At 39.9% G+C, this 136354-nt stretch overlaps 5 protein-coding genes across 5 annotated transcripts; 4 read left to right on the top strand and 1 right to left on the bottom strand.

The window, feature by feature from the left end:
- The first annotated feature begins 21894 nt into the window (after positions 1-21894).
- On the top strand, positions 21895-91068 carry LOC113048463 (butyrophilin subfamily 2 member A1-like). The gene is made up of 11 exons (XM_026210281.1): positions 21895-21959; positions 22064-22097; positions 22395-22454; positions 22783-23136; positions 23585-23857; positions 24078-24185; positions 32935-32997; positions 38604-38687; positions 89288-89332; positions 89557-89583; positions 89845-91068. Exons 3-11 carry the CDS (start codon positions 22397-22399, stop codon positions 90378-90380), a joined length of 1548 nt encoding a protein of 515 aa, XP_026066066.1. The 5' UTR covers positions 21895-21959; positions 22064-22097; positions 22395-22396; the 3' UTR covers positions 90381-91068.
- Positions 91069-97916: 6848 nt separating this feature from the next.
- On the top strand, positions 97917-105125 carry LOC113054017 (CREB-binding protein-like). Its single transcript, XM_026219284.1, has 13 exons — positions 97917-98297; positions 98383-98610; positions 98792-98879; positions 100176-100313; positions 100388-100505; positions 100626-100794; positions 100877-100939; positions 101470-101594; positions 101843-102025; positions 103219-103545; positions 103637-103813; positions 104629-104806; positions 104893-105125. Exons 2-13 carry the CDS (start codon positions 98385-98387, stop codon positions 105123-105125), a joined length of 2025 nt encoding a protein of 674 aa, XP_026075069.1. The 5' UTR covers positions 97917-98297; positions 98383-98384.
- Positions 105126-110457: 5332 nt separating this feature from the next.
- On the bottom strand, positions 110458-112992 carry LOC113048416 (coagulation factor V-like). Its single transcript, XM_026210216.1, has 4 exons — positions 112809-112992; positions 112020-112056; positions 111102-111701; positions 110458-110844 (listed from the first exon to the last, which is right to left on the bottom strand). Exons 1-4 carry the CDS (start codon positions 112874-112876, stop codon positions 110542-110544), a joined length of 1008 nt encoding a protein of 335 aa, XP_026066001.1. The 5' UTR covers positions 112877-112992; the 3' UTR covers positions 110458-110541.
- Positions 112993-113421: 429 nt separating this feature from the next.
- Positions 113422-120236, top strand: LOC113048422 (uncharacterized). The gene is made up of 7 exons (XM_026210228.1): positions 113422-113657; positions 114485-114642; positions 114754-114883; positions 115255-115346; positions 118471-118615; positions 119513-119593; positions 119971-120236. Exons 1-7 carry the CDS (start codon positions 113453-113455, stop codon positions 120075-120077), a joined length of 918 nt encoding a protein of 305 aa, XP_026066013.1. The 5' UTR covers positions 113422-113452; the 3' UTR covers positions 120078-120236.
- Positions 120237-121364: 1128 nt separating this feature from the next.
- LOC113054012 (CREB-binding protein-like) lies at positions 121365-131190 on the top strand. The gene is made up of 12 exons (XM_026219271.1): positions 121365-121409; positions 123293-123381; positions 124934-125074; positions 125165-125221; positions 125427-125504; positions 125591-125617; positions 126212-126325; positions 126599-126764; positions 126871-127038; positions 127118-127279; positions 127373-127654; positions 127950-131190. The coding sequence occupies exons 1-12, from the start codon at positions 121365-121367 to the stop codon at positions 130194-130196; spliced, it is 3576 nt and encodes a 1191-aa protein (XP_026075056.1). The 3' UTR covers positions 130197-131190.
- The last annotated feature ends 5164 nt before the right edge of the window (positions 131191-136354 follow it).

The raw sequence follows: 136354 nt of genomic DNA, 5'->3' as shown, positions 1-136354 counted from the left end.
GTGTGACAAGTAATAATTTGTGTGTAAGCAGTTGAAAAAAAAAACTGTAAGCATTTTAGAATATTCCCTTGCTTTGATAATAAATTATTTGCTGAAATGTATTAGCTTGTGGCTGATCTGATTGATCATAAATGGGCAAGCAACCACAATTTTATATTTTTTTACAAGTGTTGTTTTCATTTAATGTTTGCATTAGGGTTATTTAAATTAGTATTTAGCTTATTTAGGTTAATTTTGTTTCTTAAATCTGAAACTTATACTTTTTTTTGCCATATTGCATGATATTTTAATATATATCACAAAATTGAAACTTGTCATTAACAAAGCAATTTTTTTTAAAACCTGTTCTTTATTGCAATACTATTTAAAAACTTGAACCTTAAGTAATTACTGTGATATGAAATGTTGATACTTGCACATGCCTATTACATAATTCACACTAAACTTTGTTTTACCTGGAATCCGGTGAGCATACCAGGACTGCACCACACGGTCAAGACCAACCGTAGTAACCTGACAAGAAACGCAATAACGTTTTCAGGTCATCTTCCATGTCCAGTTCTCCTGTTCACTAATTGCATCAGTTCCCCTTTCACTGGATAATTCACTCTGTTATTTACTTCAGGACATATTCTTTCAATTGTGTGATTCTGTTTATTTAAAAGGAAAAAAAGGAAAACAATTAGACTAGCACAACAGCTACATACAGTTAAGGAAGTTAGTTTATTACATACAATCTTGGACCTCTAGAGCAGTGGATCTTAAATCTGGTTGCTTTAAGGAGGTATTTCTACCTGATTCTACATAGAAATTCTAATGTCGTCGTTGTGACCTACTTCAATCAGTTCGTTGAAACATAAAACAGGGGAAAGCCGTTATAACCTAATTGAATTACATTGACTTAACATACAATTTCCATTAATGCTTGCTCAGGATGGACACATTCGACACATGTGCACCTGCTCATGAGTTCAATCAAAGTGACAATCGCAATTGACAGCAATACTCTTCAGCACAATGGTAACCACAAAATTTTATGACAGAAAAAATTGACAGAGTTGACACCCAATTAGATGTATCTGGAGTTGACCCTTTTCATGAACCATTTATGACAGTTAATGTGTCTGTCTCCCTTTTGCTATTTTTAGTTCAAGAACGTTTCCTCTAAAAATTGTAATGTTGAAAATCTTTGGATGTAAATTATTCTACAGCGCATTCAGGAAAATCTAACACTTTTGGCAAATATTATTTCATGATAGGCCCTGTTAATTATTGCAGTAAATCTTACAGAGTACAGGCATATGCAATTGAATCAATCGACTGCCAATAAATAAAGTAAATGCCACAGGCCGTGACTGTGTCAGAGTCAAGAATGCCTCCGATTTTGTAAATTACCTTCTATCATCTGTTAAAAGTCCCTTTCCTTATCAAATTACTGAAATTATGTTGATAAGATACATATTCTTTTGTCTAATTATTATTATTATTATTATTAGAAAGGGGGGTTCCTAATGTTTTGGCTCATGGAGGATGCCAAAAGAGAGTGTCTGTGGATCTTTTGCCAAATGCCGTGGAGGCTGCAGGCAGGTATGACCGTGAAGCAAGATCTTCATTGACACCAGTTTCAACTTTTGGGCAGAATCCATTTCAGTCAACCGAGGACCAGGTTGCTGTGGAGAGGCAGTTCTCTATGCAGTGTCCTGACATTGCGTCTCTTTTTGAACGATGAGGGGGTGGTGTTGGCGCAGTAGATAAGACACATGCCTTTGGTGTGAGAGACCCGGGTTGGAATCCACTGTGAGACACCAATGTGTTCCTGAGCAAGACACTTAACCCCTAGTTGCTCCAGAGGCGTGCAACCTCTGACATATATAGCAATTGTAAGTCGCTTTGAATAAAAGCGTCAGCTAAATGAATAAATGTAAATGTGAATGAACGTGTTGTCAATTTCCAACAAGAAGAGTTCCAAAATGCTTTGAAAATACTAATTGATTTTGTTCGAATTCATGCTTAAGAAAGAAATTCATAAAGGATTGAAAAAAACATGAGAGTGAGTATATGATGACAGAATTTATTTTAAAGTGGAGTATCCTTTAACAAGTGAACTGGATCAAGTTCCTGTGGAATAAAAAATGTTCTTGATGGCATTCATTGTTTCTCGTTTTATTGTTTGATTATACAGCCAGGACTGGACTTCTTGCTTTTACACACACACACACACACACACACACACACACATATATATATATATATTTTTTTTTTTTCATGGTATAATTATGTAATCAGCTTATTGTGAGCCTAAATGAGTAAATTGGTATTTAAACATTATCAGGGTTACTTGCCACCAACTGCTGGTGTTGTAAATTGTAATGTAAATTCACAGTGCCTCCTTTGAGCTGCAATAGACAGTGTGTAAAGTACATCTAAAGCCAGGTCAGATGCTGTTTCTGTGCCACCTATACTGCAAAGCTGGGTGTTTGTCCATACAGAGTTCATCAGACAGCCTGAAGCCTCTTACGTTGTTGATTTAAATTTCAAAACACAATTCGACATTTGCTCGCAATGTTTTTTTTTTTTTTTTTTTTTTTACCAAACCTCATCACGCTTTAAGAAAAGTTTATTTCCATCACACTGTAAAGTGATCTAAAGGAAAAGCAGATGTGTTTTGTCTATTGGCATACATAGCCTATTACGTGTTTTTTTTATTTATGCTATTATAATCACACCGGGTCACCAACTAATGAAAGATTGAATAAATTAACACATCCTTCTTGACTCTTCAACTGAATGTGATGGTATTTAAGAAGCCTTTAACATTATGTGCTCAACATTAAATCTGTAACATGTAGCCAACATTAAGAATAGGGTTGTGCCGGTGAGGAAAATTTCCCATTGATTAGTTAACTTATGACAACACCAATGTTATATGTTAATCTCTTCTGTAGATTTTGATCTTTTTAAGTTGTTATGATATATTGTTAATTAAAAAAACAACAGTAAAATAGTACAATAATTTAAAAAAAAATCGCGTATAGCCTACTATAATCAAACTAATAAGACGGGTGACATAAAATACCCATATTATAACAATAAATAAAATATATTTGGAAATCGCCCTTTAAAACGAAGGCTCGGTTTGTGGTTCACAATTATTTTATTAAAAACAAAGACAAATTCGCTTATATTAATATATTTTTTATATTTTATATAATATATGAATTATATTTTATATAATATATTAATTATATATATATATATATATATATATATATATATATATATATATATAATTTTTTTTTTTTTTTTTGTTAACAGACGTTATATTGCGCTTTTAATTGTCTCCGCTATCGTCCTGTCAATCATACTCGTGGGTCATTTTCAGTAAAAATGTATTTCCCCATCATCGGTACCCAAGTTCTGACTGCTGACCGAACACTGGTCATTGATCCTCTCCCGCTCGGCGCTGTCTAGCGCAGCTTCACCACACAGATTTAACTCCGCACCGCTAATTAAAACGGGCTGGTGGCAGACTAATATTTAATATTTCTGATGTAAAGATTTCTGTGAAACGCGTAAAGTTGCACAGAAGAAAGCCCAACAGGACCTGCCCTACACAGTTTAAGAATCGGTAGCCATAGTAACGTTAGAGGACTATTATTTTGTTGAACAGACCTGAGCGACAACTGATGACGTCACATGATCAGATTTGCTTGACCAATCGGCGGAAGGGGGCGTCTTAGGACCGCCCACATGTGGAAAACGGATTTTGAAGTCATTTATTCGTTTTATGCCTCTGAACTAAAAAACGAAAAATCAAGCCGAAATCTTGTTTTTCGTTTTTTTCAAAAAAACGAAAAACGAATAAATGGGCCGTTTTCTCGTTTCTGCTTATTTCATTTCAAATTGGAAAACAAACTATCAAAACGTACACGGACCAAGGTATCTTCCGTCCATTTCAAATCCGTTTCAAATTAAAAAACAGAAAACGAAAAACTCAAGAGGATTCAAGTGAGAGAACATGAATTAAATAACGAGAAATGGAAAAATGGCTCGTTTATTCGTTATTCCATCTAGGTTAACAAACTGAAAATGAGTTTTTAACTTGATTTCTCATTTTGTCGTTTTGGGTTTAAAAAACGGTTTATGGCTTCAATATTTCATTCGCACTTTTGGGCGGAGCTGAAATGCTCCTTTCATCTGATTGGTCGGATCGCTCCGCCTTCAACTCGAGCTTACATTCTTTCAGAATAAGAGTCTTATAAGAGTAGTGTCTGAAACCACCGCTCACTGTTAATTAACATAATATTTGAATCAGATGTTGCTGCGCACATAATTCGCGCTGCTGTGACTTGCAAGTCACGCCTTTAAATTATTTCTAGGTTATAGTGTTGTATGAATATTGTCCCACTGTAAATACAGTGCAAATAGTTTTGTCTCCTTGGATAAAAGTGAAGTGGAAATAAAAATCAATAATAGACTGAACAGTTCCATGATAATATGACTGTAACATTTACCACTCTCATCTTTTAAGTCAAAAGGCACTAGGTAGGTGTGTGTGACATTAATAATTAATTGGGAAAATTACTATAGTTAAATTTATGAAATAAATTAGTAATATTCGTTTTATTACATACTAAATTGAATGGTTTTTCTTTTAGTCTTCTTTGTTGGCCTTGAGAAAGCCGACATATATTTGAACATTATTATCATTTATTATGAGAGTAATTGACAACGACTAAAATTTTAATGTTTCACCAAATTTCCTTCTCAAAAAATCCTAGTGACTTTCATTATCTGAGCAATGAAGGTCTTACACTTAATGTCCACTAGAGGGGGAGACAGGATTTCTATTTACGTAAAATGGCAAATAAATACATTAATTTCATGTGTACTATCATGAATATGCCATATCTGTGTACACGAATAAACTTCACAATTCAAGCTGTACTTTAAAACTTCCCATTCTGGCTTTTTCAACCTACCTCCAAATGTATTTTAATATATTTTTTATTCACACTGGTTTATGCATTTAATGTTTGTCCATCTAGATCTTTTATTTTTCATGAGCTGTACATTTTAAGATGTACTCAGTGTTGATAAATCACATGCACTGAATGTAAATGCTAATGTCAGGACTCTCAGTCCTCCTCTTGGATGGCCAGTGTCCTGCAAAGTTTAGCTACCCCAAATAAACACACCTAAGCTAAGCAAGGTCTTCAGGATCAGTAGCAATGTCCAAGCAAGTGTGTTGGAACTGAACTCTGCAGAACATGGTTCTCCCGGTTCAGGACTGGGTTTTAAATCTATAAATGAATTTGTACAGTTGGGTGTCTGCATGCAGAGGTGTACTTCAGTAAGTACAATGTAAACTGTAATCTATAAAGACAAATCTTCAGATAAGCATTAAGGCCACTGCCTTGAGGTCTCCATCCATTGGTCAAAACAGACCTCGCACCCCACCACACTCCTGTTAGCTGTCAACATTAATTGCGGCTGGTGCCAAATAAAAATTATTATGTATCCCTTGTGCATTGTTCAAATTCACTACCCTTTCGTTATGTTCGGGATGAAAACATTCACTCAATTAAACCGGTATAAGCATTAGATACAATTTTTTTCCCCTAATTTATTGTTGGTGGATGTTTTTTTTTTCACTGACTTCCATTATAATTACATTTTTGATTGCAAAGCCATGAAACATAATCATGCATTCTTGATTGTTTGTGGTTTTCTCTGTTGGGAAGAGGTAAAATTTGTTATTTTTTACAGTAAATCAATAGGTGGGACCATCAACCCTTTAGATAGGCCTGTGCAAAAAAAAGCTTAGTTTCTGACTTGTATATAGAGTTATGTGGAGTATAACAGCAAATTATATTGTGTGTATGTGTGTAGGAGAGAGAGAGAGAGAGAGAGAGAGAGAGAGAGAGACTTTTGCGCACTTACCTTGATGTATTTGAGAAAATCTAAATGTACACCTCAGCTCTCAGAACTACATGGAGTAAACAAAAGTGTATTTATGCACCTTCTGCCTTTTAATGGTGGTGATAAGTATAGACTAAACAAAAACAGTACATGGATTTAAACACTTGCATGCCATCCTTCTGGTCATTTGATGGTGAGAAGAGCAGCAAGCAATACGAGAAAGGGCTTGACTTGAACCAGAGTTTTAGAAATGATTATGCAGCTTGACCCCTCCAGCGAGTTGCTGCTTATTTGAAGTTGGTATTGCATTTTGGTCCATAATCAATTATGTTCAAAGTAGTTTTTTTTATAAGATTTAAAGGTTTTAAACTGGCTTCACCATCAAGAAAAGACAAGTATTTCACACATAGGCCCTCCGTTCTTTTCACCATCAAAAGTCAGCAGGTGCATAAACACACTTCTTTTTTTTTTATTGTTTAGTCCATGTAGTTCTGAGAGCATGAGGTGCATATTTGGATTTTTTCAGATACATCAAGGTAAGTAAACAAAGGTCTCTCCCACACTCTCTCTCTCTCTCTCTCAAACACACACACACACACTATAATTTGCTGTTAAACTCCATATAACTCTATATACAGGCCAGAAACTAAGCCTTTTTTTGTACAGGCCTAAAGGGTTAATGGTCCCAACTAGTGATCAACTGTAAAAATAACAAATGTTACCTCTTCCCAACAGGGAAAACCACCAACAATCAAGAGTGCATGATTATATGGTGTCATGGCATTGCAATCAAAAAATGTCGTTATAATGGAAGTCAATGGGACAAAAACAGCCACCAACAATAAATGAGGGAGAAAAAATTAAAATCTAATGCTGCACAAAACTAACAATACATCAAAGCTAATCTACAGTTATTAATCTTTGACATGCCCAAGACTGTCATAAAAGGTAAAAAAAAATATCCAGTCCACAATTACTTTTTATATTGAAAATATGTCATTTTGTGTGTGTTTTTTCTTCCCAAATCAGTGACATAATTTATGAACTTGGTAATTAAAGAGTTAAAATCTTTGATTTTTTTTTTACATTTGGTAGTTTGATCAGGACTGAGGGTGATTAATAGATTTATGCAAAAAAAAAAAAAAAAAAAAAATCTTTATCTGAGACATTTTTACAGCATTTTAATTTAGTGGGTGTTTTCATCCCGAACATAACAAAAGGGTAGTGAATTTACCAACAGTATACTGTTGAGTTTTTGAAATATTTCAAGCATTTTCCCAAAATAAGTGTCAAAATAAGATTTGTCACCAATCATTCCATTAGCTGCAACACAGAGAAAGTTGTGGCCAAAATAAGACTCAACTTTACCCCCTAGTGGACGAAAACGTCCCTAACAACGCATATGGGGTATTATGTAACAGCAAGTCATTTGTGCAAGTACATTTGACTTGCAGTTTTTCCAAAACTTAATCATTTTTATTTGGTACCAGCTGCAGTAGTTAATGTTGTTTTATATTATACAGCTATCATTGAGCTAAGGTATACCCCCTACCACCCCATCTATCATTGAAGAACCTGTGTTACACAGATATGGCATATTCATGGTAGTACACATGAAATTAATGTATTTATCTGTCATTTAAACTTACATAAACAGAAATCCTGTCTCCCCCTCTAGTGGACCTTAAGTGTAAGACCTTCATCGCTCAGATAATGAAAGTCACTAGGATTTTTTGAGAAGGAAAAAGTCTGACCAGTTACAGCAACGAGTCAAACGAGTCTGAAGATCTGAGCTGAATTTGGTGAAACAATAAAATTTTAGTCGTTGTCAAGGCCAACAAAGAAGACTAAAAGAGAAACATCATTTAATTTTGTCTGTAATAAAACTAATAATTCTAATTTATTTAATAAATTTAACTATATTAATTTCCACAATTAATTATTAATGTCACACACACCTACCTAGTGCCATTAGACTTAAAAGATGAGAGTGGTAAATGTTACAGACATATTATCATGGAAATGTTCAGTCTATTATTGATTTTTATTTCCACTTCACTTTTATCCCAGGAGACAGAACTATTTGCACTATTTTTACAGTGGGACAATATTCATACAATACTATAACCTAGAAATAATTTAAAGGGGTGACTTGCAAGTCGCAACAACGCGAATTATGTGTCTACATCTGGTTTCAGATATTGCTCTTGTAAGACTCTTATTCTGAAAGACTGAGGAGCCCGAGTAGAAGGCGGAGCGATCCGACCAATCAGATGAAAGAAGCGTTTCAGCTCCGCCCACAAGTGCGAATGAAATATTGAAGCCATAAGCCGTTTTTTAAACCCAAAACGACAAAATGAGAAATCAAGTTAAAAACTCATTTTCCGTTTGTTAACCTAGATGGAATAACGAATAAACGAGCCATTTTTCCATTTCTCGTTATTTAATTCATGTTCTCTCACTTGAATCCTCTTGAGTTTTTCGTTTTCTGTTTTTTAATTTGAAACAGATTTGGAATGGACGGAAGATACCCTGATTGTGTACGTTTTGATAGTTTGTTTTCCAATTTGAAATGAAATAAGCAGAAACGAGAAAACGGACCGTTTATTCGTTTTTTCGTTTTTTTGAAAAAACGAAAAACGAGATTTCGGCTTGATTTTTCGTTTTTTAGTTCAGAGGCATAAAACGAATAAATGACTTCAAAATTCGTTTTCCACATGTGGGCGGTCCTGAGACGCCCCCTTCCGCCGATTGGTCAAGCAAATCTGAGCATGTGACGTCATCAGTTGTCGCTCAGGTCTGTTCAACAAAATAATAGTCCTCTAACGTTACTATGGCTACCGATTCTTAAACTGCGCAGGGCAGGTCCTGTTGGGCTTTCTTCTTTGCAACTTTACGCGTTTCACAGAAATCTTTAAATCAGAAATATTAAATATTAGTCTGCCACCAGCCCGTTTTAATTAGCTGTGCAGAGTTAAATCTGTGTGGTGAAGCTGCGCTAGACAGCGCGAGCGGGAGAGGATCAATGACCAGTGTTCGGTCAGCAGTCAGAACTTGGGTACCGATGATGGTGAAATACATTTTTACTGAAAATGACCCACGAGTATGATTGACAGGACGATAGCGGAGACATTTAAAAGCGCAATATAACGTCTCTTAACAAAAAAAAAAAATAATAATAATAAAAAAAAAAAAAAAAAAAAAAAAAAAAAATATATATATATATATATATATATATATATATATATATATATATATATGTGTATATATATATGTATATATATATATATATATATATATGTATATATATATATATATATATATATATATATATATATATATATATATATATATATATATATATTAATATAAGTGACTTTGTCTTTGTTTTTAATAAAATAATTGTGAACCACAAACCGAGCCTTCGTTTTGAAGGGTGATTTCCAAATATATTTTATTTATTTGTTATAATATGGGTATTTTATGTCACCCGTGTTATTAGTTTGATTATAGTAGGCTATACGCGATTTTTTTTATTTTTTATTATTGTACTATTTTACTGTTGTTTTTTAATTAACAATATATCATAACAACTTAAAAAGATCAAAATCTACAGAAGAGATTAACAAATAACATTGGTGTTGTCATAAGTTAACTAATCAATGGGAAAATTTCCTCACTGGCACAACCCTATTCTTAATGTTGGCTACATGTTACAGATTTAATGTTGAGCACATAATGTTAAAGGCTTCTTAAATACCATCACATTCAGTTGGAGAGTCAAGAAGGATGTGTTAATTTATTCAATCTTTCATTAGTTGGTGACCCGGTGTGATTATAATAGCATAAATAAAAAAACACGTAATAGGCTATGTATGCCAATAGACAAAACACATCTGCTTTTCCTCTAGATCACTTTACAGTGTGATGGAAATAAACTTTTCTTAAAGCGTGTTGTATATCACCACAGCTTTATTGGCACCCTTCTATATGTGTTGTATACTGTAATAGACAATTGTCCTGCAAAATGATGAGGTTTGGTAAAAAAAAAAAAAAAAAAAAAAAATCATTGCGAGCAAATGTCGAATTGTGTTTTGAAATTTAAATCAACAACGTAAGAGGCTTCAGGCTGTCTGATGAACTCTGTATGAACAAACACCCAGCTTTGCAGTATAGGTGGCACAGAAACAGCATCTGACCTGGCTTTAGATGTACTTTACACACTGTCTATTGCAGCTCAAAGGAGGCACTGTGAATTTACATTGCAATTTCATTCTAAGAGGCTATTAAATGTGAAGTGACAACATGAAACACTACTTTTAAGTGTGTGAATGTGTGTGTGTGTGTGTGTGTAAAAGCAAGAAGTCCAGTCCTGGCTGTATAATCAAACAATAAAACGAGAAACAATGAATGCCATCAAGAACATTTTTTTATTCCACAGGAACTTGATCCAGTTCACTTGTTAAAGGATACTCCACTTTAAAATAAATTCTGTCATCATATACTTGCTCTTATGTTTTTTTCAATCCTTTATGAATTTCTTTCTACTCTCAGTCCAGCCTCTCTCATTGTTAAACCATGGTTTATCACATGAATGACTACTGTAGCCCTATCTCATTCGAGACCACTCTTCTTGTTCCTTGTCCTCCATTTCTGACTCGTCCTCTTCCTTCCCTTGCTCCCCTTCCAACTCCTATTAGTCGAACTCGTCCTCTGGCTCTCCCTCCAACTCCTCTTACTCTGTCTGCAGTGTTTGCATCCATTATCCAAAACCTATTACTTGACCTTTGGCCTATTTATGGCCACTACTAAAGTTATGATTGGTTGTTGTTAAGTAAAGGAACAAGTGTTTGCACATGTGAGGAGTTAGTGTGAGGCACTGATGAATCAGTGTGGCATTTTGATTGGTTGTGTTTATAAAAGGAAATCAAGAAACTTCCTGTCAGATTTTTGTGTGTTGCGTAGAAAATTGTGTTGTGTTTTGCAAAAAGTGTTTAACGAAATTGAAAACTGAGTAAAAGGCCAAACATTTGTGTATGGTTTTGCAGATTTAGTGTGTGGTTCTGGTGTCTGAGTGTCTTTAGAAATTGGTTTTAGAAATTGTGTGACACGTAATAATTTTGTGTGTAAGCAGTTGAAAAAAAAAACTGTAAGCATTTTAGAATATTCCCTTGCTTTGATAATAAATTCTTTGCTGAAATGCATTAGCTTGTGGCTGATCTGATTGATCATAAATGGGCAAGCAACCACAATTTTATCTTTTTTACAAAGTGTTGTTTTCATTTAATGTTTGCATTAGGGTTATTTAAATTAGTATTTAGCTTATTTAGGTTAATTTTGTTTCTTAAATCTGAAACTTATACTTTTTTGCCATATTGCATGATATTTTAATATACATCACAAAAATTGAAACTTTTCATTAACAAAGACAATTTTTTTAAAACCTGTTCTTTATTGCAATACTATTAAAAAACTTGAACCTTAAGTAATTACTGTGATATGAAATGTTGATACTTGCACATGCCTATTACATAATTCACACTTAAACTTTGTTTTACCTGGAATCCAGTGAGCATTCCAGGACTGCACCACACGGTCAAGACCAACCGTAACAACCTGACAAGATAGTGCAGACACGCAATAACGTTTCGGGTCATCTTCCATGTCCAGTTCCTCCTGGTTCACTAATTGCATCAGTGCCCCTTTCACTGGATAATTCACTCTGTTATTTATTTTAGGCCATATTCTTTCAATTGTGTGATTCTGTTTATTTAAAAGGAAAAAAAGGAAAACAATTAGACTAGCACAACAGCTACATAAAGTTAAGGAAGTTAGTTTATTACATACAATCTTGGAGCTCTAGAGCAGTGGATCTTAAATCTGTTTGCTTTAAGGAGGTATTTCTACCTGATTCTACATAGAAATTCTAATGTCGTCGTTGTGACCTACTTCAATCAGTTCGTTGAAACATAAAACAGGGGAAAGCCGTTATAACCTAATTGAGTTACATTGACTTAACATACAATTTCCATTAATGCTTGCTCAGGATGGACACATTCGACACATGTGCACCTGCTCATGAGTTCAATCAAAGTGACAATCGCAATTGACAGCAATACTCTTCAGCACAATGGTAACCACAAAATTTTATGACAGAAAAAATTGACAGAGTTGACACCCAATTAGATGTATCTGGAGTTGACCCTTTTCATGAACCATTTATGACAGTTAATGTGTCTGTCTCCCTTTTGCTATTTTTAGTTCAAGAACGTTTCCTCTAAAAATTGTAATGTTGAAAATCTTTGGATGTAAATTATTCTACAGCGCATTCAGGAAAATCTAACACTTTTGGCAAATATTATTTCATGATAGGCCCTGTTAATTATTGCAGTAAATCTTACAGAGTACAGGCATATGCAATTGAATCAATCGACTGCCAATAAATAAAGTAAATGCCACAGGCCGTGACTGTGTCAGAGTCAAGAATGCCTCCGATTTTGTAAATTACCTTCTATCATCTGTTAAAAGTCCCTTTCCTTATCAAATTACTGAAATTATGTTGATAAGATACATATTCTTTTGTCTAATTATTATTATTATTATTATTAGAAAGGGGGGTTCCTAATGTTTTGGCTCATGGAGGATGCCAAAAGAGAGTGTCTGTGGATCTTTTGCCAAATGCCGTGGAGGCTGCAGGCAGGTATGACCGTGAAGCAAGATCTTCATTGACACCAGTTTCAACTTTTGGGCAGAATCCATTTCAGTCAACAGAGGACCAGGTTGCTGTGGAGAGGCAGTTCTCTATGCAGTGTCCTGACATTGCGTCTCTTTTTGAACGATGAGGGGGTGGTGTTGGCGCAGTAGATAAGACACATGCCTTTGGTGTGAGAGACCCGGTTTTGAATCCACTGTGAGACACCAATGTGTCCCTGAGCAAGACACTTAACCCCTAGTTGCTCCAGAGGCGTGCGACCTCTGACATATATAGCAATTGTAAGTTGCTTTGAATAAAAGCGTCAGCTAAATGAATAAATGTAAATGTAAATGTAAATGAACGTGTTGTCAATTTCCAACAAGAAGAGTTCCAAAATGCTTTGAAAATACTAATTGATCTTGTTCGAATTCATGCTTAAGAAAGAAATTCATAAAGGATTGAAAAAAACATGAGAGTGAGTATATGATGATAGAATTTATTTTAAAGTGGAGTATCCTTTAACAAGTGAACTGGATCAAGTTCCTGTGGAATAAAAAATGTTCTTGATGGCATGCATTGTTTCTTGTTTTATTGTTTGATTATACAGCCAGGACTGGACTTCTTGCTTTTACACACACACACACACACACACACACACACACACACACACACACACACACACACACACACACACACATTCACACACTTAAAAGTAGTGTTTCATGTTGTCACTTCACATTTAATAGCCTCTTAGAATGAAATTGCAATGTAAATTCACAGTGCCTCCTTTGAGCTGCAATAGACAGTGTGTAAAGTACATCTAAAGCCAGGTCAGATGCTGTTTCTGTGCCACCTATACTGCAAAGCTGGGTGTTTGTTCATACAGAGTTCATCAGACAGCCTGAAGCCTCTTACGTTGTTGATTTAAATTTCAAAACACAATTCGACATTTGCTCGCAATGATTTTTTTTTTTTTTTTACCAAACCTCATCATTTTGCAGGACAATTGTCTATTACAGTATACAACACATATAGAAGGGTGCCAATAAAGCTGTGGTGATATACAACACGCTTTAAGAAAAGTTTATTTCCATCACACTGTAAAGTGATCTAGAGGAAAAGCAGATGTGTTTTGTCTATTGGCATACATAGCCTATTACGTGTTTTTTTATTTATGCTATTATAATCACACCGGGTCACCAACTAATGAAAGATTGAATAAATTAACACATCCTTCTTGACTCTCCAACTGAATGTGATGTTATTTAAAAAGCCTTTAACATTATGTGCTCAACATTAAATCTGTAACATGTAGCCAACATTAAGAATAGGGTTGTGCCAGTGAGGAAATTTTCCCATTGATTAGTTAACTTATGACAACACCAATGTTATTTGTTAATCTCTTCTGTAGATTTTGATCTTTTTAAGTTGTTATGATATATTGTTAATTAAAAAACAACAGTAAAATAGTACAATAATAAAAAATAAAAAAAATCGCGTATAGCCTACTATAATCAAACTAATAACACGGGTGACATAAAATACCCATATTATAACAAATAAATAAAATATATTTGGAAATCGCCCTTCAAAACGAAGGCTCGGTTTGTGGTTCACAATTATTTTATTAAAAACAAAGACAAAGTCACTTATATATATATTTTTTTTTTATTTATTTTTTTTTGTTAACAGACGTTATATTGCGCTTTTAATTGTCTCCGCTATCGTCCTGTCAATCATACTCGCGGGTCATTTTCAGTAAAAATGTATTTCATCATCATCGGTACCCAAGTTCTGACTGCTGACCGAACACTGGTCATTGATCCTCTCCCGCTCGGCGCTGTCTAGCGCAGCTTCACCACACAGATTTAACTCCGCACCGCTAATTAAAACGGGCTGGTGGCAGACTAATATTTAATATTTCTGATTTAAAGATTTCTGTGAAACGCGTAAAGTTGCAAATAAGAAAGCCCAACAGGACCTGCCCTGCGCAGTTTAAGAATCGGTAGCCATAGTAACGTTAGAGGACTATTATTTTGTTGAACAGACCTGAGCGACAACTGATGACGTCACATGCTCAGATTTGCTTGACCAATCGGCGGAAGGGGGCGGCTCAGGACCGCCCACATGTGGAAAACGCGTTTTGAAGTCATTTGTTCGTTTTATGCCTCTGAACTAAAAAACGAAAAATCAAGCCGAAATCTCGTTTTTCGTTTTTTTCAAAAAAACGAAAAACGAATAAAGGGGCCGTTTTCTCGTTTCTGCTTATTTCATTTCAAATTGGAAAACAAACTATCAAAACGTACACGGACCCACACTGTCCCATGCTGCATAAATACTATGGCGCTAAACATTTGAAAATGTGTTTCTACAGTCACTGTACAGGTTTCTCTTTGTGAGGTTTGGTTAGCAGTGACTGAAATGCAGCAGATCTTGAGACTCCAGTAGCTTCAAACACATATCTGCTGCTCAGCAATGGCTTTTTACAGCTGCCATTACAACACAGTTCATTTGTTTGACAGAAAATCCCTTAATAAATCTCAATCTGAACAAGATCTTCTGTGCTCGAAGTCACTCACAAAATTTTTGACAGTTCAATAATCTCTATTTGCTTATTTCTCTATTGTTTGTTTTGATGCCTTTTGCAAGACATTGCATTGTTTGATAGTTTTCATCTTCAGAAAGTTCTTTAGGGGGAAGTCGTGGCCTAATGGTTAGAGAGTCGGACTCCCAATCGAAAGGTTGTGAGTTCGAGTCTCTGGCCGGCAGGAATTGTGGGTGGGGGGAGAGCATGTACAGTTCTCTCTCCACCTTCAATACCACGACTTAGGTGCCCTTGAGCAAGGTCCCCCAACTGCTCCCCGGGTGCCGCAGCATAAATGGCTGCCCACTGCTCCGGGTGTGTGTTCACAGTGTGTGTGTGTTCACTGCTCTGTGTGTGTGCACTTCGGATGGGTTAAATGCAGAGCACAAATTCTGAGTATGGGTCACCATACTTGGCTGAATGTCACGTCACTTTCTTCCTAACCATATTTCATTTAGACCCCATTGTGGGGGTTTCCATTTACCTAAGAAGACCTGGCAAACTATTGACCAAACCTGAGATCGACACCAGTTACCTGAAATTATGTGAAAAACAACACAAACAATAATCTGGCTCTTAATTGTACCACAATCCTATTGATATGTCACTTGCATAACAATTTGAAACGTGTATTTGGCCATTTTGAGATTAATGGCAGTGTTGGCGTACACTTGTGTTCTTCTGAAAATCTTTGATCCTTGTCAATAGATATTGCACGTTTTATGCTTTCAAAATTGGACTGAACTGAGTACATTTTTAATTGCAAATTAATTAGCTGTTATTTCCAGCTTATAAGCAATGCATTTTATCAGCCTTCGGAATGAACTTGATTCAGGCCCACTGGCTCTTCAATAGTGTGAACATTAAGACTCTAGTCTCACCTCCATATCTTTCTGTTTCAAGGACTCAAAGCATGGCGAGTGTTCGGCCAGGTGGTGATTCGGTCCGAGAGGTGTACTCCATCAGGCTGGTCTGCTGTCCCGCAGGAAGTGCTGATTACTCAAAGCAATGTCTTCCTCTGATGACATAAATCAGCAGTTTGAAAACAATCAGAGATAAACAGGCTGATTAAGAAGGTCAAACGAGGCATCTCATACCTTGACGCTCTGCTCTGCTGTGGTCACGATGCCCTCGCGCAGAAACAGCCTGTAGTCGTCAAAGAAGCGAGCGTGTTTCTCCAGATCCTTCTTGCTCTGGTCTGGCAGGAACCCAATGATCCACTGCTGTAAAACATCCTGCAGCTCCCTGAAAGAAAAGAGTATGTTATGTTTTTTTTTGTTTTGTTTTTTTACACAATGCAGAAGGCATACCATCATATTTCAGGCAGGTTTGTACCTGATTAAACCACTTTCCTGTAGCAGCTCTCTGCTGAGGTTCAGAGGAATATCTGCAAATTCAGTCACTTGAAACTCAATTTTCCTTTATTTTTAAAACATATTTGTATTAATCTAATAATCCATTTAAAGTTTATTAATGCATGTATCTGGATGCTCATCTAAGCTAGTAGGAAGCGCAGTCACTTGAGAAGAATGTGTGTCTTTGGTTTGGATCTGAACCTCCTGCTGTACAGAGTCACACTGGACCATCTCACGACAAACATGGAAGCTTTCTGCTCACACATATTTACAAACATCACAAAACAAAGAATCATTAATAAGCTGATTACCAAACAAATGGACCTATAATATTAATTTGGTTTGAAAATTTATGTAAGAAAGAAGAGTGATTTGTATAATTCATATTCTTACTATGTGTTTCCAGATCCCTACTATCACTACCACTCGCAAACCATGCATCACACAATGTAGGCAGCGCAATCTTAACAACCTGCACACTTTGCCTATGTCTGCACATACACTACTTTCTTTTTGGAATTGTCAGTCTGCTGTAATCAAAGCTGATTTCATTACTTCTATTATTAGTCATTCAAAGCTTCATCTCAAGGCCCTAACAGAGACCTGGATCAAACCAGAGGACATTGCTACACTCTCCAATAATTTCTCATTTTCCCACTCCCCCCCCGTTTGACTGGAAGAGGTGGAGGTACTGGTCTGCTCATCTCTAATGATTGGAAATTTAATCCTTTACCATACTTGGGTATCAACAGCTCCTTTGAATCTCATTCAGCTACTGTTACCTCCCCTCTTAAAATACATTTTGTAGTTGTCTATCAACCCCCAGGACCACTGGGTAACTTTTTTGGATGAATTAGATGTGCTGCTCTCAAACTTTCCTGAGGATGGTACTCCCCTATTATGCTTGGAGATTTCAACATCCACCTAGATAAACCTCTGTATGCTGATTTCCCCACTCTGCTTGCCTCTTTTGATCTCAACCGAATGTCAACTACTGCTACTCACAAATCAGGCAACCAACTGGACCTTATTTATACGCGACACTGCTCTACTGATCATGTTCTGGTTACTCCACTGCACACATCCAATCACTTCCTCCTCCTCAACATGGTCCCTGACACATCACTTACCCCTCCATATGTCTACTCACATCTCAGCTTGTCTATTAGACATTTCTTGGATGGCTGGATGATGGACCATCACCTTGAACTCAACCTTGCAAAAACAGAACTGCTTGTGGTTCCAGCAAACCCATTGTTTCATCACTATTTCACCATCAAGTTAGGCTCATCAACCATAACTCCTTCAAAAACAGCCAGAAGCCTTGGAGTTATGACTGATGATCAGCTGACTTTCTCAGCCCACAGTGCTAAAACTGTCAGATCCTGCAGATTTGCTTTTTTCAACATCAAGAAGATCAGGCCCTTTCTTTCGGAATAAAATTGACAAACAGTAAAGTCTTTGAGAAGGGCTTTATCAAGCGAGATGGTGCATTAGAAATGTACATCTCCTGTTTCCAAAATGCATCACAAACTGCTTGAAAAAGCTGTAAACTAATTCCACATTGCGCAAGGTTCAAACAACCTTACGCCTGTTTCACACATACTCCGTCTGCAGTGCAGCCATGCACCCATGTTACGCTCCCATGTTAACGGATTCCAGTTGCGTTCCAGGAGCGGTGCGTCTGCAGCGGTGCAGCGATCGTTTACGTACCGAGTAGCGGACTGCAAACGCGTCCTGTGTGAAAGCACATAGAGTCCGTGCTGCACGACATAGGGCACACGGACTGCATACGCACTGCAGACGGAGTATATGTGAAACAGGCGTGAGCGGGCCATAGCTGGGGTCAGCGGGGACCCGGTGAAGGTTGTACCAGTGGACCCTGTTTGAAATAGTTTATTTTGTATGTTTGTTTATTTTTATTTATTTGTGCTATTTACACAATGTTTACATTTTTTCAAGTTTGTAGGTGTCAAGGTACAGAAACTAAATAATTAAATGTAAAAAAGCACTAGATAGTCTTCAATGTAAAAATGAAATATACAATCAAACCTACATTTATTCAGACACCTTCCACATTTCTCACATTATTACAGTTTTGCTATATATCAAAAAAATATGTCTGGTCACTGAATAATTTTTGGTTTGACTGTTAAAACTACAAAGTAGTCAAGAGCAGTGAGTGATTTTTATTTTCTTGGATTAACATTACAGCAGCCAGTAGCTAAATTAGGCGCGGTCACTTTAAGAGACGATGAACGCATCCAATATAATACACATCCCATATTTCCTCAACTGTTTACTTTCATTTAAGAAATTACTGACAGTTCTTTTGAGCATAATTTCCAAGGTGGATATTTTGACATATTTCGTATGTATTTGTCGTTACTAGAGCAAAAATAAGCAAATTCGATGTTCAAGTGTTTTGATCAAAACACTTAAAAATGATTATTTTTAGCGTCTCGAGACGGCTTTCTCTGCGTGAGCCCTGAACACCAGAACACAGCGAGTACGGAATTGTACATATCTTTATGTTTGTTCAAACTGCGATTTGTATTTGTTCGTTCAGCTGCAGGAGGGACTTTGAGGAGAACTTCGCAGAAGAGAGCTCGGTGTATGTATATATATTTATATATATAAAGACCTCTAACACTAGCTTGCTCTATTCTTTTTATATTCTATCTTTTTTCTTTTTATTTATTATATTATTTAAAAGCCCTTGCTACGTGTACTGTGTTATAGCAGTTAAATATCATTGCTCTTTTTGATTGTTTCCACTGTCCTCATTTTTAAGTCTCTTAGGATAAAAGCATCTGCTAAATGAATAAATTTAACAGTAATATAATGTATAATTGCATACAATTTATTTATGAATTTGTGCTTTATTATTCAGTTGTTTATTTATATATTAGACTAATTTAAAATAACATTAATCATTCTATATAATTTTAAAACATGTCAATACATAATATTTATACTTTTCAATATAATATTTATACAACTTCAAATTTAATGTATAACAAATAACACTGTAACTTAAGATTGAATGCATATATTTGCATTTAAATTAGAATATGTAAAAGTTTGTGCTTTAAATGCACATTTCAATTGTCATTTTAATGCATTGCTTTTTGCAGTGTTAAGTGTTTCAACCAATAACACACCTTTTTATCTGCAATGACTGCTATGACCACACAGAGGCACATGTGCACTAGAGAGATCTGTAGATGGTTGATTATTTGTATGACTGAAAGCTCTGAAAACAGCTTTGGAACTACACACATTAGCAATAGAAAAGCTATTCTTCATCTTTTTCCCTTGCAATGCTTGATAATTTAAATAAAGTGACATTACCATACCATACCATACCAACTTTTTTTAAGCACTTTACAACAACCAAAGTTGACCAAAGTGCTGTACAGAAAAAAAATAAAAAAAGATAAAATAAACATATGTACCATTTATAACCACACAATAAAAGCCGACATTAACGGAACACGAGTAGCCTGAAAAAAGTAGCATTGAGAGCTGTTTAATCTGATTCTGCTGCATGATTCTGTTCTCGAGCCCCTCACAGAGCCGTGATGGAGGAGGTGTGTGTGTTGAAGGAACCTGGAGGGTGAAGGTGTCTTTGATGAGCGCTAGGATGAACACCTAACAGAGCAGGTGTGTGCCAGAAAACCACTGAGTTACAGACTGATCAATATATATGACTTTTCTGTCATAATTTATTTATAATTTATGTGGATATTTCTGTTTTTTTTTAGTTGTTTCATAAAATGTAATTTATTAGTGTAAAAACTTCTCCAGTAAGACATTATTATTATTAAGACATTATTTGACATTATTTAGCCATATCAAGCTGATTAAATACTGTATGTACTTATGTGATTAGTTTTTAATCAAATAAATCTACAGGGGGGACAATATAATGTATAAATACATTGAGATTTACTACTTTATTGTCATATACACTTCAGTGCACAGCCAGCCAGGGTCTGAAACACACAGACATCAGTTCTCAGATATGCGCAATCCGTTATTAATCTGAAGCAGAAGCAGAATCAGAAATAATAGTTTAATAATCGAAAGAAAACGAAATAATTACTTTCATTACAATTTCAGATAGCCTATACATACATGTAACTTATTTAGATACAACAAATAATATTACAACAAAATATAATATTAATCAAACTTCACAATAACGCTAAAACAATGCAATCGATTTGGTCAGCTGGCTTGAGTCACTGCACGTTTATGTCACACGCAACTCTATTAACTCCAAAAAAAAATGTACGCACACCACAAGGAAATAATCTCTGACTATTTAAGCAATTTGTTTATTGAACAGTTCTCCACATCCATTACGCAAAAAACACGCGCACAGTATAAAGCTTTCGGTCTCCATCTCCAAACCTTTTTACACAAACCACAAGGAAATAATCTCAGACTATTTAAACGTTATTTAACAGTTCTCCACAACCATTGCGCAAAGAACACACAAACAAAATAATACTCTCCATCTCCATCCCCACCACCTTACAAAAATACTATAGTGTACTACTAACAATTGCTTGGCTAGTCAAAGCTGATCCCACACTTGTTGCCAAAAAAATAAATGTTACAAGCGCGGCAGCACAATGCTCATACCTTAGCTACATGCAGGCGGGGTGCCCTGGTTACAGGTGTCCAAATGTCGAGGTGCGCTGTATTAAATAAAGATGAATGTATTCTGCATGGAACGAGCGGGAAACCTCGTTACTCGGCGACCAAGCCTGCCTGCCTGACGTTGACAAAGTAACTTCCGAACCTGTGTTGATTAGGCCTCAAAATATGAAATTAAAATCCAAAATATACGTAATAGACTGCGTGTGTCAAAATCATTTTCTAAAATATTCATAAGGAATTTATAAATTGTGCAAAATATTTTAATAGGCCTACATTTTTTTTTATCTCCCTCTCGTCACTTCCCGCGGCCATGGATGCTATTGATATTGAAAACAATTGTGATGTTTTGTTTTAGGATTCTTTGATGAATAAAAAGAAACCACATTTTGTGAAATGTAAATCTTTGACATTATAGATGTCACTTTTGATCAGTATAATGCTCCTCAAACATGAGTGTATGTTGAATGTTGTGGTGTCTGTGATGACGCTGTGGAGCGTCTCCTCTGCTCTCAGTCTGTTGTGTGCTGTAGGAGCGATGAGACACTGACAGCAGCACAGTCTTCAGGTCTGCTGTCTAACATTACTATCAACTGATGAATTAAACAGCACTGATGTTTACTGACCAAACAGACGGTTTGGATTTGATCATTGTTACTGTGTATGCTCGCTAGAGGTCGACATTTTTTCAAGTAGGAGCAGCTGCAGGAGGATTAGGGCGAGTCTTTGTGAACAGGTAAATTGTGAAAGAGAAACTGAGGCAGAATGTTCTCCTTTCGATCTTAACTCTCGTATCAACATTTTGTTAATATCTAATAATCATATAAATCATTTCTTTAGGAACTCCTGTGAACACATTAATGCTCAACTGAAGGTAAGTCAAGAACCGACCGAAAAACACATTTACCTGAACAAGTGTCTGTGTGACTTCAGATGTGTTTAACCGGTTAGGTTGGTCTAGAAGTGATACTAAAACATACAAATACATTTTTAAAGATAAATTGAAACAATACTACATATTGATACACGCTGTGCTTTTGTGTCTTGCTTTGGACTAATTTAAGCAGTTGATTGTAGATGTGTAAGTGCAAGTATTCAGAGTGAACACATGCATGTTAACACACGAGCTGACTGTTTATTATAATGTTTTATTTCCCATTGTGTCCTTTAGAGATGAAGTTCATTTGTTTAACTTTGCTGATTTTTAGTGGAATTACAGATTCAATATCAGGTAATTATTCACACACATGAAAAGAGCTGAAGCTATATTTAGGCTATAATTAAACTGTAGTTTATAGTTCAGGTGACCAGTACATTATGCCATTTATTACATGGCTACTTGATTAGAATTAAGTTTACAGAGAGCCATTTATCAAAGTTAATAAAACAAAGGAAAAACAGACACAAACAGTGTTTTCATGCAGAGATGATCAGACGCAGAGCTGTGTGGAGAAGGACAGTCACTGCTTTACATGTGAACGCTGTAGTGCTTGAATGATGACAGTTCAACTGACCGGAGGTTCACATTTAATTAGACCTGCTCTCTTTCTCTTTAACAGAGCGGTATGAAGTCGTGGGATCTGCAGATCCTGTGTTTGCTGTAGCTGGTGAAGATGTGATTCTGCCCTGTTCAGTCAAACCCAGCATCAGTGTTGTGGACATGAGAGTGGAGTGGTTTAGATCTGATCTGAAAGACTCACAACTAGTGCATCTCTATGATAATTATGAAGACAGAAACAGAAATCAGATTCAGTCCTACAGAGAGAGAACAAAACTGAATCATCAAGAACTACAGAGAGGAGATGCATCACTCAAACTCTCATCAGTCCGAGTCTCTGATGAAGGACTTTATAAGTGTTTTATTGAGTCCAAATCCTGGTCTGATGATACCACTGTTGAAGTCAGAGTTGAAGGTGAGTAAACCAGTGAAAACTAAAGGCATAAAGTAAAAACCTACAGATTTTAAAACCATACACTTAATGACTTTATAATTAAACACAAAATAAAGCTGGCCATCACACACCAGCCTTTCAAGTTTTTCTGATAAACTCAAACAGAAACATGTGTCTTGTTGCTAGGAGACATGTGACAAATGAAAACAATATGTGTTCTAAAATTGGCTGAAAAGTTTGATCTAAAAATCTGAGTCTGTACATTATACACTGCATGGTTTTCTAGGATATCTGTCAACTCAGATCTGCAGACTGTGTACTATCAAAAACTAGAGTTAACTTCTCCAGACTGTAAATTGGGATCAAATCTGGGCAAAAGTGATGTAGTGTATTCCAGTCTTAACATGCTCTAACTACTAAAAACTAAAAGCCTGAACAACAACAGAATGTTCTTCCTCTTGATCTCTAGTTGTTGTAGGACGTCCTCCAGTGATCACTGTAGATGGGTTTGATCATTCAGGAGGACTTCATCTACAGTGTGAATCTGAAGGCTGGTATCCTGAACCTGATCTTGAGTGGCTGGACAGTGAAGGAGTCAGTTTGAGTTCAGAAACTACAGAGACACACAGAAACACAGACAGATTCAGTGTGAAACACACCACTACTGTACATCACAGTGACAAGATTCACTGCAGAGTCAAACTGAGACATCACATGCTGGAGACACTGATTATCAGCTCAAGTAAGTACTGACTTCTGTTACTGTTATTTTGTCATCTTTTTGTGGTATTTTTGATGCAGTAAAACTATCTAATAATTACCAGCTCAATCCATTACATTATTTAAAGCTAAAACATTTTACTGTCTATGTACATCTCAGAACTGAACATTATATGTTTTAATAATTTCATTAAAATATGTTTATTTTACACAATGTGCTTAATTACTGTTTTGTTTTGCAGGTAATATGTTTATTTCTTGGAGGACTTCAGTCATCATGATTTCAGTTGCTGTTGTGCTCGGTGTGATTGCTGGAATACTGATAGCTGTGTTTGCTCGTAAAAACAGAGGTAAAATACTTGTTTTCTTATTTCATATATTGTATGTAAATAAAGCAGTACAGAGATAATTTTTAAGGCAAGGCATGTTTTTTTATGAAGCACATTTCATACACAATGGTAATTCAAACAGTGGCGGTTTTATAAATTTCAATTTCAATTTTATTTGTATAGCGCATTTACAACAGTCCCCAGGCTGACTAAAGTGCTTTACAGAAGAGCAAGAGTATTACACATACATGGAAAATATAGTAGACTCAAATTTAAAACCACCCATTTAAAATTTGTACATATCACAGTGTTCAATACACTAAAGAAAATAAAAAGGTTTTTAGCAAGGACTTAAAAATAGACAAGGAAGATGCCAGTCTAATCTTTAAAGGCAGGGTATTCCAGAGTCATGGGCCTGCCACTGCAAACTCACATACCCCTCTACGCTTTAATCTAACATGAGGTACCACCAAAAAAGCCTGGTCACAGGATCGAAGGCTTCTAGAAGGAGTATACGGATGAAGAAGTTCAGATAAATAGACAGGAGCTTTGTTATGAAAGGAATTTATAATTGAAGAGGAGAATTTTAAAGTCTATTCTCTGACAAATCGGCGACCAGTGAAGGGATCTAAGATTTGGAGTGATGTGTTCATGTTTCCGACACTTCAAAAGAAGTCTGGCTGCAGTATTTTGGACAAGCTGAAGTCGCGCAATTTGAGATTTAGATATATCGCAATTTAAAGAATTGCAGTAATCTTGATGCGACATAACAAACGGATGAACAGCCATTTCTAGAGATTTTGGCGTCAGAAAGTGTTTCACAAGTTCACATCTACGTATATTAATACAGTAAGTTTATGCGTATTTGGCGTGCTGTCCGGGTGGAGGGCTCCGAGCTCGGGATGTGGCCCGAACCCAGAGTACTCCCCCCGGTTGTGGTAAGAGTAGATGGATCTATAAGTGAGGAGAAATGGGGTGGAGGAGGGATGCTGAAAACTGTCAATGAACAGAGGTAGGTTCTGCTGTTATTAATACCTTGTCATGAGTTGATTACTGATTGGTCTCCACTTGTGATAATCAGGTTAATGAACTGCGACTGTTCCTCCCGAACTTTGTTATAAAACAGCATTTAATTTTAGACCATAAACAAAGCTGATAGAAACTGAATCCAATAACAGAGGAGATATGTCTATCAAATTTTAAATGGTGGTCAATAATAATACCTAAGTTCTGCACCCATGAGGATCTAAAAAACGGATAAACTTCCTAGCTCAGGGTTTATACACTGAGAGTTCTCATTTGCACCGAAAACAATTACCTCAGTCTTGTCCTCATTTAAGAAGAGGAAATTTTGGGCTAGCCATAATTTAACCTCCTCTAAATATTGGAGAAGGGAAGTGATTGCAGTGGAGTTGTTTTTCTTAACTGTATGATAGATTTGAGTGTCATCTGCGTAAATGAAAAGACACACAATGTTGGGGTGGCCAAGGCTAACTCAGGAGGTCCATGACAGAAAATCAGTGTATAACTCCACCGTGGTATAAAAAATGGGAATTATATAAATTAATACTTTTATTTAACGAAGATGTTTTAAATTGATAAAGACATTTATAATGTTACAAAATATTTATATTTCAGATAAATGCTGCCCTTCTGAACTTTCTTTTCATCAAAGAAACCTGAAACAATTCTACTCAGCTGTTTTCAACATGATAATAATAATTACTTTTTTTGATCAGCAAATCTGAATATTAGCATGAATTCTGAAGGATCATGTGATTGTAGTAAATATATTCAGTAAACGATGAACTGATGATACTGCACATGTGTGATTCAGTGTGAAGCATACTGACACACAGAGAGTCTGAACCGAACTGATTCTTTTGGTGACTATCTATACATGTGTGCTGCCCAGGTCGACCCTTGGTCGGTTAATTTGGTAATATTTGGGAATCTTTTGGTTTAATGCAACATATAATAGACCCCTTTTGCACGGACGTCACAGGTACGTCACGGCGCTAGCTGGAGGCAAAACAAACGGAAAACTGGAGGCGGCTAATACAAACCAACACAGGGTCGGCTACTCAAGGAGCTTAAAATGTCGTCTTGTTGTGTTATTGTGGTTGCCAGAATCGACGGAGAATAGTTACATTGTTGTGATTAATTGTGACCGGAATGTAAGAACATGGTAAGAAAGAATAAATACAGAAAGTTTATAATTAATTTGCAGTCTTCGGAATTTTTATTTCTAGAAAATATTTACATCTTAATAATAATTTTACTGTAATGTCACTCTTTATTTTAATCTAAGGATTTATACGCCCTCAGTTTCTCTTTACTTTACACGCTCGGTTTCTCTATCAGGTAAGTGCATATGTCAGGCCACTCAATCGGAGGTAATCCTGTCAGATCGTCCATCCAATGAGTGATTGTGTACGGGTCGACCAATCTGGTTCTGTCCGTTAAAGTTAACTTTTTCAAATAATTATCGCGGTCCCGGACAGTGAGTGACTTTAAATATTCAGATAAATCAGATATATTCAGATTTTCTCCAGCCACTGTTAAAAAAAACAAGCTAAGAAAACTCGCTAGCTACCGTTTGTTCAAGTGTTGAGGGGAATCTTTCTGCCTCCAGCCAAGCCCCGCCCACACAAATACGTCACCTTATTTACCAACTGTAAAAGGGTCTATTGGAGCAACTCATGTTCATGGTCACACTCTGGACCTTATTTTGTCAAATGGTGCTGCTGTAGAAGATGTAAATGTAATGGGGTGGAGGTAGCATTAGTCGTGGCTCCATATTAGGAATGCTTGGGACTTCAAATGTGTTGGACTACAGATCCCATGAGTCCAAGTACTATAAAGGGGGAAATTAAATCTTCTGGCCTTTCTCTTGGTTGGACCATGTGCTGAGTAGAACGTCTATGTGAGACGAACGAGCCCAGAACAGAAAACACAAGAAGCTTATAAAGAAGAGGCAATCAGATAAGCAGCTGGGACAAATTAAATCAAGGAATGAGGTAACGAGAGAACAGGTGAGTGGAGTTTAGGGGAATGGAGTCCAGAGGAAAGGGAGAAACACAGGTGGAGCAACTAAAACAATGATGAGGTAACAAGATGGGTGGGGTTAGAAAATAGACAGGAGAGAGCGCATGGCACCAAACAAACCCAACACAAGCCATGTGCTCACAGAAAGACAAAGTCATATGGTGACACCAGCTGAAGACTACGACACTTGTTGTATAAATTCATCTATTCCTTCTCAGTTTAGTGAAATCTATCATGCTAACGCTGTTGAAAGATCTATTTTGAATGCTGTTGAGTCTTCCATTGGGCCTGATGAACTGACTTCTCTTCTCTGTACAAATTGTTCTAATATTTTAGATGTTATTGCACCTTTTAAGTTAAAGTCACCCAGGCAGATATCGTATTATTGGCTCGACAACAACGCTCGCTCTCTTAGGCGGGCATTTCGTCAAGCCGAGAGGCAATGGAAACAGGATTCATTAACTGTGTCTTGTGAATTTTTTAAAGAATGTTTGTTTAACTTTCAGAAAGCTGCAAAATCAGCTAGGTCTAAGTATTTTTCAGATTTGATTAATACACACTTTCATAGACCTAGAATTCTGTTTTCTACGATTAATTCAATAAATAATCCAGGTTGTCAGTTTCATGTGGAACATTCTGAAATTTTTTTTACAGTTTTTTTCAGAAAAAGTGTTATCTATTCACTCCTCTTTTACCTTGCAGTCATCAGATCTGTCACTGTTTTCGCTGGCAGGTCCGGCTTCCTTTTCTTGTTTTCAAAATGTTTCTTTGAGGGAACTCTGTGATTTGGTCAATAAGATGAAGAAAACTGCCTCTTCACTTGATGTCATTCCTTCTGAGATTATTAAGGCCTCTTTTTCTGAAATTGGGACTTCCATTCCGTCATTAATTAACTTGTCTCTAAGTGCTGGCGTAGTCCCAAAATGTTTTAAGCATGCTGTAGTTCAACCTTTGCTTAAAAAAACAGGGTTTGGAGGAAAATTTCCTTGATAATTATCGGCCTGTTTCTAAGCTTTCATTTTTATCAAAACTTTTAGAAAAAGTTGTATATTCACAATTGATTTCCTTTTTAAATGCAGATAATTTAACAGAACCTCTCCAATCTGGTTTCTCTGCACATCATAGCACTGAGTCTGCTTTGCTTAAAGTATTCGATGACATTTTTCTTGCAGTGGATAGTGGTAAAAATTCAGTTCTGCTGCTTCTTGATCTTACAGCTGCTTTTTATACAGTTGATCATGATATTCTTTTCTGACGGTTAAAACATTGGTTGGGTATTGCTTTGCAGTGGTTTAATTCATATATTAGAGACAGGTCTTTTTCTGTTTAGTTAGGTAAGTTTTCTTCATCTGTTGCTCCTATTATCTGTGGAGTGCCTCAAGGATCCATTTTAGGGCCACTCCTTTTTAATTTATATATGCGACCTTTGGGAGACATTATTAGGAGACAAAATGTTTCATTTCATTTATATGCTGATGATACCCAGTTGTACATACCATTGAAAGCTGGTGATACCATTCAACCTTTATTGCCCTGCCTAGGAGACATCAAGAAATGGCTTTCCAATAGCTTTCTTGGACTTAATGAAAATAAAATGGAAGTAATCGTCTTTGGCCCCCCTAAGTTGAGAAGTGGTCTCATAAATGAGCTTGGCAAGCATTTCCCTCAGTCCCCTCCCAGGTCAGAAATCTTGGTGTCATTCTGGACTCTGAACTTTGCTTAACTAAACAAATTAATACAGTTGTCAAGAACAGTTTTTATCAGTTACGGATCATCTCGAGACTGAAATAATTTTTTACTTTTAATGACCTGGAGAATGGTACAGATGGTACACAATGCTGCTGCAAGGCTGTTGACCGGGGCAAAGAAAACAGATCACATTACACCAGTTTTAGCCTCTCTTCATTGGCTTCCTGTCTATTTTAGAATTCAATTAGAATTCAATTTTTTTTTTAAGCTCTTAATGGTCAAGCCCCATCTTATCTCTCAGATCATCTTATTCCTGTTTCATCCTCCAGATCTCTAAGATCTTATGATAGAGCTCTTTTAGTTGTCCCTCATTCATGCCTAAAAACGAAGGGTGATACTGCTTTTTCTATTGCGGCCCCCCGTCTCTGGAAACAACTTCCACTGGACATTCGCCTTGCACCTTCTATCACAACTTTTAAAATGAAGTTGAAAACATATCTTTATTCCCAGGCATTTTAAATTGGATTTTATCTATGTTCCATTGTTTTACTGTATAACCCGTTTTGTTTATTTTATGTTTATCTTTGACTCTGTTCAGCGCTTTGGTCAGCTTTGCTGTGATAAATTTGCTATATAAATAAACTTTACTTACTTACTTAGAAAAAGATTGATGAAAGAAGAGTAGCTAAGGAAAAACGACTGTGTGCCAGATCACCCAGACTCACAGAGAAAGCTCAGGAAGAGTGTAAGACCAAAGATAGAGAAGTAAAGAAGAGTGCCCGAAATGACAAGAAAACCTTTGTAGAGAAACTGGCATATGAAGCCGAAAATGCTGCATTACAGGGAAAACGGAATACGGTTTACAAGATTACCAAGCAGATTACTGGTCATAAAAACAGCTCCATACCATAAAAGGACAAAAAATGCAAGCTAATAACAACAGAAAAAGAACAGGCTGCCAGGTGGGTTCAATACATTGAAGAAGTACTAAACTGCCCGGAACCAGATGAGTCAATCCTAACCCAACCAATAATACTAAAGGAATAGACATTCACCCTCCTACCAAAAAAGAGGTAATGGATGCTATTAAGGCCATGAAATCTGTTAAAGCACCAGGGATCGATTCCTTGCAATTAGAGCTACTGAAGGCAGATATTTATATATCAGCCAACATGTTAACAGACCTTTTCCAAAAGATTTGGGACGAAGACACTATCCCTAAGGATTGGAGCAAAGGCCTCATATTCAAACTGCCCAAGAAAGAAGACCTCAGCAATTTTAACAGCTGCATGGGTATTACACTTCTTTCTATTCTCAGCAAGGTTTTCTGTAGGATCCTGTTGAAGAGGGTCGATTGAGCCATAGACCACAAATTGAGAGAAGAAGAAGCAGGTTTTTGAAGTGGGAGAGGATGCATAGACCAGATTTTTGCACTTCGCAACATCATAGAGCCCCCTTCCTCAAATCTTGCCCTGGAGGTCCAATGCGCTGCAGAGTTTAGCTCCAACCCTGATCAAAGTCACCTACCTGTGATTTTCTAATGATCCCAAAGACATTTATTTGCATTGATTATCATGCTCAGGTGTGTTTGATTAAGGTTAGAGCTAAACTCTGCAGGAAAGTGGATCTCGAGGTCCGATTTGAGGATCCCTGTCATAGAACAATGTTTGGAATGGAATAAACCACTTTACATGAATTTCATAGACTTCACAAAAGCATTTGACAGTGTCCACCGAGAGAGCTTATGGAAGATAATAAGAGCTTATGGAATACCACCTAAAATTGTAAAACTTATTGGGAAGTTCTGTGAACACTTGGAGTGCTCCATCATTCTCGATAATAAAATGACATTTGAAGTCAGATCGGGCTATGATTGGGCTATGTGTCAAAAAACATCTGACCATTCCCGTGGCATTCAATGGACTCCCTTTTCTCATTTGGAAGATCTTGACTTCACCGATCATCTGGCGGTAATCTCAGCCACATACACTCACATTAAGGAAAAAACAAATAGGCTGCCAAATAGAGCCAGCTGAGGATGTGAATGATTTCACATATCTTGGTAGTGTTATTAACAGAACGCAACCTTCAGAGCTGGAGATGAGGTGGGCCTGAGAACAGCTAGGGCCAACCTGTCCCACGGCATCAGAGAGGCTAAGAGACAGCACTCCGGGAGGATAGCCCATCAATTCAGTGACAGCAGAGACACTAGGAACCTGTGGCAGGGGATACAGACCATTATGGACTACAAGCCCCCACCATGGACCTGTGATGGCAACATCTCTCTGCTGAATGAGCAGAGAGAAAACAGCACCACTGCACAGAAGACCCTACCTCCTCCCAGCGACCAGGTGATGACGCTGACCCCAGACAGTGTGAGGAGATCCTTCAGCAGGATCAATGCCCGCAAAGCTCCGGGTCCTGACAACATCCCTGGGCGTGTATTGAGAGACTGTGCAGCAGAACTCACTGATGTCTTCACAGACATTTTTAACATCTCACTGAGTCAGGCTATTGTTCCCACATGCTTTAAAACTACCACCATCATCCCAGTCCCGAAGAAGCCATCTCCATCCTGCTTCAATGACTGCCGTCCTGTTGCATTTACTCCCATCCTCATGAAGTGCTTTGAACGGCTAGTCATGCACCACATCAAGTCTGCCCCCCACCCCTCTCTGGACCCCTTCCAGTTTGCATATCAGTCCAACCGGTCGACCGATGATGCCATCTCCACTGCCGTCCACTCAGCACTCACACATCTGGACAAAAAGGACTCATATGTCAGAATGCTTTTCATAGATTTCAGTTCAGCGTTCAACACAATCATCCCTCAACACTTCGCTGTGCAACTGGCTGTTGGACTTTCTGACTGGAAGACCTCAGGCAGTACGGGTTGGCAACAACACTGGTGGAATGACCTCCCCAACTCAATCTGAGCAGCTGAGTCCTTAGCCATCTTCAAGAATCAGCTTAAAACACATCTCTTCCATCTTTATTTGACCTTCTAACTTTAACACTCACTATTCTAATTCTATTCTTAAAAATTACCTCTCTAATCTTTTTGTATGCTATTTTCTTTTAATTTATTATGCAATTGTATATGTGTGTGTGTGCGTGTGCATGCATGTGTGCATATAAAGACCTCTAACACTAGCTTGCTTTATTCTTTTTTTTTATTCTATCTGTTTTCTCTATATTATATTATTTAAAATCCCATGCTAGGTGTACTGTGTTAACCTAACTGAGACTTGTTATAGCACTTATATATCATTGCTCTTTTGGTTGTTTTTGATTGCTTCCACTGTCTTCATCTGTAAGTCACTTTGGATAAAAGCGTCTGCTAAATGAATAAATGTAAATATATAGAACACAAGTTTAGTGACACATGCCACTTGATTGTATGTTTTCTTTGGCTGGTAGATAGAGCAGTTTATTAAGGGTGTCTTTGACGCTGAGGACTTTTCTTTTCTTTTATATAGGGGTTGGTTTGTGAATACTGATGGTTGAGTTAGATTAGAAGTTTGTATTGTTTTTAATAAGGTTGGTTATGTTTTGTTTCTTTCTTTGTTTTGGCACGGTCTCGTTCTTCTCCCTTTTCCTCTTTCTTTTGTAAGTCGTTATTTTTGCTTGATTTACAAAGTGTATATAAGTTGTAAATAATATTCTGGCTTAATGTGGTTTTGCTTTATCACTGTGTCGTTGACTTTAGCCAAAAAAAAGTCCATATCTAAACTGAACAACTACCTTACTATTAATAAGCAGCAAATTAGTTTGAGGCAAACGTTGCAGTTAATAGTTAGTTAGTTAGTTAGTTAGTTAGTTAATAGTGAGAATTGGTCCCCAAACTAAAGTGTGATCATTAAGTTAATTCAGTATTAAGTCAGTTTTCATCCACACAATATTTATACTTGTGTATTCATATACTTTTGAGTATATCTAAGGTCATGTCATTTCTAGTTATTGTTCACAAATTATATTTGTATTTGTTGTCTGAATGCTGTTTTCTCTTGTCTTTATTCTGAATCTTCTTCAGATCACGATCGACTACAGAATGAGAAGAACAGACTACAGAATGAGAAGAGTACACTACAACATGGTGAATTTATCTTTATTACATTATTAATTATTCATTCGTTTAAAGTCAGCCATAAAACACTGTTTTAACTGTGTATTAATTTTATTTTGTGTATATCTTGGATCTGGTAAATGGGCACCAGTTGTTTCTATAATGTATATTTAATCAGATACTGTTATGGCTGGTTGCAAAAACAATATATAACACAAGCTGTATTTTTTTAGTGAACACAAAAGAAACCGAGCGTACTGGCGAAAAACACAGCAAACTGAGCACCAACTTAAAAATGATTTATTATATTTATTAGAAGTTATTTTAAACGCTGTTAGTGAGTAGTCGAGTAGATTTCCACAAACACTCAATTTTACGACAGGTTTATTTATAATTCATCCAAGGAGAGTTAAACAGATGAGCTGATCTGGATTTCATTGGAGCAACTTCATCCAAGATTTAAAAAGTCAATACTCATTAAAAAATTTGTACTTGAACATCAACACTACTATTTGACGTAATAATTGAGGAATTTTCAAAAGCAGCACAAAACTTTTCTTCAGAAACTTAGGCGAGACTTAATTTCATGATGATGAATTTTAATTAATAAATGTTAAATATAATACAATTAAGATCTGAAATAAAAAGATCCTCACATAGATAGATAGATCAGAACCAATATTTAAGACTAAAAACAAGATTTAAAGTATGTTTCGTTATATGAGTAGGACCATTAACAAGTAAACACAATTCTAGAGAGATCAAGAATAGATTATAAAAAATCACTAAAATCATCTAAGAAGGAGCTGTTAGGACCAGGTGGACGATAAATTAAAATACAATAAAAGGGATCCGTATGATCAACTTGAATCATTTGCAATTTAAAGGAAGAGAAAGACCCAGTATTAACCACCCAGCAGAAGAAAAAATAAAGTTTCTAAACACCGCATTGAGTTCACCACGGCCTGAAATTCTCTGCAGACTAATAGTGAATTGGTGGGTTTTTGTTAAATGTGAGCCAAAATCATCACAATTATAAGAACCAAAGACTTAAACTACAGTCTGTGTGCGTTGAATTTATTTAATACACACGTTTCACAATTTGAGTTGAATTACTGAAATATATGAACTTTTCCACGACTTTCTAATTTATTGAGATGCACCTGTAAATATATATGCACAGAAATGAACTGGTAAGACTGCAACAGAGCAAATTTAGAAAATATATGAAATAACATTTATTGAATTACATTGAATAAAATATCAGTTAATTACAAAATGTTTGTATAAAGTGTTGTGAATGATCACTATCGATTCCTTATTTTGTTAGAATTTTTAATTTTTAAATACTGAGTAACAAAAATGTTTTCTATGTGTTCCCTTTCTAACAAGATTTTAATGTTTGACTGTAATCATAATGTCAAACCTGATACTTATCTAACCAAAAATATCTAAACCTTGACAAAAGATAGTCTTTAAGAATCTTTAGATATCTATCTAAATGCAATACCTACATAAATGTAGAAATTATGTCTAAAAACAGCGAGAATCCAAAAGCCTCTGTATATACAGTATCTGTACAGGGTCGTAATACAAGAAGTTATGCAACATTGCACAGGTTTTAATTTTTTAATGCCTCCAGATGACCCAATTCACACTTCCCAATTTTTTTTAAATGCCTTCACTCTATTTTATTGTAAAATATTGCATGTATATTGACCGGGGCAAAGAAAACAGATCACATTACACCAGTTTTAACCTCTCTTCATTGGCTTCCTGTCTATTTTAGAATTCAATTAGAATTCAAATTTTTTTTTTAAGCTCTTAATGGTCAAGCCCCATCTTATCTCTCAGATCATCTTATTCCTGTTTCATCCTCCAGATCTCTAAGATCTTATGATAGAGCTCTTTTAGTTGTCCCTCATTCATGCCTAAAAACGAAGGGTGATACTGCTTTTTCTATTGCGGCCCCCCGTCTCTGGAAACAACTTCCACTGGACATTCGCCTTGCACCTTCTATCACAACTTTTAAAATGAAATTGAAAACATATCTTTATTCCCAGGCATTTTAAATTGGATTTTATCTATGTTCCATTGTTTTACTGTATAACCCGTTTTGTTTATTTTATGTTTATCTTTGACTTTGTTCAGCGCTTTGGTCAGCTTTGCTGTGATAAATGTGCTATATAAATAAACTTTACTTACATACTTAGAAAAAGATTGATGAGAGAAGAGTAGCTAAGGAAAAACGATTGCGTGCCAGATCACCTAGACTCACAGAGAAAGCTCAGGAAGAGTGTAAGACCAAAGATAGAGAAGTAAAGAAGAGTGCCCGAAATGACAAGAAAGCCTTTGTAGAGAAACTGGCATATGAAGCCGAAAATGCTGCATTACAGGGAAAACGGAATACGGTTTACAAGATTACCAAGCAGCTTACTGGTCATAAAAACAGCTCCATACCATAAAAGGACAAAAAATGCAAGCTAATAACAACAGAAAAAGAACAGGCTGCCAGGTGGGTTCAATACATTGAAGAAGTACTAAACTGCCCGGAACCAGATGAGTCAATCCTAACCCAACCAATAATACTAAAGGAATAGACATTCACCCTCCTACCAAAAAAGAGGTAATGGATGCTATTAAGGCCATGAAATCTGTTAAAGCACCAGGGATCGATTCCTTGCAATTAGAGCTACTGAAGGCAGATATTTATATATCAGCCAACATGTTAACAGACCTTTTCCAAAAGATTTGGGACGAAGACACTATCCCTAAGGATTGGAGCAAAGGCCTCATATTCAAACTGCCCAAGAAAGAAGACCTCAGCAATTTTAACAGCTGCATGGGTATTACACTTCTTTCTATTCTCAGCAAGGTTTTCTGTAGGATCCTGTTGAAGAGGGTCGATTGAGCCATAGACCACAAATTGAGAGAAGAAGAAGCAGGTTTTTGAAGTGGGAGAGGATGCATAGACCAGATTTTTGCACTTCGCAACATCATAGAGCCCCCTTCCTCAAATCTTGCCCTGGAGGTCCAATGCGCTGCAGAGTTTAGCTCCAACCCTGATCAAAGTCACCTACCTGTGATTTTCTAATGATCCCAAAGACATTTATTTGCATTGATTATCATGCTCAGGTGTGTTTGATTAAGGTTAGAGCTAAACTCTGCAGGAAAGTGGATCTCGAGGTCCGATTTGAGGATCCCTGTCATAGAACAATGTTTGGAATGGAATAAACCACTTTACATGAATTTCATAGACTTCACAAAAGCATTTGACAGTGTCCACCGAGAGAGCTTATGGAAGATAATAAGAGCTTATGGAATACCACCTAAAATTGTAAAACTTATTGGGAAGTTCTGTGAACACTTGGAGTGCTCCATCATTCTCGATAATAAAATGACATTTGAAGTCAGATCGGGCTATGATTGGGCTATGTGTCAAAAAACATCTGACCATTCCCGTGGCATTCAATGGACTCCCTTTTCTCATTTGGAAGATCTTGACTTCACCGATCATCTGGCGGTAATCTCAGCCACATACACTCACATTAAGGAAAAAACAAATAGGCTGAGCAGATATGCTAAACAATATGACTTACACATAAACAAACAGAAGACACAGACTGTGCGTATTAATGCTCTCGTTTCTGACCCAGTTAACATAGAGGGAGAGCCAGCCGAGGATGTGAATGATTTCACATATCTTGGTAGTGTTATTAACGAAACGCTACCTTCAGAGCTGGAGATGAGGTGGGCCTGAGAACAGCTAGGGCCAACCTGTCCCACGGCATCAGAGGGGCTAAGAGACAGCACTCCGGGAGGATAGCCCATCAATTCAGTGACAGCAGAGACACTAGGAGCCTGTGGCAGGGGATACAGACCATTATGGACTACAAGCCCCCACCACGGACCTGTCACCGCAACATCTCTCTGCTGAATGAGCAGAGAGAAAACAGCACCACTGCACAGAAGACCCTACCTCCTCCCAGCGACCAGGTGATGATGCTGACCCCAGACAGCGTGAGGAGATCCTTCAGCAGGATCAATGCCCGCAAAGCTCCGGGTCCTGACAACATCCCTGGGCGTGTATTGAGAGACTGTGCAGCAGAACTCACTGATGTCTTCACAGACATTTTTAACATCTCACTGAGTCAGGCTGTTGTTCCCACATGCTTTAAAAATACCACCATCATCCCAGTCCCGAAGAAGCCATCTCCATCCTGCTTCAATGACTACCGTCCTGTTGCATTTACTCCCATCCTCATGAAGTGCTTTGAACGGCTAGTCATGCACCACATCAAGTCTGCCCCCCACCCCTCTCTGGACCCCTTCCAGTTTGCGTATCAGTCCAACCGGTCGACCGATGATGCCATCTCCACTGCCGTCCACTCAGCACTCACACATCTGGACAAAAAAGACTCATATGTCAGAATGCTTTTCATAGATTTCAGTTCAGCATTCAACACAATCATCCCTCAACACTTCGCTGTGCAACTGGCTGTTGGACTTTCTGACTGGAAGACCTCAGGCAGTACGGGTTGGCAACAACACTGGTGGAATGACCTCCCCAACTCAATCTGAGCAGCTGAGTCCTTAGCCATCTTCAAGAATCAGCTTAAAACACATCTCTTCCATCTTTATTTGACCTTCTAACTTTAACACTCACTATTCTAATTTTATTCTTAAAAAATTCTTACCTTTGTATTCTATTTTCTTTTAATTTATTATGCAGTTGTATATGTATGTGTGTGTGTGTGTGTGTATAAAGACCTCTAACACTAGCTTGCTCTATTCTTTTTAATATAATATTATTTAAAATCCCATGCTAGGTGTACTGTGTTAACCTAACTGAGACTTGTTATAGCACTTATATATCATTGCTCTTCTTGTTGTTTTTGATTGCTTCCACTGTCTTCATCTGTAAGTCACTTTGGATAAAAGCGTCTGCTAAATGAATAAATGTAAATATATAGAACACAAGTTTAGTGACACATGCCACTTGATTGTATGTTTTCTTTGGCTGGTAGATAGAGCAGTTTATTTAGGGTGTCTTTGACGCTGAGGACTTTTCTTTTCTTTTATATAGGGGTTTGTTTGTGAATACTGATGGTTGAGTTAGATTAGAAGTTTGTATTGTTTTTAATAAGGTTGGTTATGTTTTGTTTCTTTCTTTGTTTTGGCACGGTCTCGTTCTTCTCCCTTTTCCTCTTTCTTTTGTAAGCCATTATTTTTGCTTGATTTACAAAGTGTATATAAGTTGTAAATAATATTCTGGCTTAATGTGGTTTTGCTTTATCACTGTGTCGTTGACTTTAGCCAAAAAAAAGTCCATATCTAAACTGAACAACTACCTTACTATTAATAAGCAGCAAATTAGTTTGAGGCAAACGTTGCAGTTAATAGTTAGTTAGTTAGTTAGTTAGTTAATAGTGAGAATTGGTCCCCAAACTAAAGTGTGATCATTAAGTTAATTCAGTATTAAGTCAGTTTTCATCCACACAATATTTATACTTGTGTATTCATATACTTTTGAGTATATCTTAGGTCATGTCATTTCTAGTTATTGTTCACAAATTATATTTGTATTTGTTGTCTGAATGCTGTTTTCTCTTGTCTTTATTCTGAATCTTCTTCAGATCACGATCGACTACAGAATGAGAAGAACAGACTACAGGATGAGAAGAACAGACTACAGAATGAGAAGAGCAGACTACAACATGGTGAATTTATCTTTATTACATTATTAATTATTCATTTGTTTAAAGTCAGCCGTAAAACACTGTTTTAACTGTGTATTAATTTTATTTTGTGTATATCTTGGATCTGGTAAATGGGCACCAGTTGTTTCTATAATGTATATTTATTCAGATAATGTTATGGCTGGTTGCAAAAACAATATATAACACAAGCTGTATTTTTTTAGTGAACACAAAAGAAACCGAGCGTACTGGCGAAAAACACAGCAAACTGAGCAACCGACTTAAAAATTATTTATTATATTTATTAGAAGTTATTTTAAATACTGTTAGTGAGTAGTCGAGTAGATTTCCACAAACACTCAATTTTACGACAGGTTTATTCATCATTCATCCAAGGAGAGTTAAACAGATGAGCTGATCTGGATTTCATTGGAGCAACTTCATCCAAGATTTAAAAAGTCAATACTCCTAAAAAATTTTTACTTGAACATCAACACTACTATTTGACGTAATAATTGAGGAATTTTTAAAAGCAGCACAAAAGTTTTCTTCAGAAAGGTTAGGCGAGACTTAATTACCAGTCTACATGATGATGAATTTAAATTAATAAATATGTTAAATAGAATACAATTATGATCAGAAATAAAAAGATCCTCACATAGATAGATAGATCAGAACCAATAATTAAGACTAAAAACAAGATTTAAAGTATGTTTCGTTATATGAGTAGGACCATTAACAAGTAAACACAATTCTAGAGAGATCAAGAATAGATTATAAAAAATCACTAAAATCATCTAAGAAGGAGCTGTTAGGACCAGGTGGACGATAAATTAAAATACAATAAAAGGGATCCGTATGATCAACTTGAATCATTTGCAATTTAAAGGAAGAGAAAGACCCAGTATTAACTTACCAGCAGAAGAAAAAATAATGTTTCTAAACACCGCATTGAGTTCACCACGGCCTGAAATTCTCTGCAGACTAATAGTGAATTGGTGGGTTCTTGTTAAATGTGAGCCAAAATCATCACAATTAAAAGAACCAAAGACTTAGACTACTTCAGTCTGTGTGCACTGAATTTATTTAATACATGTTTCACAATTTGAGTTGAATTACTGAAATATATTCCACGACTTTCTAATTTATTGAGATGCACCTGTAAATATATATACACAGAAATGAACTGGTAAGACTGCAACAGAGCAAATTTAGAAAATATATGAAATAACATTTATTGAACATTGAATAAAATATCAGTTAATTACAAAATGTTTGTATAAAGTGTTGTGAATGGTCACTATCCATTCCTTATTTTGTTAGATTTTTTAATTTTTAAATACTGAGTAACAAAAATGTTTTCTATGTGTTCCCTTTCTAACAAGATTTTAATGTTTGACTGTAATCATAATGTCAAACCTGATACTTATCTAACCAAAAATATCTAAACCTTGACAAAATGTAGTCTTTAAGAATGTTTAGATATCTATCTAAATGCAAAACCTACATAAATGTAGAAATTATGTCTAAAAACAGCGAGAATCCAAAAGCCTCTGTATCTGTAAAGGGTCGTTATACAAGAGGTTATGCAACATTGCACAAGTTTTTATTTTTTAATGCCTCCAGATGGCCCAATTCTCACTTCCCAATTTTTTTTTAAATGCCTTCACTCTATTTTAATGTAAAATATTGCATGTATTAAAAAAATAGTAAATAAATAAAAAAATATAGGCTATATGAATTCTAATGGAGAAAATAGCTCATTAAAATTGTATAAATATTGTATAGTATCATAAAATTCCCTCAAAATCATTAATAATAATAAAAAAATATTATTGAACAAAAATATATTACATTTATTTTCCTGTAAAAAAAAATATATATATATTTCAAGGCTTCTGTCACTTTTGACCACAAATGAGGCAAGTGTGACTCCTTTAACAAACATTATATAATGCTTAACAGATCACTAGCTTATATATATTCAAATACCTAGAAATATAAAATAATGTGTGGTTAATGTTTACTCAACATTTTCTAATGATCAACAGATAATTAATGTAAATTACAATGTTCATAAATGTCATTAAACGTGATTCATATGATCATGCATGCTTTGAAAATCTGAGATGATTTCAACAGATATTATACAATCATTGAAAGCTTTTATTAATGTTCAACACTTTTGGTGCTGTTGAGGTGAGAGATGGTGAAGGTTAGGGTTTGGTGGGTGTTTAAGGGATGTGTAAGAGGTCAAGAGTGCAGAGGGGTCAGTTTGGTTACTATAAGAGAACATGGTTCAATCTGTCTATATTACATTGTTTTTTTCTTTAAAAAAAAGATTCGTTTTCTTCTGCTGATGTATGATTAAAGGAAGTCTCTTTTTAATGATATAGTATATTAATATAAGGCAATAAAAACATGTTTTTCACCCAAATTACAATGTGTGTTACGTCATTAAGAAGCATTTACATAAACTTAACTAACCACTCTTTACACAAACATTGTTACAGCAGCTAAAAGTCCAATGATCATAAAGATACTGAAATATTATTAAACGTTTATAAACATTTACAAATGATGAATAGTTTGCACTTTAGATTGGCTTCTGCAAAAACATGAACAAATAATTAATACATAATTTGTTAAGATGTGTGAATAGAAGTCTACACAACGAACTTAGACCAAATCTATGAACTTTACAGACTGTGATTATGAGTTAATGAATAATATTATAACATGAATAGTTCAGTGAATAATAAAGAGTTAAAAATGACTGATTAAGCTATTTAATAAACATTTGTAAATGTAAAGAAGAGCATTAGGTGATATGAACTGAAGTTTAATGACATTTATTAGTATTCACAAGTACAGTATCAGATAAGCTTGTAATCACTGTTTAATTTCTGTTAAAATTATTTGTAGATTTTTAAAAAGTGCATTATCATATGAAATTGAAAGTTTAATAATATTTGTAAACATTTTAATTTACATTAAATACTGATCTGTTAATCATTAGGTAACTTTTAATAAGTACATTGGTAAACATTAACAAGCATATTATCTCATATTTCTAGCTATACACACACAGCCCCTGATACACACTCCTGTGATGTTAACACACACTATACACACACAGCCCCTGATACACACTCCTGTGATGTTAACACACACACTATACACATACAGCCCCGATACACACTCCTGTGATGTTAACACACACACTATACACACACAGGCCCTGATACACACTCCTGTGATGTTAACACACACTATACACACACAGCCCCTGATACACACTCCTGTGATGTTAACACACACTATACACACACAGGCCCCTGATACACACTCCTGTGATGTTAACACACACTATACACACACAGCCCCTGATACACACTCCTGTGATGTTAACACACACACTATACACACACAGGCCCTGATACACACTCCTGTGATGTTAACACACACTATACACACACAGCCCCTGATACACACTCCTGTGATGTTAACACACACTATACACACTCCTGTGATGTTAACACACACTATACACACACAGGCCCTGATACACACTCCCGTGATGTTAACACACACTATACACACACAGCCCCTGATACACACTCCTGTGATGTTAACACACACTATACACACTCCTGTGATGTTAACACACACTATACACACACAGCCCCTGATACACACTCCTGTGATGTTAACACACACTATACACACTCCTGTGATGTTAACACACACTATACACACACAGGCCCTGATACACACTCCTGTGATGTTAACACACACTATACACACACAGCCCCTGATACACACTCCTGTGATGTTAACACACACACTATACACACACAGCCCCTGATACACACTCCTGTAATGTTAACACACAATATACACACTCCTGTTGTAAGGGAAACAGGTCAATTTAGCTCAAAGGGAATCATTTAAGATTTTAAAGGGAATTTGAACAGAATCACTGTTTCACGGCTGCTCACGGAGACGCGCCTGCGGTTCAGTGAACTAGCCGTTTAACATCAAATCTGCGCTGGATACTAATATCCAAACTATAGTGAAAACACTATCAATTAGCACAGTAACAAGATCGGCAGCTTAAGACATTAACTTGTAAGCACAAAACACAAGATACTTTTCTTTTCAATATGAATAAGGCTTTATTAGATAAATCTAAGACATATAAACTAATCTAACACATAAACGCACGCACACACACATTCACACAAGTTGCAGGAAGGTCGAAAGTTAGGGAAAGATGAGTTTAAGAGAATGGAAATATGGAATCCCAAGTTAACAGCAATACGTTAAGTTGCATAGACATGAACAACCATCAATCACGTAATTAGCCCTTGCATTGAGTTCCTCAATGTGACTAAAATTATATTAGATGCACCAGCACAACAATATCTGGGGATACGTTGCCTTAGTTTCCTGTGAAAGGGACTCCCGTTGAAAGGGGTATCCCGGTGTCGCTGATTGGCTGGAAGTTCAGTAGTGAAGTGACGTCTTGGGAAGCCCGTGGTTGTTGGGCGTTGGCTGAAAGTGCAGAGTCGTGTGCGCTGGTTGAAGTTGAACGGGCATCTGAGGTCAGGCGTCAGAGACTCGACGTTACAAAACTTAACTCAGAACACGAAACTCTCAAACGGAAAAGAAAAGAAATAAAGTTTGACGAGACTAGGTTGTGTTCCTTCTCATTGTGGCATAGCAGCAGCAGGCAGGCACGCTGGAACCGCGCTCAAAGAACAATGATGACTAACCGCATGGCTAGATGCTACAAGCTAAAGCTAGGTAGCAAAGCTACAAGCTAAGAGCAGGCATGACTGATAGCACGAGCAAGGCTGGAACTAAAAGCAGACTAAAAGCCGACATGGCTAATAGCAGCAGCTAGGGACTAAAAGCAGACTAAAAACAAGGCATGACTGATAGCACAAGCAATGCTAGAACTAAAAGCCGACATGGCTAATAGCAGCAGCTAACTAGAACTAAAAGCAAAATTACATCGTGTCCCATGTATTTAAACTTTCTTGTTGGCCACACAAATGTTGCCTTGACCAATCAGATATGGTCTTGGGTCTGGGGTATCATAAATCATTTGTTTATCTTACCAAGCATGTGGTTCTTGCCTCACAGGATCTAATTTTGGACATGATTCCTATAACACAATTATGATATATTTTACAAATAAATGATTGTCAGGACAATATCAAGCAAGAAAATTCGATTATGTCAATACTAGACATGATTATGTATCCTATAGTTATCAAAAGACATACACAATAAGTGATTATACATGATAGTCAAATGTGTGGGTTACACATAAATGAATATGGAGTTAAGCAATGGAACGATTCATTTAAAAGTCTTTTTGAGTTCATTCTGGTCCATATATAATGTATAAAAAGCAGTTTCTTTGCCATTCTCTGGCAAAGGGACTTTTCTGTGAAGACAAAGGTTTAAAGCCCTTCCCCCTTAGGAATTTCAGTCTGGTTTCACTGGCTGGGGGGGGGAAGTCAATGCAAGTATTTAACTTGATCTCCTGGGTTTACATGTGATGTCCAGCGTTGCATTCCAATCACGAACAATAAATTTAACAATCTCTTCTTCGAATTAAAATTGTTAATAATTGTTCTATTGGTGTTAATGTTGAAAGCTGTTGTGTGAACAAGTTGGTTGGTTAGTTATCTTGCTTGGTTCTTGTGGCACTAGAACTGATTTATGACTTCCTGAGGAGTTCGGCTCTCGTTTCAATGCACACAGCTCTCATAGACTCTTTGATTTGTCTGATTCAACTCATTTCTGCTACACTGTGATGTTAACACACACACTATACACACACACAGCCCCTGATACAGACTCCTGTGATGTTAACACACACTATACACACACAGCCCCTGATACACACTCCTGTAATGTTAACACACAATATACACACACAGGCCCTGATACACACTCCTGTGATGTTAACACACACTATACACACACAGCCCCTGATACACACTCCTGTGATGTTAACACACAATATACACACACAGGCCCTGATACACACTCCTGTGATGTTAACACACACACTATACACACACAGCCCCTGATACACACTCCTGTAATGTTAACACACAATATACACACACAGGCCCTGATACACACTCCTGTGATGTTAACACACACTATACACACACAGCCCCTGATACACACTCCTGTGATGTTAACACACACTATACACACACAGCCCCTGATACACACTCCTGTAATGTTAACACACAATATACACACACAGGCCCTGATACACACTCCTGTGATGTTAACACACACTATACACACACACAGCCCCGATACACACTCCTGTGATGTTAACACACACTATACACACACAGACCCCTGATACACACTCCTGTGATGTTAACACACACTATACACACACACAGCCCCGATACACACTCCTGTGATGTTAACACACACACTATACACACACAGCCCCTGATACACACTCCTGTGATGTTAACACACACTATACACACACAGTCCCTGATACACACTCCTGTGATGTTAACACACACTATACACACACAGTCCCTGATACACACTCCTGTGATGTTAACACACACTATACACACACAGCCCCTGATACACACTCCTGTGATGTTAACACACACTATACACACACAGTCCCTGATACACACTCCTGTGATGTTAACACACACTATACACACACAGTCCCTGATACACACTCCTGTGATGTTAACACACACTATACACACACAGCCCCTGATACACACTCCTGTGATGTTAACACACAATATACACACACAGGCCCTGATACACACTCCTGTGATATTAACACACACTATACACACACACAGCCCCGATACACACTCCTGTGATGTTAACACACACTATACACACACAGACCCCTGATACACACTCCTGTGATGTTAACACACACTATACACACACACAGCCCCGATACACACTCCTGTGATGTTAACACACACACTATACACACACAGCCCCTGATACACACTCCTGTGATGTTAACACACACTATACACACACAGTCCCTGATACACACTCCTGTGATGTTAACACACACTATACACACACAGTCCCTGATACACACTCCTGTGATGTTAACACACACTATACACACACAGACCCCTGATACACACTCCTGTGATGTTAACACACACTATACACACACAGCCCCTGATACACACTCCTGTGATGTTAACACACACACTATACACACACAGCCCCGATACACACTCCTGTGATGTTAACACACACACTATACACACACAGGCCCTGATACACACTCCTGTGATGTTAACACACACTATACACACACAGCCCCTGATACACACTCCTGTGATGTTAACACACACTATACACACACAGGCCCCTGATACACACTCCTGTGATGTTAACACACACTATACACACACAGGCCCTGATACACACTCCTGTGATGTTAACACACACTATACACACACAGCCCCTGATACACACTCCTGTGATGTTAACACACACACTATACACACACAGCCCCGATACACACTCCTGTGATGTTAACACACACACTATACACACCCAGGCCCTGATACACACTCCTGTGATGTTAACACACACTATACACACACAGCCCCTGATACACACTCCTGTGATGTTAACACACACTATACACACACAGGCCCCTGATACACACTCCTGTGATGTTAACACACACTATACACACACAGGCCCTGATACACACTCCTGTGATGTTAACACACACTATACACACAGCCCCTGATACACACTCCTGTGATGTTAACACACACACTATACACACACAGCCCCTGATATACACTCCTGTGATGTTAACACACACTATACACACACAGCCCCTGATACACACTCCTGTGATGTTAACACACACTATACACACTCCTGTGATGTTAACACACACTATACACACACAGGCCCTGATACACACTCCTGTGATGTTAACACACACTATACACACACAGCCCCTGATACACACTCCTGTGATGTTAACACACACACTATACACACACAGCCCCTGATACACACTCCTGTAATGTTAACACACAATATACACACTCCTGTTGTAAGGGAAACAGGTCAATTTAGCTCAAAGGGAATCATTTAAGATTTTAAAGGGAATTTGAACAGAATCACTGTTTCACGGCTGCTCACGGAGACGCGCCTGCGGTTCAGTGAACTAGCCGTTTAACATCAAATCTGCGCTGGATACTAATATCCAAACTATAGTGAAAACACTATCAATTAGCACAGTAACAAGATCGGCAGCTTAAGACATTAACTTGTAAGCACAAAACACAAGATACTTTTCTTTTCAATATGAATAAGGCTTTATTAGATAAATCTAAGACATATAAACTAATCTAACACATAAACGCACGCACACACACATTCACACAAGTTGCAGGAAGGTCGAAAGTTAGGGAAAGATGAGTTTAAGAGAATGGAAATATGGAATCCCAAGTTAACAGCAATACGTTAAGTTGCATAGACATGAACAACCATCAATCACGTAATTAGCCCTTGCATTGAGTTCCTCAATGTGACTAAAATTATATTAGATGCACCAGCACAACAATATCTGGGGATACGTTGCCTTAGTTTCCTGTGAAAGGGACTCCCGTTGAAAGGGGTATCCCGGTGTCGCTGATTGGCTGGAAGTTCAGTAGTGAAGTGACGTCTTGGGAAGCCCGTGGTTGTTGGGCGTTGGCTGAAAGTGCAGAGTCGTGTGCGCTGGTTGAAGTTGAACGGGCATCTGAGGTCAGGCGTCGGAGACTCGACGTTACAAAACTTAACTCAGAACACGAAACTCTCAAACGGAAAAGAAAAGAAATAAAGTTTGACGAGACTAGGTTGTGTTCCTTCTCATTGTGGCATAGCAGCAGCAGGCAGGCACGCTGGAACCGCGCTCAAAGAACAATGATGACTAACCGCATGGCTAGATGCTACAAGCTAAAGCTAGGTAGCAAAGCTACAAGCTAAGAGCAGGCATGACTGATAGCACGAGCAAGGCTGGAACTAAAAGCAGACTAAAAGCCGACATGGCTAATAGCAGCAGCTAGGGACTAAAAGCAGACTAAAAACAAGGCATGACTGATAGCACAAGCAATGCTAGAACTAAAAGCCGACATGGCTAATAGCAGCAGCTAACTAGAACTAAAAGCAAAATTACATCGTGTCCCATGTATTTAAACTTCCTTGTTGGCCACCCCTCAAATGTTGCCTTGACCAATCAGATATGGTCTTGGGTCTGGGGTATCATAAATCATTTGTTTATCTTACCAAGCATGTGGTTCTTGCCTCACAGGATCTAATTTTGGACATGATTCCTATAACACAATTATGATATATTTTACAAATAAATGATTGTCAGGACAATATCAAGCAAGAAAATTCGATTATGTCAATACTAGACATGATTATGTATCCTATAGTTATCAAAAGACATACACAATAAGTGATTATACATGATAGTCAAATGTGTGGGTTACACATAAATGAATATGGAGTTAAGCAATGGAACGATTCATTTAAAAGTCTTTTTGAGTTCATTCTGGTCCATATATAATGTATAAAAAGCAGTTTCTTTGCCATTCTCTGGCAAAGGGACTTTTCTGTGAAGACAAAGGTTTAAAGCCCTTCCCCCTTAGGAATTTCAGTCTGGTTTCACTGGCTGGGGGGGGGAAGTCAATGCAAGTATTTAACTTGATCTCCTGGGTTTACATGTGATGTCCAGCGTTGCATTCCAATCACGAACAATAAATTTAACAATCTCTTCTTCGAATTAAAATTGTCAATAATTGTTCTATTGGTGTTAATGTTGAAAGCTGTTGTGTGAACAAGTTGGTTGGTTAGTTATCTTGCTTGGTTCTTGTGGCACTAGAACTGATTTATGACTTCCTGAGGAGTTCGGCTCTCGTTTCAATGCACACAGCTCTCATAGACTCTTTGATTTGTCTGATTCAACTCATTTCTGCTACACTGTGATGTTAACACACACACTATACACACACACAGCCCCTGATACAGACTCCTGTGATGTTAACACACACTATACACACACAGCCCCTGATACACACTCCTGTGATGTTAACACACACTATACACACACAGCCCCTGATACACACTCCTGTGATGTTAACACACACTATACACACACAGTCCCTGATACACACTCCTGTGATGTTAACACACACTATACACACACAGACCCCTGATACACACTCCTGTGATGTTAACACACACTATACACACACAGCCCCTGATACACACTCCTGTGATGTTAACACACACACTATACACACACAGCCCCGATACACACTCCTGTGATGTTAACACACACACTATACACACACAGCCCCTGATACACACTCCTGTGATGTTAACACACACTATACACACACAGGCCCCTGATACACACTCCTGTGATGTTAACACACACTATACACACACAGTCCCTGATACACACTCCTGTGATGTTAACACACACTATACACACACAGTCCCTGATACACACTCCTGTGATGTTAACACACACTATACACACACAGACCCCTGATACACACTCCTGTGATGTTAACACACACTATACACACACAGCCCCTGATACACACTCCTGTGATGTTAACACACACACTATACACACACAGCCCCGATACACACTCCTGTGATGTTAACACACACACTATACACACACAGGCCCGATACACACTCCTGTGATGTTAACACACACTATACACACACAGCCCCTGATACACACTCCTGTGATGTTAACACACACTATACACACACAGGCCCCTGATACACACTCCTGTGATGTTAACACACACTATACACACACAGGCCCTGATACACACTCCTGTGATGTTAACACACACTATACACACACAGCCCCTGATACACACTCCTGTGATGTTAACACACACACTATACACACACAGCCCCGATACACACTCCTGTGATGTTAACACACACACTATACACACCCAGGCCCGATACACACTCCTGTGATGTTAACACACACTATACACACACAGCCCCTGATACACACTCCTGTGATGTTAACACACACTATACACACACAGGCCCCTGATACACACTCCTGTGATGTTAACACACACTATACACACACAGGCCCTGATACACACTCCTGTGATGTTAACACACACTATACACACACAGCCCCTGATACACACTCCTGTGATGATAACACACACTATACACACAGCCCCTGATACACACTCCTGTGATGTTAACACACACACTATACACACACAGCCCCTGATATACACTCCTGTGATGTTAACACACACTATACACACACAGCCCCTGATACACACTCCTGTGATGTTAACACACACTATACACACTCCTGTGATGTTAACACACACTATACACACACAGGCCCTGATACACACTCCTGTGATGTTAACACACACTATACACACACAGCCCCTGATACACACTCCTGTGATGTTAACACACACACTATACACACACAGCCCCTGATACACACTCCTGTAATGTTAACACACAATATACACACTCCTGTTGTAAGGGAAACAGGTCAATTTAGCTCAAAGGGAATCATTTAAGATTTTAAAGGGAATTTGAACAGAATCACTGTTTCACGGCTGCTCACGGAGACGCGCCTGCGGTTCAGTGAACTAGCCGTTTAACATCAAATCTGCGCTGGATACTAATATCCAAACTATAGTGAAAACACTATCAATTAGCACAGTAACAAGATCGGCAGCTTAAGACATTAACTTGTAAGCACAAAACACAAGATACTTTTCTTTTCAATATGAATAAGGCTTTATTAGATAAATCTAAGACATATAAACTAATCTAACACATAAACGCACGCACACACACATTCACACAAGTTGCAGGAAGGTCGAAAGTTAGGGAAAGATGAGTTTAAGAGAATGGAAATATGGAATCCCAAGTTAACAGCAATACGTTAAGTTGCATAGACATGAACAACCATCAATCACGTAATTAGCCCTTGCATTGAGTTCCTCAATGTGACTAAAATTATATTAGATGCACCAGCACAACAATATCTGGGGATACGTTGCCTTAGTTTCCTGTGAAAGGGACTCCCGTTGAAAGGGGTATCCCGGTGTCGCTGATTGGCTGGAAGTTCAGTAGTGAAGTGACGTCTTGGGAAGCCCGTGGTTGTTGGGCGTTGGCTGAAAGTGCAGAGTCGTGTGCGCTGGTTGAAGTTGAACGGGCATCTGAGGTCAGGCGTCGGAGACTCGACGTTACAAAACTTAACTCAGAACACGAAACTCTCAAACGGAAAAGAAAAGAAATAAAGTTTGACGAGACTAGGTTGTGTTCCTTCTCATTGTGGCATAGCAGCAGCAGGCAGGCACGCTGGAACCGCGCTCAAAGAACAATGATGACTAACCGCATGGCTAGATGCTACAAGCTAAAGCTAGGTAGCAAAGCTACAAGCTAAGAGCAGGCATGACTGATAGCACGAGCAAGGCTGGAACTAAAAGCAGACTAAAAGCCGACATGGCTAATAGCAGCAGCTAGGGACTAAAAGCAGACTAAAAACAAGGCATGACTGATAGCACAAGCAATGCTAGAACTAAAAGCCGACATGGCTAATAGCAGCAGCTAACTAGAACTAAAAGCAAAATTACATCGTGTCCCATGTATTTAAACTTCCTTGTTGGCCACCCCTCAAATGTTGCCTTGACCAATCAGATATGGTCTTGGGTCTGGGGTATCATAAATCATTTGTTTATCTTACCAAGCATGTGGTTCTTGCCTCACAGGATCTAATTTTGGACATGATTCCTATAACACAATTATGATATATTTTACAAATAAATGATTGTCAGGACAATATCAAGCAAGAAAATTCGATTATGTCAATACTAGACATGATTATGTATCCTATAGTTATCAAAAGACATACACAATAAGTGATTATACATGATAGTCAAATGTGTGGGTTACACATAAATGAATATGGAGTTAAGCAATGGAACGATTCATTTAAAAGTCTTTTTGAGTTCATTCTGGTCCATATATAATGTATAAAAAGCAGTTTCTTTGCCATTCTCTGGCAAAGGGACTTTTCTGTGAAGACAAAGGTTTAAAGCCCTTCCCCCTTAGGAATTTCAGTCTGGTTTCACTGGCTGGGGGGGGAAGTCAATGCAAGTATTTAACTTGATCTCCTGGGTTTACATGTGATGTCCAGCGTTGCATTCCAATCACGAACAATAAATTTAACAATCTCTTCTTCGAATTAAAATTGTCAATAATTGTTCTATTGGTGTTAATGTTGAAAGCTGTTGTGTGAACAAGTTGGTTGGTTAGTTATCTTGCTTGGTTCTTGTGGCACTAGAACTGATTTATGACTTCCTGAGGAGTTCGGCTCTCGTTTCAATGCACACAGCTCTCATAGACTCTTTGATTTGTCTGATTCAACTCATTTCTGCTACACTGTGATGTTAACACACACACTATACACACACACAGCCCCTGATACAGACTCCTGTGATGTTAACACACACTATACACACACAGCCCCTGATACACACTCCTGTGATGTTAACACACACTATACACACACAGCCCCTGATACACACTCCTGTGATGTTAACACACACTATACACACACAGTCCCTGATACACACTCCTGTGATGTTAACACACACTATACACACACAGACCCCTGATACACACTCCTGTGATGTTAACACACACTATACACACACAGCCCCTGATACACACTCCTGTGATGTTAACACACACACTATACACACACAGCCCCGATACACACTCCTGTGATGTTAACACACACACTATACACACACAGGCCCTGATACACACTCCTGTGATGTTAACACACACTATACACACACAGCCCCTGATACACACTCCTGTGATGTTAACACACACTATACACACACAGGCCCCTGATACACACTCCTGTGATGTTAACACACACTATACACACACAGGCCCTGATACACACTCCTGTGATGTTAACACACACTATACACACACAGCCCCTGATACACACTCCTGTGATGTTAACACACACACTATACACACACAGCCCCGATACACACTCCTGTGATGTTAACACACACACTATACACACCCAGGCCCTGATACACACTCCTGTGATGTTAACACACACTATACACACACAGCCCCTGATACACACTCATGTGATGTTAACACACACTATACACACACAGGCCCCTGATACACACTCCTGTGATGTTAACACACACTATACACACACAGGCCCCTGATACACACTCCTGTGATGTTAACACACACTATACACACACAGGCCCTGATACACACTCCTGTGATGTTAACACACACTATACACACACAGCCCCTGATACACACTCCTGTGATGATAACACACACTATACACACAGCCCCTGATACACACTCCTGTGATGTTAACACACACACTATACACACACAGCCCCTGATATACACTCCTGTGATGTTAACACACACACTATACACACACAGCCCCTGATATACACTCCTGTGATGTTAACACACACACTATACACACACAGCCCCTGATACACACTCCTGTGATGATAACACACACTATACACACAGCCCCTGATACACACTCCTGTGATGTTAACACACACACTACACACACACAGCCCCTGATACACACTCCTGTGATGTTAACACACACACTATATACACACAGGCCCTGATACACACTCCTGTGATGTTAACACACACTATACACACACAGCCCCTGATACACACTCCTGTGATGTTAACACACACTATACACACTCCTGTGATGTTAACACACACACCATACACACACACAGCCCCTGATACACACTCCTGTGATGTTAACACACACACTATACACACACAGCCCCTGATACACACTCCTGTGATGTTAACACACACTATACACACACAGCCCCTGATACACACTCCTGTGATGTTAACACACACACTATACACAGCCCCTGATACACACTCCTGTGATGTTAACACACACTATACACACACAGCCCCTGATACACACTCCTGTGATGTTAACACACACTATACACACACAGCCCCTGATACACACTCCTGTGATGTTAACACACTATACACACACAGCCCCTGATACACACTCCTGTGATGTTAACACACACTATACACACACAGACCCCTGATACACACTCCTGTGATGTTAACACACACTATACACACACACAGGCCCTGATACACACTCCTGTGATGTTAACACACACTATACACACACAGCCCCTGATACACACTCCTGTTATGTTAACACACACTATACACACACAGCCCCTGATACACACTCCTGTGATGTTAACACACACTATACACACACAGCCCCTGATACACACTCCTGTGATGTTAACACACACTATACACACACAGCCCCTGATACACACTCCTGTGATGTTAACACACACTATACACACACAGACCCCTGATACACACTCCTGTGATGTTAACACACACTATACACACACAGGCCCTGATACACACTCCTGTGATGTTAACACACACTATACACACACAGGCCCTGATACACACTCCTGTGATGTTAACACACACTATACACACACAGACCCCTGATACACACTCCTGTGATGTTAACACACACTATACACACACAGCCCTTGATACACACTCCTGTGATGTTAACACACACACTATACACACACAGCCCCTGATACACACTCCTGTGATTTTAACACACACTATACACACAGCCCTTGATACACACTCCTGTGATGTTAACACACACACTATACACACACAGCCCCTGATACACACTCCTGTGATGTTAACACACACTATACACACACAGACCCCTGATACACACTCCTGTGATGTTAACACACACTACACACACAGGCCCTGATACACACTCCTGTGATGTTAACACACACTACACACACAGGCCCTGATACACACTCCTGTGATGTTAACACACACTATACACACAGGCCCTGATACACACTCCTGTGATGTTAACACACACTATACACACACACAGGCCCTGATACACACTCCTGTGATGTTAACACACACTATACACACACAGACCCCTGATACACACTCCTGTGATGTTAACACACACTATACACACACACAGGCCCTGATACACACTCCTGTGATGTTAACACACACTATACACACACAGCCCCTGATACACACTCCTGTTATGTTAACACACACTATACACACACAGCCCCTGATACACACTCCTGTGATGTTAACACACACTATACACACACAGCCCCTGATACACACTCCTGTGATGTTAACACACACTATACACACACAGCCCCTGATACACACTCCTGTGATGTTAACACACTATACACACACAGCCCCTGATACACACTCCTGTGATGTTAACACACACTATACACACACAGACCCCTGATACACACTCCTGTGATGTTAACACACACTATACACACACACAGGCCCTGATACACACTCCTGTGATGTTAACACACACTATACACACACAGCCCCTGATACACACTCCTGTTATGTTAACACACACTATACACACACAGCCCCTGATACACACTCCTGTGATGTTAACACACACTATACACACACAGCCCCTGATACACACTCCTGTGATGTTAACACACACTATACACACACAGCCCCTGATACACACTCCTGTGATGTTAACACACACTATACACACACAGACCCCTGATACACACTCCTGTGATGTTAACACACACTATACACACACAGGCCCTGATACACACTCCTGTGATGTTAACACACACTATACACACACAGGCCCTGATACACACTCCTGTGATGTTAACACACACTATACACACACAGACCCCTGATACACACTCCTGTGATGTTAACACACACTATACACACACAGCCCTTGATACACACTCCTGTGATGTTAACACACACACTATACACACACAGCCCCTGATACACACTCCTGTGATTTTAACACACACTATACACACAGCCCTTGATACACACTCCTGTGATGTTAACACACACACTATACACACACAGCCCCTGATACACACTCCTGTGATGTTAACACACACTATACACACACAGACCCCTGATACACACTCCTGTGATGTTAACACACACTACACACACAGGCCCTGATACACACTCCTGTGATGTTAACACACACTACACACACAGGCCCTGATACACACTCCTGTGATGTTAACACACACTATACACACAGGCCCTGATACACACTCCTGTGATGTTAACACACACTACACACACAGCCCCTGATACACACTCCTGTGATGTTAACACACACTATACACACACAGACCCCTGATACACACTCCTGTGATGTTAACACACACTACACACACAGGCCCTGATACACACTCCTGTGATGTTAACACACACTACACACACAGGCCCTGATACACACTCCTGTGATGTTAACACACACTATACACACAGGCCCTGATACACACTCCTGTGATGTTAACACACACTACACACACAGCCCCTGATACACACTCCTGTGATGTTAACACACACTATACACACACAGACCCCTGATACACACTCCTGTGATGTTAACACACACTACACACACAGGCCCTGATACACACTCCTGTGATGTTAACACACACTACACACACAGGCCCTGATACACATGTGGTTTTATTAACAAAGTTCGGGAGAAGCACGATCAGATAATCATCCAATTTGGTACAGGTGCATCTCGTTTAGCTAATCATCTTATAGCTCGCAAGCGTATATATATCCAGTCTTCCTACCTCCTGTCCCACGACAGTTTTTTCGGCATAGACCGTCTGTCAGCATTCGGTTCGCTCTGTCAGCATTCGGTTCGCTCTGTCAGCATTCGGTTCGCTCTGTCAGCATTCGGTTCGCGCTGTCCGTCATCTTATCACAGGCCCAATCTTCCTTCCGACGAAGATATCTATCCGCCGAACACCAACAAGCGTCATCGCGTCAGCTGCTCTTCTCGCCAAGCCACACGTTGTGGCCAAAAGCTCGTGCAAATCCTTCAGCTCGCCTCACTCGACAACACGATTTTCTCGCCAGGACCGGGCTCTATTATAATGCTGGATCGCAGCCGTGCTCCAGTTCTCCCCGCAGTAAACCATTCTGGCTTTTTCAGCCGTGTCGCAGTTCGATGCTGCCTCCACTAGCAGCGAAGACCGTGTGTTGTTGTAGTGGCATATGTCGTTCGTGAAAGAATCGTTTTTCGAATGAATCTTTTAACGAATCGTTCTCAGCTTACACTCATTCATGAAGAATTTTTTCAGAGTTGTCATCAACAATGAGCGAGTTTCATATGAGTCTCAGAGATCGAGAGCTCTCATTCGTGAACGAAAGGACTAAACTGGTATACATGTCGAGTTGATTAAACCGATACATGTCGAAAGTAAACGCAATGAACTGGTATATCTTATCTTAACAAAATTGATGAGAGTAAACCGGGTCAGTTAGCCATTTAGCATGTCAATCTTGCAAAATGTAAAGCGCAGTTATAGGTACTGTGCACATATGCTTGTTTACATATTTAGCATACAAAAGATAAATTCCACGTTTAATCCCCGATTTATGAACGTGAATATATATATATATATATATATGAACCGTCTGACCAAACAATTAAAATGCTAATCATGCAAGAAAACCTCATGATTTGCTCATCTGAACAATTTAAAAGACGTTATATATAGAATGCGCTTATGAAGACGCCAAAATTAGTTAAACAGCGTTATGACCGAACTCTGTCCGATGACGATCCCACTTTTTTAACCACGAAGCAAAGGCTTTTTGCAGAGTTGTCATCCACACCGAAATGTCTAAAGACATTAAATTTGCTTTACTGTGCATGTTTTAAACCTCTCTGAGATGATGCAGACATAAGGTTCATGCAATTATTCCGGCAGGATCAATTATTTAGGGACATATTTCACCATTTACTGGCATGATTATTCAGAATTTTTCAAAAAACGCAACTGCCTCATGTTTGGCTGCAGAACAACAAGTGTGAGTAAATTTTCTATCGTTTTTTTTTTAGGACTGTTATATGAAAAGCATGCAAAGTAAATGTCTTTAGAAACGGCTTGAATTTGAATATCACATTACTGCAATTAACGTTACTGCTATAGACATGTCTATTGGTACAATGGTTTATAAAACTAAACATGCTACATAGTTTCAAAGCCTCTATTTTCACAGTCCTTACTACAACAGGAAACAGCATCCCAAATTTATCTGCTCTGGAGGCTGTTTAAAAGGGCCTGAAGGCCAAAACGACAGGAAAAGATGCTTTTCCAACAGGACTGTGTTAATTCAGACAAGGTTTGAGCAATTGTCAAATCAGCCAACAACTACAGCAGCCAAAGCAAGCATGAAGCTTCTTTTACTTGCAACACAGGCCTGCACATCTCAGTATTTCCATCCTGTTACTTCTGCTAGCAGGGCAGGCTACACAGGTTCGTCAAGACATCACACACCCCAGCCCAGTGTTAATTTTGACACGCAATTTTAATTTAGTTTTAGTCTTAGTCTTTTGACTATAATTATTTTTAGTTTTAGTCATCTGATTTGTTTTAATTTTAGTCTTATTTTAGTCGACTAAAATAAGACTAAAATCAATAACAGATTTAGTAGACACATTTTTACAGCTGGTATAGGAAACAAACTTAACCAAAATATATAAAACACAAATTCAACTTTTTTCAACACAACTGTGTCTTTATTTTGATTCAAAAGCTTTTATGCAGCAACAAACACTGTCATGATAATGTAAACAATAACTAGCTGCCAATTGACCATCAATAAAAGAAAAATAAAGTTAGTTCCAGGACTTTAAAGCTTACAGCTGAGCTGAACAATAAGTGCATACATTTAAAGTAAATATCTAAAAAGCTGGGTGGATAAAGTAACAAGATTTTATAAGGTATTCATTTGTCTAGCAATATTGTATGTTTTAAATACTACAATATTGCTAGATTAGGATGTATAATGATAGGATGTGAACATTCACGTTTCACATGACTAATATAGAAATATTTGTGATATTGTCAACAAGAAGAACATTATAAAATATACTAAACATTATTATTATTATTATTATTAATCAAATGTATGTATCATAAAATTACGTATTAGTATTGCGCTCTCATCTAACTTGAAGAAGGGGCTATTTTACAGTACTTTTCAGTTCGTAATATTTAATGCTACAACATCTACGCATTACAGTCTTCCAATTTTGCTTCGCTCAATAAACAAAAGAACATCGTTGTGAAATTACATTTGAGAAAATGTCCGGGTGGCTCGTCTGTAAATGTCCTTTCAAATTGGTTGTGTTCTTGCCACGAATGAGCGCTCTGCATGCCTTACACTTTGTTTTGTTTTGTTCGTCTTCAAACGTGAAGTGAGCTGTGGACATTTTGTCGCTCTTTTAGACATCACCTCTTCGAATGCCGTGTCTTCCCGGGAGCTCATTTAAAAACTGAAAACCTTCGCTTCACGTCTCAATAAGTCAGGCTCGGATTGGTTCTCTTCTCTCATGCAGTCTCGCCTGTTCCGTTTTGCCGGTTCTTTTGCTCATTCCTCGCATCTCTCCCGTCTGCTGATTTGATTTTCGTCACAGTCTATTTTAGTCTCGTCCTTTATTCGTTGACGATAATGTCAATCAATTTAGTCATAGTTTGTCTCCATCAGTGCCTTCTTTTTTAGTTTTCGTTTAGTTTTCGTCCGCAAAAAATATATTCGTGACGAAAATAATGACGAAAATATTTAGTCAACAAAATTAACACTGCCCCAGCCCCCTCCCATGACCCACAGCTACAGCAGCTGAAGCAAATGTGAGGCCGCCTCCATTCGTAAACGCGCCCTCAACTCTTCCGCTCCCTCATGCTACTAACCTTTTTTCTGTTCAGTGGCCTCCAGCTCCAGATTTGCCAGAAGGCAGAGGGTACCAAGACCTATTAGTGGTCAGGCCGATTATTTTATTTATATATATCTATCTCGAACCCTCTTCAGCCAACCCCTCTAACGCCAGCTCATCCCCTTTCACTAAAACTCCTAATCTACCATAGCTAACTCTCCTATCATGCCCAATCTATCTGTAACGGTCAATCCTCACTTCAGCCATCCTTCCGCAGGAGCTTTCTCTGTATCTCCCCACCGCCGCAGCATTGTCCGCTCCTGCAGGAGCCTTTTCTGTTTTTTCCTCACTGCCGCAGCAGTCTCCGCTCCCGCAGGAGCCTCTACCTATATTGCACCACTGCCGCAGCAGTGTCTGCTCCCGCAGGAGCATCTACCTATATTTCACCACTGCCGCAGCAGTGTCTGCTCCCGCAGGAGCCTCTACCTATATTTCACCACTGCCATAGCAGTGTCTGCTCCCACAGGAGCACTTTCCATCCTTCCCTACTGCCGCAAGAGCCTCAAAAAAAAAAAAAAAAAAAAAAAAAAAAATATATATATATATATATATATATATATATATATATATATATATATATATATATATATATATATATATATATATATATATATATATATATATATATATATATAATTAATCGAGTAACAAAATGTGTTTTTGCTTAATTATACTGATGTGCGCATGCACAGTAAATCTGATGGGTAGGATAAAATGTCAGGACCCCGGACCTTTATTTAGTCGGGTTGACGTACCTTTTCAGTTCTGTGTATGTGATGTGACGCTAGTTTTACTTAAAGTCAAATGCTCATGAACTGACTGTCAGAGCAGTTCTGGAGATGTTGTTCATGTGTTCAAGTCCTTATTTAGTGAGACAGCAGACGCAGAAATTTCCGTGAGAGTAATGCGCGCTTCAGTGTGTGTGTAAAAAAGGAAGTCGCGCTCCTGCTCCATTCATTAACAGAGACACACAGAACATGCAGGATTTACATTTAAACACTGTTCCGTCTTAATATTTAGAGATATTAATTCGTGAATCGGATGTAAGTGCAATTACCTATTTTGATTAATTCATTCAAAAAAAAAAAAAAAAAAATCATTGCGAAAGAACCTGACGTGAGATTTAGAATAAATTAAAAGAGGCTTCGAAGCAGAGGTATTTGCCTACATAATTTTTTGTAATCGCGTTACTCGAGGAATCGTTTCAGCCTAATCTTAAGCAGCTCAAAAGGGGCCGCTCACATAATCCGATAGATGCCCTCGGTTGTTATTCATCAGACATTAAAAAAAAAAAATTCCTCCTTAAATCATGTTGTGTACTTGAATAATAGAAGCCTCTCAGTTATCGTTTCTTCGGCCAAAGTAAGGGCCCTCCAGCCATCGTTACAATCTCCTTGCCTATTTCAGCATCGGACAGGGCTCTCCCTTCCGGTGCAGCTGGGCAGTGGCTCCCTTCGGTCGCAGTATGAGCCTTTCATCTGTCATTGAGTTGCGCTGCGCGCTCAGCGGCAGATGGGGGTATCCCTCCCGGTGCAGCAGAGCCACAGGCCCCCTTCGGTCGTTGTGACAGCCCTCCATCCGATGCATCAAATTAAGCCGCTTATACAATCGCAAGGGGGACTCTCCCTTCCGGTGCAGCAGAGCCGCAGCTCCCTTCGGACGCAGCGAGAGTCCCTCCATCAGTCGCGTTTTCTTGCCTACTCCGTATCGGACGGGGCTCCCCTACCGGTGCAGCAGACCCACGGCTCCCTTCGGTCGCAGGGTGAACCCCCCGTCTGAGTTATGTTGCATGCTCAAGGGCGGACCGGGATCTCCCTCCCGGGGGAACACAGCCGCTGGCTCCCTTCGGTCGCAGCAGGAGCCCTCCATCCGATACATCAAACCGTGCCTCGAATCTTCTTGCCTATTCTGCATCTGATGGGGCTCTCCCTTCCGGTGCAGCAGACCCACGGCTCCCTTCGGTCGCAGGGTGAACCCCCCGTCTGAGTTATGTTGCATGCTCAAGGGCGGACAGGGTTCTCCCTCCCGGGGGAATAGAGCTGCTGGCTCCCTTCGGTCGCAGTGAGAGCCCTCCATCAGACGCATCAAGCCATGCCTCGCATCGCAAGGGGGACTCGCCTTTCCGGTGCAGCAGAGCCGCAGCTCCCTTCGGACGCAGCAAAAGTCCCTCCAACAGTCGTATTCTAGTTAGCGTCAATCAGGGCTCTCCCCTCCGGGGCAGCACTCCTGCTGCAGAGTTGCGAACCCCCTACGGAGGCTGGGAGAACCCTCAGAGGCAAAAAACCGTGCCTCCATAAACCCGCAATGGGGGACTCCCCCTTCCGGTGCAGCAGAGCCGCAGCTCCCTTCGGATGCAGCGGGAGTCCCTCCAACAGTCGCGTCTCTTTGCCTTCTCAGCATCGGACTAGGGCTCCTCTTCCGGTGCAGCAGACCCACAGCTCCCTTCGGTCGCAGTGTGAACCCCCCATCTGAGTTATGTTGCATGCTCCACGATGGCTAGGGATCTCCCTCCCGATGGGGTACAGCCGCTGGCTCCCTTCGGTTGCATTAGGAGCCCTTCATCCGACGCGCCAAACCACGTCTCGAATCTCATTGCCTATTTAGCATCTGACGGGGCTCTCCCTTCTGGTGCAGCAGACCCACGGCTCCCTTCGGTCGCAGTGTTAACCCCCCGTCCGAGTTATGTTGCATACTCTATGGCGGCCAGGGATCTCCCTCCCGATGGGATACAGTCGCTGGCTCCCTTCAGTCGCAGTGAGAGCCCTCCATCAGATGCAACAAACCGCGCCTCGTACTCAGCCGCAAGAGGGACTCTCCCTTCCGGTGCAGCAGAGCCGCAGCTCCCTTCGGAGGCAGCAAGAGTCCCTCATTTCTTGATATCTGGCATCGTGCTCCTCCCATAAGCGGCACGGAGGGCTCGCCGGTAAGACGTTGCGAGCCGCAGCTCTCGTCGAACACTGCACGGCTCTCCAGGTCGCTCTGCATTTTCTTCCCAACACGCATATTTGGGGGGGCAACTAAATTTTATCTCTCTGGCTGCTGTCCTATGGCTTTAAGCTTCTTTTGGGGAGTTATTTGGGTTCGGGCTATGCTCCGGGCCCGGACCCCTCCCCCAGGACAGCACGCCAAAATATGCCTACTATTTGCCTTCAGATTAGATGTAAGGGTGAACTCGTGAAATGTGGTTTTATTAACAAAGTTCGGGAGAAGCACGATCAGATAATCATCCAATTTGGCACAGGTGCATCTCGTTTAGCTAATCATCTTATAGCTCGCAAGCGTATATATATCCAGTCTTCCTACCTCCTGTCCCACGACAGTTTTTCGGCAACCCTCCTCCACCCCAACTCCTCACTTCTAATCTATTTATCCCAAATTGGGATGGGGGGAGTTATTTGGGTTCGGGCTATGCTCCGGGCCCGGACCCCTCCCCCAGGACAGCACGCCAAAATATGCCTACTATTTGCCTTCAGATTAGATGTAAGGGTGAACTCGTGAAACTCCTGTGATGTTAACACACACTATACACACACAGCCCTTGATACACACTCCTGTGATGTTAACACACACACTATACACACACAGGCCCTGATACACACTCCTGTGATGTTAACACACACTATACACACACACAGGCCCTGATACACACTCCTGTGATGTTAACACACACTATACACACACAGCCCCTGATACACACCCCTGTGATGTTAACACGCACACTATACACACACAGACCCCTGATACACACTCCTGTGATGTTAACACACACTATACACACACAGGCCCTGATACACACTCCTGTGATGTTAACACACACACTATACACACACGGCCCCTGATACACACTCCTGTGATGTTAACACACACACTACACACACACGGCCCCTGATACACACTCCTGTGATGTTAACACACACTATACACACACAGCCCCTGATACACACTCCTGTGATGTTAACACACACTATACACACTCCTGTGATGTTAACACACACACCATACACACACACAGCCCCTGATACACACTCCTGTGATGTTAACACACACACTATACACACACAGCCCCTGATACACACTCCTGTGATGTTAACACACACTATACACACACAGCCCCTGATACACACTCCTGTGATGTTAACACACACACTATACACAGCCCCTGATACACACTCCTGTGATGTTAACACACACTATACACACACAGCCCCTGATACACACTCCTGTGATGTTAACACACACTATACACACACAGCCCCTGATACACACTCCTGTGATGTTAACACACACTATACAAACACAGCCCCTGATACACACTCCTGTGATGTTAACACACTATACACACACAGCCCCTGATACACACTCCTGTGATGTTAACACACACTATACACACACAGACCCCTGATACACACTCCTGTGATGTTAACACACACTATACACACACACAGGCCCTGATACACACTCCTGTGATGTTAACACACACTATACACACACAGCCCCTGATACACACTCCTGTTATGTTAACACACACTATACACACACAGCCCCTGATACACACTCCTGTGATGTTAACACACACTATACACACACAGCCCCTGATACACACTCCTGTGATGTTAACACACACTATACACACACAGCCCCTGATACACACTCCTGTGATGTTAACACACACTATACACACACAGACCCCTGATACACACTCCTGTGATGTTAACACACACTATACACACACAGGCCCTGATACACACTCCTGTGATGTTAACACACACTATACACACACAGGCCCTGATACACACTCCTGTGATGTTAACACACACTATACACACACAGACCCCTGATACACACTCCTGTGATGTTAACACACACTATACACACACAGCCCTTGATACACACTCCTGTGATGTTAACACACACACTATACACACACAGCCCCTGATACACACTCCTGTGATTTTAACACACACTATACACACAGCCCTTGATACACACTCCTGTGATGTTAACACACACACTATACACACACAGCCCCTGATACACACTCCTGTGATGTTAACACACACTATACACACACAGACCCCTGATACACACTCCTGTGATGTTAACACACACTACACACACAGGCCCTGATACACACTCCTGTGATGTTAACACACACTACACACACAGGCCCTGATACACACTCCTGTGATGTTAACACACACTATACACACAGGCCCTGATACACACTCCTGTGATGTTAACACACACTACACACACAGCCCCTGATACACACTCCTGTGATGTTAACACACACTATACACACACAGACCCCTGATACACACTCCTGTGATGTTAACACACACTACACACACAGGCCCTGATACACACTCCTGTGATGTTAACACACACTACACACACAGGCCCTGATACACATGTGGTTTTATTAACAAAGTTCGGGAGAAGCACGATCAGATAATCATCCAATTTGGTACAGGTGCATCTCGTTTAGCTAATCATCTTATAGCTCGCAAGCGTATATATATCCAGTCTTCCTACCTCCTGTCCCACGACAGTTTTTCGGCATAGACCGTCTGTCAGCATTCGGTTCGCTCTGTCAGCATTCGGTTCGCTCTGTCAGCATTCGGTTCGCGCTGTCCGTCATCTTATCACAGGCCCAATCTTCCTTCCGACGAAGATATCTATCCGCCGAACACCAACAAGCGTCATCGCGTCAGCTGCTCTTCTCGCCAAGCCACACGTTGTGGCCAAAAGCTCGTGCAAATCCTTCAGCTCGCCTCACTCGACAACACGATTTTCTCGCCAGGACCGGGCTCTATTATAATGCTGGATCGCAGCCGTGCTCCAGTTCTCCCCGCAGTAAACCATTCTGGCTTTTTCAGCCGTGTCGCAGTTCGATGCTGCCTCCACTAGCAGCGAAGACCGTGTGTTGTTGTAGTGGCATATGTCGTTCGTGAAAGAATCGTTTTTCGAATGAATCTTTTAACGAATCGTTCTCAGCTTACACTCATTCATGAAGAATTTTTTCAGAGTTGTCATCAACAATGAGCGAGTTTCATATGAGTCTCAGAGATCGAGAGCTCTCATTCGTGAACGAAAGGACTAAACTGGTATACATGTCGAGTTGATTAAACCGATACATGTCGAAAGTAAACGCAATGAACTGGTATATCTTATCTTAACAAAATTGATGAGAGTAAACCGGGTCAGTTAGCCATTTAGCATGTCAATCTTGCAAAATGTAAAGCGCAGTTATAGGTACTGTGCACATATGCTTGTTTACATATTTAGCATACAAAAGATAAATTCCACGTTTAATCCCCGATTTATGAACGTGAATATATATATATATATATATGAACCGTCTGACCAAACAATTAAAATGCTAATCATGCAAGAAAACCTCATGATTTGCTCATCTGAACAATTTAAAAGACGTTATATATAGAATGCGCTTATGAAGACGCCAAAATTAGTTAAACAGCGTTATGACCGAACTCTGTCCGATGACGATCCCACTTTTTTAACCACGAAGCAAAGGCTTTTTGCAGAGTTGTCATCCACACCGAAATGTCTAAAGACATTAAATTTGCTTTACTGTGCATGTTTTAAACCTCTCTGAGATGATGCAGACATAAGGTTCATGCAATTATTCCGGCAGGATCAATTATTTAGGGACATATTTCACCATTTACTGGCATGATTATTCAGAATTTTTCAAAAAACGCAACTGCCTCATGTTTGGCTGCAGAACAACAAGTGTGAGTAAATTTTCTATCGTTTTTTTTTTAGGACTGTTATATGAAAAGCATGCAAAGTAAATGTCTTTAGAAACGGCTTGAATTTGAATATCACATTACTGCAATTAACGTTACTGCTATAGACATGTCTATTGGTACAATGGTTTATAAAACTAAACATGCTACATAGTTTCAAAGCCTCTATTTTCACAGTCCTTACTACAACAGGAAACAGCATCCCAAATTTATCTGCTCTGGAGGCTGTTTAAAAGGGCCTGAAGGCCAAAACGACAGGAAAAGATGCTTTTCCAACAGGACTGTGTTAATTCAGACAAGGTTTGAGCAATTGTCAAATCAGCCAACAACTACAGCAGCCAAAGCAAGCATGAAGCTTCTTTTACTTGCAACACAGGCCTGCACATCTCAGTATTTCCATCCTGTTACTTCTGCTAGCAGGGCAGGCTACACAGGTTCGTCAAGACATCACACACCCCAGCCCAGTGTTAATTTTGACACGCAATTTTAATTTAGTTTTAGTCTTAGTCTTTTGACTATAATTATTTTTAGTTTTAGTCATCTGATTTGTTTTAATTTTAGTCTTATTTTAGTCGACTAAAATAAGACTAAAATCAATAACAGATTTAGTAGACACATTTTTACAGCTGGTATAGGAAACAAACTTAACCAAAATATATAAAACACAAATTCAACTTTTTTCAACACAACTGTGTCTTTATTTTGATTCAAAAGCTTTTATGCAGCAACAAACACTGTCATGATAATGTAAACAATAACTAGCTGCCAATTGACCATCAATAAAAGAAAAATAAAGTTAGTTCCAGGACTTTAAAGCTTACAGCTGAGCTGAACAATAAGTGCATACATTTAAAGTAAATATCTAAAAAGCTGGGTGGATAAAGTAACAAGATTTTATAAGGTATTCATTTGTCTAGCAATATTGTATGTTTTAAATACTACAATATTGCTAGATTAGGATGTATAATGATAGGATGTGAACATTCACGTTTCACATGACTAATATAGAAATATTTGTGATATTGTCAACAAGAAGAACATTATAAAATATACTAAACATTATTATTATTATTATTATTAATCAAATGTATGTATCATAAAATTACGTATTAGTATTGCGCTCTCATCTAACTTGAAGAAGGGGCTATTTTACAGTACTTTTCAGTTCGTAATATTTAATGCTACAACATCTACGCATTACAGTCTTCCAATTTTGCTTCGCTCAATAAACAAAAGAACATCGTTGTGAAATTACATTTGAGAAAATGTCCGGGTGGCTCGTCTGTAAATGTCCTTTCAAATTGGTTGTGTTCTTGCCACGAATGAGCGCTCTGCATGCCTTACACTTTGTTTTGTTTTGTTCGTCTTCAAACGTGAAGTGAGCTGTGGACATTTTGTCGCTCTTTTAGACATCACCTCTTCGAATGCCGTGTCTTCCCGGGAGCTCATTTAAAAACTGAAAACCTTCGCTTCACGTCTCAATAAGTCAGGCTCGGATTGGTTCTCTTCTCTCATGCAGTCTCGCCTGTTCCGTTTTGCCGGTTCTTTTGCTCATTCCTCGCATCTCTCCCGTCTGCTGATTTGATTTTCGTCACAGTCTATTTTAGTCTCGTCCTTTATTCGTTGACGATAATGTCAATCAATTTAGTCATAGTTTGTCTCCATCAGTGCCTTCTTTTTTAGTTTTCGTTTAGTTTTCGTCCGCAAAAAATATATTCGTGACGAAAATAATGACGAAAATATTTAGTCAACAAAATTAACACTGCCCCAGCCCCCTCCCATGACCCACAGCTACAGCAGCTGAAGCAAATGTGAGGCCGCCTCCATTCGTAAACGCGCCCTCAACTCTTCCGCTCCCTCATGCTACTAACCTTTTTTCTGTTCAGTGGCCTCCAGCTCCAGATTTGCCAGAAGGCAGAGGGTACCAAGACCTATTAGTGGTCAGGCCGATTATTTTATTTATATATATCTATCTCGAACCCTCTTCAGCCAACCCCTCTAACGCCAGCTCATCCCCTTTCACTAAAACTCCTAATCTACCATAGCTAACTCTCCTATCATGCCCAATCTATCTGTAACGGTCAATCCTCACTTCAGCCATCCTTCCGCAGGAGCTTTCTCTGTATCTCCCCACCGCCGCAGCATTGTCCGCTCCTGCAGGAGCCTTTTCTGTTTTTTCCTCACTGCCGCAGCAGTCTCCGCTCCCGCAGGAGCCTCTACCTATATTGCACCACTGCCGCAGCAGTGTCTGCTCCCGCAGGAGCATCTACCTATATTTCACCACTGCCGCAGCAGTGTCTGCTCCCGCAGGAGCCTCTACCTATATTTCACCACTGCCATAGCAGTGTCTGCTCCCACAGGAGCACTTTCCATCCTTCCCTACTGCCGCAAGAGCCTCAAAAAAAAAAAAAAAAAAAAAAAAAAAAATATATATATATATATATATATATATATATATATATATATATATATATATAATTAATCGAGTAACAAAATGTGTTTTTGCTTAATTATACTGATGTGCGCATGCACAGTAAATCTGATGGGTAGGATAAAATGTCAGGACCCCGGACCTTTATTTAGTCGGGTTGACGTACCTTTTCAGTTCTGTGTATGTGATGTGACGCTAGTTTTACTTAAAGTCAAATGCTCATGAACTGACTGTCAGAGCAGTTCTGGAGATGTTGTTCATGTGTTCAAGTCCTTATTTAGTGAGACAGCAGACGCAGAAATTTCCGTGAGAGTAATGCGCGCTTCAGTGTGTGTGTAAAAAAGGAAGTCGCGCTCCTGCTCCATTCATTAACAGAGACACACAGAACATGCAGGATTTACATTTAAACACTGTTCCGTCTTAATATTTAGAGATATTAATTCGTGAATCGGATGTAAGTGCAATTACCTATTTTGATTAATTCATTCATTCAAAAAAAAAAAAAAAAAAAAAAAAAAATCATTGCGAAAGAACCTGACGTGAGATTTAGAATAAATTAAAAGAGGCTTCGAAGCAGAGGTATTTGCCTACATAATTTTTTGTAATCGCGTTACTCGAGGAATCGTTTCAGCCTAATCTTAAGCAGCTCAAAAGGGGCCGCTCACATAATCCGATAGATGCCCTCGGTTGTTATTCATCAGACATTAAAAAAAAAAAAAAAATTCCTCCTTAAATCATGTTGTGTACTTGAATAATAGAAGCCTCTCAGTTATCGTTTCTTCGGCCAAAGTAAGGGCCCTCCAGCCATCGTTACAATCTCCTTGCCTATTTCAGCATCGGACAGGGCTCTCCCTTCCGGTGCAGCTGGGCAGTGGCTCCCTTCGGTCGCAGTATGAGCCTTTCATCTGTCATTGAGTTGCGCTGCGCGCTCAGCGGCAGATGGGGGTATCCCTCCCGGTGCAGCAGAGCCACAGGCCCCCTTCGGTCGTTGTGACAGCCCTCCATCCGATGCATCAAATTAAGCCGCTTATACAATCGCAAGGGGGACTCTCCCTTCCGGTGCAGCAGAGCCGCAGCTCCCTTCGGACGCAGCGAGAGTCCCTCCATCAGTCGCGTTTTCTTGCCTACTCCGTATCGGACGGGGCTCCCCTACCGGTGCAGCAGACCCACGGCTCCCTTCGGTCGCAGGGTGAACCCCCCGTCTGAGTTATGTTGCATGCTCAAGGGCGGACCGGGATCTCCCTCCCGGGGGAACACAGCCGCTGGCTCCCTTCGGTCGCAGCAGGAGCCCTCCATCCGATACATCAAACCGTGCCTCGAATCTTCTTGCCTATTCTGCATCTGATGGGGCTCTCCCTTCCGGTGCAGCAGACCCACGGCTCCCTTCGGTCGCAGGGTGAACCCCCCGTCTGAGTTATGTTGCATGCTCAAGGGCGGACAGGGTTCTCCCTCCCGGGGGAATAGAGCTGCTGGCTCCCTTCGGTCGCAGTGAGAGCCCTCCATCAGACGCATCAAGCCATGCCTCGCATCGCAAGGGGGACTCGCCTTTCCGGTGCAGCAGAGCCGCAGCTCCCTTCGGACGCAGCAAAAGTCCCTCCAACAGTCGTATTCTAGTTAGCGTCAATCAGGGCTCTCCCCTCCGGGGCAGCACTCCTGCTGCAGAGTTGCGAACCCCCTACGGAGGCTGGGAGAACCCTCAGAGGCAAAAAACCGTGCCTCCATAAACCCGCAATGGGGGACTCCCCCTTCCGGTGCAGCAGAGCCGCAGCTCCCTTCGGATGCAGCGGGAGTCCCTCCAACAGTCGCGTCTCTTTGCCTTCTCAGCATCGGACTAGGGCTCCTCTTCCGGTGCAGCAGACCCACAGCTCCCTTCGGTCGCAGTGTGAACCCCCCATCTGAGTTATGTTGCATGCTCCACGATGGCTAGGGATCTCCCTCCCGATGGGGTACAGCCGCTGGCTCCCTTCGGTTGCATTAGGAGCCCTTCATCCGACGCGCCAAACCACGTCTCGAATCTCATTGCCTATTTAGCATCTGACGGGGCTCTCCCTTCTGGTGCAGCAGACCCACGGCTCCCTTCGGTCGCAGTGTTAACCCCCCGTCCGAGTTATGTTGCATACTCTATGGCGGCCAGGGATCTCCCTCCCGATGGGATACAGTCGCTGGCTCCCTTCAGTCGCAGTGAGAGCCCTCCATCAGATGCAACAAACCGCGCCTCGTACTCAGCCGCAAGAGGGACTCTCCCTTCCGGTGCAGCAGAGCCGCAGCTCCCTTCGGAGGCAGCAAGAGTCCCTCATTTCTTGATATCTGGCATCGTGCTCCTCCCATAAGCGGCACGGAGGGCTCGCCGGTAAGACGTTGCGAGCCGCAGCTCTCGTCGAACACTGCACGGCTCTCCAGGTCGCTCTGCATTTTCTTCCCAACACGCATATTTGGGGGGGCAACTAAATTTTATCTCTCTGGCTGCTGTCCTATGGCTTTAAGCTTCTTTTGGGGAGTTATTTGGGTTCGGGCTATGCTCCGGGCCCGGACCCCTCCCCCAGGACAGCACGCCAAAATATGCCTACTATTTGCCTTCAGATTAGATGTAAGGGTGAACTCGTGAAATGTGGTTTTATTAACAAAGTTCGGGAGAAGCACGATCAGATAATCATCCAATTTGGCACAGGTGCATCTCGTTTAGCTAATCATCTTATAGCTCGCAAGCGTATATATATCCAGTCTTCCTACCTCCTGTCCCACGACAGTTTTTCGGCAACCCTCCTCCACCCCAACTCCTCACTTCTAATCTATTTATCCCAAATTGGGATGGGGGGAGTTATTTGGGTTCGGGCTATGCTCCGGGCCCGGACCCCTCCCCCAGGACAGCACGCCAAAATATGCCTACTATTTGCCTTCAGATTAGATGTAAGGGTGAACTCGTGAAACTCCTGTGATGTTAACACACACTATACACACACAGCCCTTGATACACACTCCTGTGATGTTAACACACACACTATACACACACAGGCCCTGATACACACTCCTGTGATGTTAACACACACTATACACACACACAGGCCCTGATACACACTCCTGTGATGTTAACACACACTATACACACACAGCCCCTGATACACACCCCTGTGATGTTAACACGCACACTATACACACACAGACCCCTGATACACACTCCTGTGATGTTAACACACACTATACACACACAGGCCCTGATACACACTCCTGTGATGTTAACACACACACTATACACACACGGCCCCTGATACACACTCCTGTGATGTTAACACACACACTACACACACACGGCCCCTGATACACACTCCTGTGATGTTAACACACACACTATACACACACCGGCCCCTGATACACACTCCTGTGATGTTAACACACACTACACACACACAGGCCCTGATACACACTCCTGTGATGTTAACACACACTACACACACATAGCCCCTGATACACACTCCTGTGATGTTAACACACACTATACACACACAGACCCCTGATACACACTCCTGTGATGTTAACACACACACTACACACACACAGCCCCTGATACACACTCCTGTGATGTTAACACACACACTACACACACACAGCCCCTGATACACACTCCTGTGATGTTAACACACACACTATACGCACACCGGCCCCTGATACACACTCCTGTGATGTTAACACACACTATACACACACAGGCCTGATACACACTCCTGTGATGTTAACACACACTACACACACACAGGCCCTGATACACACTCCTGTGATGTTAACACACACTATACACACACAGACCCCTGATACACACTCCTGTGATGTTAACACACACACTACAACACACAGACCCCTGATACACACTCCTGTGATGTTAACACACACACACTATACACACACAGCCCCTGATACACACTCCTGTGATGTTTAACACACACACTATACACACAGCCCCTGATACACACTCCTGTGATGTTAACACAAACACTATACACACACAGCCCCTGATACACACTCCTGTGATGTTAACACACACATTATACACACACAGCCCCTGATACACACTCCTGTGATGTTAACACACACACTATACACACACAGCCCCTGATACACAACTCCTGTGATGTTAACACACACACTATACACACACAGACCCCTGATACACACTCCTGTGATGTTAACACACACTATACACACACAGACCCCTGATACACACTCCTGTGATGTTAACACACACAGACCCCTGATACACACTCCTGTGATGCTAACACACACACTAATACACACACAGACCCCTGATACACCACTCCTGTGATGTTAACACACACTATACACACACATAGCCCTGATACACAACTCCTGTGATGTTAACACACACTATACCCACACCGGCCCCCTGATACACACTCCTGTGATGTTTAACACACACTATACACACAAAGGCCCTGATACACACTCCTGTGATGTTAACACACACTATACACACACACAGCCCCTGATACACACTCCTGTGATGTTAACACACACACTATACACAGCCCCTGATACACACTCCTGTGATGTTAACACACACCACTATTAACACAGCCCCTGATACACACTCCTGTGATGTTAACACACACTATACACACACAGCCCCCTGATACACACTCCTGTGATGTTAAACACACACTATACACACACACAGCCCCTGAATACACACTCCTGTGATGTTAACACACACTATACACACACAGGCCCTGATACACACTCCTGTGATGTTAACACACACTATACACACACAGGCCTGATACACACTCCTGTGATGTTAACACACACTATAACACACACAGGCCCTGATACACACTCCTGTGATGTTAACACACACACACTATAACACACACAGACCCCTGATACACACTCCTGTGAGTTAACACACACACTATACACACACAGACCCCTGATACACACTCCTGTGATGTTAACACACCACTATAACACACACAGACCCCTGATACACACTCCTGTGATGTTAACACACACTATACACACACATACCCCTGATACACACTCCTGTGATGTTAACACACACACTATACACACAGACCCCTGATACACACTCCTGTGATGTTAACACACACTATACAGACACACAGCCCCTGATACACACTCCTGTGATGTTAACACACACTATACAGACACAGCCCCTGATACACACTCTGTGATGTTAACACACACACTACACACACATAGCCCCTGATACACACTCCTGTGATGTTAACACACACTATACACACACAGACCCCTGATACACACTCCTGTGATGTTAACACACACACTACACACACAGACCCCTGATACACACTCCTGTGATGTTAACACACACTATACACACACACAGCCCCTGATACACACTCCTGTGATGTTAACACACACTATACACACACAGACCCCTGATACACACTCCTGTGATGTTAACACACACTATACACACACAGACCCCTGATACACACTCCTGTGATGTTAACACACACACTATACACACACAGCCCCTGATACACACTCCTGTGATGTTAACACACACTATACACACACAGCCCCTGATACACCACTCCTGTGATGTTAACACACTCACTATACACACACAAGCCCCTGATACACACTCCTGTGATGTTAACACACACTATACACACACAGACCCCTGATACACACTCCTGTGATGTTAACACACTCACTATACACACAACAAGCCCCTGATACACACTCCTGTGATGTTAACACACACTATACACACACAGCCCCTGATACACACTCCTGTGATGTTAACACACACTATACACAACACAGACCCCTGATACACACTCCTATGATGTTAACACACACACTATACACACAGCCCCTGATGCACACTCCTGTGATGTTAACACACACACTATACACACACAGCCCCTGATACACACTCCTGTGATGTTAACACACACACACTATACACACACAGCCCCTGATACACACTCCTGTGATGTAAACACACACACACTATACACACACAGCCCCTGATACACACTCCTGTGATGTTAACACACACACTATACACACACAGCCCCTGATACACACTCCTGTGATGTTAACACACCACTATACACAACACAGACCCCTGATACACACTCCTGTGATGTTAACACAACACACTATACACACACAGACCCCTGATACACACTCCTGTGATTCTAAACACACACACTATACACACACAGACCGCTGATACACACTCCTGTGATGTTAACACACACTATAACACACACACAGCCCCTGATACACACTCCTGTGATGTTAACCACACACACTATACACACACAGACCCCCTGATACACACTCCTGTGATGTTAACACACACTATACACACAACCGGCCCTGATACACACTCCTGTGATGTTAACACACACTATACACACACACAGGCCCTGATACACACTCCTGTGATGTTAACACACACTATACACACACACAGCCCCTCATACACACTCCTGTGATGTTAACACACACACTATACACAGCCCCTGATACACACTCCTGTGATGTTAACACACACTATACACACACAGCCCCTGATACACACTCCTGTGATGTTAACACACACTATACACACACAGCCCCTGATACACACTCCTGTGATGTTAACACACACACTATACACACAGCCCCTGATACACACTCCTGTGATGTTAACACACACTATACACACACAGCCCCTGATACACACTCCTGTGATGTTAACACACACTATACACACACACAGGCCCCTGATACACACTCCTGTGATGTTAACACACACTATACACACACAGCCCCTGATACACACTCCTGTGATGTTAACACACACTATACACACACAGCCCCTGATACACACTCCTGTGATGTTAACACACACTATACACACACAGCCCCTGATACACACTCCTGTGATGTTAACACACACTATACACACACAGGCCCTGATACACACTCCTGTGATGTTAACACACACTATACACACACAGCCCCTGATACACACTCCTGTGATGTTAACACACACTATACACACACAGACCCCTGATACACACTCCTGTGATGTTAACACACACTATACACACACAGCCCTGATACACACTCCTGTGATGTTAACACACACTATACACACACAGCCCCTGATACACACTCCTGTGATGTTAACACACACTATACACACACAGCCCCTGATACACACTCCTGTGATGTTAACACACACTATACACACACAGCCCCTGATACACACTCCTGTGATGTTAACACACACTATACACACACACAGCCCCTGAATACACACTCCTGTGATGTTAACACACACTATACACACACAGCCCCTGATACACACTCCTGTGATGTTAACACACACTATACACAACACAGGCCCTGATACACACTCCTGTGATGTTAACACACACACTATACACACACAGCCCCTGATACACACTCCTGTGATGTTAACACACACTATACACACACAGCCCCTGATACACACTCCTGTGATGTTAACACACACTATACACACACAGGCCCTGATACACACTCCTGTGATGTTAACACACACTATACACACACAGGCCCTGATACACACTCCTGTGATGTTAAACACACACTATACACACACAGACCCTGATACACACTCCTGTGATGTTAACACACACTAATACACACACAGACCCTGATACACACTCCTGTGATGTTAACACACACACTATACACACACAGCCCCTGATACACACTCCTGTGATGTTAACACAACACTATACACACACAGCCCCTGATACACACTCCTGTGATGTTAACACACACTATACACACACAGCCCCTGATACACACTCCTGTGATGTTAACACACACTATACACACACAGCCCCTGATACAACACTCCTGTGATGTTAACACACACTATACACACACAAGCCCCTGATACACACTCCTGTGATGTTAACACAACACTATACACACACAGACCCCTGATACACACTCCTGTGATGTTAACACACACTATACACACACAGACCCTGATACACACTCCTGTGATGTTAACACACACTATACACACCAGCCCCTGATACACACTCCTGTGATGTTAACACACACTATACACACACAGCCCCTGATACACCACTCCTGTGATGTTAACACACACTATACACACACAAGCCCCTGATACACACTCCTGTGATGTTAACACACACTATACACACACACAGCCCCTGATACACACTCCTGTGATGTTAACACACACTATACACACACAAGCCCCTGATACACACTCCTGTGATGTTAACACACACTATACACACACAGCCCCTGATACACACTCCTGTGATGTTAACACACACTATACACCACAGCCCCTGATACACACTCCTGTGATGTTAACACACACTATACACACACACAGCCCCTGATTACACACTCCTGTGATGTTAACCACACACTATACACACACAGCCCCTGATACACACTCCTGTGATGTTAACACACACTATACACACACAGCCCCTGATACACACTCCTGTGATGTTAACACACACTATACACACACCAGGCCCTGATACACACTCCTGTGATGTTAACACACACTATACACACACAGCCCTGAACACACTCCTGTGATGTTAACACACACTATACACACAGCCCCTGATACACACTCCTGTGATGTTAACACACACTATACCACACACAGCCCCTGATACACACTCCTGCTGATGTTAACACACCACTATACACACACAGCCCCTGATACACACTCCTGTTGATGTTAACACACACTATACACACAGCCGCCTGATACACACTCCTGTGATGTTAACACACACTATTACACACACAGCCCCTGATACACACTCCTGTGATGTTAACACACACTTACACACACAGCCCTGATACACACTCCTGTGATGTTAACATCACACTATACACACACAGGCCCCTGATACACACTCCTGTGATGTTAACACACACTATCACACCAGCCCCTGATACACACTCCTGTGATGTTTAACACACACACTATTACACACACAGGACCCCTGATACACACTCCTGTGATGTTAACACATCACCACACACAAGACCCCTGATACACACTCCTGTGATGTTAACACACACTATACACACACAGCCCCTGATACACACTCCTGTGATGTTAACACACCACTATACACACACAGCCCCTGATACACACTCCTGTGATGTTAACACACACACTATACACACACAGCCCCTGATACACACTCCTGTGATGTTAACACACACTATACACACACAAGCCCCTGATACACACTCCTGTGATGTTAACACATCACTATACACACACAGGCCCCTGATACACACTCCTGTGATGTTAACACACACTATACACACACAAGGCCCTGATACACACTCCTGTGATGTTAACACACACTATACACACACAGACCCCTGATACACATCCCTGTGATGTTAACACACACTATACACACAGCCCCTGATACACACTCCTGTGATGTTAACACACACACTATACACACACAGCCCCTGATACACACTCCTGTGATGTTAACACACACTATACACACACAGCCCCTGATACACACTCCTGTGATGTTAACACACACTATACACACACCAGCCCCTGATACACACTCCTGTGATGTTAACACACACTATACACCACACAGGAGCCCCTGATAACACCATCCTTGATGTTAATCACACACATACACACACAGGCCCCTGATACACACTCCTAGTGATGTTAACACACACTATAACACAAGGCCCCTGATACACACTCCTGTGGATGTTAACACACACTATACACACACAGCCGGCCTGATAACACTCCTGTGATGTTAAACACACCTATCACATCACAGACCCCTGATACACACTCCTGTGATGTTAACACACACACTACACACACAGACCCCTGATACACTCCTGTGATGTTAACACACACTATACACACACAAGCCCCTGATGACACCACTCCTCGTGATGATTAACACACATTATACACCACACAGCCCCTGATACACACTCCTGTGATGTTTAACACAGACACTTATACACACACAGCCCCCGATACACCACTCCAGCGATGTTTAACACCACTACTACACAACAGCCCCTGATACACACTCCTGTGATGTTAACAGCACACTATATCACACAGCAGGCCCCTGATACACACTACTGTGATGTTAACACACACTATACACACACAGCCCCTGATACACACTCCTGTGATGTTAACACACACTATACACACACACAGCCCCTGATACACACTCCTGTGATGTTAACACACACTATACACACACAGCCCCTGATAACACACTCCTGTGATGTTAACACACACTATACACACACAGCCCCTGATACACACTCCTGTGATGTTAACACACACTATACACACACACAGCCCCTGATACACACTCCTGTGATGTTAACACACACTATACACACACAGACCCCTGATACACACTCCTGTGATGTTAACACACACTATACACACACAGCCCCTGATACACACTCCTGTGATGTTAACACACCACTATACACACACAGCCCCTGATACACACTCCTGTGATGTTAACACACACTATACACACACAGGCCCTGATACACACTCCTGTGATGTTAACACACCACTATACACACACAGACCCTGATACACACTCCTGTGATGTTAACACACACTATACACACACAGCCCCTGATACACACTCCTGTGATGTTAACACACACTATACACACACAGGCCCCTGATACACACTCCTGTGATGTTAACACACCACTATACACACACAGCCCCTGATACACACTCCTGTGATGTTAACACACACACTATACACACACAGCCCCTGATACACACTCCTGTGATGTTAACACACACACTATACACACACAGCCCCTGATACACACTCCTGTGATGTTAACACACACACTATACACACCACAGCCCCTGATACACACTCCTGTGATGTTAAACACACACTATACACACACAGCCCCTGATACACACTCCTGTGATGTTAACACACACTATACACACACAGCCCCTGATACACACTCCTGTGATGTTAACACACACACTATACACACACAGCCCCTGATACACACTCCTGTGATGTTAACACACACTATACACACACAGCCCCTGATACACACTCCTGTGATGTTAACACACACTATAACACAGCAAGGCCCCTGATACACCACTCCTGGGTGATGTTAACACACACACTATACACCACACGGACCCCTGAATACACAACACTCCTGGATGTTAACACACACTTTACACACAACCGGCCCCTGATAACAACTCCTGTGATGTTACACACTACACTATACACACACACCAGGCCCCTGATACCACACTCCGGTGATGTTAACACACACACTATACACACAACAGCCCCTCATACACACTCCTGATGATGTTAACACACACACTATACACAGCCCCTGAATACACACTCCTGTGATGTTAACACACACTATACACACACAGCCCCTGATACACACTCCTGTGATGTTAACACACACTATTAACACACACAGCCCCTGATACACACTCCTGTGATGTTAACACACACTATACACACACACAGGCCCTGATACACACTCCTTGTGATGTTAACACACACTATACACACACAGCCCCTGATACACACTCCTGTGATGTTAACACACACTATACACACACAGCCCCTGATACACACTCCTGTGATGTTAAACACACACTATACACACACAGCCCCTGATACACACTCCTGTGATGTTACACACACAACTATTACACACACAAGCCCCTGATACACACCTCCTGTGATGTTAACACCACACTATACACACACAGCCCCTGATACACACTCCTGTGATGTTAAACACACACTAACACACACAGCCCCTGATACACACTCCTGTGATGTTAACACCACACTATACACACACAGGCCCCTGATACACACTCCTGTGATGTTAACACACACTATACACACACAGGCCCTGATACACACTCACTGTGATGTTAACACACACTATACACACACAGACCCCTGATACACACTCCTGTGATGTTAAACACACACTATACACACACAGCCCCTGATACACACTCCTGTGATGTTAACACACACTATACACACACAGCCCTGATACACACTCCTGTGATGTTACACACACTCCTGTGATGTTAACACACACTATACACACACAGCCCTGATACACACTCCTGTGATGTTAACACACACTATACACACACAGCCCCTGATACACACTCCTGTGATGTTAACACACACTATACACACACAGCCCCTGATACACACTCCTGTGATGTTAACACACACTATACACACACAGCCCCTGATACACACTCCTGTGATGTTAACACACACTATACACACACAGGCCCCTGATACACACTCCTGTGATGTTAACACACACTATACACACACAGCCCCTGATACACACTCCTGTGATGTTAACACACACTATACACACACAGCCCCTGATACACACTCCTGTGATGTTAACACACACTATACACACACAGGCCCTGATACACACTCCTGTGATGTTAACACACACTATACACACACAGACCCTGATACACACTCCTGTGATGTTAACACACACTATACACACACAGGCCCTGATACACACTCCTGTGATGTTAACACACACTATACACACACAGGCCCCTGATACACACTCCTGTGATGTTAACACACACTATACACACACAGCCCCTGATACACACTCCTGTGATGTTAAACTACACACACAGCCCTGATACACACTCCTGTGATGTTAACACACACTATACACACACAGCCCCTGATACACACTCCTGTGATGTTAACACACACTACACACACACAGACCCCTGATACACACTCCTGTGATGTTAACACACACTATACACACACAGCCCCTGATACACACTCCTGTGATGTTAACACACACTATACACACACAGCCCCTGATACACACTCCTGTGATGTTAAACACACACTATACACACACAGCCCCTGATACACACTCCTGTGATGTTAACACACACTATACACACACAGCCCCTGATACACACTCCTGTGATGTTAACACACACTATTACACACACAGGCCCCTGATACACACTCCTGTGATGTTAACACACCACTATACACACACAGCCCCTGATACACACTCCTGTGATGTTAACACACACTATACACACACAGGCCCCTGATACACACTCCTGTGATGTTAACACACACTATACACACACAGCCCCTGATACACACTCCTGTGATGTTAACACACACTATACACACACAGCCCCTGATACACACTCCTGTGATGTTAACACACACTATACACACACAGGCCCCTGATACACACTCCTGTGATGTTAACACACACTATACACACACAGCCCCTGATACACACTCCTGTGATGTTAACACACACTATACACACACAGCCCCTGATACACACTCCTGTGATGTTAACACACACTATACACACACAGCCCTGATACACACTCCTGTGATGTTAACACACACTATACACACACAGCCCCTGATACACACTCCTGTGATGTTAACACACACTATACACACACAGGCCCTGATACACACTCCTGTGATGTTAACACACACTATACACACACAGCCCCTGATACACACTCCTGTGATGTTAACACACACTATACACACACAGGCCCTGATACACACTCCTGTGATGTTAACACACACTATACACACACAGACCCTGATACACACTCCTGTGATGTTAACACACACCCATAACACACACAGACCCCTGATACACACTCCTGTGATGTTAACACACACTATACACACACAGCCCCTGATACACACTCCTGTGATGTTAACACACACACTATACACACACAGCCCCTGATACACACTCCTGTGATGTTAACACACACTATACACACACAGACCCCTGATACACATCCTGTGATGTTAACACAAACCACTATACACACACAGCCCCTGATACACACTCCTGTGATGTTAACACACACTATACACACACAGACCCCTGATACACACTCCTGTGATGTTAACACACACTATACACACACAGCCCCTTGATACACACTCCTGTGATGTTAACACACACACTATACACACACAGCCCCTGATACACACTCCTGTGATGTTAACACACACACTATACAACACAGCCCCTGATACACACTCCTGTGATGTTAACACACACACTATACACACACAGCCCCTGATACACACTCCTGTGATGTTAACACACACTATACACACACAGCCCCTGATACACACTCCTGTGATGTTAACACACACTATACACACACAGCCCTGATACACACTCCTGTGATGTTAAACACACACTATACACACACAGACCCTGATACACACTCCTGTGATGTTAACACACACTATACACACACAGCCCCTGATACACACTCCTGTGATGTTAACACACACACTATACACACACAGCCCCTGATACACACTCCTGTGATGTTAACACACACTATACACACACAGGCCCTGATACACACTCCTGTGATGTTAACACACACTATACACACACAGCCCTGATACACACTCCTGTGATGTTAACACACACACTATACACACACAGCCCCTGATACACACTCCTGTGATGTTAACACACACTATACACACACAGCCCCTGATACACACTCCTGTGATGTTAACACACACTATACACACACAGGCCCCTGATACACACTCCTGTGATGTTAACACACCACTATACACACACAGCCCCTGATACACACTCCTGTGATGTTAACACACACTATACACACACAGCCCCTGATACACACTCCTGTGATGTTAACACACACACTATACACACACAGACCCCTGATACACACTCCTGTGATGTTAACACACACACTATACACACACAGACCCCTGATACCACACTCCTGTGATGTTAACACACACTATACACCACACAGCCCCTGATACACACTCCTGTGATGTTAACACACACACTATACACACACACCCCTGATACACACTCCTGTGATGTTAACACACACACTACACACACACAGCCCCTGATACACACTCCTGTGATGTTAACACACACACTATACACACACAGCCCCTGATACACACTCCCTGTGATGTTTACACACACACTATACACACACAGACCCCTGATACCACACTCCTGTGATGTTAACACACACACATACACACACACAGCCCCTGAATACACCACTCCTGTGATGTTAACACACACTATACACACACAGACCCCTGATACACACTCTGTGATGTTAACACACACACTATACACACACAGCCCCTGATACACACTCCTGTGATGTTAACACACACTATACACACACAGCCCCTGATACACACTCCTGTGATGTTAACACACACACTATACACACACAGCCCCTGATACACACTCCTGTGATGTTAACACACCACTATACACACACAGCCCCTGATACACACTCCTGTGATGTTAACACACACTATACACACCACAGCCCCTGATACACACTCCTGTGATGTTAACACACACTATACACACACAGGCCCCTGATACACACTCCTGTGATGTTAACACACAACTATACACACACAGGCCCCTGATACACACTCCTGTTGATGTTAACACACCACTATACACACACAGACCCCTGATACACACTCCTGTGATGTTAACACACACTATACACACACAGCCCCTGATACACACTCCTGTGATGTTAACACACACACTATACACACACAGCCCCGATACACACTCCTGTGATGTTAACACACACACTATACACACACAGGCCCCTGATACACACTCCTGTGATGTTAACACACACTATACACACCACAGCCCCTGATACACACTCCTGTGATGTTAACACACACTATACACACACAGCCCCTGATAAACACTCCTGTGATGTTAACCACACACTATACACACACAGCCCCTGATACACACTCCTGTGATGTTAACACACACTATACACACACAGCCCCTGATACACACTCCTGTGATGTTAACACACACTATACACACACACAGGCCCTGATACACACTCCTGTGATGTTAACACACACACTATACACACACAGCCCCTGATACACACTCCTGTGATGTTAACACACACTATACACACACAGCCCCTGATACACACTCCTGTGATGTTAACACACACTATACACACACAGGCCCCTGATACACACTCCTGTGATGTTAACACACACTATACACACACAGGCCCCTGATACACACTCCTGTGATGTTAACACACACTATACACACACAGACCCCTGATACACACTCCTGTGATGTTAACACACACTATACACACAGCCCTTGATACACACTCCTGTGATGTTAACACACACACTATACACACACAGCCCCTGATACACACTCCTGTGATGTTAACACACACTATACACACACAGGCCCCTGATACACACTCCTGTGATGTTAACACACACTATACACACACAGCCCCTGATACACACTCCTGTGATGTTAACACACACACTATACACACACAGCCCCTGATACACACTCCTGTGATGTTAACACACACTATACACACACAGCCCCTGATACACACTCCTGTGATGTTAACACACACTATACACACACAGCCCCTGATACACACTCCTGTGATGTTAACACACCACTATACACACACAGCCCCTGATACACACTCCTGTGATGTTAACACACACTATACACACACAGCCCTGATACACACTCCTGTGATGTTAACACACACTATACACACACAGACCCCTGATACACACTCCTGTGATGTTAACATACACACACAGACCCCTGATACACACTCCTGTGATGTTAACACACACACTATACACACACAGCCCCTGATACACACTCCTGTGATGTTAACACACACACTACACACACACAGCCCCTGATACACACTCCTGTGATGTTAACACACACCACTATACACACACAGCCCCCTGATACACACTCCTGTGATGTTTACACACACTATACACACACAGACCCCTGATACACACTCCTGTGATGTTAACACACACTATACACACACAGGCCCTGATACACACTCCTGTGATGTTAACACACACTATACACACACAGACCCCTGATACACACTCCTGTGATTTTAACACACACTATACACACAGCCCTGATACACACTCCTGTGATGTTAACACACACACTATACACACACAGCCCCTGATACACACTCCTGTGATGTTAACACACACTATACACACACAGGCCCTGATACACACTCCTGTGATGTTAACACACACTATACACACACAGCCCTGATACACACTCCTGTGATGTTAACACACACTATACACACACAGCCCCTGATACACACTCCTGTGATGTTAACACACACTATACACACACAGGCCCCTGATACACACTCCTGTGATGTTAACACACCCACTATACACACACAGCCCCTGATACACACTCCTGTGATGTTAACACACATTATACACACCGGCACCTGATACACACTCCTGTGATGTTAACACACACACTATACACACACAGACCCCTGATACACACTCCTGTGATGTTAACACACACACTATACACACACAGACCCCTGATACACACTCCTGTGATGTTAACACACACTATACACACACAGCCCCTGATACACACTCCTGTGATGTTAACACACACACTATACACACACAGCCCCTGATACACACTCCTGTGATGTTAACACAGACACTACACACACACAGCCCCTGGTACACACTCCTGTGATGTTAACACACACACTATACACACACAGCCCCTGATACACACTCCTGTGATGTTTACACACACTATACACACACAGACCCCTGATACACACTCCTGTGATGTTAACACACACACTATACACACACACAGCCCTGATACACACTCCTGTGATGTTAACACACACTATACACACACAGACCCCTGATACACACTCCTGTGATGTTAACACACACACACTATACACACAGCCCCTGATACACACTCCTGTGATGTTAACACACACACACTATACACACACAGCCCCTGATACACACTCCTGTGATGTTAACACACACACTATACACACACAGACCCCTGATACACACTCCTGTGATGTTAACACACACTATACACACACAGACCTCTGATACACACTCCTGTGATGTTAACACACACACTATACACACACAGCCCCTGATACACACTCCTGTGATGTTAACACACACTATACACACACAGACCCCTGATACACACTCCTGTGATGTTAACACACACTATACACACACAGACCCCTGATACACACTCCTGTGATGTTAACACACACACTATACACACACAGCCCCTGATACACACTCCTGTGATGTTAACACACACACTATACACACACAGGCCCCTGATACACACTCCTGTGATGTTAACACACACACTATACACACACAGCCCCTGATACACACTCCTGTGATGTTAACACACACACTATACACACACAGCCCCTGATACACACTCCTGTGATGTTAACACACACACTATACACACACAGCCCCTGATACACACTCCTGTGATGTTAACACACACTATACACACACACAGACCCCTGATACACACTCCTGTGATGTTAACACACACTATACACACACAGCCCCTGATACACACTCCTGTGATGTTAACACACACTATACACACACAGACCCCTGATACACACTCCTGTGATGTTAACACACACACTATACACACACAGCCCCTGATACACACTCCTTCGATGTTAACACACACTATACACACACAGACCCCTGATACACACTCCTGTGATGTTAACACACACACTATACACACACAGCCCCTGATACACACTCCTGTGATGTTAACACACACACTATACACACACAGCCCCTGATACACACTCCTGTGATGTTAACACACACACTATACACACACAGCCCCTGATACACACTCCTGTGATGTTAACACACACACTATACACACACAGCCCCTGATACACACTCCTGTGATGTTAACACACACACTATACACACACAGCCCCTGATACACACTCCTGTGATGTTAACACACACACTATACACACAGACCCTGATACACACTCCTGTGATGTTAACACACACTATACACACACAGCCCCTGATACACACTCCTGTGATGTTAACACACACACTATACACACAGACCCTGATACACACTCCTGTGATGTTAACACACACTATACACACACAGACCCCTGATACACACTCCTTTGATGTTAACACACACTATACACACACAGCCCCTGATACACACTCCTATGATGTTAACACACACTATACACACACAGACCCCTGATACACACTCCTGTGATGTTAAAACACACACTATACACACACAGCCCCTGATACACACTCCTGTGATGTTAACACACACTACACACACACAGCCCCTGATACACACTCCTGTGATGTTAACACACACTATACACACACAGACCCCTGATACACACTCCTGTGATGTTAACACACACTATACACACACAGCCCCTGATACACACTCCTGTGATGTTAACACACACTACACACACACAGCCCCTGATACACACTCCTGTGATGTTAACACACACTACACACACACAGACCCCTGATACACACTCCTGTGATGTTAACACACACTATACACACACAGGCCCCTGATACACACTCCTGTGATGTTAACACACACACTATACACACACCGGCCCTGATACACACTCCTGTGATGTTAACACACACTATACACACACAGACCCCTGATACACACTCCTTTGATGTTAACACACACTATACACACACAGCCCCTGATACACACTCCTATGATGTTAACACACACTATACACACACAGACCCCTGATACACACTCCTGTGATGTTAACACACACACTATACACACACAGCCCCTGATACACACTCCTGTGATGTTAACACACACTATACACACACAGCCCCTGATACACACTCCTGTGATGTTAACACACACTACACACACACAGCCCCTGATACACACTCCTGTGATGTTAACACACACTATACACACACAGACCCCTGATACACACTCCTGTGATGTTAACACACACTACACACACACAGCCCCTGATACACACTCCTGTGATGTTAACACACACTACACACACACAGCCCCTGATACACACTCCTGTGATGTTAACACACACTATACACACACAGGCCCTGATACACACTCCTGTGATGTTAACACACACTATACACACAACTACATGATCATCACTTGTTTGTCAGAGTAATAAACATGACAGAACTTTAATCTTCTTTTCTCGTCTTTTTATGATTTTCTTTAGAACGTGATCAACTTTTACAACTTCTGAAGACAATCATTCCTAAAGGTGAATTTGTTTCATAATGCTTAATTAAAATATAAATTATTAACTTTATTAACAAAACAATGAATGAACATGCTGTGCATTCATATGTATATTTAATTTATTATACTTGATTATAAGATATAGAAACTGTATAAAGTCTTCTTGGGTTTTGTTGGTCTTCAAGAGATGATTTCATTATTGATCTAAAGATGAAGCTTTCATAACTTCATACTTTCTGTTTTTAGCTCTCACACATTTAAGAACACACAAGGGTGAGTAAAAGACATAATTATTTATTTTAATTAAAGGCATGTTTCATGGCATAATTATTTATTTAAATATACATTATTTATAATTATTTATTTATCAAAATTATGAACATTATTGTTTATAATATAATTTATTAAACGATAAGTGGAGTATCTTTATTTTAGTTTGTCTTGTAAAGTTCTCATGATTCCTATAAAAATAAGTCATTGTCTTTATTTTATGATATATTCATGTGTAAAGCAGATTTTCAATATTTTCCACAGTGAATGTGATTCTGGATGCTGATACGGCTCATCCTCGTCTCACCGTGTCTGATGATGGGAAACAAGTGAAATGCGGAAAGAGACGAACAGAAAGAGTGGATGGAGATAAAGACAGATTTGATGAATATCTTGGTGTTCTTGGGAAGGATGGATTCTCCTCAGGGTGTTTTTACTTTGAGGTGCAGGTGAAGGGACAAACTAGGTGGGATTTAGGAGTGACCAGAGAATCTGTGAACAGGAAGGGGTCGCTCCGTCCGAGTCCTGAGAATGGATACTGGACTGTGGGTCGGTTTGGTGGGAAGTATTGGGCTTATGAGTCTTCAACTGTCTCTCTTTCTCTGAGTGTGAATCCTCAGAGGATCGGTGTGTTTGTGGATTATGAGAAGGGTCTCGTCTCCTTTTGTGATGTGGAGTCCTTGTCTCATATCTACTCTTTCACTAAACAGTCTTTTAATGAGAAACTCTATCCGTTTGTTAGTTTGGGGTATAGGTATAATGAAGACCCCACTCCACTGATTATCTGTGATGATTATTAATGACATCAGTGACTGAATTTACATGATCCACAGAAATAAACCAAAATACAATTTAAACAGTGTAACAGCAATAAATATTAAATATTATTTGCGCTTCCAGTCAAAAATATGGTCACACAATGGCGAATTTATGTTTTCTGTGTTCATAAAATATTTTGGGTTTAAGACTTCTGCTTTAAATGTTTAAAATTGCTTTTTTTGTAAATAAATATAAATAATGCCTATATATTCATATGAATTTCTTTAAGAGACAGAGGCTTTATGATGAATAATGTTTTGATCTGGAGCAGATGATGAATGAAAAGCGTCATGAAGAGCTCATCGTGCAGTTCACTGTTCCTCCTTCAACACTGTTTGCTGTCGGTGGATGAATGTTTTCAATTATTGTTTTTTATTTTGTATTTCATTGAATAACAGTTAAATTTAATGAAAGTTTTAAATGTTCTGTTATTTTTCTGTTTGAGCTTCTCTGAACAGAATTGATTTTGAGTGTCAAGCTCCTAAAAGAACTGATACACACAGAGTACCTGGTTTAGTTCACCTTGTGTTTGTGTTATTTGGACTTTTAGGTTACATTCTGCCCTGTTTTATTCCTGTTCTGTTCTGTTCGTAGTCCTTTTGTAGTTTTTCTTATATTTAGTAGTTATTATTAGTAGTATGTTTGTGTAATAAATACTGTATTTAGATTATATTCTTCTCTGAGTGTTCAGCATTATTTCCAGGATTAAATAAGTGTCGTAACAGTAGTCCATTCATCTCATGCTCTGTGGTCCAAGTCTTCTGAAGCGAATCATAAAAATAATTTAAAAAATCAGTATCATCATATTTTTTAAGAGCTGTTGAGAAAACACATGAATACAATAAAACCACACTGAAGTATTCAATCAAGGATCATTTGCAGCTGCAAAAAAGCAGCTTTCCATATGACAGTTTATCTCATAAAGTCTGAAATATTTGACAAAACATCAAATTAATACACACTATTTAATCATATAAAGGGGAAATAGTTAATAAACATACAAGTGCAAAAAGATATTACTATTAAAATATTACAGATCTGCAAGGAGGAGATTTAAATGAGCTCCGTTTAATTTTTCTAAATTCATTATTGAGCTCATTTTAAAGCCTTGTATAGAAACTATCACTGGGTAAAATTATAAACCATCAAAAAAATATATATTATTTGTTCTCTTTAATTAATATAAATGTGCAACTGCCTTGTTGATACTCAAAAGCACGTTTTATACTTGATCCGATTTAATTTATTTTTCTGTCTTGTCATTGAGCAAAAGTAAATGATTTAATATCAGGTAATGATGAACTCTTTTTTTCTTCAGCACAATCTGACTTTGCTGCAGCCTGGAATTGAACGACTGGTTTCGTCTGGTCAGAGGAGAACTGGCCCCAACTGAGCCTGGTTTCTCCCAAGGTTTTTTTCTCCATTCTGTCACCGATGGAGTTTCGGTTCCTTGCCGCTGTCGCCTCTGGCTTGCTTAGTTGGGGTCACTTCATCTACAGTGATATCATTGACTTGATTGTAAATAAATGCACAGACACTATTTTAACTGAACAGAGATGACATCACTGAATTCAATGATGAACTGCCTTTAAATATCATTTTACATTATTGAGACACTGTTTTCATAATGAATGTTGTTCAGTCGCTTTGATGCAATGCATTTTGTTTAAAGCGCTAAATAAATAAAGGTGACTTGACTTGAAGAATTGTGTTTTAAAAAGATGAAGAGTGTGTTTATTAAAGAAAGAGGGAGGAATATGTAATAATTATGCAAGGAATACAGTAAGTTATTTATGTGGTTATTTTGAAATGACAGGCTCACTGTACATTATCTGACTTATTACACAGCTACACACCAAATAAACAAAGAAATCATCATGATGTTGATCTAGATTTTTTTTTTTAATCTTGTAGATACTTCAAAGACAGAAAATGTAGAAAACTATATGCTTTTTTTGTTAGTTTTTTCAGAGAGCTGTGCAAGTATAATGAATAATATAAAGTCAAGTGCAAACCTTGCTGTTTTACGTGGATACGTGTGGAATGAGGAAAAAGGTTTCTTAGGAAAGGTGTGTCTCTTGTTGTTTCTGCTGCTGGTTTATCACAAGATCAAGTACATGAGAATCTTAAAATCCGGTATTTTATAAACCTGTAAGAACTTGCAGAACTCGTGGATCATCAGACACGCTTCATTTGATTTAAAGGGACAGCTCACCCAAAAATGAATAGTTTGCCATCTTTTACTCACCTTAATGTCCTTTCAAGCTTCCTTGTTTGGTTGTAATGTTGTTTCAATAAATGAAAAAAAAAAACACTACTTTTTTTTTAACTTTATTATGAACAATACACAGGACAATATGTACAGAGAACACTACAAATACTGTGCAACCTGCACAACAAAAAAGACATGTACAGACCAGAGGATAAAAACATATTACTTTATAGAAGGGGAAAATTAAAATATATTCAGTTCCTTCAGGAGATGAAATGTTCTTGTAGCCTTCATATTTTGCATGTTTTCTATTGTTTTGTAATATGTTTTAAAGTCCAGATGAAATACATTAAAGCTAGGTTGTGAATTAGACCATTTACATTTGTGAATATGGTATTTTCCGAAGATAATAAACAGTTGAATAACAAAAATTAAAATAATTTTTGGACAAACCACATAAATAAAAGTATAACATGACATCAAAAATATTGATTCTGATGTTTACATTCAATTTTGTGATAAATTCTTTCAAATCAGATCAAAAAAATTTTGTGTACATAAAGTGATAAAATAAATGAAAAATAGTCTCTCTACTTGATTGGCAAAAGACACAAGACTATTCTATGTTTATTTTAAATCTTCTCAGCGTATCTTTAACAGGATACATTTGATGTAAAATTTTAAATGAATCTTCTCTTATTTTATTATTAATACAATATTTATAAATAGTAGTATTTGCCTTTTCCCAATTTAAATCACCCATGGTTGAATACCAAAAAAACTTCACAGCAGGTGGAACCGAGCATGAAATTTGATTTCTAATATATTTATTGGTGTATTCTTTCTTTGTAATGTCTGTATCTTCAATAAAAACTCTATTAAATTCAGCACTAATATCTGTCAATGATTTGTGTTTTAGAATTTGAAGTGAACCTGTAGGGATTGCATCAAATACAACTGCGTATTCTTTTGGTGTCACTGGGAAATTAAAGTTCTGAAGAAATTCTGATTATATGACATGAGCAAACCATCTTTGTTCAATAACTGTCCTACCAACAGATTTCCTCTCTCAAACCATGGCTGACAAAACAGAGACTTTTTATAAAGAATTTCTTTATTATTCCAAATAAAGCATCTATGCGGACTAAAGTTGTGTTTATGGATCAATATCCAAGATAGAAGGGCTTGTTTGTGAAGGTCAGCTAATTTCAAGGGAATTTTATCAATAGAAAAATGACATTTCAGTAGAAAATGTATGCCACCAAGAGTATTGAACAGATATGATGGAAAAGCGTTCCAGATGCTGTCAGGGCTTTTCAAGAATTCTACATTCCATTTAATTTTAAAAGTATTATTTATAGTATGAAAATCCAGCACTTCCAGACCACCTTGGTCTCTACATCCTGTGATAACATCTTTTTTGAGATAATGGTTTTTTTTCCTCCAGATATAATCATACAGTATTTTATCCAATTCTTTAATTGTATTTTTTGGGATATCCAGCGATAAGGCAACATATACAGAGCGTGATATACCTTCTGCCTTTGATATTAAGACCCTGCCAAATAGAGACAAGTCTCTCATTAACCATGAATTTAGTTTAGATTGTACTTTTTTAACAATTGGATCAAAATTTAACTTGTGACGTTCCTCTTTATTTTTGAAAAGTTTAACACATCACTTCATTTATTTTCTTAGCATTTGTGGAGATGTTATTTAAAAAAAGAATCTATGCCAGAACCTGTGGAAGTGGATGAGTATAAATCCTTATAAAAGCTAGCAACATGTTTTGAGATTACCTTATGATTATTGGTAATACTTCCATTGACTGACAAATTACTTATTGTATTATATTCAGCGTTTCTCCTTTCTAATCCAAAAAAGTACTTTGTATTTTTCTCTCCTTTTTCAATCCATTTATATCTGGATCTAACAAAGAAACCTTTAGTTTTTTCTATGTATATGTCGGCTAGTTTACTTTGTAATAAAATCAGATTTTCTTTCTCATGTTCATTAAGATTACCGCTAGATTTTATTTATACATTTAATATTGCTTTAATGACTTGTGATTCATTTTCTCTTTTTTTGCTTTGCTAAATACTTCCCTTTTTTATTAGCCATCTTGCGAATTTCAAATTTTTTTAGTTCCCAATTTTGTCCATAGTTACCAGAATTACAGGCTTGTTTCCAAAATGTTTCAATGATCCTAATAATTTCTAGTTTAAAATCCAAGTTGTTAAGTAATGAATTGTTAAGTTTCCAGTAACTGGAAGTATTATTCTTATAAAAACAATTGCTCAAGTAAATTTTAATAAGTATAAGTTTATGGTCAGTTAATACAGCTGGTTCTATCATAACATCTTTGACCTTATCTTCAAGGTCATTGGAGATGAGCCAAAAATCTATGCGTGACTGCAAAGACAGACTTCTATTGCTCCAAGTATACATTCTCTGTGATTTGTTCCTTTCACGCCAAATATCCATAAATCCTAGACGTAAACATGTATTTCTAAGTTCACAATTTATGTTTGCAGGTTATCATCAAAAACTGTATTAAAATCACCTCCCCATAAAACCTTAGCTTCTGAAAATTTCAAATTAAACTGACAAATTCTTGCCTCCACATTTTTAAAGAGAGTCTGATTTCTAATTTTGTCATTGGTGGCATAAATATTAACCATTATAAATTGTTTCTGCTACAATTCACATACTAAAATAATTAATCTTCCTGAAACGTCTTTTTCACTATGTAGAATTTGACCCTTAAAGTTTCCTTTTAAAATAGCCACGCCTGCTGATCGATTATCTCCATCCGAAAACCATATTTCACTCCCCCATTGGTTCTTCCAAAATGATTCATCTGCTGCACATGCATGAGTTTCTTGAGTAAAATAAAAGTCTGCATTTTTAGCTCTGCAGTAAAAAAAAAAAAAAAATCTTTCCTTCTAAGTTAATCTCTTAAACCTCTGGCATTGACAGAACAAACATAAAGAGACATCAAGAAAAAAGACAAAAGTACTAGTTTAACTTAAGTGTTTTCTATAGGCAACAGGTTTCTTGCATAACTAAATTGAACTTTTGCATAAACCATCCTCTTTTCACATTTGGGTTAAATAGACATATTACACTTTGGAATTATTTATCAAACTCTAAAGTCCCCGTAAAGCTTTTCTTTATCACGATTAAACACTCAATGTTAGTATAAAATGAGTTTTGACTAAAAGCGTAGTAGCAATCCTAAAAATCGTCTTATGATGCTACAGTGTGCATGAATGGTTAAGTAACATGCCTTTTCGGTTGTCAGTGGAAATGCCAGGATGGATGAGGATCCTTTTCATTTTAAAATGCTGTTTTAAATTAAATTGCACTAGTGGAAGTGTAGCCTTCGCTTACACACTAGAGCCTCACGTGTGAACCACATCTCGGGGCAGAACCCATAGACAGTAAAAGAAATGGACACAGAGACCCCATTGGAACTCAATTGAGACAAGTGAAGCCCATTTTTAGCGTTTTTTTAGCACTTCCGTTTCTGACGCGCAGACTCAAACTAAGCTTGATGACGTCAGCAACCTGTCTGACAGATGTAAATCTTCTAGTAGCTGTGCGTGCAAACTGCCATCGTTAATCTTGCAGAGACGGCGAGCTTGAGCGGGGAGTTCTTTGTTATGAGTGAGCAGGAGTAAGTATTCTGATTAATTATTTTGTATAGTATTTTAAAATATAACGCCAGTACGCCATATTAAGTTAATTGTCTGCGAGCTTCTCCACCTGTCTGTACGGTAATGCGACAGAGAGCCGTGTGGTTATGACGCAATCGTTAGCCTATTTTTACAAAAACTGTTTCTACAGGGCCATAATGTAACATAGAAGGTAATGGAGCCATTTATACATTGTTGTGTATGTTTAGAAATAAATAATGGACAAATGGAATCTTTAAACGCCTCAGATGTAAAGTTATTCGCTGTCAAAGTGACGCCAAATTGAATGGGAGTCAATGGGAATGCTAACGCAAGTGAAGTTCTGCTAAAAGATGGCGGCACGCGGCCGACTTCAACTTCCGGTCGACTTCCTTGCCGCCTGGCAGAACCGTAAACTAGTGTTTTTCCTGGATGCTTCACCACCAGCACGTGATTTAGGCACATTAACCATGCTATGTGCTTATTGGTTGACTGACATTGATTAGATTAACCCCTTAGGTATCAAAATTTGGTTCCTAACAATAAGACATTTTTCGATACTCAGTGCTATAGAGGCAATGTGGTCGGTGCCTAAAAAGTACTGAACTCCATACCAAGCCCTACTTGTGCATTAAACTGGTATAGAAGAAAATATGTCGCTGAGCAGCTGATGACAGTATCTTTTAGTAATCTTTGACCTATGACTGTTTGGCTCGACAGCGTCTACGCTACACTGACAGAGAGCAGGACCTCGTGCTTGTGTAATGTCTTGAACGCTCTCGATGAATTTTAATTGAAATGCTACACTGGCAGCCGTTTGAGCCACTGCTTCATGAACATTAGGTGAAGTGCTTGAGATCTAGTGAGGTTCACAGGTGCTGATGGTCTTTTTTTTTTCTCCGTAGATGGGTCTTGCCACCGCTAACGGCCCGTTCGGGCAGCAGTACTCGCAGGGTTCGGTCCCGCAGATGTCCAGCGCTGGATTAAACGCTCAGATCCAGAACAAGGCAGCTCTTCCCAACAGCCTCCAGCCCACCCTGAAGGGTGCTTCCAGCGTGCCAAATCTGGTGAGTAACCCTCCACAGCTGGCTCCAGTTCCAGAACACAACACTTCAGGCCTCTTTTGTCTCTGCGTCACACTTCTGTTCAGCAGTGATTTATTTATTCGAAGAGCTAATTGAAGTGCATGTTTACATGCGACAGAATACGACATAAAGTGGATGAACTGACTGAATGAAGCATAAAATTTTGATTTAACAGTCATAGCTGAAAATTAACCGCAGCTGCCCCAGCATTTCTTTTTTATTGAATAGTTTGGGTTAGTACATGTTTTTTTTTAATACATTAATTAAATGGTGCATAAATACATTAATTTATTTCTGAAGGATCATGTGACACTGAAGACTAAAATAATGATGCTGTAAATTTTGCTTTGCATGTCACAACGTCATATTAAAGATCTCATCTATGAGGTGTATCTTGTGCAAAATCTGCTACTCACTAAGCAAACTGAGAGGGGATCTCACGTGTATATGCTCGCCAGCCGTCTGGCCAAAATCCCATAGTATTCAAGCGTCAGACGTAAGATATGAGACGTCAGACGTCACGGTCACGTGGAATCACTGCAAGATTCCAGTTATTCCTAATAGAAATAAATATTGTAGTGTATTTATTTTGTTTTAAGACAGCCCAGATGACTAAAAAATAAATTGATAGACATCACCATACTTCCCCAGTTGATTTATTACATTGCACATTTTTTTTTGTATTACAAGTTTTATTAAATGTTAAGTTTAAATATGCAAATGATGCATTATCTAATATTCATGCACTAATTTTCCATACACCTATAGAACAAAAATCTGAACATTGCATAAAGACAGGTTCAGCATTTTTTCATTTAGTTGACAAATTAGACAAAGCATAGGGCATTTGAATATCTCTTTTTGTCAACAGCCAGAAAAGCAAAAACATTTTCACCATTGTTTTAGGAATTATATGTAAATCAGGTAAATGATATATAAAAACTTTCTGAATATATGACTAAAAGTCGATTGATTTAGTTCAACAAACATTTGTTTCTGCTGTTTGCAGCGATGCTGAGCTCTCCTAACACTGGCATGCAGGCTCCGCTGGGCCCCGTGGGCACGAGTCAACCTGCTGCACCCGCCATGAGCAGCGGCACACACATAGACCCCAGCTCTATGCAGAGGGCATACGCAGCACTGGGCCTCCCGTATGGGAACCAGCCGGCTCCACAGACACAGGTCCCAGGACAGCAGCCCACACAGAACCAACAGATGCGCTCCATGTCTGCATTAGGTATTCAAATGTGTTTTTTGAGGAAGAGCTGAATATTTATTGCAAACAAGTCAATGTTCCATGTTCATTATTAACCTTGAAAGCTGCTGTCATTCTTGCATCTGCTGTCAGTATGCACTCAAATGTCCTGCTGCTCGTATCTGTGTGTAACCCTTGTTTGGTTTCCCATCAACATCTTCAGGCACTAACCAGATGAACATCGGCGGTAACGGTATGACCGATCAGACGAGCCTTCACACTGATTCCTCTCTCCCCTCATCCCTCAGCAAGTGAGTCTCTTCACCTTCACCCCTCACCTTTAACCTCTCACACACACTGCAGAGTGAGAAATGGTCATCTGCAGAATCTAGCAATGTAAGAGAACAAACAATGCAGGGCTCCAGACTAACATTTGAGTCATTTAAAATTTACTTTTATTAACAAAGGTGCAAAATCTACTTTTTATGTACAGAAAATGTACCATTATTTTCCTAGCATATGGAACTGACCAACTTCAGTGATTCTATGTGTGATTTAGTAGAAAATTGAAGAAAAGTTTGTGACTTTTCTTACTACATACACAAAAGAAAAGTGTATATTTCTGACAAAATCTGATTTCTTGATGATTTTATTTTAAAATAGTGATTATATATTTTTTTAAATGTAGAGAAAAAGTATTGATGAATGACTAATAAGGCAATAAGTGCTCCTCTGCTGCTGTCTACTGGTTATAATTGTGATTTGATGTGTTTTGTAAATTTTACATAAGTGTTTACCACAAAGTATATTTTGTTCATCCCATTAAAAATAACATTGACTGGATCATCTTAGAGCTGTTGGAAATAAGTTGTGTCCTGAAAGTCCTTAAAAAGTGCTTGAATTTCTCTCTCAAAAGGTTGTACAACATTTCTACCACAACAGCTTACAGTTCGCTTTACCACTTTTGGTTTCCTGACGTATGTCAGTGCTGTTTATAACTGAGATTTCTGTGCAGAATTCAAACGCTTCTCACTGGATCTCGCAGCACTGTTGCATCTGTGCAGAAACCGTGTCGCAAAATCAACTGTGGCTCCCGAGTATAGCTGTTCTGAGCTCTGACAAGTTTGTTTGCGTCATGGTCTGAGCTGATAAACGGTCGGAGCTGTGCAGCTGAAATGTCGCGCTTTCTTTTCGTTTGCGGTGTGTTGCTTCTCAAATGCAACAGAAATGGCAGAGCTTACGAGTTGGGCTTTGTGGTTGTCGCATCAGTGTGAACGTTCACAAAAATGAGTCGCACCGACAGAAAAAATGATCGTAGACTGGAGCCCTGCAATGTCATTGTGGAATGTGCAATTCTGTAGCTGTAAGAGGTTGAATGTTGAAATCTGAGATTATAAAAGGGAAAAATCTAAGATTTTTTTTTTTTTTGTCAAAGAACTGCTTTGTTCAAAAACTACTAAAATAATTTTTTTTTTTTTAAATTGATTTTCTGCTAAATTAAGTCACACCTGTTAGTTTTTCCTTTTTGACTTGTTGAATGCATGTTTTTGAGAATGAGTTCTACCATGTGAGATTCGAAAACTAATGTTGTAATCCTGCTCTTACAGTCAGATGATGTCAGACGGGTCGAACATGGGCATGACGGGGAACCTGCCCACAGCTGCGCCGCTGTCAATGCCTGGCATGAAGAAGCCCTGGCACGAGCACGTCACTCAGGACTTGAGGAACCACCTAGTGCACAAGCTGTGAGTTGGAGAAGTTGTCATTTCATAATCACGGTTTGTCAAGGCCAATTCTCTTAACACTGTATTCCATGCAGAGTTCAAGCCATATTCCCGACCCCAGACCCTGCAGCACTGAAGGACAGACGCATGGAGAACTTGGTGGCTTATGCACGCAAGGTGGAAGGGGACATGTATGAGTCTGCCAACAGCAGGGTAAAGCACCTGAACCTTTCATGCTATGTTTTAACCTTCCTTCAGGACGTGTTTTGTGACTGTAAGAAAGGACTAGGTGGCCAATGTTTTATATCCTTTAATATCTTGTGTTAATATCAGGATGAGTATTACCACTTTCTGGCTGAGAAGATCTATAAGATCCAGAAGGAGCTGGAGGAGAAGAGAAAGTCCAGGCTGTCGAAGCCCCAAATGGGTGCCCAGGGTCCTCAGCAGCCTGGTCTTCCCCAGCCCAACGCTATGGGACCTGGACAAGGCATCCGGCCTCCAAGTTAGTGGTTTTGTTTTTTAATGCTCTGATCTTCTAGATGTTGTGTTTCCCTGGCTGCTCAAAATATGCCTTATTTCCTCAGATGGACCTGTTCCTATGTCCAATGTGCCAAATCAGTTGATGGCCCGGATGCAGGTCCCTCAAGGTATGGTTTTTCATTCTGCATACACTCATACAGTACCGTTCAAAAATGACACCCATCCATTATAAAAGAAGTCCATGTGGCTTCAGGGGGGTAAAGGCCTTGTGAAGAGATGAGTTTGTGTATATTCATATTTACAACTTTATAAACCTTAATCTCTTTTCTCGTTCACGAGAGAGTGGTGTCCAACGTATGACGTAGCGTAAGCTCTGGTGAGAATATGCTAGTCTCGCAAGAAACAAGTTTTGTTTACAGCAAAGGAGAACAAGTGTCCTTTTGGCTTATATCGAAATCCTCTGCCATTTTTTCTATACAAAGTCCTTTGTTAACCCCTCCGGAGTTGTGTGGACCTCTTCTATAATGGATTCTTTACGGCAGGATGGGAATACCATTTCATGTGGACTTGGGTGGGTCAAAAGCAGCTGGGAAGGTCATACTTGTAGCACAGAAATTACTCAGAAGCTTCCATCTCCCATTGAACAGCAAAGCTCTTCTTCTTTTTTTTTTATGTGTTTATTCATCATGTTTTTCAGGAATGGGACAGTTCAACCCCGTGACCATGCAGAACGTGCAGATGTCCCAGTCACCGGTGGGAGCTCCTCGGGCTGCGTCCCCTATGACCCACCCTCCTCAGATGGGCATGGGTGCTGTTCCACAGGTGAGATTCAAAATGCGGTTCCAGTTCTGGAATTTTACTGTAACAGTGTATTTTTGGTTAGATTTAAATGTTTTTTTAGTTTTAAGTTATTTATAGTCAACATTGTTCTTGAGTTGTGTGCCATTTTGGATTTCCCTTAACAAAAACATATTTCACTAATAAGTAAATTGATCAATAGCTTTATCATGTCATGTTGTGCCAAAATTAGTTTTGTGGCTCAAATCTAATTTCCCTCCATTCTTTTGCAGAGGGGTATGTCTCCCTCTCGGATGCAGCAGACACCAGCCATGATGGGAGGCCATCCTAACAACATGGTGGGCCAGCCGCCCAACCAGAACCAGTTCATGAACCAGACGCCATTCCCAACCTCAGCCGGAGGCATGAATGTGAATGTAAACCCGGCCCAGCAATCAGGACAGACTGTCCCACAGGTGAGGAGTAAGACACGTCACAACTTCACCGTGGTTTCATTGTTATTTGGCTGTTTTTCCATAGAGATTAAAAAAAAGTTAGAACTAAACCAACCAGCTATGAGGAAAATCACAACATTGCAAAACTTTTATTTGAAGCAAAAAAAAAAGTATTTGAAAATCAAGTGAAACACAAGGTACAAGACTTGGTTACTTAATGACTTTAAAGAGGGAAAGAACTGCAATCCCAAAATAAAAATGGAGAAATGTAAAACTATTTATTTAAAGTTGTTTAAAATAAACTTAGAGCAAAAGAAATGTAGAGCATGCAATGAAGTAGGTATGTTGTCAGTGAAGTCATGAAGTTACCAAAAAGGCGATTTAGAAAGCTGCCTTAAAACTGTGAATGTATGTAAGTACTTTAAGACCTGAGGTGAGCCAGAAAAGGTAAAGATTTGTGAGAAAATAGGATGCGTGTCAGATCTGAGTCACATTCAGCAGCAGCAGCTCTTAAAGCAGCCAAAAAACCTTAATAACATGCCTGTTAATCAAAAAAACTAAAGAAAAAGAGCAAATAAGCCACTTTTGTAGCTTTAAGGATTCATCTAGATTTAATTTAGAATTTAGTGTTTGATGACTTCTTTCAGTTTCTGTGTATCTCCTACTTGTTGAAGGACACAAGTTAATAAGGCATTTATTATGTTGGGTTTATGTGAAGATTGTTTTAAGGAAACAATTTGAGGATTGAATGTGAATTATGAAATTAATCATGGCTAATTTGAGAAAAAATTTCAGTTATTTAATTATTTTTAACAGCACTAATATTTTTTAGTTCAAAATATTCATATTTAGAAACAAAGCGTGGTAAGACAGACTTGATTGTCATTAGCGGTGCTTCATGGGAGGTATGTTCCCATTTTGGTGCTATTTGCCCACACATGCCTCTCTGGTGGAGTTTTCTTTGCAGAATTGTGGGTAATGTAGTTTTTCAACAGCTTTTCTGCTGTGACATGTTTGAATAATGGGGGCTGATGGCCTCAGCATAATCATATAGCATTGATTAACAACCTCAGAGCTCTTTAAAGGTTTATGAGTTAACAATCTTTTTTCCCTATGGAGAACACAAATGTTTTTATTTCCGGGACCCGTCTGTTGCACTCTATTGTAAATTGATGTGCTGTGTCTGAGTCAGAATGCCCTCCATCTCTCTGCAGCAGCAGCCGAACGCTAACCTGACCCTGAATTCTGTGGGCCCTCTGGGCTCCCAATCCGCCCTGTGCTCCACCCCTCCTCCGCCCTCCGCCTCCACCCCAGCAGCTGCCGCTAGCCTACAGCCACTCCAGACCCAGCCTTCCACGCCGGCCTCGGCCGGGGGCCACGTCACGCCCACCCACATCCCCAGTGGCTTGCCTCGCCCTCCCTCAGTCCTGGGCTCCTCTCCTGCCCCCTCCCAGCCGCTCACGCCCCTGCAGTCCCAGCCCGAGCCCTCCCTGCAGATGCAGCAGCCCACCTCTGTGCAAGCACAGCAGCCCAGCACTCCGGTGAGGATCGCCTGAAAAACACAGCCTTGTTTGCAGTTGTATGCCATGACACCCTTAAACTCATGTCCTTCCTCGTTTGTCTGTTTGTTAGCTCTCTCAGATGTCCGCTAGCGTTGATAATAGAGTCCCCACACCTGCATCTGTGAAAGAGGCCCACTCCCAGCATACTTTGCCACCTGACTACCCTGCTGCCGAACTCAAAACCGAGCATCAAGAAGACGAGCAGGACTATGAGTCTGGGAAAAAGCAGCCTGATCTCAAGATGGAGGTGTGACATTGTTGAAACCAAACTTACAATTGGCTGGTTCAGAAATTCTTGACTTTATTTGGTTGTGTTTTCTGAGAATTTTACGCTATCGCTCAAAAGAAAGAAATTTAGTGCTGGTAAGAAATTAATATTTTATTCAGCATCTATCAAAAGTTACAGTAAAAGCATTTTGTAATGTAAAAAATAAATAATAAAAAAAATAAATGCTGTTATTTTTAGTTTATATTCATCAAAGAATCCTGAAAAACAATTATGGTTTCTTCAAAAATATAAAGCAGCACAACTTTTTTGACATTGATAAAAAATAAATAACTATTGGGCTGCAAATCAGCATATTATACTTTAGATTTCTGAAGGATCATGTGACATAGACTGTAGTAATGCTGCTGAAAATTCAGCTTTGATCACAGGAATAAATTACATTTAATAAAATGTAAAATGGAAAACAATTATTTTACATAATATAATATTTCATATTACTTTTTTATATTGTATTTTTGAGCAAATGCTGTCTTGAGCAGAAGAGACTTTCAAAAACAAAATCTTACTGACACCAAACTTTTGAACGATACTCTACATAGAAATAGAGATTTCATTCTCAATCATTTTCATTGATTTGTAGATATTCACTTTCTCTGTGTTATATTGACATTTATATAACTGAATTGATCTGAAACTGTTCAACTGATTTTGCCTCCAGTTTTATTTCAGTTAATGCTAGTTTTAATGCTCTTCTCTTGTTTCACAAGATTTAATACTCAACTTATGACACAGTCTCTAGTAAACATCTAAACGTAATTCATTTTCTTCATTAGGATGAAGATGTCAAACCTCCTGAAGTTAAAGAGCAGCCAGAGTCTGTAGAAACTAAGCAGGAACAGATGGAGACGGAGGAGAAGAAACCAGAGATAAAGACCGAGCCAAAAGAGGAGGAATTGTCCAGCACCAACAGCACTACACCATCCAGTCAATCTGCCCAGTCTCGCAGGAAAAGTACAGACCATTTTCTGAAAACATTGAAACCATATTCAATCATTTCTGCAATTTGATTAGTCACATAACATGATGATTTGTTACAGTTTTTAAGCCAGAGGAGCTCAGGCAGGCGCTGATGCCTACATTAGAAGCTCTGTATCGTCAAGACCCAGAGTCCTTGCCCTTCCGCCAGCCGGTGGATCCCACTCTACTGGGCATCCCGGTAAACCCCATACACCTATTTACTGGGCTGATATTTTATGGGTATCTCTTCAAATGTTCTAAATATATTAGAAAACAAACTTTAAAAAAAATTGCTGTTGATTTGGCCTACTAAACCTAACGATGTTGATAGTTGTTCCAATTCCGATACTAGTATCGGAAATATCTCCGATACGACAACAAATTCTGGCATCGGCGAGTACATGAACCCATATACTGATCCGATACCATTTTCTTAAACAAGACCTAGTTATGACCGCTAGCTTTGCCTAACCTCTGCACGTTTCTTCTTCGCTGCTCAGAATGCATTGCAAACACAGAAAGTTGTGCTGTGTTGCAACAAGCAACCCCCGTTTGGATCAGCGAAGAAGAAATGAAAACGCGTTAGCAGCACTGATCTATATATGACTGGATCGCTCATCGCGTTCTAAACTGCTAACAGATAGTGAAGCCGCTTCTATATTATAGATCAGTGGTTAGCAGTATGTCTCTTTAGTACCGGTAGTTACCGACTCCCGAGTATATTCGGTACCCGCAGCTGCGTTCAGTCGCTTCTGTGTTAGTCTAAGCGCAGGGCTCCAGGCAGTAGCTGAATATTTGTTAGTGTCTGTGAATATTATACTGCAAAATACTATTTATATATTACTCCTGCAAATTCTACATCTCTGTGGGTGACGGGCGCAGATGCGCGGGAGCTCGCTGTTTTGTAGTCTCTGCCGTGTGTCACAATATGAGGACACAAACGCATAAACCGTCACTTCATGAGAATTTACCGTTTCATTTGAGAAAACTTTCATATCAAAAACACAGACACTCAAAGATCTTCATGGCGAGTAAATTGACAATATATTAAGCTACTGTTGTAGCCTACAGTAGATTTAGCTATGTCTCTATGTAGTAATAATAATACGCAGAGGTGGGTAGAGTACCAAAAAACTTTACTCAAGTAAAAGTAAAAGTAATTCTAGAAATATTTACTCAAGTAAAAGTAAAAGTACTAGTCTTGAATAGTTACTTGAGTAAGAGTAAAAGAGTATCGGATAAAAAATCTACTCAAGTAGTTAGTTACTAGTTACTTTGGGTCATATATACGGAGCCTATTTTTATTTAGATATATAGATAAAATGTATGTTGTGTGTGTGTGTGTGTGTGTGTGTGTGTGTTTGTGTGTGTAAATGTATATATTTCATCAGCCTTTACTCCAATTTATGTAATTTATTATAAAACCCTGTCTGTTTACTTAATTAACAGAGATGTCATGCCATAACATATTTTTAATACAACTGACTTTATATTAAATGTGAATTTAACATTGAAAGTTAATGTGATATAAATATTGCTACTAATCTTTCATTGTTCAGAAAGAGAGCAAATAACATTTACATTATTAAAGATCATTTTCACTGACAGTCTAGAGTTCAATCACTCTCAGAAACTCCCATTAAAATCACTGAAACTGTTAACACTGTGAAATCAATATCTTAATTATAGATTCGTACACACATCTGCACTTTGTTGTTTCTGACGAGAGAATTAGCCAGGAAGAGGTATTCAGTCAGTAAGCGAGTGAAGGAAGCACAGACATTTCAGAGATGACTCATCGGAACACCTCTGATTGGCCATTGCATTCAAAAGCTCAACAAAACCGTGTGTGATTGGTTAATGTGCAGCGCTTTAAAAAAGCGTCTGTCTCTGGCTCAGCGCCAGCAAGCGATCACAGATCTGAATTTAGCAGCTGATGATATGACTCGCTGAACATACTCGTACCGGTGTGATTGTATTAAAATTAATAAAATCTTAATCGGCTATTTTTTGTCTTTTGGAAGATGCATTCAACTTGAATCCCCTCTGTTATAAGCCACACACGTACAACAAACTAATGTAACAGTGGTATCATGTACTGTAATCGAATGTAGCCCAAGTTATTACCTGTTAAACAATAGACAGCACACGCGTTGATCTAATAAGGATCTCCATCGCAAGCAAATAATGGCTTTTGCAGATTTGCTTTCAATTCAGTGAAGTTCCATAGCCCCGTTTTCAACGCTGCTGATGATCTTAAACGTTACAACTCTCTGAGTGAACCGCTTCAGACGCTCAGCGCGTGCGGCAGGGAACTGAACGACTCATTCAAACTGATTCACGAACCGATTCACTCGCTTGCCAATTGGTTTCATCAAGCCTTTGAACAGAATTGACTCAAAAGAATGAATCATTCGCGAATGGGCATCGCTCCCCATACAAAAATGTAATATATGGCCATATATGTACTTATATTTTAAATAGCATGACATATATGTATTCATATATTTGACTTATCTGAGAACACAATATATGGCTGCAACATATATCGATACATATATTTGACTTATCTGAGAACACAATATGCCTGCAACATATATGTATACATATATTTCACTTATCTGAGAACACAATATATGTTCAACATATATCTATACATATATTTGACTTATCTGAGAACACAATATATGCCTGCAACATATATGTATACATATATTTGACTTATCTGAGAACACAATATAAGCCTGCCACAGATATGAACATTTATGTGTCCAAATATGTGAAGAAAATATTTGAGTTCCTCCATATATAATACCATATATCTGCATATATTACAGTATAGTATTGGTTTCTCGCATATATGGACAACATTAAGTATAAATATGTTACATACATTTTAAATATGTGGAAAACAAATATGTATGTAAACATACATGCATGTGATACTGATGCATTTTTAAAGTGGTGGCATATGGTTATGGTACTTTGTGGATGTATTTGTCAAAAATGACAAAGAAAACACTGAATTATTGTACTAAAAATACTATATTTGGTATTCACACAATACAGACACAATATCTACAACTATAGACATTCAGATATAATATATAAAACAGTACATTTTGATTATTTTAAATATTGGCGTTTGAGGTATTCAGACATTAAGTATCATCTTTTCAAACTATTCAGACAAGTAAATACAACATTTCTATTATTAACTGGCATTTCATTACATGACATTTTGACAAGTACAAACAATTCATGTCAAGGTATTCAGAGTTAGACAATATTCTTTTTAACTATCATTTAGCATTTCATTGACAAGCGAAAACTCTATAAAGAATAATGTGTTTTCACCATTTGGTCTGCATGGGTAAAAATGTTTTGCATTCTATGACCCCTTTCGTTTTTTTAATCAATTCGTCAACTCATTACGATTCAAAAACATAAAAACATAATTAACCTTCAGGTTTGGAAGATTCATAAAGAGACACTTTCTCTGAATAACTGCAGCTGGAACAGCTGTCAGATGCCCCAACTTTTTGCCAACAGCAACAAAGTGGTGTGGGTTCGACAATGAAGCAAAAAAACTGTGTCGCTTTGTTTCAAAATAATGTCCTATGGCATAGCAGTGTTCCCCACTTACTAAGTCTGCAACAACAAACTTATCAACACTGAAAATACTGTTATCTGTGAGGACTACAACATGCGAGTTTCTCTTTCTCTCTCTCGAATGTCTTTTAGAGTGCGTAACTTCACCATTAATTACTGCCCTGTCACGGTAACTGACAAGAAGTTCTCTCTCTATGTGATTAGCTACATTGTGGAGGGCAAGGTAGTCATCTTGCTCAAGTCTTACTTTCTCATGTCTGCCTCCAAGTGCAATGACCTCTTTACATCTTATTGCACTCTGGGTGTGTGTAGGACGGACTAAGTCTTCAAAGGCTGAAATGCATTCAGAGGATGCATTTGACAGTGTTTTCTTGGCATATAAGGGCAGACCCTTTTGTAACTGAAATGTTTTGGCAATCTGCAAAGGGACCCCTTGTGTGCTCTTGATCATTTTGAGCAGGCTGTGATTATATGACTCAAATGTGAAAGCTGAATGAGCCCATAAAGGACCCCAGTTTCGCACACTTTGTGCAAGGTGAAGAGAGAGATGGACATTATAGGACATGTTTTGTATACCATAGAGATCCCCCATTTCCATCACAAATCTCCTAAGCATGATATCTGCTTCCTGAATTTGTTGCAAGGTGACACTTTCAGTTAAGAGCAATGCCAAAGCCTTCACAAACCGTGTCCAGTGGATTAGATAGCACTCTGGTAAGATCCCTTTAAGCACTGGGATGCTATAGTAGAAAAGCCACATGTACCACTCATGTGCCTTCCAATAGTTTCTCTCTCGCAGTGATCTAGGCACTCTGGAGACACAGGAGGGTGGTTGAATAAGGTGAAGTTTTTGATCAATCACTTGGATACATCTTCCTACATACCATGGATTTTCATGATTGTCACTTCCAACCCACATATAAGTCATAGATCTTGCAACACCAAGAAGACAGGCGTGCATGTAGTCAGGTACGCAACCTTGTATCAGGTCAACTGATGGGATCAAGGACAAAATAGACGGTCCTTTCACTCCTTTCACAGTAGTGCGGTTTTCTATAGCCTCTCGAGCAAAATCTAGGCTGCTACCATGATTTCTGCTTTCAGTATCAGACTCAAAAGGATAGACCCGTACATGACCTTGACCCTTCTCAACGACTGTACCTTTTTGTAAACAGTAAGAACATCCAAATTCTCCATTGAATTGCTTAAAATTTTGAATCATCGGTCTCGCAACAGAATCACATACTGCAACCAAGGGAAATACTTTGGACCGGCCATGAATACCATTTACACTGATCCACTCAAACCCATGAGTAAGCAATTGATTGCATTCTTTCACAAATGGTGATAAGTATGTGTTACAGTTTGGCTTTGATGGACCAAACCATAAGGCTGCCAACATCACTTGTTTTGCTCTCAAATCAGGTGGTAATTCATTGACTGTATAGAGAAGTGGCCAAATACTGTAAGAAGATTTCTTAAACACAGGTACCCCGTCACAGCTAAAGGTTAGTGTGAGATTGACGTGATGCTCAGATTGGCCCTCAATATTTCTGTTAACCCTCTTGTAAAGCTCACCATCGGTGATATCTGTCAGTGGACTAGAGTGAGCAGCACTGTTAGGCCTAGTCAACTGGCTGAAGAGTTCCTCTTGTTCCATCATATTCCTTAATTGTGATTCTAGTGGAAAAACAATAAAGAAGTGCCCCTGTTTCATATGATCGGCTATTCTACAAGAATATTGACAGTTAGGACAAACCACTTTTTCTCCCTCAATGTTTACAGAAATTGTGCATCCCTCACATATTTCACGAGTTCACCCTTACATCTAATCTGAAGGCAAATAGTAGGCATATTTTGGCGTGCTGTCCTGGGGGAGGGGTCCGGGCCCGGAGCATAGCCCGAACCCAAATGACTCCCCCTATCCCTAATTTGGGATAAATAGATTAGAAGTGAGGAGTTGGGGTGGAGGAGGGTTGCCGAAAAACTGTCGTGGGACAGGAGGTAGGAAGACTGGATATATATACACGCTTGCGTGCTATTTAAGATGATTAGCTAGACGAGATGCACCTGTGCCAAATTGGATGATTATCTGATCGTGCTTCTCCCGAACTTTGTTAATAAAACCACATGTAGTGAAACTGAATATTTCTTTTCAAGTCATCAAAAGTTTTGTAAAAGTGATGTTTGGTAGATGACACAGCATGCCTCTGACTTATAACGTTAACAACTTTAAGTGTGTCTTCTAAAGCTTCATCAGTCAGTCCATGCTTGAGTTTTAAAGCAAGAAGAAGCAACTCATGCTGTTTTCTTGTATCCTCGACAGTAGCAGTTTGCCGTACCTGCCCATATGCACAGGAAGTGTTTGTTGAGGTTTGGTGGACTGGTGGTATGAATGAGAGTGGAGGTTCTTCACAGACCTGCAACACACAAAGAAATTTAAAATGTTATTTTATTTCAGCCAAGGATACCAAATAGCAATGATAAAGTATGTGTATTAATCTTACTATTATAAAGTAAAACTTGCATAACAATTAACATTCTGGTTTATTGAGATTTCACAAATAAGCAAAAATGAGCCTTAATATGTGACCGGGAGTAGTTTTTAGAATTTAATATAATAATATTATTTTATATAATATTTATAGTATTTATAGAGACAGCTATTAACATTTACCGATATAGTACTAATGAGTGCAGAATCAGTATCAGGCGACACAAGTGCAGGATCACAGGGGACGCGTGTGGGATCAGGACCATGTGAGTTCAGTGCAGGACCACAGGAGACGAGTGCAGGATCATGTCGGTCGAGTGCAGGATCAGGATCAGGACCATGTGAGTTCAGTGCAGGACCACAGGAGACGAGTGCAGGATCATGTCGGTCGAGTGCAGGATCAGGATCAGGACCATGTGAGTTCAGTGCAGGACCACAGGAGACGAGTGCAGGATCATGTCGGTCGAGTGCAGGATCAGGATCAGGACCATGTGAGTTCAGTGCAGGACCACAGGAGACGAGTGCAGGATCATGTCGGTCGAGTGCAGGATCAGGATCAGGACCATGTGAGTTCAGTGCAGGACCACAGGAGACGAGTGCAAGATCATGTCGGTCAAGTGCAGGATCAGGATCAGGACCATGTGAGTTCAGTGCAGGACCACAGGAGACGAGTGCAGGATCAGGATTAAGTGAGTCGAGTGCAGGACCAGGATGATGGGAGTCGAGTGCAGGACCACAGGACATGCGTGCAGGATCACTTAGGGTAACAGCAGAAACACATACCTGAAATAGGAAACCAATATTTATGAAAATAATATTACTTCAAGGCGGTATTCAATTCTTCAAGGCAGTATTCAATTGAACATGCTTCCTTAATCTCTGATAACACATGATTTTTTTTGTACAATAACTTTCCAACTTAAAGTGAATAGACACGAGCTAGAGCTAAAACACTACAAATATAACATTATAACTAAGTTAGACTTTATAAAGTTGTTGCAGGTAAAATGATAAAAATGGAAGCAGGTAGCCTGCAATCCTGACACAGATCAGTGTAGAATTAGACAGAATTTCATTGTGTTCATATGTAAAGTGACTTACTTTTTTTCTCCTTGGGGAGCCTGAACATGCCGCTGACCTGAAAGAAGAAAATAAGAAAAAATGAGAATTGTATTTTAACACTAAGCTTGACCATTTCTTCAGGGTTTGGCAATTTATGTCGATTTTTTTTTTTCAATTTCTCAAGTGATTTTATTATTATTATTTTTTAAGGTCCAGTTTACACATATGTAGATATTTTTATAATCAGATTTTTAAAAAACATCAGTTTGAGGTTGCTAAAACTTCAGTACAAAACACACACTTACAAACGTATACTTTATTATTGTTATTTTCCCCCAATCATTAGATTCAGCAGCATTTGTTCTCCAACATTAACGTTAACTTACATGTCAATCATGTCTCCTTTCTTTGCATGGCTACAATAAACTTAAACCTACCGAGAATCATCTTTCTATGGCTCTGAACCTACCTAAAGTTCTGTGTACTTTTTCGTTCATTTATTTATTTTTTTTTTTTTTAACAAATAAATGAAAAACTAAAAAAAATGTGTGGTTTTCTTTTTTCTTTTACACGGACCACCCCTGGTTATACATAAACAATTCTCATGAATGAAATGCGGAAAAGGTCAATATTACTCAAGTTTTCCCTTTTCTTAAGCTTTCTAAATTTAACAGAAACGGATAATAATAATAGAAGCATGCTTGCTTGCTAGTTCACATAGACAGTATAGTTCAAGTTAGGTAGCTGCTAGAGATAATTGCTAAGGTAACTAACGCTATGTCTTATGCACGCACGAAATTGTAAAGGTTATCAGTATAGTGCACTTACCTTTTCCATCGACGTGCTGTTCGCGCAGGAACTGCTGCACCCGTGGTAAGGTATTTTCGATACTCCATTTATGAACTTAAAATCAAAATGCCGTCTTCCATAATTGACTCTGAAATCACCCAAGCTAATATTTATTTGAACCTTCTTCTTCTTCTTCTTCTTCTTTATGGCAGTTGGCAAACAGTGTCTGGTTGCCGCCACCTTCTGAAATGTGTGTCAGAATAATATATTTACATACACTTAAATTATCTTTATTAAACCAGTTCTTCTAAAAAATTAAAAATAAAAATAAATAAAAACCTTAATCTCCAGAATTAATTTGGAAAATATAATTTAATATCAAAATGTATCTCTTCGTCTATATTTGAACCTTGCCTGACCTTGCTTTCTTGCACATTTACTTGGTGGATTAAATAGCCTCCGGTAACGGCCATCTGATTTTTAAAACTAAGATAATAATAATAATAATAATAATAATAATAACAACAATAAGAATACCAATAACATATTGGTTTTGATTTTTAAAAAATAAACATTTTTCTTATTGAGATTTTTTTTTCAGTATTTCAAACCAGTTCTGTCACTATAGCAACACCCGCGTAAACCTGATGAACGTTAATGAAGAAGACACGACAAGGAGAGACATGTATGCGCTTGTGAAATGGTGTGCCGGGGTTGATGAGGGGAAATTTAGTATTGTTCACATTAAATACATACGAAATTTTGATCTGGAAAGTTTTGTAAACGGCGTGATTACATACGAAGACGAATTTGCCGTCGAGTGGGGTGTGGGAAAACGACCAAAAGGTGGATTCCCCATTTATATGGCTACCGTTCAATCAGTTGGAGGTAAGTGCAACCCTAACGTTTTTTTTACTGCTTTGTATTAGTTACACAGGGATATAATGTAAGGGATAATGTAATACGAGGCGGTTTATAACTTTTAGACGTTAACAACCCCGACTGGCTGAATGCAGAGGGGCCTTGCATCAGCCTGAAGGCTTGCATTCTCAATAATAACCGCCTCGCTATAGGCTACATTATTCCTCTTATTACATGGCTAACGTTACGTACAAAATAAATAAATAATTTGACACAAAATATTGATTTAAAAAAAAAAAATGTATTGCTTCCGCAAAAGAAAATAGTCCGTTCCGCGTCCAACGCTCTGTTTTTCATGGCAACGGCCTAACGTTACTTCGCAGCGGTTTGTTAACCGTTATCAATAAATAACAGGCCGCATACTAAACCAAGCCATGCAATAAGCTATATTAACATAAATAGATAACTTAATACGAAACCACGTTGTCAAGGAATGTGTTTGTGTTGTTTCAAACCTGTATGAATTTCTTCTTCTAAACAGATAACAGAAAAAAAGATATTTAGAAGAACGTCATCAGACAGTTTTTGGTTTCATTGACTTCCATAGTATAACGTTATTTTTTTTCCTACTATGGAAGTCAGTGAGACCAGAATCTGTCTGGTTACTGACATTCTTCTAAATATCTTCCTTTCTGTTCAGCAGAAGAGAGAAATTCATACAAGTTTAAAACAACATGAGGGTGAGTATATGATGACAGTATTTTCATTTTAAAGTGGAGCATCCCTTTAACTCAGACCCTTGTTGGTACTATCAGTGTGTTAGTGGCAATGGTGACTGATATTTCTCTGCATAGACATGAATACTTTGGAGCGAAAGTTGGACAAACGTTCGAAGAAAGATTCCGAAGACAACGCCATTGTGGGAAAGATAATCCGTGTTGCCAAACGTCTGTGGGAGGATGAGGATGAGGATGACCCCCCTACTGCCATGGCCACAGTCAGTGGAACCAAAGTGAGTTTTTTGTTTAATGTACTAACTCTTTACCCCATAATGATATATATATAACTAAGGCAATAATTTGTATGTTTAATTTAAAATAATTTCATTTATATGTTTCCACAGGCTGCCATTCACAATCAAGGGGCTGAAATCCTAGATTCCATTTCCTTGGAAGAACAAGCAGAAAATAGTGACAACGAGCTCTCACTTGTGCGTCAAGAATTGCTAGAAATAAAAAAATTCATCTTTACAGGTAAATGTATTATATTTCCATTCTGCACACACACATACACACACACAGTAAAACTTAAATACCGGGGGCTTTTATTTTGTCAGATCATAAAACTTGACCTGCCAATGTTTCTTATTCATTGACCAGACTGCTGGCCTGCCATCCCACACAGTAAAATTGGCTGGTGTAAATTGTTTATGGGGACTTACATCATCACATCATTATTTTAAAAGGACTGATAAGAAGCGTGATGTTTTCAACAGTTTGTCTCACTAAAACATAGATGGAATAAATGCAGAGACTGAATTTCCCTCACAGGATCAAAAGAGTAAACTTCTATTCTTATACTTTTTGGCTACAGTCTTTCACACCCTTTTTTCCTGTTGATGCAGAGATACCTCAGATAAAAGAAATGCTCAACAGAAGCTCCATGCACCTCGGCAGTCCAGGGTCTCTCCCCAGCCCTTCAAACCCTGTTCAAATAGTGAGTACTTTTGGTAACACTTTAGAATAAGGTTCCATTAGTTAATGTTAGTTAATGTATTATTATATGTACTAAGCAAGAACAATCCTTCTACAGCATTTATAAGTCTTAGTTCATGTTAATTTCAACATTTACTAATGCATTATTTAAATCAAAAGTTGTGCTTGTTAACATTAGTTAATGCACTGTGACTTACCATGAACTAACAAGGAATAACTGTATTTTCATTAACTAACATTAACGAAGATGAATAAATACAGTAATAAATGTATTATTCATTGTTTGTTCATGTTAATTAACACATTAACTAACATTAACTAATGGAACCTTATTCTAAAGTGTTACCGTACTTTTTTATGCAGTGCTGTTGGAACGTATGTAAACTGCTTGCAATCACCTTGTCTTCTATATCAGGGTAGCCGCGGGTCTTAAAAGTCTTAAAAAGGTCTTAAATGACATGTTCCTAAATTAAGGCCTTAAATAGTCTTAAATTCCGTTGTCCAAGTCTTAAATTTTTTAAACGAAGGTCTTAAATTTCATTATAATAGCCTATTTATTCAAAGTCAACCAGACTGCAACGCAAGGTGAAATGGGGGAAACAACAACAACGTGAAAATTCAACAGGGTTTAGCGTAACGCCAGAGAACGTCTAATTTCTAGTATTTATTTGTTTTTTAAATCAAGTGATCAAAGTGCTCGTTGCCGCTGTGATCGAGAAGGGTCTTGTAAAATGTGCTGAGGTATTATTAATTCGTGGCCACAAAAAATTCACCTGAATATTCACCAATTCACAAAAACAAACAAAAAAAGGAATAAAAAGCTGTACGAGAATAGTCGGCCTTCACTGAAGGTCTGTCTTCACAGGTAAGAAAAACAGTTTAATAATTATTATTAATTCGTGGCCACGAAATAATTCACCTGAATATTCACCAATTCACAAAAAAATAGGTCTTTAGCATTCACTAATTAATAGTATCAAATTGTTTTTGGCCATGTTGTAATTCGTTAAATCAAAATGAGGGAGGGAATTAGTTCAACGTGTCCACGATTTATTAAAACAAGGAATAAGTCGTCGTAACAACTAATTATTTAGATCAGTGGACAGGGCGCATAAGAACAAACAGTGAGAGAGCCCCGGCCGCGCACGCCTCACTCTCGCCATCTTCAACGAGCACTGTATTGCTCTCTCTTTTAACGTTTAATCGGTTAACCCCTAGTTTTCGCGCCGGCGGCAATGAATCAACATTCTAATCAACCAGTCAAGAGGAGAGACATCATGGGGAAGTGTCGTTCGGTTCGGTGTAACTGTTACACATTTTCTAACTGAACGGTTCGTTGGACCATTTTACCTGCTGACCAAAATTTCATTATTTCAAATGTAGGCACGCTGCACGTGGCAAGCGCGCTCATAAAGAGCCGCCGGCGCGACCAAAACATTTTCCAACATCAAATGTGCAAACGTAATGTAAGCGGAACGAAACTGCTCGTTATTGTGTGGTTGAAGGACCGTTTATCAGTTTGGACGAGTGCAGCGCGAGCCGATCGTGATCAAGCGACACTGTTACTACACAGCGCTAGGGCTGCACGATGTGTCGTTTAAGCATCGATATCGCGATGTACGAATCCACGATAGTCACATCGCAGGATGTGCGATGTAGGCTGTCGTAGTTGATCTGTTATTCATTAACTGTACGGGACAGCTGCTCCCCGGCCCTTGACGAATGTGATTTGCGGATTAATTGCACAGCTTAACCATCATAGAGGGAAAGTTTATCATTGACAGGACTGAAAAACACATGCAAGTTTAACAGGGCAGAGAGAGAGAGAGCGTGAGAGAGACAGAGAGAGCGATCAGTCTTCAAACAACACGAGCGCTGTCTGGCTCTCTCTCCCTCGCGCATATTAATCAATTGACACGATGGTGTCGATGTTTAAATCATTTAAAATGAGAATGTAAGTGTGCTCACCCCATTTTTTTTGTATGAAAAAATATCGCAATATATATCACAGAAAAATAAAATATCGCAATGTCATTTTTTCCCAATAACGTGCAGCCCTACACAGCGCTAATAAGAGATCCAGTAAAGAAAGCATTTGAATTCGCCACAGAAGTAAAAACATCGCTGCAAGATCTAGTGAGAAACATTCACATTTCTCCGTTATTAAAGGATCGAACAGCGGGTGGAAGCCAGGAAGAAAAATTGTAAATTGTTAATCTGAACTAAAAATATAACTTTATAACTATTACAATATTAGGCTACATTTATTTTTTTCCAAGGAGCTGTTTTGTTTTATATGCTCCTAAGAAGAGTCTATTATAGCTCCATCACTGGTCAAAAGTAAAAAATATATATCATACTTTATTATGTTAATTTTAATTTAAAAAATAATAAAATTCTCTGGCATTTCTTTCTTTTTGCTGTATCGAAAACATACTGAACCGTGACACAAGTGTATTGTATTGAACCAAACCGTGAATTTTGTGAACCGTTACACCCCTACTATCTATATCTCTCTTACCTATCTGTCTACCCCTCTGAAGCAATGGTTGAAGCACTTTGAATGCTGAGAAACTTTACTAAGACGATTTGAAAAGTTAGTTTATCTGTTTATTGTTATGAATGTTTGATATTTACCAAAAACATCACTTTGCAGTGTATTGTTGAATGAGTTTTTTTTATAATAAATTTATTTTAATTAAAACATTTGTTTGTTAGTAATAGTCATTATTGGGATTTAATCTGGTGTTTTTTACGACTGCGTAATGGGTGCGATGTAGGTCTTAATTTTCATTAAAATGGTCTTAATAAAGTCTTAAATTTGGGGTGATCAAACCTGGGAAAACCCTGTATATTAATTGGTCATAATCGAATACAATTTACTGTAAATTTGTCCTAATCTAATCTCCCAAATTTCCTGGTACCTTGTGGCAATGGCTCTTTTTCACACTACTTATTGATAATATGACATCTCCAACATTGACAGTAGGGACCAGGAATGCTTGACATTATACTATTGGGACCAATTTACACAGTCAATTGTACATAAATCTTGAATGCTGGATATTTTGTTTACTATACTGAATCGAAACTTTTAAGCCTATCTATTTCATTTTGTTCAACAGGAAGAAATTGTCCCAGGTTCAGGTGTTTACGTATCACGAAGTGTGTGGCGCTCTGCTTGCCAGGCATCTAGTGGGACTTCAATGGCAAGGATTTTGCTGCTTGGGGTGTTTGACATTGAAACACTCATCAAAAGTAATTTGAGAGGTTAGTATTGTCTGTACAGTAGTGTAGAGTGTAGTTAAAAATGCTTATTCCATAGGCACATTTGTTATGTTAAAAGACAAGTTCGGTATTTTACACTTAAAGCCCTGTTTTCAGATTGTTTTCTGATGAAATAGAATGGTTAAGACTTAAATTCGGACAAATGCTGCTGGTAGGGCTGGGCGATATGGCTTAAAAAAAAAATCTCAGATTTTTTCACACCAAACCCGATTTTCGATTTTAATTGATTTTTTTTTTTTTATTTAAAAACAAACTACAACCGACAAAGACATTGCTCAAAACAAATGTACTCTTTATTTTGTTCTGATTTTCAGTTATGCAGTTTAATCTAAATTTCCCCTTTGTGCATAAGTGTAACAGGAAACAAGCCTCAAAACATGCTTGTAAACGAGACGGCAGGCACTGCCATTGTAAACAGTGAAAATGTAGCTTATCAGTTTTCTAATAACTTACAGTGACACAATGCACCTTCAAAATAAATTAAAATATAAATAAAAAATAAAATTGTGTGTCCCTCTTTGATAAAAAACTTTTGGATAAATAAATGTAACCAAAATGACAAAATTAGATCTATTACAAAGATACATTACAATGTCACAGTGGTATTCATAAAGTGCTAACAAAACTTTAAACTCATTAGCGTTAGCATTACAGAAAGGTCTGATTTACGCACTGTTACAACAGTTATTGTTTTTATATTGAAAATAAGTCATTTTGTGTGTTTTTTTTCCCCAAATCTCTACACCTTTAAGCTGTGCATGTAAATGGACCGACAGTATGTGTCTGTTTTCAGCCATTTTGATTGTCATTCTGCTGATAATGAAAACGTAAACTATATACTGGTTATTTTTCATACTGAAAAACATATTTTTTCCTCAGGAGGGGAATCCAAGGTTTCAAAGGGGGGAGATGGGGAGAAAAGAAGCGCCCTGGATGAAATAAAAGTGAAAGCTATAATGGGTAAGTTATGATTTTGCTATTTGACATCATCTGCCACAGGTCTGTATGTAAAGTGTTGTGAGCCTTGACTTAGTCAGATCTCCTCAAGAACAACTTGGGGTTAAGTGCCTTGCTTAAGGGCACAACGGTGGTGAACGGGATTCGAACTTCAAATTCCAGGCTACTAGCATTCTAGCCAGGTTCCTTTACTGCTGTGCTACCACCACCCCTTTTGACTTCGTGCCTGCGTCTGAACCACACCCATAGAAATATTTGCAAAAAAATGGACAATCATATTAGCAATAAAGGAGCAATAAAGATTTTTGTCTTTAATTTTTGACCAGTGTTTTGTCTGCTTTATACTTAAAACTTTTTTTCTTTAAAATCTACCTTTTCAGATGCTGTTATGTCAAGACACTCAGTTTCGACTGGCCAGATCGGAGCAGCCCTGAATGGGAAGATGGCAGAACTAAGACTGGCAATGTCCAGGAAAAATGTTCATTAAAAATGAGTGTTTCCCGAGTGAGTCAAAAATCTGAAGTTGAAATTAAAAAGTTTTTACTTGAAAAGTTTGTATACTGAACAAAATGCATTAAAGTTTTTATTTGAAAAGACCTGGAATTGTGTGTTCTGAACAAAATGCATTAAAGTTTCTATTTGAAAAGACCTGGAATTGTGTGTTCTGTGGAATGAGTATAAATATATATATGCAGGATGTATAAAAAACATAGTTGTACCACTAATATAAGTGAAAGTACATGGTGTCATCATATAAGAAGCATATTTGTATCCCTAATATAAGTGAAAGTACATGGTGTCATCATATTAGAAGCATATTTGTATCCCTAATATAAGTGAAAGTATGTACTCTAGAAATAAATACATATATGCGTCTTGCATATATTTCACATATATGTGCATATATGCGAAAATATATGGCACTTACATGAAAACGGCCATTTTTTATATATTTTGAAATATATGTTTCATATATGTCTATGTGTTTTACATATATGAGTTTTGCATATATTCTCATATATGCAGCAGACATACATGGGCACTGATATTATATATGTAATTTACATATATTGACATATATTACATTTCTGTATGGGTCATTGCCCAGAGAAAAGTAGACGGCGCGTTTGGAATAAACTGAAGCATTTATAACATTTATTGCATGAAGATAAAGTAACGAGAGGGGCGTCGCCCACAGTAACGAAGTAAAAGTACAGATTTTTCCCCAAAAATTTACTCAAGTAAGAGTATAAAGTACCCATCTTTAAATATACTCCGAAAAGTATTAGTTACCACGAAAAATTACTCAAGTAAATGTAACGAAGTAAATGTAACTCGTTACTACCCACCTCTGATAATACGTCTCTATTAATGATAATAATTATGCCCAGACGGTTGCTTGTTTTTAACTTTTGTTGTAAAGAGATTATCTGATTAATATATCATATATATCTAGACTTATTTGTTGCAGTTTTTTATACAGTTATATTGTAAAACTAAAATACCTTTTTTAGTTTGCGTTGTTTGATTTTTGGCTGCATTTGAAGTTCTTTTTCGCATAAGAAAGTAAATAATACTGTCAAATTTATGTCAGATAATAAAAATACTGTAATGAATACAGTAGTTCACCATGTATTTGTTCATGTTTTATTAAGGGATCAGTCTGAAGCACACCATAAAATAACTTTAGCAATTTACACAGGGCTTGTAGTTTATACAGCTGTATATACAGATACACACCCAGGTATCGGACCAGTTCTCTGTATCGGCCGATATGCTGAGCCCAGATATCGGAATCGGTATCGGGAAGAGAAAAAGGGTATCAGAACATCTCTAGATGTTGAGCTAAAATATATCATTATAAACTTTCCATACAGTCAGCAAATACAGGTGCTGGTCATATAATTAGAGTATCATCAAAAAGTTGATTTATTTCACTAATTCCATTCAAAAAGTTTAACTTGTATATTATATTCATTCATTAAACACAGACTAATATATTTCAAATGTTAATTTCTTTTAATTTTGATGATTATAACTGACAACTGAGGAAAATCTCTAATTCAGTATCTCAGAAAATTAGAATATAATTTAAGACCAATACAAAGAAAGGATTTTTAGAAAAAGGATTAGGATTTTCTAAAATTAGGATTTTCTTGGCCAACTGAAAAGTATGAACATGAACAGTATGAGCACGTACAGCACTCAGTACTTAGTTGGGGCTCCTTTTGCCTGAATTACTGCAGCAGTGCAGCGTGGCATGGAGTCGATCAGTCTGTGGCACTGCTCAGGTGTTATGAGATCCCAGGTTGCTCTGATAGTGGCCTTCAGCTCTTCTGCATTCTTGGGTCTGGCATATCGCATCTTCCTCTTCACAATACCCCTTAGATTTTCTGTGGTGTTAAGGTCAGGTAAGTTTGCTGGCCAATTGAGAACAGGGATACCATGGTCCTTAAACCAGGTATTGGTAGCTTTGGCACTGTGTGCAGGTGAAGCATGAAGTACTCTTAAACTTCCTGTACGGCTGCGTTGACCTTGGACCTCAGAAAACAAAGTGGACCAACACCAGCAGATGACATCATGGATTGTGTGCCTCTCCTCTCTTCCCCCAGACTCTGGCACCCTGATTTTCAAAGGAAATGCAAAATTTACTTACATCAGAGAACATAACTTTGGACCAAACTTTGGACCAATCAGCAGCAGTCCAGTCCTTGTTGTCTTTAGCCCAGGCGAGACGCTTCTGACGCTGTCTGTTGTTTAACAGTGGCTTGACACAAGGAATGCGACAGCTGAAACCCATGTCTTACATACGTCTGTCCGTAGTGGTTCTTGAAGCACTGACTCCAGCTGCAGTCCACTCTTTGTGAATCTCCCCCACATTTTTGAATGGGTTTTGTTTCACAATCCTCTCCAGAGTGTGGTTATCCCTATTGCTTGTACACATCTTTTCCTTCCCTTCGCCTCTCTATTAATGTTCTTGGACACAGATCTCTGTGAACAGCCAGCCTATTTTGCAATGAACTTTTGTGTCTTGCCCTCCTTGTGCAAGGTGTCAATGGTCGTCTTTCGGACAACTGTCAAGTCAGCAGTCTTCCTCATGATTGTGTAGTCTACAGAACTAGACTGAGAGACCATTTAAAGGCTTCGCAGGTGTTTTGAGTTAATTGATTAGAAGCAAGTTGAGAACTGGAGCTTCTTTCTCCAGGAAAAGAGTGGTTAGCTTAAGTGAATGCTTCAAATGAGCTCAAACTCCATTAACCTGAAACTGAGAGCATCTCTGAAGTGCAACTCAATGTTGTTATTATTAACTACAATATAAACAGTTAAAAAAGTTTTTGGTTCCAGCCAAAATCTTTTTTTTGGTGTGCCAAAACCAACGCTTAATATATTTTAGTCAGTGCTTTTTCAGTGCATGAATACAATTGTAAAGCATTTATACCTCGCCTTCCATCCTAAAATCGCAATAAGAATTTATTTTTTTTTTTTACATTTGATATAAAACAAAGTCTGAGCTTTTAAACTGTCAGTTTTATAACTATTATCAAATGATAATTTTGAAAACTTTAGTAAATCTGTAATTTCTGTCAGGTTTCATTTGACATCCACAGTTTATATTTAATTTTTTCAACAAGTTTGATTGAAAACTTAATTGTGTTTGTTAAAAAGCCTGGAACTTGAATTGCTTTTTCTCTGTCTCCACAGTACGAGTTTTCACCTCAGACGCTTTGCTGCTATGGCAAACAGCTCTGTACGATCTCCAGAGACGGCACATATTACAGCTACCAAAACAGGTAACCCTTGACATGATCAGTGGTGTGAGAAATGAGAAGGTCATTAATGACTTTCCGAGTGGGACTGTGATGCACTGAGATCAGGATTGTGATTTTTACCACTCAGTTAACTAAAAGTTGTTTGCACCTAATAAACAGTCATAAAAACAAGCTCAAAGGTTAAGCGTCTTGCTTAAGGTTAAATTGGTGATACTTTGTGGGTCAAGCCTCGATCTCCAACCCACCAGCCCACTAGTGTTTGTGTAAATCCTGAAAACTGTTCTTTAGGGCTGCACATTTAATCAGAATAAAACCAAAATATGACATCACAATTTTTACAGAACTGCAACCCTGTAAATCACAGTTTTTATCTTAAAAAATCACTCCAAAAATATTATAGCCTTAATTGTCATGGTATTAAAAATAGTATTCCTGGAAAAGCTCTGGTGCATCACTTTTCTATAACTGACATTAGTGAATGTTTTAGGGCTGTGCAAATCTCATCAGTAAAGACGCTTCTGTAATTAGAAGTATATCTCAAGCACGTGCGTTCAGATCAGGGTTGCCAGGTTTTCACAACAAATCTTGCCCAGTTGCTTCTCAAAACTAGCCCAGTCGTGTTTCCGGGAGGTTCCCTGGTAAAAAAAAAATTGCTTCCCGTGATTAAAATATGCGTTTTTTTTTTATCAGGTTTGCCTTTGTAAAATTCGCATTTTAGGGGCTAAATATCACGTTATTTGTATTGGGGTCGCTTAGACATGCGGACATGAAAAACAACCACAGACTTGGCAACACCAGTTGGAATTTACAATACAGAGCCGAAATTCACTGATTCACTGACAATCTATACAAAATCGATGTTAAAATCGCAAGCGATTCTTTGTCAATTTTGAAAGCGATTTTGTGTTAGTTGTCAGTAGATTTCGGCTCTGTGTATTAACTGCCGCTCCACCTGAATCAGTGTTGCCAAGTCTGCGATTGTTTTTCATGTCCGCGGTTTGAAGCAATCCCAATACCAATAACTTGATATTTATCCCCTAAAATGCGAATTTTACCAGGGCAACCCTTCCAAAAAATTTATATTTTAACCCCGGGGAGGAATTTTTATTGCGACTAGCAACTGGGCTAGTTTTGGACTCGTTTTAAGAAGCAACTGGGCAGGATTTGTTGTGAAAACCTAGCAACCCTGATCTGAATGCACGTGCTGGAGATATACTTCTAATTACAGGAGCATCTTTACTGATGAGATGCGCATGAAAATCGCATTCGATTTTTTGCACAGCCCTAGCATGTTTCTCATCTCCATCTCATTGTCTTCATTTCTGTTTCATGTTTTTAAATTGTTCTTAAAGTCAACCAGAAAAGGCATGTAGTTACTTTCTAGTGCATGAAAAGACCATTTTGTAGTCATCCGTCATTTTTTGATTTCACGTTCATTTGTGAGTTTGAATGCTAACCTGTGCTCTGCCTTGGCCTGTTTGCTGTGTGTCGATCTCTGCCCGACCCTGTGTTCTTCGCTCTTGTGCTGCTCTCCGTGTGCCGGTTTGCCTGTTCTCTTGTGTGCTGGCCCCAGTTCACCCAAATATGGCCTTGTTGCCGACAGGTATCACTTCTGTGAGAAGTGCTTCAACGAGATTCAGGGCGACAGTGTCACCCTGGGAGACGACCCGGCCCAGCCGCAGACGTACGTATCTGCCGCCCAGAAGGCTTTGAGGTTTTACTTCTGTTAAATTACACAGTTTATCTTTCACTTGTGCACGTATGAAGGTGCGGTGTAGAATTGATCTTGTATATCTCTCTGCAGTATGATATCAAAGGAACAGTTTGAAAAGAAGAAAAATGACATGTTGGACCCTGAGCCGTAAGACCATTTTAATTTATTTAAATAATTTTCTCCAGTGGGGTTTAGATTATATACAGAATCTTTATAGTATGTATATTAATGCATATATATATATATATATATATATATATATATATATATATATATATATATGTATGTATGTATGTATATGAGAGTTAACATGCTTGTTGAAGTTGTGTTTTTAACACCTTTTGTCTAACAGCTTTGTCGAATGTAAAGACTGTGGTCGGAAGATGCATCAAATCTGTGTACTGCATTATGACGTCATCTGGCCATCAGGGTAGGCATCTTGTCCCGCTATTCGCCTGACATTTGGCAGGACATGACATGATCCTACAACTGCTTTGTCTCTTCTTCCTTTAACAGTTTCATCTGTGACAACTGCCTGAAGAAGTGAATATATATTATGAATATATATTTTTTTTTTACTACTGGGTAAAGGACACTACAGTTAATTTATGTAAGTGAGGATTGCGAAATAAACTGAGAAATTATACCCCAAAATTCTTTAAACCGTGGACAGTCATTAAGTCTAGGGGTTGCCCGACTACGTATTGATTAGTTGATTGTTGATTGTAATCAATTACATTCCTTTCTATCAGCTATCTAACTTTATCGAGATGAATTTGTTCTGACACAGTTTAACTATGAGTTTTTGTCATATTTTATTACCATATCGTAAAGTATAGAGAATAAACTGTGATAATGTAAAATGTTGAAGGTGTCTGAAGATTTTGGTTTGACTCTATTTAATAAAGTCAACCAGCTAACATTATACATACCCTTTTGGTTTCTGTACCCAATATAAAAATATAAATACAATGCTATAAAAAAGCTGTATCAGCATTCTGTATCGGCAAGTACCAGAAATAAAAGTATCGTATCGGGTGAGAACTGGAAAAGTGGTATCGGTGCATCCCTAGAAAAAGGGATATTGTCTTGAACAGATTGAACTGACTGGTTTTCTTATTTGACTTCTCTTTCCAGACGGGTATACATATCATATCTTGACAGTATTCACTTCTTCAAGCCTCGGATGCTAAGAACCGCAGTTTACCATGAAATCCTCATCGGTTATTTGGAGTATGTTAAGAAACTTGGGTATGTACCACCTTGAATTTTAAAATTGTTTCTTAAAGATTGTGTGTAATCGTTTTTAGTGTTAAAATACTTGCTTTCTCAAATCTCAGCTTAAAATGACGAGTACACAATAAATAAACCATTCATAAGCTGTTGGTCCAACAAAAAATAAACCGGGAAACTTGTTTAAAAGTCTTTATTTTTCACTTCACCTTTAACACTGTTGAAAAACTTGCTTTTGTGAACTGTATTGGTAGGGTTATGCACTAATGGGTTTGATTTTCCCACCTACAGGTATGTGACTGGCCATATTTGGGCCTGCCCACCTAGTGAAGGAGATGACTACATCTTCCACTGTCACCCCTCTGATCAGAAGATTCCCAAGCCTAAAAGACTGCAGGAGTGGTACCGCAAAATGCTGGACAAAGCCTTTGCAGAAAGAATACTCCATGACTATAAAGTATGCCAATACTGAATTTGTTTTTGTTGATACGCGGTCTGTTAATTTTCTTTCACGACAGGTTAACGTCACACTGACACAGATATGACTCACTTGTGTTATGCAGGACATATTTAAGCAGGCCACAGAGGACCGGCTTACAAGTGCCAATGAGCTGCCCTATTTCGAGGGTGATTTCTGGCCTAATGTTCTAGAGGAAAGCATCAAGGAGCTGGAGCAAGAGGAGGAGGAAAGGAAGAAGGAGGAGAATACAGCCACCGTTGAGACAACAGAGGTTAGTCAGAGAGTCAAATGGTCTGAATGAGTATTTAGTGTAGTCTGTAGCCATTTTTTTTAATTGTTTTCTTCTACAGGGTACCCAAGTTGACAGCAAAAATGCCAAAAAGAAGAACAATAAAAAGACCAATAAAAATAAGAGCAGCATGAGCCGCGCAAACAAAAAGAAGCCTGGGATGCCGAATGTAGCTAATGACCTGTCCCAGAAGCTGTATGCAACAATGGAGAAGCACAAAGAGGTTGGACCTGACAATTTTGCTTACTTGAATACCATTTATTTCGCTTGGTGTGCCAAGTACTTACCAGAACCCCTCTGGCTTCCTAAAATCCAGGTCTTCTTCGTGATCCACCTGCATGCTGGTCCAATGATCAACACCCTGCCTCCGATCATGGATCCTGACCCGCTGCTGACCTGCGATCTGATGGACGGCCGTGATGCCTTCCTGACACTGGCCAGGGACAAGCACTGGGAGTTCAGTTCCCTACGCCGCTGCAAATGGAGCTCTATGTGCATGCTGGTGGAGCTACACAATCAGGGCCATGACCGATTTGTGTACACTTGCAACGTATGCAAGCACCACGTAGAGACACGCTGGCATTGCACCGTTTGCGAGGTCAGTCTTCTCTTTGTGGCTTTGACAGAGCTGTTTAGTCTGTTGCCATTGTTTGCAATCCAACAGATGTTTTGTAAAAACCGACACTACTATTTTATCACAAATTTATTAAGATATAAATAAGGTTTAAACTAGAATGTTGCAGGTTCAAACCTCTCAAGGAGCGAACCTTGCTTGACAACTGTGTCTCCAACTGTAAATATAACACCAATCTCCAGTCGTACAACAGTGAATTAACATTCTGTGCTAGGAATGTCCAGAAGATTATATCAATTATTTTTCTGATTTCTTTCAGGACTTTGATCTGTGCATTAACTGCTACAACTCCAAGGGCCATGAGCACCAAATGGTGAAGTGGGGTTTGGGCCTGGACGACGACAGCAACAACCAGGGCGGCGAAGCCAACAAGAGCCCACAGGAGAGTCGACGCCTCAGCATCCAACGCTGCATCCAGTCGCTGGTGCATGCCTGCCAGTGCCGCAATGCCAACTGTTCTCTGCCATCTTGTCAGAAGATGAAGCGTGTAGTGCAGCATACCAAGGGCTGCAAGCGCAAGACCAACGGAGGCTGCCCTGTTTGCAAGCAACTCATCGCGTTGTGCTGCTACCATGCCAAGCACTGCCAGGAGAACAAGTGCCCTGTGCCCTTCTGTCTCAATATCAAGCACAAGTTGCGGCAGCAGCAGATTCAGCAGCGGCTGCAGCAGGCACAGATGATGCGCCGGCGAATGGCACTCATGCAGGGCAGAGGAATGCCTTCCAGTCTGCCCTCCCCAACTACCTCAGGAGGTCCAGGGACGCCCAACTCTCAGCAGCTACAGCAGCCTAACACGCCTCAGACCTCGCAGCCATTAGCCAACCAGCCCCAGCAGACGCATCCAAATGTGGCTGGAATGGTGCAGACCTTCCCCAACCAACCACCTACACCAGGACCGCAGGGTAAGCCAGGCCCGCAGTCCTCGCCTCTGCCCCAGCAGCAGTCACCCCTGCCCATGCCGCCTCAACAACAGCCCCAGCCTTCTCCGCAGCAACAGCAGGCTTTGAAGGTTGCGAAACAAATAGAGATGATGACCAAAGTTCAGCAGCAGCAACAACAACAGCAGCAGCAGCAAGACTACAGGATGAATATGAACGTGAATGGCATGCCGATGAACCAACCTCGTATGATGACACCCATGCAAATGATGGCACCTCGTGGTCCTCAGATGGTTCAGAACATGCAGCCTGGCCAGTGGCCAGCTGGGATGCAAGGGTCCATGCAGAATCCGCAGGCGCCTCCGCCACAGCAAGTGCCACCGCAGCAGATGGCCATGGCCCCGCAGCAGTCTCAGGTAGCGCAGACACCGCAACAGGCGCAAATGATGCAGCGCGCCATGATGCAGCAACAGCAGCAGCCACGACAGATGCAGTCCGTCATGCCGCCCCAACAGGCGCAGCCACAAGCCCCGCAGCAACAAGGCATGCAGCAAAGAGGGTTGACCAGCAGCATTGCTCCAGGAGCACTGCAGGATCTGCTGCGCACATTAAAATCACCAAGTTCCCCTCAGCAGCAACAGCAGGTCCTCAATATCCTCAAGTCGAACCCGCATCTCATGGCCGCGTTTATCAAACAGCGGACGGCGAAATACCAAGCCAGCCAACCGCAGCAGCAGAACCCGCAGGCCATGCTCGCAGGTCAGCCAGGGATGCAGAACATGGCTGCGATGCAAACAGGCCCCGTTCAGAGACCCGTCATGCCACCTCAGCAGCCTCAGCCAGTCGCCACCCAAGCCATGGGCGCCCTCGGATCCCAGGGACAAATGATGAACCCTGCGCACAATGGAAACCAGCAGCTGTTCCGCAGGCAACTAATGCGCATGCAGCAGCAACAGCAACAACAGGGAGCGATGCCTCCAGGACGAGGAAGATTCCCACAACCTCAAGGCCCGGCCAGTTACTCGCAAATCCGCATGCAGCAGCAGATGTCCATGCAAGGAGGCACTGGGCCAATGGGTCAGATGCCGCCCATGGCTCAGATGGGCCAGACTGGGATGAGCATGGACGCCCAGCAAAACATGCTGCAACAGCGCATGATGCAGCAGCAGCAGCAACAACAGCAGCAGCAGCAGATGCTGAAGCAGCAAATGGGATCACCGGCACAGGCTGCTTCCATGAGTCCCCAGCCCCACATGCTTGCAGGACAGCCGCAGGGAGCTCACCTGTCCGGACAGGCCATGGCCAACGTGCTGGGCAACCAAGTGAGGTCGCCTGCACCTGTGCAATCGCCCCGTCCCCCGTCCCAACAGCCGCCACATTCCAGCCCGTCCCCGCGCATGCAGCCCCTGCCGTCGCCTCAGCACGCCGCCCTGCACTCTGGCGTGTCCCACCCCAGCCTGGCGGGACCCATGTCCGGCCCCATGGACCAGGCTCACCTGTGCACACCCGAACAGAATGCAATGCTTCCGCAGCTGAACACGCCAAACCGTGGAGGGCTGACCAACGACTTGAGTATGGTTGGGGACACCACGGGAGACACGTTAGAGAAGTTTGTCGAGGGATTGTAGCATTAAGAGACGTTCTTTTTGAAAAGAGAGGTGTGTTTTCTATACAAAAAAAATAAAAATTTGAGAAGACAACTAAATGAACTAATAGGTTTACACAACCAATGGACTTTTTCTTCCTTGTTTGAGGGATTGAATTTACTGTGTAAAGAGCAGAATCACAAAGGGTTTTTTTTCTGGGAGGGTTGTCAGACCGGCAGAATGGCTGTCCTGGTCTACGAGTTACATTTTTAATTGTTTTGTTTTCGTTGTTTTTTCGGGGAGGGCGTTATTTTGAGCTTATGGACTTTTTAAATGGAATTTCTCAAGGCAAAATATTTGGTTTTATTATTGAAGACTTTCGTTTTGTATGTTTGCAAACTGAAATGCGTTTTTGTTTAGTTTTTTTTGTGTTTTGTGAGTGTGTGTGAGTATTTAGGGGACTGTAAGATACTCGGTGTGGAATTAGGATCAGGATCAATCCTTATTCCTTATTCCGTATTCACATTTACCAGGTTTGGAAAAGGACACGCCGCCTTTTTCTCTCCAAACTGTGGAGTTTGTACAGAGGACCTGTATTCATTTGTACAGAAAGGAGCTTGGATACTGCGCACACGCATACACACACAAACGTGAGCAAATTGTGAAAGTTACTCTTATTTTTCAAGGTGCCCAAATGCATTAATTTATTGGCCTGGATTCAGTCGTTGTCTCTTGTAGGAAGATGTTCCTGTTTTCTCATTTGATCTCTGAAACATCAATGATGTCCCCTCCACCTCGCGTATGAGGCTGGAGCTTCGTCTGACTGCTGATTTGTTCAAAGAGTTCTTCAATCAACCTCTTTTGTTTTTCTTCTCATGAAACTTGAATTGAAGGTGAACGATTCTTTAATGTAAATCATGCAGCTTGATGACATACTGTAAATAAAAGGAAAAAAGATTGAGATCGCTGTATAAACTGGTTAAGAACTTGTTTCGTACTTATATACCATATTGTTAAATAAACTGTGTGCAACAGATGCGATGCTTCTGGTGACTTCGATTTGCATATTCGCTAAATTCTGATCTTAGGAAATGTACATGCCAAAGTTTGAAATTAACACCTGACTGACTGTTTTTTACATAAAGCCAGTGTAGTTTTAATGTACCAGAACATTACATTAGAAATGCAATGATCAGATTTACTGTTTAATTGCAACTGAAAATGTGTAGCTAGTTCAACGAACTGACTGTTTTACATATCTTCAGCGTGAGATTGCAGTGTGTGCTCTGCACTGGCTTCACTGCACCTCCTGGAGCCCGAGAGATGCAACTGCAGTTTAGATCCCTTGTACTGCAATTCACCATTTATATGTGCATTCCGACATTTGATTAACATTGTGAAATATGCCATTAGAAATGTTTAGTGAAAATAATGTTATGTTACATTTTAAATCTGGCCTGTTTATAGTATGTTCTTACAATAAGTGTAATAGGATGACCGCAATCTTCACTTCTAGAGAAACCCTAGAACTCTTGCACACTGACGCTGTCTGAAGAGTGATGATAGAAAATCACAGAAACTGAGGTATGTGTCTTCACTTACTTAGAAATGCTTTGTCTTGCAGATACTACATTTATGCGAGATGTCAAAAACTTTGCCCATCTCTGGCAATTATTACTAATCGTTTACTAAAAATTGATCGACAGTATCATTTGTTTTACATGGAAGCCCATGTCTGCCTCAAGGGGAAAATCGATTTTTGTTTTATATTCAGGGTTCAGTTGGAACTGACATATAAATTTTTGTCAATTTAGAATTGTCATGGTTATGAGTGTTTCAATTGAAGTTAAACTGAAGTCTAAATTGACACATGTGCTGGTCATATAATTAGAATATCATCAAAAAGTTGATTTCACTAATTCCATTCAAAAAGTGAAACTTGTATATTATATTCATTATGCACAGACTGATATATTTCAAATGTTTATTTCTTTTAATTTTAATAATTATAACTGACAACTAAGGAAAATCACAAATTTTACTTAAGACCAATACAAAAAAAAAAAAAGAAAAAGATTTTTTAAAATCTTGGCCAACTGAAAAGTATGAACATGAACAGTTTGAGCATGTACTTCACTCAGTACTTAGTTGGGGCTCCTTTTGCCTGAATTACTGCAGCAATGCGGCGTGGCATGGAGTCGATCAGTCTGTGGCACTGCTCAGGTGATATGAGAGCCCAGGTTGCTCAGATAGTGGCCTTCAGCTCTTCAGCATTCATGGGTCTGGCATATTGCATCTTCCTCTTCACAATACCACATAGATTTTCTGTGGGATTAAGGTCAGGCGAGTTTGCTGGCCATAAGAATCAAAGAACAGGGATACCATGGTCCTTAAACCAGGTACTGGTAGCTTTAGCTCTGTGTGCAGGTGCCAAGTCCTGTTGGAATATGAAATCTGTATCTCCATAAAGTTGGTCAGCAGCAGGAAGCATGAAATGCTCTAAAACTGCCTGGAATATGGCTGTGTTGAACTTGGACCTCAGAAAACACAGTGGACCAACACCAGCAGATGATATGGCACCCCAAACCATCACTGACTGTGGAAACTTTACACTGGACCTCAAACAACGTGGATTGTGTGCCTTTCCTCTCTTCCTCCAGACTCTGGCACCCTGATTTCCAAAGGAAGTGCAAATTTTACTTTCAGCAAAGCACATAACTTTGGACCAAACTTTGGTCCACTCCGCAGCAGTCCAGTCCTTTTTGTCTTTAGCCCAGGCGAGACGCTTCTGACGCTGTCTGTTGTTCAAGAGTGGCTTGACACAAGGAGTGCGACAGCTGAAACCCATGTCTTGCATACGTCTGTGTGTAGTGGTTCTTGAAGCACTTACTCCAGCTGCAGCCCACTCTTTTTGAATCTCCCACACATTTTTGAATGGGTTTTGTTTCATAATCCTCTCCAGGGTGTGGTTATCCCTACTGCTTGTACACTTATTTTTTCCTACCCATGATCATGTAGTCTACAGAACTAGACTGAGAGACCATTTAAAGGCCTTTGCAGGTGTTTTGAGTTAATTAGCTGATTAGAGTGTGGCACCAGGTGTCTTCAATAGTGAACCTTTTCACAATATTCTAATTTTCTGAGATACTGAATTTGGGATTTTCCTTAGTTGCCCATTATCATTGATCAATTAATCAATTCATCAATCAATTAATGTTTAATCATCAAAATTAAAAGAAATAAACATTTGAAATATATCAGTCTGTGAGTAATGAATGAATATAATATACAAGTTTCACTTTTTGAATGGAATTAGTGAAATGAATCAACTTTGATGATATTCTAATTATATGACCAGCACCTGTACATGGGAGCCCATGTCTGCCTCACAAAGAGAAAATAGATTTTTAAGTTATGAAATATTCAGGGTACAGTTGGAATTGACATACCAAGTCATATCCAGGACAATCTAAATTGACAAAAAGTTATATTCATGATATAAAAAGTTTAAATTGACGCATTAAATTTGATATAAATTATAAGTTCTCAATTTTTGACGAAATGCCTTTGTATCTCATGATTTTGATACCGTAATATCGACTTTTCATCTCATAACCATAACCAAAGCATGTTTCTTGTGTGGCAGAAATGGGTTTACAGCTGTGAGTCAGTTATCTTCATTTACACATATGGTCAAAATAGTCACCTGCCTAATAATTGTGCACACACATCATTTTATCCATAGGCTTTTATCCATCCATTTTTCCAAGTACAAGTTGTATAAAATGACATGCTTATTGGAGTTAATGCATATCATCTGATGTGTATTTGTGTAACGAGGGAGGGTGTGGCCTAAGGAGACCAACACCCTATATCAAGGTGTGCATAATTATTAGGAAGATTCTTCTCCTCAGGAAAAATAGGCAAAAAAAGAGATTTAACAAAATCTGAAAAGTCAAAAATTGTAAAAAGTCTTTCACAGGGATGCAGCACTCTTGAAAGATCTAATATTGGGGCATGATCACAGACCCATCAAAGGTTTTGTAGCAAAAAGTCAAAATGGACTCAAAATCAACTCAGACCTACTGCCAATTTTTAGAAGACACTTTCTTCAAGCAGTGGTACAGGAAAAAGTCTGCACCTTTCAAGAAGACTTTGATTTTTATGCAAGACAACGCTCCATCACATGCATCAAAGTACTCCACTGCATGGCTGGCCAGTAAAGGCCTTAAAGACATGGCCTCCTTCTTCACCTGACTTAAACCCTAATGAGAACTTTTGGGCCCTTCTTAATCAGGAAACTTACAGTGAAGGTAAACCGTACACCTCTCTGAACAGTTTTTGGGAGGCTGTGGTTGCAGCTGCACCAAGTTGATTCTGACCAGATCAAAAACTGAAGGAAGGCTTGTGACTGTTTTCTTCTTGAAATTTCAGAAATGTTTATTTGTAAATTAAATTTATTATTCTCACTTTAACAGGTGAAAATAAACAAGTGAGATGGGGAAAGTCTTTGTTTCATTTAGTTGCATAATTCTGCACATTAATAGTTGACTAATGATGGTGTACATGTTCTCTTAAGAACGCCAAAACTTCACTTTTACTAAAATGTTCAGATTTGAGGGTTTGATAAAAACACTTTGTATTGACCAAGAGCACTATGTACAATAACAAAATTAATCGTCAAATACAACTTGCCTAATAATTGTGCACGCAGTGTAGAGAGTAACTCCTGTATTCAGGCGTTTCGCTGCTGTTTTTAAATGCAGGTGTCACTCTTGAGTTCTCAGTGTGTAGGCTACGTGACCTCGTGCTTGTTGTGTTCCGGAGCACAAGCGGAGTGAACAGGGAAACGGCCTATTGTGTTCGCGCAGTTTAATTTGAAAATGTGTCTACGTTATATTTGCGTTATTTTGTAGGGTTAGTCCAGCAAAATATACTAACAACTGTGACAGCGTTCCATATCGTGCTGCGTTCTAATAGTTTTCCTTCCGTACTGTTGATTCATCGCAATGAAGCGTTTAAGACTAAATGAAGTTAAACGCGCCTCGAGACCAAGCTTTCTTCATTCGTTTCTCACATTTTAAACGCAAGAACGAGTTCTGTGTGAAGGGCCCACAGCAGCAAGGCTTGCAGTCGTGTTTTTTTTTTTTAAGGATTCATGAACCGTATTGAGAGTATATGGAACAGCTTAATCTAGCTCCCCATCTAAACCTGGAAACCGTTTGTTCATTCCTTTGTAATTACAGGTTCTCCATAAATTAGAATATTGTGATAAAAGTTCAATATTTTCCGTAATGTAATGATAAAAATTAAACTTTCATTTATTTTAGATTCATTGCACACCAACTGAAATATTTCAGGTCTTTTATTGTTTTAATTCTGATGATTTTGGCATACAGCTCATGAAAACACAAAATTCCGATCAAAAAATTTGCATATTTCATCCGACCAATAAAAGAAAAGTGTTTTTAATACAAAAAAAGTCAACCTTCAAATAATTATGTTCAGTTATGCACTCAATACTTGGTCGGGAATCCTTTTGCAGAAATGATGCGGCGTGGCATGGAGGCAATCAGCCTGTGGCACTGCTGAGGTGTTATGGAGGCCCAGGATGCTTCGATAGCGGCCTTAAGCTCATCCAGAGTGTTGGGTCTTGCATCTCTCAACTTTCTCTTCACAATATCCCACAGATTCTCTATGGGGTTCAGGTCAGGAGAGTTGGCAGGCCAATTGAGCACAGTAATACCATGGTCAGTAAACCATTTACCAGTGGTTTTGGCACTGTGAGCAGATACCTGGTCGTGCTGAAAAATGAAATCTTCATCTCCATAAAGCTTTTCAGCAGATGGAAGCAATCTCCTGATAGCTAGCTGCATTGACCCTGCCCTTGATAAAACACAGTGGACCAACGCCAGCAGCTGATAAAGCGACCCAGACCATCACTGACTGTGGGTACTTGACACTGGACTTCAGGCATTTTGGCATTTCCTTCTCCCCAGTCTTCCTCCAGACTCTGGCACCTTGATTTCCGAATGACATGCAAAATTTTCTTTCATCTGAAAAAAGTACTTTGGACCACTGAGCAACAGTCCAGTGCTGCTTCTCTGTAGCCCAGGTGAGGTGCTTCTGTTGCTGTTTCTGGTTCAAAAGTGGCTTGACCTGGGGAATGCGGCACCTGTAGCCCATTTCCTTCACATGCC

Source organism: Carassius auratus, chromosome 3, assembly GCF_003368295.1.
Source record: "Carassius auratus strain Wakin chromosome 3, ASM336829v1, whole genome shotgun sequence".
Classification (NCBI taxonomy): Eukaryota; Metazoa; Chordata; class Actinopteri; order Cypriniformes; family Cyprinidae; genus Carassius; species Carassius auratus.
The sequence above is the reverse complement of the archived record's forward strand: the minus strand, read 5'-3'. Positions and strand labels throughout refer to the sequence as shown.

Bases quoted from the DNA above. Each gene is read 5' to 3' on its own strand.
- LOC113048463 (XM_026210281.1), top strand. From the start codon at position 22,397: ATGAAGTTCATTTGTTTAACTTTGCTGATTTTTAGTGGAATTACAGAT. The intron at 22,455-22,782 runs GTAATTATTCAC...TCTCTTTAACAG, and splicing joins AATTACAGATTCAATATCAG to AGCGGTATGAAGTCGTGGGA. The intron at 89,584-89,844 runs GTGAGTAAAAGA...TATTTTCCACAG, and splicing joins ACATTTAAGAACACACAAGG to TGAATGTGATTCTGGATGCT.
- LOC113054017 (XM_026219284.1), top strand. From the start codon at position 98,385: ATGCTGAGCTCTCCTAACACTGGCATGCAGGCTCCGCTGGGCCCCGTG. The intron at 100,314-100,387 runs GTGAGTTGGAGA...TATTCCATGCAG, and splicing joins AACCACCTAGTGCACAAGCT to AGTTCAAGCCATATTCCCGA. The intron at 101,595-101,842 runs GTGAGATTCAAA...ATTCTTTTGCAG, and splicing joins GCATGGGTGCTGTTCCACAG to AGGGGTATGTCTCCCTCTCG.
- LOC113048416 (XM_026210216.1), bottom strand. From the start codon at position 112,876: ATGGAGTATCGAAAATACCTTACCACGGGTGCAGCAGTTCCTGCGCGA. The intron at 112,057-112,808 runs GTAAGTGCACTA...TTCTTCTTTCAG, and splicing joins ACAGCACGTCGATGGAAAAG to GTCAGCGGCATGTTCAGGCT. The intron at 111,702-112,019 runs GTAAGTCACTTT...TTCCTATTTCAG, and splicing joins GCTCCCCAAGGAGAAAAAAA to GTATGTGTTTCTGCTGTTAC.
- LOC113048422 (XM_026210228.1), top strand. From the start codon at position 113,453: ATGTATGCGCTTGTGAAATGGTGTGCCGGGGTTGATGAGGGGAAATTT. The intron at 113,658-114,484 runs GTAAGTGCAACC...TTCTCTGCATAG, and splicing joins TACCGTTCAATCAGTTGGAG to ACATGAATACTTTGGAGCGA. The intron at 114,884-115,254 runs GTAAATGTATTA...CTGTTGATGCAG, and splicing joins AAAAAAATTCATCTTTACAG to AGATACCTCAGATAAAAGAA.
- LOC113054012 (XM_026219271.1), top strand. From the start codon at position 121,365: ATGCTGAGCCCAGATATCGGAATCGGTATCGGGAAGAGAAAAAGG. The intron at 125,075-125,164 runs GTTTTACTTCTG...ATCTCTCTGCAG, and splicing joins GCCGCCCAGAAGGCTTTGAG to TATGATATCAAAGGAACAGT. The intron at 127,039-127,117 runs GTTAGTCAGAGA...TTTCTTCTACAG, and splicing joins CCACCGTTGAGACAACAGAG to GGTACCCAAGTTGACAGCAA.